This window comes from Manihot esculenta, chromosome 16 (assembly GCF_001659605.2).
Source record: "Manihot esculenta cultivar AM560-2 chromosome 16, M.esculenta_v8, whole genome shotgun sequence".
Lineage (NCBI taxonomy): Eukaryota > Viridiplantae > Streptophyta > Magnoliopsida > Malpighiales > Euphorbiaceae > Manihot > Manihot esculenta.
This window is the reverse complement of record NC_035176.2, coordinates 1,005,967-1,146,545: the sequence shown is the minus strand read 5'-3', so window position 1 is coordinate 1,146,545 and position 140,579 is coordinate 1,005,967. Positions and strand designations below refer to the sequence as shown.

Sequence of the window (140,579 nt, the reverse complement as noted above, 5' to 3'; positions counted from 1 at the left end):
TTTTAACAATTCAGTTTTCAATTTTATCAATTCAGTTCGATTCGAAACCGAACCGACCGATTGCACAGCCCTACTACTGCGACTCTTAATCACCCGCCTTTTCTTTTATTCTTTATATATTACCTTTCAAGGCGGAAAACACTCTTAACCCACTAAAAAAGGCAAAAATTATAATTAAAGGGATAATTTTATTAAAAAAATAAAGTTTTGGAGATTTAATTGTTTTTAATTCAAAATAAAAATATCTTGGTCATATTTATTGAAATTGAAGGTATTTTAGATTTTTTTTTAAAAAAAGTAAAAAGTCTAATTTATATATAATAAAAATAGAGATTAAATTATTTAATTTTAAAATTTTAATAATTTATAGATTTAGCCAGAACTCAACCATATTATAATTTATTAGAAATTTTTTTAAATTGAATTCTTCCTTTGCTTATAATTCCATTAATTATTTATTAGAAATTTTAGTCATAAATGTTAATCTATATAAAAATTTATATCTTTTCTTTCTCATTCAGTAAGCCATATAAGTTTTGAATCTGTTCAATATTAAGGTTAAACGATTAAAAAAACGCTTTCTCAAAAAAAAAGAGCATAATTTTATATATTAATGAGAATAGTTTGAACAAAATTATTTTATTATTTTAATTTTTATAATTAAATTATGTCACAAATAATTTTAAATTAATTTTTAATACTTTTTAATTATTATTTTTAATAAAGTACTTTTATTAACAACAAATTGATATTATATTACATTCTCCAAAAAAACACTATAACACTCGGACTATCATTAAGATTTACCCAAACTAGATAGGCCGAATCTTGGCACAGAAATACCGTTATTAGACATATTCTAATTTTGCCATAGATTGCGAGATAGTCAACATATTAGTTGGCAATATCATTATCGAACAACCATTCATATCATTGCTAGATTTTCAAGAGACACTATATAACGGTTGGTTGCTTGCTTTCGGTGTAGAATATGTCCCACATTGAAAAATGATTGAAAATTGGAATGTTATATAATAGTTAGCATGAAACTACTAAATAATTTGGGTTAACCATTTTGGACCAAGTGAAAAGTAGGTCCAAAAGTTATTTGGGTCAGTTTGAACCCGACTGTTTCAATTGGTATCAGAACCATCCTAGATAAGAAAAATTGTGCAGAGCTAGTGGGCCTGCGCGTGTGAGACAAGGTGGAGCCGCTCGAGGTACTAAAGAACCACAGTACCCAAGGGTCCAGTCCTAGTTAGCAATTGTACCTGATTCAGTTGCAAATAGGACGTCGCAAATTTTGCGGGACAAAGTGTAACGGCCAGCTACCTGCTTCTAGTGTGGAAGCTGTCCCACATCGGAAAATGATTGAAAATTGGAATGTTATATAATAGTTAGCACGAAACTACTAAATAACTTGAGTTAACCATTTTGGACCAAGTGGATAGTGGATCCAAAAGTTATTTGAGTCAGTTTGAACCCGGCTGTTTCACACTATATTTATCTCTATCCTCTTACATTATAAAAGGAGAATGATTCTAGAGGCAAAAGTACGTTATTTGAACACAACTCAAGCTCTCAATAATTTATTACGTTCTCCATATTCTTCAACATACTAACTTAAGCGTCTTGCAAATCACATCACAGTGTTGTTCTGCCCACATCATCAATCTATTTTCAGCTATATCATTTGGTTCTATTATTGGGAATACCTGTTAGATTCTTTCTGATTATTTGGGTTTACGCTAAGCCCTTATTTCCTTTTTCTCTCTAAAGAAGAAACTTTTCTTCTCTGGATCCTAGAAATGACCAGAATTATACATGTTATCACCAGAGGATCTGACAAGGGTAAAAGAAAAAATAAGCGGGCAGCAGAGGATGTCCTATCTATCCATCAAGGACCATGGACCAGGCAAGAGGTAAGATTTAGTCCTGCAGACAAGGATATCAGATTCTTCTAGAACGACCCACTAGTCGTTAAGATGCTCCTAAAGCGATATGAGGTAAGGAGGGTACTGGTGGATACAGGTAGTTTTGTTAACCTTAATATCTTAAATGTTTTTAACAAGTTAGACTTGGATAAAAATAGTTTTGTCAAAGTCTTCTACCCTTTGGTAGGGTTAGGAGACAAAATTGTGGTGGTACTAGGCACCATCAACCTTCCCCTAGTACTCGGAGATGAAAAGTACAAGCAAAAGTTGTATGCAGAGTTTGCGGTGGTGGACATCCCATTTGCATACAACGTGATACTCAGTTGTTCGGGTCCTGAACTGCCACGATATCATTATTAATATGGATATTATGTATCTTAAACTTTCAGCTCCCGGGGGAATAGTAAAGGTCTGAAACAGTCCGAAATCAGCCAAAGAAAATTACGGATATCCTATGAAAAGTCTCGAAAAAGTAACCATGCCCATCGACTTACTGGAGAAGCTAGAATCTCACATAAAGCTGGAACCCGCAGATTAAGTAGAAGAGATCCAAATGGGAAAAGAGCAAAAAGTGCAGTTTGGCAGTTCGTTAACCGAGAAAATGAAAGTTCGTTTAATAAAGTTGTTGAAGAGTCGAATAACCACTTTATTCAGTAAGACCATCAAACCAATCCAACAAAGAAACGAAAGTTCGTACTAAAGAGGCATAAAGTGATCAAAACAGAGGTTGATAAGCTTATAAGTGTAGAATTGATAAAGGAAGTCCAATATCCCACATTGCTAGCTAATGCAGTCCTAGTAAAAAAAGCTAATGGAAATTGGAGAATATGCATGGACTTTATTGACCTAAATAAAACATGTCCAAAAAGTCACTACCTGTTATCATCCATTGACAGACTAATGGACTCGATCTCAAGGCATGCAATGGTCTCCTTCCTTGATGTCATTTCAGGATACCACCAAATCATAATGGATATTGAGGATGCAGAAAAGACTACATTCATAGCAGATGGAGGAGCTTGCTGCTACAAAGTAATGCCTTTTCGGATTGAAAAATGCAAGGGCAACATACTAAAGGCTAGTATCAGGAATCTTTAAGGAAATGATGGGATTAACAGTTGAGGTGTATATATATGATATGGTAGTGAAGAGCCGATTCTTGGAAGACCACCCGAAAGATATCTGAAAAGTTTTTGATATTCTGGACAAGGTAAGCATGAAGTTGAACCCGAAAAAGTGTACCTTCGGAGTAAAAGCTGGGAAGCATGGCATTAGCACATGAGATTTGGGCATTTGAATTTTATAAAGCATGGCATTAGCACATGAGATTTGGGCATTTGAATTTTATAGCATTGAAGGTTTTGGGAGATAAGCTTATGGTGAAAGGGGATGCCTTCTATCAACCATCAACAACATTTATGTGAAGCATGTCTTCTCGGCAAGCATCCAAGAAAAGTTTTCCAAAATAAATTGAAACGAGAGCCATTAAGCCACTGCAGTTTGTACATATCAATGTGTGTGGGCCAATCAATCCACATTCATTTGGTAAAAATAGATATTTTCTGCTCTTGATTGATGATTATCATATAAAGACATTGATTTATTTTTTAAAGCAGAAATCAGAGGCATTTGATGTATTCAAACGTTTCAAGGCTCTCGTGGAGAATGAAAGTGGCTGCAAAACTAAAGCTTTAAGGATTGATAGAGGAGGCGAATTTACATCTAAGGAGTTTCATGCATTCTATGAATCACATGGAATATGTTCTCCTTTAATAGCACCTAAATCATTGCAGCAAAATGGTGCGATTGAGAGGAAAAATATAATTATTCTTAACATAGCTAGAAGTCTGTTGAAAGCGAAAAATATGCCTAAAAAATTTTGGTTGGAATTTGTTTCTTATACTATTTGTTTGCCTAATAGATCTCCAACAACAAGTGTGAAAGACAAAACTCTCCAAGAAGCATGGAGTGGAATAAAACCTAGTGTCAATCATTTGCAAGTCTTTGGAAGTATTGTACATGTTCATGTGCCAAAACAAGAGAGATTGAAGCTCGATGATCAAAGTGTCAAGCATTGTTTATTAGTTATGATGCAAATTCAAAAGGCTACAGGTTGTACAATCCAAGAAATGGCAAGACTATGGTGAGTCGAGATGTTGGATTTAATGAAAAGGCAGCTTAAATTTGGGAGGATAAAAAAAAAAGTGTCTATGATTTCTTTCCTTATTTTGAAGAAAAAAGCCAAGAAAGTACAATGTCTATGCAAGAGAAAACTCTACCTCCGTATCCAACTCATGTTGCATCACCCACTTCCCTAGGAAGTTCAATTGAAAAGCCACGAAATATGAAGAGCATTCAAGAGTTTTATGATGAAATTGAAGAGATTACGAACTATTATGATAATTTATTTTGTCTTCTTGTAAATAGTGAGCCTTTAATAGAGCATAATTTAGCCCATTTTATCATGATATTATTGATGTTAATTTACATATTTTCTGCTTAATTTAGTGTTTTTGATATTATTTTGCAGAAAATGGTGTAAAGAGACATTTTGGAGAAAATACCCTTAAAACTGCCTTAAATGGAGCAAAGGAGAGCAAGTCTTGCTAAGTTGAAATCAAGTGAAGCTAAATAAGAAAAGTTCTAAATAAGGAAAGTGGCAAATAAATAAAGAACATTCCACCAAAGCAATTTGAAATTCAAATTTCAAATCTCCAAGTACCCTTTTCCTTATTCAAGAAGCCAAATCTCAAGTTGCCATAAATAAAGAGCCAAATAAGGAAAGTATTTTGAAATTCAAATCTCCAAGATTCACATTCAAATTTTGAATTTAAAAATCCAGCTTATTAAGGAAGCCAAATCCAAAGATCACATGCTTGCCACCTCATGCTTTGCACATTCAAAATTCAAATTGCAAAGTGATAGGCGGTTGTCGAAGCCGTCAAAAATAACCTATTATCAATCAACAAATAAATTTGTAGATAGTGGCAATAGGGTCGAACCACAGGGAATTGACACCAAGTATCTTCCTAATAATGACTAAGGCAAGTAATAACAAATAAGTAAAAGATGGGGGGTTTGTTTTGATGAGTTAAAATCTAAAAGTAAAAGAGAACAATAATTTAATTGAAAAGGAATTCCAATGAGAAAGAGATTCTAGCTGAAGTATGAGTCTAATTCAGTTTGTTCAGAATTGATCATTGATTTATTAAAGACTCCTATTTGACTTCAATAAATTAGTTTTGGTTGTGGAAGACGCTTCTCACAATCCAAATTTCTCCTTAGTTCTAGTTTGATTAGGAAACGTTCGCTAATCAAACACTAATCAACAAGTTGCCAAGGAACGTCCTTGGGGCATTGTAGCATCGAACAACTGTTGATTGCATTAAGACTTAGAGAAACCCAATTCTATCCTTGCCAACCGCGTGGTCAAGTTTAGATCATACAACCTGATTAAATGTGTATTTGAACAATCTAAGCAATTACGAACCTAAATCATTCAAACAATATTACTAAGCAATTTAAAAGCAATGGGCCCTTATTGATTCTAAAAGCAAAGTAATATTTAAAGAAAAGGTCAGATTGCATAAATATTGAAACAAACAAGAGTTCAACAATGGAGTATTAAACCTCCCAATTCATCACAAATCTGAATATTCTCAACTTCAACTAGAAAATAATGAATTTAGCCACTCATGGTGACTAAAATACACAAAATAAAGAAGAAAAGAAAGAAAGAAAGTTTCTGCTGTGTTGCTGGAGAATTTCCGATGATGGCAGATGCTGAAAGATGATGATTCTATGCTGGTTTGGATGTTGCCCTTATATAGCTGGAGAATCCCAATTCCAATTTGATTAGGGTTTTGGAATCTCAATTTGATTTGGTCTTCTTTGTAGTCTTTGATTCCTCTTTGGATTTTGTATTTGATTGAGAATGGAACTCTCTAAGTGAAGGGCGTGGCTCTTGGGACTGATCTTGTGGTGTTTGAAGTGGACTTGGACTTCTTTTCTTTGAATTTCTAATTTCTGCTCTTTTCCCGCCTCTTCTGTATTTTCTGCTATTAAAGTGACTTGGGCAAATCCTGCGAGTGACTTGGGCAAGTCACTTGCCCAATCTGCCCTAATCACTCTCTGGGATTCAGTCCAGTTTTTGCCTTTGACTCTGCGAATGACTTGGCCAGTTCCTGCGAGTGACTTGGGCAAGTCACTTTGACCCAATCACTTTTCCAGCTTTTTCTTCACTTTTTCTCCAACTTTTTAATTTCTTCCTTTTCTGTAAAAACATAACAAAAACACAAAATAAGCTAGAAAAATGTGTAAATAAACAGTAAGAGATATGATAAAAATGTGGCTAAATTATGCTTGATCACAAAGAGAAGCTCCACTTTCTTAATTAAGCATGGGCGGCAAGGAAAGTGTGAAAGGCAAGACTTAGGCAATATGGGCAGCATCTTGGAGACACATGGGCAGCAAGTAAGAGCAAGGGCCCCACTCCTTGCATTTGAAGACCAAGCACACACCTCCCTCACTTCACATGTGCATGGACGACACAACTTATGCAAGCCATCCTTGGGCAGCCTCTCATCAACTTGGGCAGCAAGTATCATCTAGGGCAACACTTTTCAACTATAAAAAGACACATAAGGAGTCTCTCCATACTTTTTCTACATCCCCTTGGACACACCTACGGGATTGCAAGTGACACCATCTCTTCTTCATCTCTTTCTTTATTTTTTGTTTTGTTTCAGCCATGAGTGGCTGAAACCTTTTTTTCTAGTTGAAGATTGATTGAAACTTTGGTTGTTTTATGGATTGTGAGATCTGAACATAAGTTGTTTATCTTTTGGTTATTCAATATTTGTGCAATTTCATGCTTGATTCCATTATTGCTTTGTTATTTTGATCAATGTGGCCAATTGATTATTGATTGCAAGGTGATATATTGTTAGTTTGAATGATTTTAAGTCCATAATTGCTTGGATTGTTCAAACATAAGAACACTTAGTGTAAAAACTAAGAAAATTGTATGATCTAGCAACATCTCCATGCGTTTGGGTAGCTAGGATTGGATCTCTCTATTTCTTAATATAATTGACAGTTGTTTTGATGTCTAAGGTTCAAGGACGTTCCTTAGCAACTTGTTGATTAGTAATTAATTAGAGGACGTTCCCTAATTGGTTTATGATTAAGGAGAGACATGGTGGTGAGAAGCGTCTTCCATCTCCATAACTAATCTATTGAATCAATCAAAAGAATATAAGTTTCAATGATCAATTCCAACAACTGAAGTGGATCCAAATCTTCAACTAGATCTTTCTTATTATTGATTTCTCTTTATTTTTATTATTTGCTTTACTTTTATTACTTTCAGTTTTAGATCAATTAAATCAATCTCAAAACCCCCCCATTTTACTTTCAGTTTAGTTGGTTTCAGTTTTATCTCATTTCAATTTATTTTGCTTTCAGTTTCGCTTTCAGTTAATTCTCTTGGTCTTGTTGAGAAAGATAGATAAGTTTTCAATTCTCTGTGAATTTGATCATTTACCACTATCTGCAGTAGTAATATTGTTGATAATCGAAAAGGTTATTTTTTACCGGTTTCGACAACCGCGAGTCAAAAATTGGCGCCGTTGCCGGGAAATTGATTCAACTAATCTATTTTTTCTTTCAGGACCAAATCAGGGGGACAAACACAAACCGGATCTGCGCAGGAACAAGCTCCCATTGCAGACCATCTCTGAAGCCTCGCTATCGCACCATCAAGCCGCAGATCACTCTTCTGAAACATCTCCATTGCACATCTCACCTTCTCTTCACCATTCGGATTGCCCATCCTTTCACCAAAACAAGTCACCATCGCAGATTTGAATTATGGATGAGGTAAGTACATCTGATCTTTCTTTTCAAATTTCTGAACTGACATCTTTTATGAAAGATTTTGCCATAGGACTAGTTCAACAGGTTCAAGCATCCCAACCACCTCGGCCATGTAGGATCTGTGCATATGTGGGACACCCAATTAATCAATGTCCTACACTTTATGAGTATGACCAACTAGTGCATGCATTTGGAGGATTCTATGAACAGCCAAGACATGATCCATACTATAACATGTACAATTCAGATTGGGGAGACTATCCAGACTTCAGTTATGCAGGGGCTAACGACTACCAGGACTATCAAGGATATCAAGCCCAACCAGCACCTCCAAGTTCCAACCAACACCTTGAGAAGATGATGGAGATATTGGCAAGTTCTATGCAAAGCATCGAACAGCACCTAGGACAATTGGCCACCTCAATGAATGCAAGCATGTTAAGAAGAGAGGAAGAGTTTCAAGATGATGAGACAGATGATGAAAGTTGGCAAGTACAAGAACAAGCTGCTGAAGAGAAACAACCAGAATATTGTTTGTCCAAACAAACCAGTCAAACAGAACCTGTTGATAGTTTAGATATCATTGATTGTTTGAGCAAAGATGTCTTTTATATAAATCAAGATGATATACTAAACAATTGTAACGATCCGAAAATCGGACCGCTACCGGCGCTAGAATCCAGGTCGGCTTAAGGCCGCCGGGACCCGTAGTAAGCCTGACATGCAACCTGTAAACCTGTACAATCCCATACATGATCAACAACATCCATAAGAATTTACACTTTTCTTTCAATCAAACACCAAACTCAACCTGTACATGTCCTGAACATAGACATAATCATAAACATCGACCCCTCTGTGGGATCTCAACAATGCCTAAAGGCAAAATACAACATATGTTGAGTTGGTTTACATAAATATCATAAAAGATCTAGGATCATGCATTAAAAGGGATTACAATAAACTATGGTCAAGCACACTTCTAAACCTCAATATCATTACATTACATAACTATTCATAACTTTACATTTTTATCATGTCCACATTCTATCTATTACATACAAAGACTTCAATACTCCTGCTGACCTCCTGGTCTACCCTGTACCTGCAAACCTGGGGAATTTGGGGAGAGGGGTGAGCTACTAGAGCCCAGTGAGCAGAATCGTAAAAAAATTTTAAAAATACATGCTATCATGTAATGCATCACATCACAGACAAGCCACACCAAGGGTAAATCTATCACCAAGTAGTCCCATACTAACTCTGTGCCAGGGCGTAGTCACAGGCTCACTGGACTTCCTGTAAACATAACATAACTTACACTGCCCCAGGGCCTTATTAGGCACCTGGTCTTGGTGTCCCATCTCTGTGCCAAGGCGTAGTCAAAGGCTCACTGGACTTTCTCAACTCTGTGCCAGGGCGTAGTCAAAGGCTCACTGGACTTCCTGCCAGGGACTATTGGATCATTCAGCATTTACCCACATCAACAACATAACATGCAATGCAACATATTCGTGATTTCTAATGCAACCAACCTAAAATATATTATGGCATTCATGATGCATGCACGTGCTCAAAGTTTACATTTCATTTCATTAAAACTTAAGAGTTTATTCTACTCACCTCAGCTAGCTCCGACCAAGACTGAAGCAGCTGACTCACTGCTGGGGTCCTCGGTTCCTCGGGTCCGAACCTACACAGGTGAACTCAAATGAGGGATCAAACATACTTAAACATGACTTTGAAAACATCCCCCAAAAACCCTCTAGAACACCTCAAAACAATCATGCAAAAACATGTAAAGGAAGGCTGGACAGGGCACTTTCGGCGGCAGGTTCGGCGGCCGAAAGTCCCTCCAGAGCCGAAAGTCAGGCAGGTTCGGCGGCCTTCGGCGGCCGAAACTCCCAGACAAAGGCGAAACTCATGCATGTTCGGCGGCACCTTCGGCGGCCGAAAGTGCCAGACAGAGACGAAAGTCTCCTTTCGGGGGCAAGCTTCGGCAGCCGAAGGCTGCCTCCACAAGCACGTTCGGTGCACAAGCACGTTCGGCGGCCGAAAGTTCCTTCGGCTGTCGAACCTGGTTTCTCCCAGAATGGCAGAAACTCAGCTCCCTAATGCATTTACGCCTCCCATCTCATCCAAACATGCATAAACCTATTCTACAACACTCATACACAAGCATACAAGCTCCTAGGGGCATCAACTAACTAAAACCCCATCTACAACACATCAAACATACAATTGCAAGCCACATTTTTCAAAATCACAACATTAACTCATAAACTCCAACATAGCCTAACATGCATTTCTACCCCATAAATCTACTTAAAACTTGTTTAAAACATAATATAAGCTAGAGATCAACTCTTACCTCTTGAAGATCGAGAGTAGAGGCGATCTAACTTGGAGTTGGGAGAGATTTGAGTTCTTGAACCTCAAAGCTCCAAAACTCGCTCAAAACTTGGAAATCTTCAAAACAAGATGAAAACTAGTGAAAAACTTGAAAGATTTGAAGGAAAGGACTCAAGATCGGTGAGGGGTGGCGGAGAACGCACCTTGGCCGACAACGGGGAGAAAACTCGCCCGTTTTCGGCTGAGGGACCCTTTTATAGTGGCTGGCCAGGCCACGTTCGGGGGCTGAATGTGCCTCCACATGCATGCCATGTTCGGCGGCTGAACTTGAGGTTCGGCGGCCGAACCTGGACTTCCCTCACTTATGCCTTCGGGGGCCTAAGGCACACCCGAAATGCATGCATGTTCGGCGGCCGAACTTGAGGTTCGGCGGCCGAACCTGGGTTTTCCTCTAAGGTTGTTTTCATGCAAAAACTCATTTCCTTTCAATTTAAAAACATCAAATACATTAAAACATTTTATGAAAACATGGTTCTACCCTTCTAGAAGTCTCCGACATCCGTGATTCCACCGGACGGTAGGAATCCCGATACCGGAGTCTAGCCGGGTATTACATTCTCTCCCCCTTAAGAACATTCGTCCCCGAATGTTCCTCAACTAGCACATGAAAGGCATACAACATATCCTACACATCGAACACATGAGACATATAAGAAACTAACCTTATAAAAGATAAGGGTATTGCTGGAGCATGGACTCCCGTGTCTCCCAAGTGCATTCTTCCAAATTGTGGTGGTTCCAAAGGACTTTCACCATCGGGATTTCCTTGTTCCTCAACTTTCTGATCTGGGTGTCTAGGATCCGTACTGGCTGCTCAACATAGGTGAGATCTTCTTGGATCTCCACATCTGGCTCACTAAGAACCTTGCCCGGATCTGACACGAACTTCCTCAACATGGAAACATGGAAAACCGGATGGATTCTTGCCATTGAAGCAGGTAAATCCAGCTTATACGATACATTCCCAATCCTTTGCAGGACTTTAAAGGGTCCGATGTACCGTGGAGCCAGCTTACCTTTCTTCCCGAACCGAACCACTCCTTTCATTGGAGACACCTTAAGCAATACCAGATCTCCCTCCTGAAACTCTACCTGTCTTCTACGGATGTCTGCATAACTTTTCTGTCTGCTTGCAGCAGTCTTGATCCTTTCTCTGATTATGGGTACTACCCTGCTGGTAATCTCTACTAGCTCAGGCCCTGCCAAGGCCTTCTCTCCAACTTCCTCCCAGCAAACAGATGACCTGCACTTCCTTCCATACAAAGCTTCATATGGAGCCATCCCGATGCTAGCATGATAGCTGTTATTGTAGGCAAACTCCACCAGGGGTAGATGCTGCCTCCAAGAACCGCCAAAGTCCATCACACACATTCTAAGCATATCCTCTATGGTCTGGATGGTCCTTTCTGATTGTCCGTCCGTCTGTGGATGGAAAGCAGTGCTAAAATCCAACCTGGTACCCATGGCGTTCTGCAGACTCCGCCAAAATCTGGAGGTGAACTGGGGCCCTCTATCGGACACTATTGAAACAGGAACCCCATGCAGCCTGACGATCTCGTCAACATACACCTGTGCCAACTTGTCCACAGAATAGCCACTCCTAACAGGGATGAAGTGAGCAGATTTGGTGAGTCTGTCCACAATCACCCATATGGAGTCCAATCTGTTGGACGTCGCCGGTAACCCCACTACGAAGTCCATAGCTATATTCTCCCATTTCCACTCTGGAATAGGTAGCGGGTTAAGCATTCCAACCGGCTTCTGATGTTCCAGCTTCACCCTCTGACACACTTCGCAGGCTGACACGAACTGTGCCACTTCTTTCTTCATCGTTGGCCACCAATAAACTTTCTTCAGATCTTGGTACATCTTGGTGGCTCCGGGGTGAATGCTGTATCTTGCACTATGAGCTTCCCTCATAATGTCTCCCTTTAACCCTATGTCATCTGGTACACACAATCGACTCCCATAGCGGAGGATCCCCTTACTGTCAAATCTGAACTCACTGTCCTTGCCTGACTGAACAGTCCTGGCAATCTTCACTAACTCTGGATCCACATGCTGTTTCTGAGCCACCTGCTCCAGAAACACAGGTGTCACTTTCATCTGGGCCACTAAAGCACCTGTACCAGACAACTCCAATTGTAGACCTTCCTCAATGAGCTTGTAAAACTCCTTCACCACTGGTCTCCTCTTTGTCGTGATGTGGGATAGACTGCCTAGTGACTTCCGGCTTAGGGCGTCTACCACAACATTCGTCTTACCCGGATGGTACTGAATCTTGCAATCATAGTCACTCAGCAGCTCTACCCATCTCCTCTGTCTCAAATTCAAGTCTCTTTGACTCAAGATGTCACATTCCAAAACCTACAGATAGAAATAGAGCAACCATTAGCTTTAAATTGTATCATTCCAAGTTAGAGTAATTAGCTTCAGGGGAGGTGCTAGCTTGACCTCGAGCTAAATAGGGGAGGTGTTAGCTTATCCATAGCCATTTGACACACAATTGGTTTATAGATAGAGCACTAAAAGTTGTGTTTAGAGGTCTAACTTGCATTTCATATAGAGTTATTCGTCCAAAGGTAGAGTTAAAATAAGAACGACCAGTAATAGTATTTTAACATCTTCAAACTGTAATAACTGAATCATAGAAAACCCAAATAAGAAAACAGACATATCTTAAAATAAAGCATCTAATGCGATAAGCAGGTCGGAATCAAGTTGCTATCGGGAGGTGCTTAAGGGTTTTCCGACGTGCTAGCTTGAGGTGCTTACTAAAACCGACGTGCTTGCTTAAATGAAATGAACTTCTAAATGTTAAAAATAGGGATAATTGCTAATAAACAGGGGAGACTTTTGCGGTTTCTCCATTTAAAATTATTTTGTGAATCAACATGCATTTCAACAAACTAAAGAACAATTTATAAGGTCAAAGCTATCTTAAGTCCACATATGTAATTGCATATAGTATAGTATGTGGCATCCTTTACTAAGTTATTTTATAGACGGGTAAGGGGTGTTACACAGGATGTACTGCAGGCTTTTATGATCTGTGAAGATCTCACATTTTACCCCATAGAGGTAGTGCCTCCACATCTTGAGTGCAAAGATTACTGCTGCCATCTCAAGGTCATGTGTGGGGTAATTCAACTCATGCTTCTTTAGCTGTCTAGAAGCATAAGCAATCACCCTCTCATTCTGCATTAGTACACAACCCAGTCCCACTCGAGATGCATCACAAAAGACTGTAAAATCCTCATCACTAGATGGCAGTGCTAACACTGGTGCTGAAGTCAACCTCTTCTTAAGCTCTTCAAAACTCTCTTCGCATTGGTCGGTCCACATAAACTTTTGATTCTTCCTGGTTAGTCTGGTAAGAGGAGCTGCAATCTTCGAGAAGTCCTGAACGAACCTCCTGTAGTAACCTGCCAAACCCAAGAAACTTCTGATCTCTGTCGCTGAAGTGGGTCTAGGCCAGTTAGCCACAGCTTCTACCTTCTTGGGGTCCACCTCTATTCTATTTTCTGACACTACATGCCCCAAGAACGAAATGCTCCTCAACCAGAACTCACACTTGGAGAACTTGGCATACAAGCCATGCTCCCTCAAGGTCTGTAGAACCAACCTCAGATGATGGGCATGCTCCTCTGCATTCCTGGAATACACTAGGATATCATCTATGAAGACAATAACAAAGTGATCCAGGTACTGGCTAAACACTCTGTTCATGAGATCCATGAATGCTACAGGGGCGTTGGTTAACCCGAACGGCATTACAAGGAACTCAAAATGCCCATATCTGGTCCTGAAAGCTGTCTTTGGCACATCTTCTTCCCTAATCCTCAGCTGATGGTACCCCGATCTCAGATCTATTTTGGAGAAACAACCCGCTCCTACTAGCTGGTCAAATAGATCGTCGATCCTTGGCAATGGGTACTTATTCTTGGTAGTGACCTTGTTCAACTGCCTGTAGTCGATACAAAGTCTAAGGGATCCATCCTTCTTTCTGACAAACAAGACTGGAGCACCCCAGGGTGAGGTACTCGGTCGGATGAAGCCCTTGTCTACCAGCTCTTGCAACTGTTCTCTCAACTCTTTCAACTCGGCTGGAGCCATCCTGTAGGGAGGGATATAGATCGGTCGGGTTCCAGGCATTAGTTCTATCTTGAACTCTATCTCCCTAGCAGGTGGTAAACCTGGCAGCTCGTCTGGGAACACATCTAAAAACTCTCTAACCACTGGCACCGAGGCGGGCTCTCTAACCTGACTACTAAGCTCTCTCACATGAGCCAAATACCCCTGACATCCCTTCCTAAGCAACCTACGAGCCTGAAGAGTTGATATCAGACCTCTAGGTGTACCCCTCCTGTCTCCCCTGAAGACGACCTCTGACCCATCCTGACCTCTGAACCTGACTACCTTGTCCCTGCAGTCCAAGGTAGCACCATGGGTAGATAACCAGTCCATCCCTAGAATGACGTCAAAGTCTATCAAATCTAGAACCACAAGGTCGGCGGACAAGCATCTTCCCTCAACAAATACAGGACTACACTGGCAGACTGACTCTGCCACTGATGGATCACACTTGGGTCCACTGACCCAGAGAGGACACTCTAACTCAGAAGTCATCAGACCCAACCTCTCTACGGCTTTTAGAGCAATAAAAGAATGAGATGCACCAGGGTCCATCAAGGCATACACATCTGAACAACCAATGACTAAGTTACCTGCCACCACGGTGTTAGATGCATCTGCCTCCTGTTGTGTCATTGTGAAGATCCGTGCTGGAGCTAATGGACCTTCACCTCTGAAACCTGCTGAAGAAGAGGCTGCCCCTCTCCCTCTGCCTCTGCCACTGGCCTGAGTCGTGGCTGGAGCTGCTGGCTGTGCTACACTGCCGGAGGCTGTCTGCTGGGACTGGGCCATTGGAACTGCTCTTGGACATTCTCGAGCCATATGCCCTTCCTGACCACATCTGAAATAGGCGTTCGTCCCAAACCGACATACTCCCTTGTGTGGCCTACCACACCTCGCACAAACTGCATTATCCGCACCAGAGCTTGAGCCACTCCCTAATCCCAGACTGGACTTGACCTTGTTCCAGAACTTGTTCTTTTTCGACTTCTTAGGACCTCTGTCCCACTTTTTACTACCTGAAGCTGCTACATTCAGAGAAGAAGAGCATGAGGTCTTAGAACCAGAAGGCTGTGCCACTGATTGCTTGACTTTCCCCTCGATGATAGCACTAGCCTCCATTCTCCTAGCCATATCCACTATGGCATGGAAGCTCTCCCTATCTGCGGACTGAATCAAGGAGGAATACCTGGAGTGAAGTTTCATAATATACCTCCTTGACTTCTTCTGATCTGTGTCAAGAGTTTGCCCTGCAAACGGCAACAGCTCCAAGAATCTGTCGGTGTACTCCTCTACACTCATTTCCTCTGTCTGCCTCAACTGTTCAAACTCAATCATCTTCAACTCTCTTGAACTGTCAGGGAAAGCCCATCTTGCAAACTCATTTGCAAACTCCTCCCAGGATAGACTATCCAACCTCGGGTTCACATAATTCTTAAACCACTCACGGGCCTTTTTGCATTTGAGTGTGAACCCTGCCATTTGAATGGCTCTACTGTCATCTTCCCCTATCTCATCTGTAATTGTTTTGACCCTCTCAAGGTACACAAACGGGTCATCTCCGGTTTCAAACTGGGGAGCACCCAGCTTCATATAGTCGGTCATCTTGACCTTGCTCCCACCAGATGAGCTAGGCTTAGGTATTTGGGTTGTTGGAATTGTGGGTTCTACTGATGGTGGAGGAGGTGAAACATTTTCTGAGGTAGGGTTAGCTGGATTTGGATAGTAAGGTGGGGGTGGATACATTGGGTATTGTGAATATGGTGGGTAGTAGGGTGGGTATGGCATCTGTGTGGGGTAAGGGGTGAAGCTAGGGTAATCCGATGTACCTCCCATCGAATACCCGGGATTTTGTGAGAAGTGTGGGTAGTGGGGTGGCTGAACAAATCCCGAGGCCTGAGTGCCTCCTTGGAACTCTCCCATACCTTCTTCTGACATGCTAACTCCCAGACTGCCATCCCTCCTCTGCTCTACATCCATATCATCCCCCATGTCTTCCGACATTCCTCCTTGAACTGTTCCCCTCACTGATCTGCTTCTGCCCAGATCCAAAGACCTTCTAGGGTCTCTTACTGCTCTTTCTCTGTTAGACCTACTAGACATTGCCCTAGGCAATGCTGGAGGACGGGCGCTCATACCCTCATCCTCAGGTGGTACTCTAGTCAATCGTGCAGATCGACGAGTTCCTCTCATCATGTTTTCTGAAAAACAGCACATAACAAGCAAACATTAGCATCATATGGTTCATGTGGGCACACATGAACCCTCATCACATACATATCATTCACATCATAGCATTAATGCACATGTATAAAATCATGGCATTTCACATCATAAAACAAGACAGGACTCCATATCCTATCCTAGTGGACATGATCTTCCTATTGTGCTTGACCTTCTATAACATCTATGAGCCCGACACTCTAAGTCCGACCATATGAACCTAGGGCTCTGATACCACTCTGTAACGACCCGAAAATTGGACTGCTACCGGCGCTAGAATTCAGGTCGGCTTAAGGCTGCCGGGACCCGTAGCAAGCCTGACATGCAACCTGTAAACCTGTACAATCCCATACATGATCAACAACATCCATAAGAATTTACACTTTTCTTTCAATCAAACACCAAACTCAACCTGTACATGTCCTGAACATAGACATAATCATAAACATCGACCCCTCTGTGGGATCTCAACAATGCCTAAAGGCAAAATACAACATATGTTGAGTTGGTTTACATAAACATCATAAAAGATCTAGGATCATGCATTAAAAGGGATTACAATAAACTATGGTCAAGCACACTTCTAAACCTCAATATCATTACATTACATAACTATTCATAACTTTACATTTTTATCATGTCCACATTCTATCTATTACATACAAAGACTTCAATACTCCTGCTGACCTCCTGGTCTACCCTGTACCTGCAAACCTGGGGAATTTGGGGAGAGGGGTGAGCTACTAAAGCCCAGTGAGCAGAATAGTAAAAAAATTTTAAAAATACATGCTATCATGTAATGCATCACATCACAGACAAGCCACACCAAGGGTAAATCTATCACCAAGTAGTCCCATACTAACTCTGTGCCAGGGCGTAGTCACAGGCTCACTGGACTTCCTGTAAACATAACATAACTTACACTGCCCCAGGGCCTTATTAGGCACCTGGTCTTGGTGTCCCATCTCTGTGCCAGGGCGTAGTCAAAGGCTCACTGGACTTTCTCAACTCTGTGCCAGGGCATAGTCAAAGGCTCACTGGACTTCCTGCCAGGGACTATTGGATCATCCAGCATTTACCCACATCAACAACATAACATGCAATGCAACATATTCGTGATTTTTAATGCAACCAACCTAAAATATATTATGGCATTCATGATGCATGCACGTGCTCAAAGTTTACATTTCATTTCATTAAAACTTAAGAGTTTATTCTACTCACCTCAGCTAGCTCCGACCAAGACTGAAGCAGCTGACTCACTGCTGGGGTCCTCGGTTCCTCGGGTCCGAACCTACATAGGTGAACTCAAATGAGGGACCAAACATACTTAAACATGACTTTGAAAACATCCCCCAAAAACCCTCTAGAACACCTCAAAACAATCATGCAAAAACATGTAAAGGAAGGCTGGACAGGGCACTTTCGGCGGCAGGTTCGGCGGCCGAAAGTCCCTCCAGAGCCGAAAGTCAGGCAGGTTCGGCGGCACCTTCGGCGGCCGAAAGTGCCAGACAGAGACGAAAGTCTCCTTTCGGGGGCAAGCTTCGGCAGCCGAAGGCTGCCTCCACAAGCACGTTCGGCGGCCGAAAGTTCCTTCGGCTGCCGAACCTAGTTTCTCCCAGAATGGCAGAAACTCAGCACCCTAATGCATTTACGCCTCCCATCTCATCCAAACATGCATAAACCTATTCTACAACACTCATACACAAGCATACAAGCTCCTAGGGGCATCAACTAACTAAAACCCCATCTACAACACATCAAACATACAATTGCAAGCCACATTGTTCAAAATCACAACATTAACTCATAAACTCCAACATAGCCTAACATGCATTTCTACCCCATAAATCTACTTAAAACTTGTTTAAAACATAATGTAAGCTAGAGATCGACTCTTACCTCTTGAAGATCGAGAGTAGAGGCGATCTAACTTGGAGTTGGGAGAGATTTGAGTTCTTGAACCTCAAAGCTCCAAAACTCGCTCAAAACTTGGAAATCTTCAAAACAAGATGAAAACTAGTGAAAAACTTGAAAGATTTGAAGGAAAGGACTCAAGATCGGTGAGGGGTGGCGGAGAACGCACCTTGGCCGACAACGGGGAGAAAACTCGCCCGTTTTCGGCTGAGGGACCCTTTTATAGTGGCTAGCCAGGCCACGTTCGGGGGCCGAATGTGCCTCCGCATGCATGCCATGTTCGGCGGCCGAACTTGAGGTTCGGCGGCCGAACCTGGACTTCCCTCACTTATGCCTTCGGGGGCCTAAGGTACACCCGAAATGCATGCATGTTCGGCAGCCGAACCTGGGTTTTCCTCCAAGGTTGTTTTCATGCAAAAACTCATTTCCTTTCAATTTAAAAACATCAAATACATTAAAACATTTTATGAAAACATGGTTCTACCCTTCTAGAAGTCTCCGACATCCGTGATTCCACCGAACGGTAGGAATCCCGATACCGGAGTCTAGCCGGGTATTACAACAATGATCTATGCAGGGAAGAGAGCCAGAAAGAGCCAGAACTGAAAGAAACTGATTGTTGCATCCAACAGATGGACTGCAGCCATGCACAAAATGAACACAAGCAGACCGCACCACTTCAACTTGGTGTGCAGATCAACCTTGCACAAACAGAGAGCATTCCAGGCACGCCTTTTCAGCTTGAACCACAGGACAGTCATCCCTTTCAGGTAAGTCCTGCGCAGAAAGAGGAACCGAAAACCAATTCAGCCAGACAGCCAACACAAACAGCCCATGCTCACAAGGAACAAATGGTATTCCAAGCACCTAAACCAAAGGACCATGCAAATCAATACCTTCCCAAACCTCCGGATAAGGTAGAGTTTGTTTTGTCTGAATTCAGTACTAAATTGCAGCTAGCCATGGAGAAACATGAATTGGAGTTCAAAATGTTGCCCAATCATCTCAAAAATGCAAACATAAGGGCTAGAGACACACCTCATATGAAAGAGGAGAAGCTAATCATGTTACTTCATGAATACATGGAAAAAATAGGATGGGTTGTGATCAAATCAAAAGGAATGCTACACTTTCTACTCAATGCGGTTGGGACTCTTTTTCCTTCCCCAATTACTTGAGCTTTGATCAAGTGGATTGCACCATGCACACCACACCTAGGGGAGTACTCAGTTTTCTTTTGCATTTTAATTTTTCCAATACATTGAGGACAATGCATGATTTAGGTGTGGGGGTGCATATCTCTGAAACTTTTATTTTCAGTTATTTTTGCTTTCAGTTTTAGTTTGAATAGCCACAGTTTGAACTTTTTGCTTTTAGTTTTTGTTCTCATTCTCAGTGTGATTTTTTTTCTTTTTTTCGCATTTTTAGCCACAGTTTTTATTTCTTGTTTTGATTTGCTTTACTCAACTCATAGACTATGTTGGATGAGCTTTCTTTCCATGACCCATTGATGTAATGACTCTTTAAACATATGTTGAATCAATTGTAATGAGTTATATTCATGTTTGAGAATTGCCTTTTGAATTGAATCTTTGAGCTTGCCATGGTGAAAAATGTATTGATGACACTCATTAGAGAGAATAAATTGAAATTTGTGTGAATGAACTTAACATGACTTGATTTAGCAATTGGTGTTGATTTGCCCAATGCATTGATTAAAGAAATTCAGTAAAGGCTTAGACTTCATGAGCACAAATTGAAAACTGTTTTAATGGTTGAAAGACTATGAACAGAGCTAGTAGCCACTTGGACAGGTGACCAACTGAGTAACTGGGGGTGACTATCACCAATATGTACCTTCACGTCAAAAGGTTGGTGACTTTTTCAAGCAAGATTAAAGTGCAAAAGTCTGAATAAAGTACTTCAAGGTAAGGGCAAATTACTCTGAAAGCTAGAAAAAGTCTTAACTGAACAAGAACATGTGCATGTATAATCTCTCTCTTGAGGAAAACAAATCCTAGCCATGGTAAGTAAAGGGAAACAAGGAAAGAAGGTGAGTAACCTTGATGCATATATTCTTCACTGCAATGATTCAAAATAGGTGTCTTGAGTAAGAGCTTAAGTGGAAATAAGGATCAAGTAGCAAAGAAAGTTTGTTTGAATATGTTTATTTGCTTGAGGACAAGCAAAAGGCTAGGTGTAGGGGTATTTGATAGAGCATAATTTAGCCCATTTTATCATGATATTATTGATGTTAATTTACATGTTTTCTGCCTAATTTAGTGTTTTTGATATTATTTTACAGAAAATGGTATAAAGAGACATTTTGGAGAAAATACCCTTAAAACTGCCTTAAATGGAGTAAAGGAGAGCAAGCCTGCCAAGTTGAAATCAAGTGAAGCTAAATAAGGAAAGTGGCAAATAAGGAAAGAACATTCCACCAAAACAATTTGAAATTCAAATTTCAAATTTCCAAGTACCATTTTCCTTATTCAAGAAGCCAAATCTCAAGTTGCCATAAATGAAGAGCCAAATAAGGAAAGTATTTTGAAATTCAAATCTCCAAGATTCACATTCAAATTTTGAATTTCAAAATCCAGCTTATTAAAGAAGCCAAATCCAAAGATCACATGCTTGCCACCTCATGCTTTGCACATTCAAAATTCAAATTGCAAAGAGAAGCTCCACTTTCTTAATTAAGCATGGGCAGCAAGCAGGGGCGGAGGGAGGGTACGGCAAGGGGGGCACGTATCGTACCGACGACAGGAAAATGCTTTGAAGGGGGATGAAGGTGCCGCAACGGCGCAGCCGGTGGTGCCGCAACAGTGCGCAGCGGTGCCCTACCAAAGGGAAGCTCCTGGCTCCGCCACTAGCGGCAAGGAAAGTGTGAAAGGCAAGACTTGGGCAGCATGGGAAGCATCTTGGAGACACATGGGCAGCAAGTAAGAGCAAATGCCCCACTCCTTGCATTTGAAGGCCAAGCACACGCCTCCCTCACTTCACATGTGCATGGACGGCACAACTTGTGCAAGCCATCCTTGGGCAGCCTTTTGTGCAGCCTCTCATCAACTTGGGCAGCAAGTATCATCTAGGGCAACACTTTTCAACTATAAAATGACACATAAGGAGCCTCCCCATGCTTTTTCTACACCCCCTTGGACACACCTACGGGATTGCAAGTGACACCATCTCTTCTTCATCTCTTTCTTTATTTTTGGTTTTGTTTCAGTCATGAGTGGCTGAAACCTTTTTTTCTAGTTGAAGATTGGTTGAAACTTTGATTGTTTTATGGATTGTGAGATCTGAACATAAGTTGTTTATCTTTTGGTTATTCAATATTTGTGCAATTTCATGCTTGATTCCATTATTGCTTTGTTATTTTGATCAATGTGGCCAATTGATTATTGATTGCAAGGTAATATATTGTTAGTTTGAATGATTTTAAGTCCGTAATTGCTTGGATTGTTCAAACATAAGAACACTTGGTGTAAAAACTAAGGAAATTGTATGATCTAGCAACATCTCCATGCGTTTGGGTAGCTAGGATTGGATTTCTCTATCTCTTAATGCAATTGACAGTTGTTTTGATGCCTAAGGTCCAAGGACGTTCCTTGGCAACTTGTTGATTAGTAATTATTTAGAGGACGTTCCCTAATTGGTTTATGATTAAGGGGAGACATGGTGGTGAGAAGCGTCTTCCATCTCCATAACTAATCTATTGAATCAATCAAAAGAACATAAGTTTCAATGATCAATCCCAACAACTGAAGTGAATCCAATTCTTCAACTAGATCTTTCTTATTATTGATTTCTCTTTATTTTTATTGTTTGCTTTATTTTTATTGCTTTCAGTTTTAGATCAATTAAATCAATCTCAAAACCCCCCCCCCCCATTTTACTTTCAGTTTAGTTGGTTTCAGTTTTATCTCATTTCAATTTATTTTGCTTTCAGTTTCGCTTTCAGTTAATTCTCTTGGTCTTGTTAAGAAAGATAGATAAGTTTTCAATTCTCTGTGGATTTGATCCTTTACCACTATCTGCAGTAGTAATATTGTTGATAACCGGAAAGGTTATTTTTTACCGGTTTCGACAACCGTGAGTCAGCCTTTAAACTTTAATGAAGCTGTAAAAGACGAAAGATGGAGACAAGGTATGGAGGAAGAGATCAAAGCAATTGAGAAGAACAATACTTGAGAATTACCAAATCTTCTCAAGGGTCATGAAGCTATTAGAGTCAAATGGGTCTTTAAGACAAAGATGAATGCAAGTGGAGATCTGCAAAGATATAAAATAAGACTCATTGCTAAATGCAAAAAACAAAAGCATGTAATAGATTATGAAAAAGTGTTTGCACCTGTTACTCGAATGGAGACAGTACGTTTGCTTATTTCTCTAGCAACTCAAATGAAGTGGAAGATCGGTCAGCTAGATGTTGAGTCAGCTTTTCTAAATGGTTACCTTAAAGAAGAGGTATGTGTTAAAAAACTATTGGGCTTTGTGGTTGAAGGCCATGAAGATTAAGTATTGAGGCTGAACAAAGCGCTATATGGATTGAAACAAGCACCAAAGGCATGGAATACTCGCCTGGGCAAGTATTTTCAAGATAATGGGTTTGTTCATTGCCCTCGTAAATATACTCTATATGTTAAGTCATATGAAAATGAAGTATGCTATTTGTTTGTATTTATGTTGGTGATCTTATCTTTACTAGCAATCACTCAAGTTTGTTTGAAGATTTCAAGAAGACTACCACACTTAAGTTTGAGATGACAGATATGGGGTTGATGACATATTATTTGAGCTTGGAAGTAAAGCAAATGCAGGATGAAATTTTCATTTCATAAGAAGGATATGTGAAGGAACTATTAAAAAAGTTCAAGATACTTGATTGCAATCCTATGAACACACTAATAGAATATGGAATAAAATTGTCAAAGTTTGATGAAGGGTAGAAGGAAGATCTTACTGTACATTCAAAAGCCTTATTGGAAGTTTGAGATACTTAAAATGTACGAGGCCATATATTCTTTTTGTAGTTGGAGTAATAAGTCAATTCATGGAAACTCCTACTTTTGCTCATATAAAAGCTGCTAAAAGGATTCTTTGTTATTTGAAAGGTACAATTGATATTGGATTGTTATATTCTCTTTCTAAATATTTCAATTTGTTATATTCTCCTTCTAAAGATTTTAAGCTTATTAGATATTATGATATTAGATATTATGATAGTGATTTTGCTAGAGATGTTGATGATAGAAAAAGCACTACTGGGTTTGTATTTTTCATGAGTGATTGTGCTATTATATAGAGTTCAAAGAAAGATTAAACTGTTACACTCTCAACTTGTGAATCCGAGTATATGGCTGCAATATCTTGTACTTATCATGCTATATGGTTGAGACGTTTGTTAAATGAATTCAATTTGCTACTAAGAGGAAGCTATTGAAGTTTGCATTGATAATAAGTCCGCACAAGAACTAGCTAAGAATCCAGTTTTTTCATGATGAAGCGAGGACATCGATATGAGATATGTATTCCTAAAGGACAAGTATAGTTGAAGTATGTGAAGGCTCAAAATTAAGTTGTAAATATTATGAACCTCTCAAATTTGAAGAGTTTCGAAGATTGAGATCTAGTATTGGAATGATGCAGAAATTTCAAATTAAGAGGAGTGTTGAATAATAATTTGTAATTTCTAAGTGCATGAATTATGTGGGTAAATTCAATGTGTGTGTTTATGTTCATAATTAGTTATTTATTGTGGCTATAAATATAATTAATATACTAAAATATCAAAAGTCGATTTCAATGTCAAAGAACACTTAAAATTTCAAGAGTTATGAGAGTTTAAGAATCAATTAAACAGGGTTGAAAATAAGATAATTTGAAATTTTTTTGTAAAAAATAAATAATTGATGAGAGATTAAGTTGAAAATGAGATGAATTTAAATAAAATTATAATAGTTAATTTATATAATAATTATAATATAAAAAATAAATAATATTTTAAAATATATAAAAATAAAAATTATAAAATAGAAGAAATATATAGTAATTATGATTTTACAGACCTAATTATCTCATTTGTAGAATTGAGTTGGCAATTATATGCGAAGCACGCTCCATTAGATAACAATTTGCGACCGCCATACGACTCTAAGGTTTTCTATCAGCCCAAACTAGAAATCATCAAACTTTGATCTCTTATGAGAAAAAAAAAATTTATATTTCGTATTATAAGTCCATAATTTAGAATGAAAGCATATATTATCAACCACTTTTAAGTTCTTCACTGCTTGAAATAACAATTCAGTTTGCTACTTTTTGAAATTGATTCCCTTCAACCGAAGACGTTACTCTCTCCTTCAGATCATCCGTACCATTCGTGGGAGATGGAAGCTATGATTCAAGAATTTAAATCTACGCTTACAAAATTATCCACTGTTCTCTATTGCTGTATTTTAAGATCAACTAATTTACGTACAAATTGGGTGGCTTGTAAATCTAAAGTCTCTGATTTGGTGGACATCTAATCCTCCTCAGACTCTGTCGTCTCTCTTGGCCGGCCGGGGATTCATTGTAATCTCTTTCTTCCTTTTTCTTCAATGAAATATATATAGTTTTTACAGGTGGTAATTTAATGGAGGTCTCTGTGCAGATTGTAAAGGATAAATGGTTTGTTGTAGGTGTCAAGAAAACCACATGCATATTTTATTTTTTAATGTATATGAAAAAAATAAAATATATAAAATTTATGAAAATGATGGAGTATTATATAGAAAGGGACGTTAGAAAAGTGACATTGAAAACTAATTTTATTATTAGCGTTGCCTACCTCTCCCTGTGATGAGAGAATCACTAAATTTCCACCAAACATTACTGAATCACTGCCAAATATCAATTATTGCATTATTTATTTTCTTCATTAATAGTATTTTCAGACATGATTGTGTTCACCAAACAAAAATAACTGGCTACCTCTTATTATTCTTGTTTCAAAAGTGGATGATGTCTTTGTTTAGGATGATAGTGATCTTGATTGATGTGATTCTAAGTCTTGTATGCATTAAGCTAGTGGGTCAAATCAAAAGCTAGATTTTCATAATTCATACTATCATTCTTTTAAACTCATTAAATTAACTTATAAAATTTAAAAATAAATTGACCTATTTATTTATTTATTTTATAAGCTTATAAATTAAGCTATAAATTATTTACCCATTCTATGTGACATTGTATTAATATATTAGTGATAATAAAAAAATTATACACAATGGTAAGATATTAGAAAATTTTTTATATTTTCTTATAATGAGATATTTTTAATTATTTAATCAATCGACAATTAACTATTAAACTTAAATATACAGAAGTAGGAATAGTTTTACACATCATGATCTGATATGATATGTTCCTTCTCTCTCTCTCATATTTATACATCTCTCTCCCACCATTAATGCTATTGCAACCTCTCAATACCCTCTGCATTAATTTCTTTAGTGCCAATTGCCACTTCCCCCTCCACCTGTATCCCTTCTTCTTCCACTTTCTCCACACCCTCTTCAAAGCTCTTCCTTTTTTAAGAAAAAAAATTTCCTTCTATTTTTCCTCGTCATTTTCGTCATCCATTATTTTCTTTTTCTGCGTGCCTTTTTCTGTTTGTCTCTCTCTCTATCTTCATTGAAGTAATTTTGTTATTAAAACCACACCTTTACATCCCTCAACTCTGCTGATGAACCCTTGTTTCACTGTGCTTTCATCTCAAGAACATCAAAAGCCTTTTGACTCGAAGCCTTCTTCATCTCTGCAGGTAGACAAACAAAACCCTCCTATTGCTTTTTTTCTATTAAATAACCATGATGTGTTGATAATAAGGGATTCTAATGAGCGTTATAATCTTGGAGTAGTGTGAGAGGTGTTGAAATTATCAGTGTGTCAAAGGGCGTTGAGTCAGTGCCAACTTTTTATGATTTTGCTTTTTCTAATTCTAGTCTTTTGCACGTCAGATTGGAAAGTCCAAAGTCTTTTTATCGAGTGACCCAAAAACGTATTCCTTTCTGCTGTGTTGCTACTTGTAATAATCTTATTAGCTTGCTCAGACTCCTTCAGAGAATCTATTAAAACCGAAACCAACTCCACCAGACCAGACCTTATCTTATCCTCCTGATTAAACTTTAAGACTGAAAGAAGGAGATGGAAGCAGTTTAGGGTTTTTAGGCTAGTGAGTTATGCTGAAGTTCATGGAGAAAAAGATGTTGCTGGATGCCGATCATCTTCAAGGCTAAGCAATCAGGTAATCTTTCACTATAATTTTTTCTCTTTCATCTTCTTTGGTTCTTCCTCATCGTGGGTGTTCATAAAGATTATATCTTTCGGGAGATTGTGTGTGGGGGTTTTGTTTTTCCATCATTTTTCATTACCAATCCTTTTTTATTTGCTCAAAATACCCATTTTGTGTTGATTATTAGCTGTATTTAACGTTTGAAACAAAACCTTCTCGATATCAACGCTAAACTCTTTAATGGATTGAAAAGAAAGAGCGGGGTTTAACGAGTTTACTTGTTTAAGAACCTATCTTGTACATGTACATATTACATATTACTAGTATGACAGTCACTCACCAACAAAGTACTTATAAAATTTATTAGAGCTATCTAGAATTGGAAAGTAGACTGGTCCTTGTTTTTTCCTTGTTATGATACGTTTTCATTTCTTGTTTTAAAATCTTTTCTTCCACTTTTGTGTTTACATGTTTCTAGATACCATTCTCTTACTTCAATTATTTTCCTCGCCCAACACTGATCTCTCAGTTATGTTAACATATGTTTATTACTTTCAGCTTGAAAAACCGTATCTATACCAAGAATCTTCATCAGTATGTTTCAGCCAAACATGTTTGAGAGTCACCATATGTTCGATATGACCCCCAAGAGCTCTGAAAATGATTTGGAAAAGCCAAATAAGGATGACGATTATGAGACCAAATCAGGCACTGAGATCACTGAAACTCCGTCTGGAGATGATCAAGATCCTAACCAGCGCCCTAAAAAGAAACGTTACCACCGTCATACCCAGCGCCAAATCCAGGAAATGGAAGCGTAAGAAATAAACTGTTACTCTTAATATTCTGACAAATAATATATATACATATGGGGAAATTTTGATATTGAAGATTCTTTAATCAGTTTCTTCAAGGAGTGTCCTCACCCCGATGACAAGCAACGAAAAGAGCTGAGCCGTGAGTTAGGGTTAGAGCCATTGCAAGTCAAGTTTTGGTTCCAGAACAAGCGCACACAAATGAAGGTAACGCATCTGCTACATTTCAGGCCCACTGTATATGTCCTTTATGTAAACTTTTGGATAGAAACGGTTCCATTTTATGGTAAGAACAGATAACTACTTAAATATAGTCAACCCTTTATCTTTTCTGGATGAGAAACTTGTTGTAAACAACCTGATTGGTCACATCATTTCTATATCTTTCAATGGGTTGTTGTGCTTTTTTACACCTTTGTTTGCCAATGTAGGCTCAACATGAAAGAACAGAGAATGCTATTCTAAAGGCTGAGAATGAAAAGCTCCGTGCAGAGAATAATAGATACAAAGAAGCCCTAAGTAATGCCTCATGCCCTAACTGCGGCGGTCCGGCAGCCCTTGGTGAGATGTCTTTTGATGAGCAGCATTTGAGGATCGAGAATGTTCGTTTAAGAGAAGAGGTTATTAACAAGAACTAACGTGTTGTTTGTTCACTTTTCTTTCTGATATATAATGTCAAGCACAAGATTTAAACAAGTGTTTTTGTTGATTACAGATTAACAGGATATCTGGAATTGCTTCCAAATATGCTGGCAAACCCTTATCTACTTTTTCCCATCTTTCTTCTCATTTACATTCCCGATCCCTTGATCTTGGAGTAAGCAATTTTGGAGCACAATCTGGCTATGTTGGAGAGATGTATGGAGCCACTGAAATTTTGAGGTCTATCAGTGGACCTACTGAGGCAGAAAAGCCAATGATAGTTGAGCTTGCCGTTGCAGCAATGGAGGAACTAATGAGAATGGCTCAGGCTGGAGAACCTTTGTGGGTTCCTGGTGAGAATTCAAGTGAGGTGCTTAATGAGGAGGAATATTTGAGAGCTTTCCCTAGGGGAATTGGGCCAAGGCCTTTGGGATTGAGATCAGAATCCTCAAGGGAATCTGCAGTTGTTATTATGAATCATGTTAACCTTGTTGAGATTCTAATGGATGTGGTGGGCTTTCTACCTGAATATTTGGTTATTATCTTATTATCAATAATCATCTGAATCATTTACTAATTCCTGCTATAATCTTGATTTGCAGAATCAATGGTCTGCTGTGTTTTGTGGAATTGTATCAAGAGCAATGACCTTAGAAATCCTATCAACTGGAGTAGCTGGGAACTATAATGGAGCTTTGCAAGTGGTACTAAATAAAATAAAGCACTCCTTAATCTCGTACTTAATCTTACAAATATCAACTTTTATATCATATGTTTCCCCATTGCAGATGACAGCTGAGTTTCAAGTCCCTTCGCCACTGGTTCCAACTCGCGAAAATTACTTTGTGAGGTACTGTAAGCAGCATGTTGATGGAACTTGGGCTGTGGTTGATGTTTCTTTGGACAGTTTACGGGGCAGTCCAATATCAAAGAGTAGAAGAAGGCCGTCAGGTTGTGTAATTCAAGAATTGCCAAACGGATATTCAAAGGTAGTGATAAGCACCTTTTTACACTCGCTTGTTGGATCTATATATTTTTTCATGAATAGACCTGTTTGTTTGTACTTAAATATCTTGGTCCATGGTTTGATCAAGTCCAGACAAGTATTTCCCCGAAATATATATTATAGCAGGTTTGATAATTAAAGATCCATGACCTGATGATGAATGTGTAGGTGATATGGGTCGAGCACATCGAAGTGGATGATAGAGCTGTCCATGATTTATACAGACCACTAGTTAATTCTGGCCTAGCTTTTGGAGCTAAACGTTGGGTCGCTGTCTTAGATCGACAATGTGAACGTCTTGCAAGTTCAATGGCCATCAACATTCCAGCAGGAGATCTTAGTGGTATAAATATAATACTTTGAATTCTTTCCCTTCAGTAGTATAAAGTAGAGAAGAAGGTCTATACTCTGTTCTTGAAAATTCTGTCTCAAACAGCAGAGTTTAATCTATTAATTTATTGGACAGTGATAACAAGCCCAGAAGGGAGGAAGAGTATGTTGAAACTGGCTGAAAGAATGGTGATGAGCTTTTGCTCTGGTGTAGGTGCTTCTACAGCACATGCATGGACTACATTATCTCCAAGTGGTTCTGATGATGTAAGAGTTATGACCAGAAAGAGTATGGATGATCCAGGCAGACCTCCTGGTATCGTTCTTAGTGCAGCAACATCCTTCTGGATCCCAGTTCCACCCAAGAGAGTATTCGCTTTCCTAAGCGACGAGAACCATCGAAGTGAGGTATGTTAATTCGTCCATAGACCGGATATATATGAACCGCGCAGGGTAAAATGATAGTGGGTCTAATGTATATCTAGATCCGGTCTACAAGTTTTTTCGTTTCATTGTCTTAAGAACTCCCTGTTTCTCGGCATTTACAGTGGGATATCCTTTCAAATGGTGGTCAAGTTCAAGAAATGGCTCACATTGCTAATGGACGCGATCCAGGAAACTGCGTATCTTTACTCCGAGTGAATGTAAGTTGCAGAAACCTCGTGGGTGTATGTCTAGTTCAATGCAACTCCATTAAATATTGCGACATACGTGCACTTTCATTAATGCATCAAATTTCTTTTGTAGAGTGCGAATTCAAGCCAAAGCAACATGCTGATATTACAAGAGAGCTGCACAGACTCAACAGGGTCGTATGTTATCTATGCACCAGTAGACATTTCTGCCATGAACATAGTTCTAAGTGGTGGAGACCCAGATTACGTTGCTCTCCTTCCATCAGGTTTTGCTATACTTCCTGACGGACAAGGATTTAACGCCGGAGGAATTCATGATGTTCGGTCCGGCTGTGCTCTACTCACTGTTGCATTTCAGATCTTAGTTGATTCAGCTCCAACTGCAAAACTCTCTCTTGGATCAGTAGCGACTGTAAACAACCTAATCAAGTGCACAGTTGAAAGGATAAAGACTGCAGTGCCAAGCGAGAATAATGCATAATAATTCAAGGAATTACGATGATGTCTGCTTCAAGACATACTTATATAGAAGTCAAGAACGCACCTTACATGATCCTTGCCTCGTGGTGTTAATATGTTAAGGCAGAGAAGTGAAAGCTAGGCACTGTAACACCACCATGCAAGGATTAAAGGTTCGGGCATTGACTTTGGCTAGCAAAGATGAAACTGATTAACTCAGACATAGTAGTATTATGTATTAACTATGGTGTTTTCGACACCTTCTGTTTGTTTTAGGACTAGGATCGTTAATGTGCTACAAAAGTGACTTTTAATTTTTAAGTTGTCTAATGTCTACTTGTCTTTTGCAACTGCTTTTTAATGAGACATTACTTGAAACAGTCGGACCCGAACTGACCCAAATAATTTTTGGACCTACTTTTCACTTTGTCCAAAATGGTTAACCTAAGTTATTTAGTAGTTTCGTGCTCGCTATTATATTCAATTTCAATTCCTTATCATCTCTCGATGTGGGACGGATTTGCGCCGCAAATCCATAAGCAAGACACTCAGTCCCGCTAAATTTGTAACGTTCTCGTTGCAACTGAATCGATTACGATTGCTAATCAGGATCGAACCCTTAGGTATTGTGGTTCGATAGTGTCTCGGGCGGCTCCACCTCGTCTCTCACGGGTAACCCTTTCCTCGCAGGCCTACTAGCTCCGCACAATTTGTCTGACCCAGGGTGGCTCTGATACCAATTAAAACAGTCGAAACCGAACGGGTCCAAATAACTTTTGGACCTACTTTCCACTTGGCCAAAAATGGTTAACACAAGTTATTTAGTAGTTTCGTACTCGCTATTATATTCAATTTCAATTCTTTATCATCTCTCGATGTGGGACGGATTTGCGCCGCAAATCCATAAGCAAGCAAGTAACCGTTACACTCAGTCTCGCTAAATTTACAACGTTCTCGTTGCAACTGAATCGATTACAATTGCTAACCAGGACCGAACCCTTGGGTATTGCTAGTGTCTCGGGCGGCTCCACCTCGTCTCTCACGGGTAGCCCTTTCCTCGCAGGTCCACTAGCTCTGCACAATTTGTCTGACCCAGGGTGGCTCTGATACCAATTGAAACAGCCGAGACCGAACGGGCCCAAATAACTTTTGGACCTACTTTCTATTTAGCCCAAAATGGTTAACCCAAGTTATTTAGTAATTTCGTGCTCGCTATTATATTCAATTTCAATTTCTTATCATCTCTCGATGTGGGACGGATTTGCGCCGCAAATCCGTAAGCAAGCAGGTTACCGTTACATTAGTAAACCTAATTGAAAAAACTTTAAATTTGCACTGATTAGTGATTAGATTGGTGTAGTGTTTAGGGGTGACCATTCGGTCGGTTCGATTTAAAATTGAATCGAACTAAATAAATCAAAAATCAAAATTTTAGTAATTATAAAAATCAAACCGAATTGATTTTGATCAGAAATTGAATCGAATTGAATTGATCTGATTCAGTTCGATTTGGTTCGATTTAATTGGTTTGAAGTTTTTTTTTATTTTAAAATTTAATTAGAATATTTTTAATTTTAATATGATCTAATCTCTTTTATTATTGAAAATACTATATTATTATCACAAATCGGTTTGGTTTAATTTTTTTAATTTTTTTTACTAAAATCGAACTAAATCGAAATAACCGAAATTTTTGAAATTAAAAATTGAATGAAATCAAAATAAATAAAAAAATTGAACTAAAATTTTAAATTGTTTCAAATTTTTTTGATTTGGATCGGTCAGTTTTTTTTTTTTTTTCTATTACAAATGTGAGAATCCCACATTGGTCAAACAAAGAGGATTTCTGGTTTTATATAAGCAAGCATAAAGCTATGGGCTAATCTGAATTAGTAAAATAGGTTTAAAATTTATTTAGATTAGTTTAGATTTTTTTTTTTTACTTGTAAAAAATATTATTTCTATTTAAAGATAATATTATTTTATTTTTTATATTACTCAAATGCGACATTTTGTATAATTTTCCACAAAAACACAATAACATTACATTTTTAAAAATATATTAAATAACATATTTAAATATTAAAATATTATTAAAATAATAATTTTATATTTTTTAAGTATAAATTAAAAATAATAAATTCAACGTTAATAAATTGATATTAAAATATCAAGGAAATAAAAATTTTATAACAATGCATTATATTATTAAAATAGATTATTTACAATTTTATTTAAAATTAAAATGGATAAATTTTTTTGTTAAATTAATTTTAAGAGTTTGTGAAAGAAATATTAAAGCATTAAAATATTATTAATATTTAAAAATTAAATCAAATAGATGGTTATTTATTTAAATTCATAATCTATTATATTTTTAAAATTTAATAATATATGTTAAAATTATATAATTAATTGTAAAAAGAAGTTTTATTTTATTTGATCAATTGTATAGATAAGAAAATGATTTCAGTTGATTTATAATATTAGAGTTTAATTGATAAAAATTAATAAAAATCATTCAAATTTTTTTTTAGCTTTATCTATTCTTTAGTTACTATTACTTTTAAATATTATTTTATTCATAAATAATATCAAATTGTTTAATGAATGATAATATCATTAGGATTTTAATTTAGTTATTTTAGTTTTTTTTTTGAAAGCATTTGTTATTTTAGTTATATTTAAAATTTATTTTCTTGATTTTCATACTCATCATTATATTTTTAGATGATGTTGAGTTGGCAAATTTTTTATTTAATTTATTAATATTTTATCATTTCTAATGATCAGATATCCAAAAAATAGGATTTTATCATGATTTTGTAAACTTAGCAAAAAGCTTGGTCCTAAAAGAGGGTACTTCTCCTTTTATCTATTTCTTTTTGTCTGCTAGTCATTGGACCATATGTCTCTACCATGTTGATATGGACGTACGATAATATCATATCTCTACCCCGTGAATAACGACCTCTGATTTTCTTTGGGCACGCATACGGATGGTCCCACAAAACGGATAAGTCACTTTTCTTCCTAATTCCGAGCTGGTCCGGAAGATAAGATTAAAATTGAGTCCAGAGAGGATCTGTTTGATGGGCCGTAAAGGCTGGGCCGACCTGATTAAGAAATTTAGATGGAGCCCAGTCTCAAGACAGAGCGGGCTGGACCTAGTTCACGCGGAAAACTTAAGGGCCTCCAAATAATGAGCTATTGTCATGGACCTGACCTCAGACTGGAATGAAAAATTTCAGCGGTCATTAATTTATATTAATATTATGAGATGATATTTTATGAAAATAATTAATAATAATTTATTATAATAATAAAATATTAAATTTTACTTATAACAAATTTTACTTTTAACTTTGTTATCAAAATAAATAAAAATAAAGATTTTCACAACTCTCCAAAGAAAAAGATAGTAGTATCAGATATTCAAGAAGTTAGGACATTAAAAGTGATTAAAAATAAGTACGAAGAAAGTCAAAAATTAAGAAAAAAATAAAAAAAAACATACCATTTATAGTTATTTAAGACGAAGATGATGAAGTAAATCAAAGTTTGAAGAAAAAAAATTAAAGTTGAAAAAAAATAAATAATTTTATTTAGTTGCCTTAATTATTATATAAAGATTTATGTTTTTTTATTAAATTTAAATTGTTTTGTACGTTGATTATTTAAATTAATTTTAAAATTTAAAATCATTATTTTAAATTATTAAGTTGATTATTTAAATTAATTTATGTGTTTACATATATGTAAATATTACTCTTAATAAATTAATTTAATAAAAAGAATATTTTATTAAACGCGATAAACAAACGTGTAATTTTAAGATCAGCAAAATAAAAATAACATTAAAAATTAAAGATAATTATATAATATCATAAAAATATTATTTAAATATATTAAAATTTTTAAAATAATATATAAATAATAATTATGCTGAGTTAAAATAACGTACAACCTAGGTTGATAATATTAGTATATAATAAAATTCCGACTGGACTGTAAATTTCCCTTAATAATTTGAATATTCATCTGCTTTTTTTACTTGATTATTATGTGTAAATCTCAATATAAATATTTCATTCAATGGTGAAAAAATTTATTGTGTCAATTTTTAATTAATTAGATATATTTTTATTCTAACTTTAAAATCAAAATCTAAACTTAATATTTGTATGCATAAAATTGAATTATTTAATAGACCATAATCCAAAATTTAAATTTCATAATTGAGTTTCATGTATATAAATATATTTTCATTCAATAATTAAATCCACCCATATAACTATTCTGGTGCTTTTGTTTTTCAAAAATTTATCAAATTTAATTTTTAAATATTCTTTTACTGATACAATATAGGAAAACAATTTTTCAGAGTAATAATTTTAACGTCAAACGGAGGTTTTTTTTAATATAAATCATTCATAATAAAAAAAAATTTCAAATCATACAAATCAAAAATGAATTTTATAATTTAGAGCATTAAAATTATTTGTTTGATAATATTACTATCGAAAAAGGAATTCAATATCGAACAATTAATTCACATGTTATATCAGCACGCGAGAGTAATATGGTGGTTTGGTGATTTTATCTAGCACGTTCATTGTAGAGATACAAAAAATCTCTACATTCCTGATATTGTATTTGATCCGTTGAATATGGTTATTACCGTCTAACTATTGAATATATATGTTTGACACTTTCGTAAATATTGATATAATATGATATTGTATTTGATCCATTGAATATGGCTATTACCGTCTAGCTGTTGAATATATATGTTTGGCACTTTCGTAAATATTGATATAATATAGGAACTAATTGTTCCATATTCAAAATGTTTAACCATTTGAATCGAATTGCATGATTTGAAATTTTTTTTTTAGTTATAACTGATTTAAAAGAAAGCTCTCAAACGGATCCTATGTGTGAACCAAAGATACGTTAGGTGGTGGGAATTCAATTATCGCAGAGTTCCATATCGTGGCTGTGACTGTGAGATGAAAAATTAATAAGCTTTTTTATTAATTAATAATTTATATTAACATTACTATTTAATAATATTATTTAATGAAATTAATTACTTAGATCTCTATTTTAAGAAATGTATTAATTAATTTTGATCATTTTTAATATTAAACTATTTAATTCAGTATGTAATTTTAAAATGTAAGAACTGAATATTTAAGATTTTAAAATATTAGAGACTCAATATAAAATATAAAATTAAAATTAATTTTATCATCTCACAATTTTTAATTAAAATAACAGTTAAAGTTAAAACATTAATTTAATAAAACTTAAGGTAAAAAGAACTATTAAAATTACATTAAAAAATACATAAAATAAAATGAATATAAACATATTCATAAATTCACCTGTAATCGGATTAAAAAATAAAATAATATAAATAGATTTAAAAATAAATATATAATTTATTTATAAAATTAAATAAATATAAATAATTTTGTCCCTAGTAAACTGGATTAAATAAATTTTTATATTATTTTTATTTATTTTATATTTATTTAGATTATACAGTGTGTCGGTCTAAAAATGAATTTTCTAGTTCGCCACTGCTTACTTGTAACTTTTCTGGAGGGTTGAAAATTTTCTTTTTAAAAAATTTAGATATTGCATGATTTTATAAATTTTTTAAATAAATCACATGAAATGATGAATTGAATTTCTCAGTTAATTAAATGTGATTGAATGTTTTTTAGTGGAATTTTTATTTTTTTAATTTTTAATTTAACTACAGATAATAATTTTTTGAAATCTAAAAATTAGAGAAATTAATGTTTTACTATTAAAAACGCATTATTTATTAAGGCATGACTAATTTGACCTTAATTGAAACAATTAAGAGTTATTTTGAACATAATTTGAATTTTCATTAAACTTGGAAGAAAAAGTTAGGAGTATAATTACTTTTACAATGTACACAGACGGAATCTAGTAAAAATTAAATTGTTAGTCTCACAAATATTAATTGAAGATCGTGATTTAATCAAATCCCTAAATTCCTTAGAAAAAAAAAATCTCAAAATTTTCATTCATTCATATCAATAGATATTGATAACCGTGAGTCTCATCTGTTTTGGATAGGATCGGATTCAAGAGAATAACATTGACTTAAAATTCATGAAATCTTCAGACCGATCCAATATCTCTTGCCTCAATCTAGATACGCGAGGCAGGCCGAGTCGGTCACAAATCCAATTCGATAATATGATGCGAAGGAGAGTCAGTCACTTTGCAATCATATCCGCATGAGCACCAAAAAGAATTAAATGGCTGCCTGACGTAGAAATAAAATCTGACTCGTTCGTACGTACAAATTTAAATGACAAAAACAGGTGACACTGCAGTAGAGAGACCATTAGACATCACTAGCAGATAAAGAAAAAAGAATAAAAAAGAGAAATATTTTCTTTCCATTTAAACTTATATTTATACTATAAATTCTATTTTTTTAGATCTTAGAACATATAAAAATGATAATAAGTTACTGATTCCATATGTCCAGAAGCAGATCCAGCAGCCAAATAAATTTATTGATTTTTAAAATTTTTAGGTTTTAAATATAACATTTGAAATATATTGATTACTTTCTTAATAAAAAAATTTATAAGAATAAAATTGAATTCAATTTTTTTAATAATTTTTTATTTAAAATGAAAAAATTTCTTTCTTTTAATTTAAAAAAATAATATTATACATAATTTTATTAAAATTTATTTTTTCAAAATGAATTATAATTATTTAATCCAAAAATATAATAAATATAAATTTGTCTATGTTAAATTTAAATTACATTTATCTCACTCAAAAAATCATTAAAGAGGAAGGAGCGTTCCATATTACTCTATCTCAAATTAATATGAAATTTAATGTATTTTTGTATTCAGAATTATATTTAATGATATATTTAATAAAAAAGACTGATATTATATTAAATTTAAATTTAATTTAATTTAATTTAAAAATTAGGTAAAATAGAAGGAACATATTTACTTATTGAGATTCAACAGAATATTAATTTATATTTTAATGTTAAAATATATTTTATATTTTTTTATTTAATTATAGATAAGAAATAAGTTTTTGAAAGTTAAAAAATTAGATAACTTAATATTTTACTATTAAAAACATATTATTTATTAAAGCATGACTAATTTGACCTTAAATTAAACAGTTAACGATTAATTTGAACAAATTTGAATTTTTATTGAACTTTGAAGGAAAAGTTAAGGAGTATAATAATACTTTTTGCTGAATGCACATAGACGGAATCTATTAAAAAATTGATTGAGTCTCAAATTTTTCTTCTTGTTTCACAAATATCTTTAATTTTTTTTTTATATTCGTCTCGTCAAATATGTATTTCCCTATCTTATTATATATCTAATTTTTTTAAATTAAATTTACATGAATACATGATTTAAATGTATAAAATTTTTTATAAAATTAATTAATATTTTATATTATAAATTTAAATAAATTTTTTAATAAAAAATAAAACATTCGTTTGCGTACGGACAAAACAGAGCTGGATTCTAAGGTAATATAATCATAGCTATGCCGATAGCGATAGCGATGGCGACGGCTATGCCGATGGCGATGGCTTGGATAAACTACTGGTGATCAACGCCGCCTTACCTGCTTTCAATTGAACTGATAATTTCTAATTTAATCAGAAGTCGTTTCAACTTCTCCCAACTCATTATAAATATAATTAATTTCAATTGACATTTATACAGTAACGGAAACAAACTCCAAAATTACTTTTAATAATAAAATTATACTCTAATTTATATCCTTATTTAAAAATTTAATCATATCATATTTATATACATATTTTAGGATTTCTTTAACTATAAAATTAATTTAAAAAATAAAATTATTATCTATTTTAAAATTAAATTTAAATAATAAAATTATCAACTACTTAAATAATTAATACTATTATAAATAATATAAAGATTATAGAGTATTACAGAAAATTATATTATTTCTAGCTCTTTCCACTTTTATATATAATATAAATATGTCAATGTTAAATATTTTTTCCTTTCGTATATTAATAAAATAATTATTTTTTCTCACAAAAAACACATTATGGACATAAGATATAGAAATTATTTTAAGTAAAAAAATAAAAAAAACACAAAAACTAGAGCAATCAGGAAGCAAGGAAAATGATAAAAAATATACAAAGACAATAAGTTGTCAAAATAAGACAATTAGCAAATTAACCCTATAAGTATTCATCCAATCTTCCAATAAAATTATCAATGCTTATCAAAAGAAATTAAGCATCAAAACATATCCAAAACTCCTAGATTTTCATTATTTCTCATTGATCTTTGCAGAGAGATATGGGCTGCAGTATTCAGACGTGTTTCTTTAATCGACAAGTAAGTGATTTATGTCCAGCCATTAAGCTTATGAAATCTATGAGAAGAGCCAGAACTGCCCATGTAGTTTCTGCTCAACTTTCGACTAAGGAAACTACTCCCAAATCCACGAAAGTGGACATCAACATACCAGTGATAGGGACAAAACAAGTTCCCTCTTATGTCCCAACAGAAATCTCTGGAAAATTTGGGAGGTTTGGGGGCAGGTTCGTGCCTGAGACGCTCATTGCATTCTTGAAGGAGCTTGAAGCTGAATTCAACTGGGCTTTACATGACAGTCTGTTTCAGGTTTGTTAATTAACATAGGGGTTTAGTTAAGTTTACGTTATATGATTACCCACTTAAGGGAAATATGCATGTTACGCATGCAGCATGAACTTGAGACGGCACTAAGAGACTACGTGGGAAGGGAGACTCCTCTGTACTTTGCAGAGCGGCTCACGAATCATTACAAGAATGAAGATGGACAAGGACCAGAAATTTACTTGAAGAGAGAAGATCTTAATCATTGTGGAGCACACAAGATGAATAACGCGATTGCTCAGGCAATGATTGCCAAACGCATGGGTCTGAAAAGTGTTGTGGCGGCCACTGGGGCTGGACAACACGGAGTTGCAACTGCGGCAGCATGCGCCAAGCTTTCTTTAGAGTGTATTGTTTTCATGGGCACTTCAGATATGGAAAAACAATCCTCAAACGTACTTTTGATGAAACTATTGGGAGCTGAGGTACCCTCTCTTACACATAGACATCTAAGCTATCTAGCTGCATGTTATTGAATTTGTGTATACTTTGTATCAGGTTAAAGGTGTGGAAGGAAACTTTAAGGATGCAAGCTCACAAGCTATCAGGGAATGGGTGGGAAACTTACAGACAACCTATAACTTGACAGGTACTGTGGTGGGGCCTCATCCATGTCCAAGCATGGTCCGCGAGTTTCAGTCAGTGATAGGAAAGGAAACAAGGAGGCAAGCAATGGAGAAATGGGGTGGAAAGCCAGATGTTGTGATTGCCTGTGTAGGGAGTGGATCTAATGCATTGGGGATATTCCATGAATTCATAGGAGATGAAGATGTGAGGTTGATAGGAGTTGAGGCTGCTGGGTTTGGTTTGGAGAGTGGGAAACATTCTGCCACTCTGGCTAGAGGAGAAGTGGGAGTTTACCATGGAGCCATGAGCTACTTGTTGCAAGATGATGAAGGCCAGATAACAGAACCACATTCTATTGGTGTGGGGTAAGTAATTAAACATCCTATAGACATAACATGAAGAGATAATCACATAATTAACTTTTTGCCACCTTTTACAGGCTAAAATGCCCAGGAGTTGGTCCAGAGCTAAGCTTTCTTAAAGACACAGAACGTGCAGAGTTTTATTCTGCTACAGATAAAGAAGCTGTAGAAGGTATAGATAATTTGACGTAATTCTCAGAATCTTGTAAATTAAAGGAAGGATCATAATAACGGTTGATTATTATTTGCAGCATGCAAAAGGCTGAGCAGATTAGAGGGTATAATTCCATCTCTGGAGGCATCTCATGCTTTTGCATTTCTAGAGAAACTTTGTCCTACTTTACCCAATGGCTTCAAGGTCATAGTAAACTGCAGTGGTCGTGGAGATAAAGATGCTGAAACAGTCTTAAACTACTAACAATATTCGTTGTGGGATAATGGATCAATGCCAATTTATAATTAACAAGTGATTGTGTTTATCTTGTAAAAATAAACAGTTCAATTTTATGTGAAATGATTGAAGACTGACTACATGAGAATACAAAGAATCAATAGTTAAATATCTCAAGTTGTTGTCAACTTCCATGGTCCCAACTCCCAAGCGACGACTGCTACGTGCTGAGCCTTTGCTGCGTTAATGGTCAACTGCGCCATCAGAGAATAGGATGGTGGTGGGCCTCTAGTTGCGCAGGGTCCTGTCTGCTGAGTTGAAATTATTATATAACTCAAGAAGATATATATATAAAATAATTATTTTAGTTGATTTGGATGGAATATTTTTTTTTTATTTTTAAAATAGGGGTGGGAAGTCGAACATTGAACCTCACAAAGCTGTTAGGATGCACTTTTCAATGGTAATCAAATATAAAATAACAATTTGTTATAAAATATTTTTTTTTCAATTTTGACATGCTAAAATTAAAATAATTTTATATCCAAATCAAGACCACATTATTGACTAATTATAAATTAGGCAAAAAAAAAAAAGAAGATTAAAGGGAAAAGTTAGAATTTCCCAAAGGTTTATAATCTTTTTGCCTTCACGCTCTTGATTAAAGTTGCAAAGTATGTTATACGAATCCAACACGGCAAGGATATATAATATCAGAATTCCATGTTTTTCTCAAACCATTTTCTTTTGCTATCCTAACCATTTCAGTTCATGTTGGAGGCAATGAGATACGTAAGCCAGTAAGCTTTATTTTGTTCAAATGGATTAAAAAAAGAATATTAATTTTAAAAAACTATATTATTAATTAAATAAAATTAAAAAAGTAAATTGTGATTTACTGTTATTTTTTAAAGTTTAATTTAATTTATAAACTAAAATTATAACTAATTTTAAAATTTTGCCAATTCTTTAAGAAAAAAAAATCTTTTCATAATACTTGAATCGCGATTTAGTTATCCAAATTAAAATTAAAAAAAAAAATATCAAATCAAAATTTAATATTATATGTTTGATCTATTGAATTATTGATTTTTAAAATTTAATTTTTTATTTAATTGAATTAAATAACTGAAATTAATAAGAAATCAAACCAAACCTCCACATATATAAGCAAGATAAAGAAATCCCATCTATCATCTAATTTTTACAACTAACGGCCTTTTGCTCTTCTTTTTATCCTCTCTCTTCTCCCTACACTCTCTCTTATCCCTCAACTCAAGCCTCCATTCTTATCGATCTTCTTTAATTTTTTTTTTTCTTCTTCACACTCACACAACAGCCCATGTGAAGGAAATAGCCCGTGCGAAGAGACAGTCGTTGCTCAGAAAAATGTTGCTCGCCATTGTTCCTCGTTGCCACTTCATCCCTCCTCGCTGCTGTATGCATGCTCGTTGCAATAAATGAATCAGTATTGTATCATCCACAACTCTTCTTGCTCTGAAGAAGAAATTGATTATCCACGGCACTCCATATATAAACAGTTTTAAATTACTAACAATATTCATCATGGAATAATGGATGAATGCCAAGTTTTAATTAATTACTAATTGTCTTTTTTCATGTAAAAATAAGCATTTGAAAACAAAATTTATAAAATCCAGAAGAATATTAACATTGGAGTATCTCTTTTCTTTGTTTGTGCGTTTAAAATTTTAAAGGAGTTCTCATTAAAAAAAAAAAAAAAAAAGGAAAATGTTGGAGTTGATAAGGTGAGCTTTAATTTTGAGTGAAGATAAATAAAACCATTTGTTATGATATGATTGGCCTTTACGTGCACGAAAGGTACTGGTCTTTACGCGCAAGAAAGGTAGTGTGTCATATCTAAATACGCATGTGTGTTAATTTTTTAAGGTTTATTTTTACCTATAATAAGTGTACGACAGCTGAAAATTAAAGTGAGAAAGAAACAGTTTTCTGTAAATAATTGTTAGAAAATTAAAAAAAAAAAAACTTTTTATTTGTATTTCTCTATTTTTATTTTTAATAAAGTTTGATGTTTGATTTTTTTTCTCCTTTGTCGTCATAATAATTTATTTTTATCTAATTTTAAATATTTAATTTAATTTTTAGATAATCTAATAAAATGTATGCATTGTTACAATCAGAAAATTGTCACAATCAGAAATTATTAAATGCACAGTGTGCCGCCTAATTAAGTTGAGGTAATGCATCAAACATTATTATGTAATTTCAAACCAACCACTACATTTAATAAATATACATTTAAATATTGTATTTTATAAAATTCAATTATTTATTTATTAACAATATAAAATTAATTTAATTTATTTATAAACTTAATTATTAAAATTTTAAAATTAAATTTATTTATTTAATTTGAGCTTATTTTTGTCAAACCCATTTTAAGGGGTTATTTATTTGGTTATTTTTCTCAAACTTTTTTTTTTAAATAGACCGAATGATTGTTATTTTTTTAAAAAAGTGCTTTTTTGCCTGACAAATTCTATTGGAATACTTATCTACAACAATCTCTTAAGTGCAAATATCAACCACTTATATTTATTTGGAAACAATTTTCACATTAAAAAGATAATTTTTAAAGAAATTGAAAGGTGCAATGAGATTCACATGTGAAACTCAAAGTGCAATGAGATCCATATGTTGAAATTAATAGTCTTCGTGAAAGTCGTCCATGTGGACAGCAAAACTGAGATGGTCGGTGATGGGATGGGCTTAGCTAACTCCATAAGTATGCATCCCCTCCAAGAAATTAAACATTAAACATACACAATCTCCTCTTTATTTTATCTTCTGAGAGACATGGCTTGCAGAATTCAAACTTGTTTCTTTGATCGACAAGTAAAAGGTTTATGTCCAGCCATTGAGCTTATGACATGTAAGAGAAGATCCAGAAATTCCCATGTAGTTTCTGCTCAATTTTCGACCAAGGAAAGTTCCCCCAGCTCCAGAATATTGGACCTCAACATACAAGTCATAGGGACACAACGAGTTCCTATTGATGTGCCAACAACAATCTCTGGAAAATTTGGAAGGTTCGGCGGCAAGTTCGTGCCTGAGACGCTTATTGCATGCTTGAAGGAGCTTGAAGCTGAATTCAACTGGGCTTTACATGACACTCAGTTTCAGGTTTGTTAATTAACATAAGGGTTTAGTTAAGTTTACGTTCTATGATTACCCACTTAAGGGAAATATGCATGTTACGCATGCAGCATGAACTTGAGACGGCACTAAGAGACTACGTGGGAAGGGAGACTCCTCTGTACTTTGCTGAGCGGCTCACGAATCATTACAAGAATGAAGATGGACAAGGACCAGATATTTACTTGAAGAGAGAAGATCTTAATCATTGTGGAGCACACAAGATGAATAACGCGATTGCTCAGGCAATGATTGCCAAACGCATGGGTCTGAAAAGTGTTGTGGCGGCCACTGGGGCTGGACAACACGGAGTTGCAACTGCGGCAGCATGCGCCAAGCTTTCTTTAGAGTGTATTGTTTTCATGGGCACTTCAGATATGGAAAAACAATCCTCAAACGTACTTTTGATGAAACTATTGGGAGCTGAGGTACCCACTCTTACACATAGACATCTAAGCTATCTAGCTGCATGTTATTGAATTTGTGTATACTTTGTATCAGGTTAGAGGTGTGGAAGGAAACTTTAAAGATGCAAGCTCACAAGCTATCAGGGAATGGGTGGGAAACTTACAGACAACCTATAACTTGACAGGTACTGTGGTGGGGCCTCATCCATGTCCAAGCATGGTCCGCGAGTTTCAGTCAGTGATAGGAAAGGAAACAAGGAGGCAAGCAATGGAGAAATGGGGTGGAAAGCCAGATGTTGTGATTGCCTGTGTAGGGAGTGGATCTAATGCATTGGGGATATTCCATGAATTCATAGGAGATGAAGATGTGAGGTTGATAGGAGTTGAGGCTGCTGGGTTTGGTTTGGAGAGTGGGAAACATTCTGCCACTCTGGCTAGAGGAGAAGTGGGAGTTTACCATGGAGCCATGAGCTACTTGTTGCAGGATGATGAAGGCCAGATAACAGAACCACATTCTATTGGTGTGGGGTAAGTAATTAAACATCCTATAGACATAACATGAACAGATAATCACATAATTAACTTTTTGCCACCTTTTACAGGCTAAAATGCCCAGGAGTTGGTCCAGAGCTAAGCTTTCTTAAAGACACAGAACGTGCAGAATTTTATTCTGCTACAGATAAAGAAGCTGTAGAAGGTATATATAATATTTGAAATAATTATCAGAATCCTATAAATTAAAGGAAGGATTATAATAATGGCTGAATATTGTTTGCAGCATGCAAAAGACTTAGCAGATTAGAGGGTATAATTCCATCTCTGGAGGCATCTCATGCTTTGGCATTCCTAGAGAAAATTTGTCCTACTTTACCCAATGGCTCCAAGGTCATTGTAAACTGCAGTGGTCGTGGAGATAAAGATGCTCAAACAGTCTTAGACTATTAACAGTATTCATTACGGAACGATGGATAATCGCAATGATTTATATGGATCAGTTTTAAATAAATATTTTATAATAAATTTGAAAATTGTTATTTAGACTGAATTATATATAAGTAAAGGTGTATATATACCAGAGCAATTAAAATTGAGTTGATCTTCTCTCCAACTTCTTTTTTTTCATATTAATATTTTCACTGTTATTACTAAGGTAGTTGTCGGTAATCATGACTCATGAGAGGAAATATCTTCAATTATTGTGGCATATATATTTCTTAAGATTATGGATTGTGTTTGAAGATTTTTTTTTTCTTTCTATAATATTATTATTTCAAAAGAAAAATTTTTTGTTATGTGATGGCAACTGAGACTTATCAGAGTTTTATTCTAATACAGATGAAGAAGCTAAAGAATGTATATATGATTTAAAATAAATATTGTAAATTAAAGAAAGGATACTAGATTGAATAATAATTTGTATAGTGTAAATAAAAATTGTTTTTTATTTTATTTTATAAAGAAAGGATAAAATCTAAAGATAAATTCACTTGTTACAAAACAAATAAGGATACAAGTGAAATTTAACTAATTAATTTCTGGATGCTTTTAAAAAAATACATTAAAATATTTTTAAAAATTTATTAATATTGTCCCTCCATTGATTTTAATTATTAGAAAAATGAAAAAAATTTAAAAGGTATCCACTTTTTTTTAGGTAATTTCAAAATAAAAATTTTAATTTTTTAAAAATAAATTATATTTTAATATCTGAATTTTAATATAATTAACGAATCGATTCATCTATTTCTAAAATAGAATATTTAAATTTTTTATAATCAATCTATCCAAATTAGAGTTTATTCTATTTATAATTCCGTCAGATAACCGGTCTAAGAGAGAATAAATATTTCAAATACTTAAAATACCCTCACAAATACTTAAATCATTCTTAGTGAAGAATTGTATATTGTGTAAACTATATTTTGATTTCTAAATTTTAGCGTAATTGATGGATCAGATCTTGTATTTTTAAAACTAAATTTTTAAATTTTTTTATATTTAATCTGTCTAATATTACAGTTATTTCATTCATTATAAACATTAATTAAAACTCAGAGATGATCAAAATATATACTTTTTTTTAAAATACATTTTGTAAAATGTTTATAATCTATTTAAAAGTTATTTAGTACTGCTTAGGAATATGTGAAATTGTAAGTATTTTTTAAAAGTTTTGAAATTATAGATATTGAAGTATTTTAATAAATAAAAATTGAATAACAAAAAAAGTTAAATATTAATTAAATGAAATATTATATATAAAAGTTAATGGAGATTTAAGTGTTTTTTCAAATAAAAAATGAAGGATCAAAATATTTAAATTATAATAAATAAGGATGAATTGATTATAGATAGATTTTAGTGTATAATTTTAAAAATATAAAAATCGATCTATTAATTATACTAAAACTCAAGCATCCAATATAGTTTATCAATTTAAAAAGTATAATAAAAATATTTTCACGTGGTAAAAATTTATAGAGAGAGCTCTAATTTAAATAAACTAATTATAGAAAAATTTAAGTATTTGATTTTAAAAATATAAAGATCGATCCGCTACTTATATTAAAATTAAAGAATTAAAATGTAATTTATTATTCTTTTAATGTTAAAAGTAATAGTAATATTTTTTCAATCAAACAATATTGCATCAGATAAAATTATTAAATCAGAATCGGACCTTCAAATATTATGGTTCACAAGTAATTCAAAATGATTCTATCTCATCTCACACAAATAGCCATTTCTTCCATTAGCTCTGCATTATTAGTAATAAAATTGAAAACCTAATAATAAAATTTCCCTTTAAAAATATTAGGGAGGGAGAGAGAATAGGGAGAAAAGGATTAAATTATAATTAGTAATAAAATTGAAAAACTAAATAATAAAATTTTTAAAAATAAAACCCATTCCTTGTCCAAAAGTCATAAAGAGCACTTTCAACTCCCCAGACACCACCTCACCAATCTGCCCTTGGTGCAATAATGTGGCAACATGTTATTACAAAAAAGTACAACTCCATTGTACATTGGAGTAATATTTTCAACAATCTATTAAATGCAAATATCAACCACAACTATATATTTATTTGTAAGCAATTTTCACATTGAAACGTACAATGATCTGAAAATTTTTTTTCCGGCGACACTTTTATTGTCTCTTTAGTTTTGCAGGTGAGTTGCATATTGAAGATTTGACGATACCTACCAGTTTCTGTTGGAGGGGAGTTGATCATTAAGGGGGTCTCCTTTTTCGCTGGTGGGCAACTCTTGGTGACCCTTAAGCATTTATGGGTGTAGGGAGCTCTGTCCACCAACCCCCTTCTTGGTTGTGGTCCTTCTGGTTACTTCTTTTAGCCGTACGTTTTCGATCCTCTTTAGCTTTGGCTCTTGCAGTTATGGAATCTAGCGGCTTCTCCGTTTTCTTTGGCTCAATCGATCCAGTTCTCTAGTGGTTTGGCTATAAGGTGCCTCTATTCTTCAGTTTGTTTTTAATATTTGTGTGTATTTGGTGAGACTTCCATGGTGGAACAACCTTCGACTCTGGGTCAGCTGGGTTGTTTGTTGGAGTGATCTGTTGTATTTGCATGTGCTGTTTATTTTTTTGAGTGCTGAACATAGAGAAGTTGTGTTTCTCAAATGGTGGCTGATGGTCCTTGTGCTTTGCTCTCTGATGACCGGTGAAGAACAGGTAGCGGCGGGAGGTTTCTTCTAGTTCTATCTGCTAATTAAGTTGGTGGATTAGGATTCTAGAAAGGTGGGTTCAGACCGGGGTGGGTCTTGTATTTCTTTGAGCCATTAATTTGTTTTCTCAAGTCTTTTCCTTTTTATTTTAGACCTTAACCATCAATTACTTTTTAATAAATTTTATTTTTGATTGTGATATTGTGATAAAGATCTTTCTCTTGGGCCTCTCTCCTTCAACCCATTTTCAATAGATCTCTTTCTCATTCTCTCATGGCCTCTATCGAATTAGTCATTTATATAGAAATGGAAGCACCACAGTACGTACCTTCTGCACTTCAACTGCATGATCAACCTCTACAACTGGTTGCAATTGTTTAAGTTCTCCGTGGATGGCATCAGATTCTTCAAAGAGAGTAAAAGAGAGAAATGCAATGTGCTGCTTTTATAAATTTTAACCAAAATTTAATTTTTAGTTACAAAAATTACTCTTTAAAAATATATTAAAATATTTTTAATATTTTTTAAAAAATGTATTGATTAATTTTTGATATTTTAAATTTTTTAAAAATATTTAATGGTTAAAATTAATAAAAAAAATTAATTAATAGACTTTTAAAATATTAAAAATATTTTTATATATTTTTTAAAAATAAAAATTAATTAATAATTTTTTTATAATATAAAAATTTAATAGTAATTTTTTTCAAATGTTAATAGAATTATTATTAGGTCCTTACATTTCTAAAATTTTATTAATTCATCTCGATTTCATTACTATATTTTATAAAATTAAACTCTTTAATTTTTTTAAAATTCGTTAATTATCTAAAATATTTAAAGTTATTTAGTTCCTGTTCAATTTTTATAATCTTAAACATTCTTATTATTTAATTCCTTTGACTATGAGTAAAACAATTTTACCAATGAAGTTTTTGATATATGATTGAACAGATTAATTTTAAAAATACAATAACATTTTAATTGATTTATTTTAAAATATGAATTAGTCGGTGAATTCCATAATAATCTAAAAATTTTATAATAATTCTCTCTACTTTTTTTAAAAAATTAATACAGTGCCATAAATATTAAAATTAAAAAAAATTCAGCTACATTAATTTTATTATTATATTAATTAACAAATGATGTATTCATAGATTTAATCTGGTGATAAAATGCATTTGAATAAATTTGAGAGATGTCAAGATTTACTTATCTGGTTCTCCATTTTAAAAAAAAATATTAATTAACAAATAAAAATAATAAACATTAGTAGAAAGTAATTTTTAACTATAATATTTATTATGGCCAAGGATAATTTTTTATTAATTAACAACAATAAATATTGTAGCTAAAACTAATTTTTAATTAAAATTTATAATTTTTATTTATTGATATATTTTTTATGTATTAATAATAATAATTATTAATATTATTATTATATATTAATTAATATAATATTAAAATTAATATTTTTGTAAAATTTTGTATTATTAATTTTAATATATTATTGTAATGAAATTAAAACAGGAAATATAAAAGCAGGTCAGCTATATGTAAACAAAAATCAATACAGAAATTTTATAAAATTTGCATGAAAAATTTTCATCCGTCCAAGAGAAAGAGAAGCAATTGAAATCAACATCAACCCAATACAATAATGACCAAGTTGGACATGATTTTACAAGTGTGTAGTCTCTTTCACTCAGGTATTTGCTGCTAATTTTAATCAATTGATTCAATATATATATATATTTCCTCTCCTTGGAGTTGTTGCAAGCAATTAGCGGTGCAGATTTTACAAGGCCTATGTTTTTAGTGCAACATCCATCTTAGCCAGCCATAAGGTCTTTATTCGCATCATATTTATTCCTGTATTAGTTTTGGAAATGGATGATGACTGGTATTTGTTTTATTTTAATTATAATGCAATTATTTAAGTTGGTTTCTCTATAATAATGAATTTAAAGATTTTCTAACTAAATATTTATTTTTCTCTCCCTTTTGAAATATATTATTTTATTATTAAATTATTTTTTAATAAAATATATTATTTTACATATAATAATTAATTTTAAAATTCACGGCAAACTTTAATTAGATTTAATTTTTAAATCTGATGTCCTATAGAGACTCATAATAGCTGTTCGAAAAGAAAATTTCGAGATATACAACTTTTTAAAGTGTGAAAAAAATTATTGGCCTGACCACAAAGTTTAATATGAAAATTTTATCATTTATGAGATCAATTTTATATTTTAATTATTTTTTTAAATATTTTAAATATTTTCATAATTTTATATATTAAAATTTTATTTTTTATTATAAATACCTTCTCTTACTTATTAGAAATTGACTATGCACTTTACACATAAATTTCAATAAAATTTTTAGTTTTTTATTTTATTTTTTATTTTATTTCATTTTAACCAAACAATATTAATTAAAACTTTTGATAGAATTTAAACCCTTCTTTATTATTATTATTTAATTTTTATTTTATAAAAAAATTTACTAATTAAATTATTGATATTTTAAAAAATATACTATTTAATTTTATTTATTAAATATTATAAAAGTTTTTAAAATATTTTAATAATAAAGAATTAATTGATAAATATCATTTCAAAAATATATATATTAATTTATGATTGATAGAAAAAAAAATTAAGCATGTATTTTTGGAATTTATACATATATTATTATTATTTAAATCGTTTATATATTTTAATTAACAATATAAGAATCACATAGCAAATATTCTATTTAAAAATTTTAAATTATTAAAATTTTAATTAAATTGTTTTTTTTTTTAAATGATATCAAAACAGTCAATTTTGAGGCCACATTTTTTTAAAAAAAATTTAAGAGTTAAATAAGTTTTGATTTAATAATAAAATATTATTTTTATAAATTAAAATATTAAAAAAAATTAGTATTTTAATCAATATAAAATTTTAAAAAAATACACAGAAATAGTAATAGAAATAAAATTTTATTATTAAAAAATTATATTAAATTAGAATTTATTTAACCTTGCGCAAATGAGGTATAATTGAAAAAGAAAAATTAAACTTATTTATTTGTTAGCGAAAATTACAAAAGCTCAATTGGAATTTATTTCCAGGAAAAATGGACGGTTGGAAATACATGAGAAAGGGGATGGAAATATCCTCCCATTCAACAATTACATCAATCAATTTGTGAAAGTTGGCCATGCTGACTAAATAAAATACTATTCAGAAATTTAAACCGTTTGAAACTTTCAAATTCTTCTTGGACGGCTGTATTTAGAGATTCAGAAATTTTTAAAATGTGGAAATATTTTATGAAGCTCGGTTCAATGAACAGAATTTTGGAAAAATAAAATTTGCCTTTGATTTCTCATAAAAATCCAAATAAATGAAATATTATTACTCAAAATAAAATTTTGTTAAATTCATTTCTTATTGACTTATTGTGATGTATGCAATTTCTAAATTGTATCATTGCTTCACAGACTGAGAGTCATGGCCTCTTCCTACATAAACACCCTCACCTCCAACCTCTCTCCACTAGCATACAGCTTCCTTTCATCTCCAATCCCAACAGCCCCTCTCCTGTCTTCACTTCTTCACAATTCTGGTTTTTTCTCCTATATATATTTCCCCTACATTCTCATATTTTCACTGGAAACAAACAGAGTTTCAAGAAATTCGCTTTCAAGTATTCTTTATCTGTGTGCTTCTTTTGATACCAGTAACGTTAACACATTCTTTTGTTTGTAGCTGTAAGCCTGTACTCTACTAGCACATGAACACCATGATCTCTTCACTAAATCACTCGCATTCCACTTTCACTTCTTCTGATTTTCTACCCAGAAATCGTTCAGCTCTTAAACCTCAATTCTCTCCGCTTCCCATTATTCAGAATTCACAGAAAGGCCATAACTTTGTCTCTTCATTGACTTCAGAGAAGCCGCTTCACATTTCTTCAGTTGAGAATTTATCTTTCTCTGCAAAACCCCTACTGAAGAAGCCAGTGATGGTTTGCAATGCTTATGAAGCTGATGGGTCACGGCCAATGGACATTAACATAGAGCTTCCGGACGAGCAGGCGGCACAGAAGATCAAGATTGGGATATATTTCGCCACTTGGTGGGCTTTGAATGTGGTGTTCAATATTTATAACAAGAAGGTTTTGAATGCTTTCCCGTATCCTTGGCTCACTTCTACGCTCTCGCTTGCTTGTGGGTCTCTCATGATGATGATATCTTGGGCAACGAGGGTTGCTGATGCCCCAAAAACTGATTTCGAGTTTTGGAAGACCCTGTTTCCTGTAAGTATTTTAAAAGCTATTAATTTATTCATAGAAGTGCAGAACTGAGCATGAAATTTGTAGTAAAACCTTGAAAGGAAAACAGGGGATTTGGGTTTTTGTGGAGTTCTGATTTGAGCAATTTTTCTCTTTGGATTTCTTTGTTTAGGTTGCTGTAGCTCATACAATTGGGCATGTGGCTGCAACTGTGAGTATGTCTAAAGTTGCAGTCTCATTCACCCACATCATCAAGAGTGGCGAGCCTGCTTTCAGTGTTCTGGTGTCCAGGTTTCTATTGGGGGAAACATTCCCTGTGCCAGTTTACCTATCACTTGCGCCAATCATTGGTGGCTGTGCTCTAGCAGCTGTCACTGAGCTCAACTTCAACATGACTGGTAAGAAAACTTGCTTCTGTTGTAAATTATGCTTAATATAATTGATAGACTTATTATTTTCTAGTGGATTTTAGTGTTTATATCTAAATTGTGTTGCTTTGTTTCTCAGGTTTTATGGGAGCTATGATCTCGAATTTGGCATTCGTGTTTCGGAACATATTCTCAAAGAAGGGGATGAAGGGGAACTCTGTTAGTGGGATGAACTACTATGCTTGTTTATCTATTTTGTCTCTGTTGATCCTTACACCTTTTGCAATTGCCATGGAGGGTCCTCAAATGTGGGCTGCTGGCTGGCAAAATGCTCTTGCTCAAATTGGACCCAATTTTGTTTGGTAATTACTATATCCCACTTTCATGAGCTTTACAATTGCCTCAATGCTTTGCATATTATACATTTGGTGATTGCATTTCTATAATGAGTTTAATAAATCATTCAACTTTGAAGATCTTTCATTTTCGTCCACTTTTGATGTTTGTGATGGTTTTTATATTTTTTTTGTGGTTTTGATTGAGTCCAAAATAATAACTTTATTTCATTGTTGATATCTTGTTAAGAAAAATTTATGTTGCTTCAAATTGGCAGGTGGGTGGCCGCGCAGAGTATTTTCTATCACCTTTATAATCAAGTTTCTTACATGTCTCTTGATCAAATCTCTCCATTGACATTTAGCATTGGAAACACAATGAAACGTATATCCGTCATAGTCTCCTCCATCATCATCTTCCACACTCCTGTCCAACCTGTCAATGCCCTTGGAGCTGCCATCGCTATCCTTGGCACATTCCTGTATTCACAGGTATATTCTCATCACTATGCATATTAATTTTGACAGTCAGAATCAGAAGGGTGGTTGTTTCTTGGTGGGGGACCAAAAGCTTTAAAGGTTCCTGCTCAAATTTGCTTTTCTTATGCCACTTGTTTGTATGAAGACAAAAATCTTACAATAACCTTTCATTCTTCTTTTGGGGACACTAAATAGCAAGGGGAAAGGTCGAACCAAACCCTTCACTTCGGAGGGGTAAAATAGTTGAATTCTCATTCTTTTTCCTAGTTACTTAAAGTCCTCAGGGACTAATTAACCTCCTTGTTTAAAATCAAAGATTTCACAAGAATTCAATTCATCAATTTTCTTTTTAACTTACAAAATTTTCACATGATTTTGCTAGAATTCGATTAAATTCTATTTTCACGAAATGAATCATGCCAAACAGAGGATAAGTGAATGCAGAACTTGGTTCTCCATGGTTGTTGAATAGATTTTATTACACTATGAGACCATAATGGTTATTATTAAAAGTTTTTGGAAACTGTAATCCAAGTATGATTGGCATGCGACTTTGGTTTGGCTGTCCCTTTCTTTCACAGTAGTAAAATTACTGCACTTTGTTTCAGAAAGATAAATTGTTTGAACATGTCTAACATTATTCTGATGCACATTTGAGCAGGCCAAGCAATGAAGGATCAAGAATCCCAAAATTTTGATGTAAACATTAGATAATGGAAGAGTTAGAATGAAGATGCTGAGTTTGGCTTTCATTAATGATCTCTGATGATGGCCTTTAGACTATCTAAGAGAATCAACCTTGCTAAGATAGTCAACAACAGTTTCTTTTTCAAGATCTTTGTTAATCTTCAGAGTAATCTTATAAATGCCAGCCACGAAGTAGGTTCCAGTTCCTTTCTCTTGTATATTGCCTGGATTGTCAATAAAGAAAATGTTTTGTTTCACAACTATTATAAAGCAAGCAATTTCTTGACTGATATTATTTCATCGACTATTTACATTTCGTTATTTTGTATAATTGGGGTTTGAACTCGAGAGCCTTAGCCTTAGAGACGCCCTTAAAAAGTTGCAAAAAGTTGGAATTTCAATGTTCTAGATACTGCCAGTGTAAATTGAGCCTAGAAAAGGTAAAAATAAAGGAAATCCTTTTACTCCAATGATCAACAATATATTTTTACCAGAAAATTAATTTTCCAATAATCATTCAAGCGTGCCTAACAGGCATTGCTGAAAGAAGCAAGACAGTGACATCAATGAAGAGCAAATATCTCATGAACATGTGGCAGTGAATGGGATGGGCCTGTACCTGCAAATGCTGTTATGAAATGTGATGAACTTGTACCTGCAAATCCTGGAAATTTGTCCAAATTTCTTTCAAGAATAGAGATCACCTCCTGAGCCTCCTTTAAGTTCCATTTCTCTAAATTAAACAGTTTTCTTGATCAGATAAATGGTATCCCAACGCTTTCTTAGTGCTCTGATTATTCAGAAACATCAGCTGCGATCATTACAAAGTTTGTCTGATTCTAATTCAACTACAATGGCCAAATTATTACAACTGATATTATCAGAAACAATGACTGGTTTACTGTTCTTAAGAACTTCCCACTTTCCAGAAGACCTCAGTTTACCTAGAGATAGCCATGCATACCGTTTATTAAAGAATTGGTGGTTTCCAGAAAACAACAAACCTTTTCCCAGTTCTTGAAATCTTCCTACAAAACGTTCTAGTTTTTAATAGCTTCCCACAAAGTTGATTAATTTACTACATGATTGGGGAAGCGAGTATCACCGCATCAGCACTTAGGCGATTCTAATTAAATTCAGTCCAAGATCAACTTGCTAAATGAGAAAACAATAGAAAGTGACGGAAGCAAGAAACAGAACAAGGAGAGAAAAAGATAGAATTGAGAGAGAAAGATATTATTACCAATCCCTGTGGAGACAGGGAAAATTAAACTTTTCCATCATCAGTCAATTTAACTTTAGACCTTTGTAAAGAAAGTGGGGGAGGAATTCAAGATGGTTGTACTTTTCTTTTTTTACCATGTAGCCAAGAAGTTGTCAATGTTGTGAGTTTCTCCATAAAATTTTCCTTCCATTGATTTTACTGTCCTGGTAATAGAACATGGCAAAAGAAAAATCAAGTTTGACTAAATATTAGCCAAAACAGTAATGAAACCCCACATTTCATTTCTATAAAACTTTGATTGCTTTTCATTTCAGGTAAATAGTCAATTTATCAATCATCTCATGTCCTGTTTCTGATTTTTAACCATTTTTTTCCTAATTTCATATTTTTCTTCTTCGTTAACATCACAAAGTGTTAATATCAGATGGTTAGGTAGCAAGATTCTTGTGGCTAGGCTGATGCTACTTGCCTGAATCACATTCAGACAAGTAACTTTTGGCAGACACGTAGCAGGTGAAGACATCAAGAGGGTTATATTTCTTGTATAAATTTTGCAAGTTTTTTCTTTTGAGCCAAACTCTCTCTCTCTCATAGATATTTTTCTTCTATTTGTCAGTTGTTATGGAGTATTGGATCTTTTATTATGCCTTCCTACTGTTTGAAATATGGTTCTCAGTTCTTATGGTACCATGCAATTCCATCTCTCTAAAGGGAAGTTCTGATTCCTCTCCATTTTCAAGCAGCTTTCTCTTTGGAACAGCATCTTCTTCTTACCAGGTATTATGTTGTTGCCTGAATTTGTTTTTCTACAGAGTGAAATAAAATTTTTCAATATCCCATTTGCATTATTTCATCTTTGATCAGTTTGAAGGAGCATACTTGAGTGATGGTAAAGGCCTTAACAATTGGGACACTTTCACTCACAAGCCTGGTTAGATTGCTTATATTCTTCACTTTTAATTGCTTTTTCTTCTCTCCATTATCCATCCTGATCTGATCTCTTTCTTCTTCTTGAATGGATATTTGGCAGGTAATATCTTAGATGGAACTAATGGGGACATTGCAGTGGATCATTATCACAAATATCTGGTGCTCATTTCACTTGTTAACCATTTTTTATAAGCTGAAGCTGCTTTAATTTTCCTTCCATTTTTCCCAGTTTATGAATTTGCATACAACCAATCTGAAAATAGATATCTATAAAACTGTAACTCCATTGAATTGTTTGCCAATTGCAGCACATAGCATTTCATGGATGCATGATGCATAATGTGATCACTGTATGAATAAAGTATGCAATCACTTGGAACCTTTGGTGACATATCAAATCATCTGCAGCATAAAGTAGACAGCTTATTGTGAACGCAACCCATATTCCTAAGCCATAATTCTAATTAGAAAATTATGAGCCCCACTTGTATATTTTAGTATCATAGTTCTCTTCTCCAAATTAATACTTTATTTATTTATTTATTTTTATTGTTTCTGATAGAGTACAGTTCCTTTTCTGCTTTTGATTGTTACTGACAGAAAATGGAGGGATCCATAAAACTGAACCGATTATGTCCGAGTCACCAAATCGAGAAGAGAATTATATGTTTGCAATTTTGTTCTAACAGACACACAGTCCTCAGCTGCCACTATAAACCTCATAAAATATTAATTTTTTGGGTCAAATCACAATTTGATCCAGAAAACCCATATCCAAATTCAGGCCACAAGTAAAAAAAAAAAAGTTATTTTTGATGAATGTTATGCAAATGGGTATATTTAGGAAGAGACACCATTACGGCATATGGAATCAAGTGTGCTAGTTTTCAAGAAAAGGGGATGTGATAATGTTCTGAGAAATGTAGATGATATTTGAAAGGCACTGTTTGATAATCTGTTTCTGAAATGGAGAAGTATGAACTCATTGCACTATAAAGGAAACTGACCAATTTTGATCTGCAATGAAATGAGAAAACAGGAAGATATTGATCTCATGGAATATATTGGAGTCAATAGCTATCGTTTCTCCATATCATGGGCAAGAATCCTACCCAGTGAGTTTATAGTTTCTTCATTGGAAAGTATTTTACTAATCTGATCAAATCACTGTTAATCTCCAACTATCATCTTTTCTTGAGCCAGAGGGAAGATTCGGAAATGTGAACCAGGCCGGCATCAATCATTATGACAAAATCATTAATGCCCTTCTGCATAAAGGTGAAATTCAATTTCCTGAGTTAATAATCACAGTGTATAGAATAGATTGATTGTTACAGTGTGATCAGAATCTGAAAGTAAGCACAGAAGGTGAAATAAACAAATCAATTTATCATCAGAGTCATTGTTGCATAATTACTAGCTATCCTACATATAGTAATAGATCATATCATGTTTGCACAATAATATTCATTTGTTCTGGTTTCAGGAATCCAACCCTTTGTGTCATTGACTCACTATGACATTCCTCAGGAGCTTGAAGACAGATATGGAGCTTGGCTAAGTCCTGAAATACAGTAAGTAGCTGTTCTTCTTTATTATTGTTAGTTAGGAAAATTCTTACACGCACTGAGTGTATACATCTGTCCAATGTAATTCTGACACGTAATGGAAAAATTAAAACAAATCTTATAAAAAATATGGTGGGACTCATATATTAATCTAAAATTTTAACTTTTTATTGGTTGAGTGTTGTTGTATTTTAGAATTGGAAAAGTTATATTATTGAATTGCAAAGCTGGAAATATTTATAGTTACAGCAAAAACAGAAAAGCTAAAAAATAGTGACCACTACTGCCACTTCGCTTAACAGACCACTATTGCCACCTCGCTTAACAGACCACTACTGCCACTACACTTAACCGACCACTACTGCCACTACGCTTAACAGAAAAATAAAAACAAAATATCTTGCTAAAAATTAGCTAAAGATTAGAACAACATGAAGACCAAGTTTATTGTGGAAAAAGGTCCTGATACATCTGCCAACATTCTCCTCCTGGATCAGGAACTGCAAACTCCCAGCTTCTCCCTAAGAAGCTCAAATCTGTTAACATGAAGTGCCTTCGTAAATATATCTGCAATCTGACTTTCTGTGTTGCAGTGCACCAACATCACTTCACCATTCTTCTGGACCTCTCTTAAGTAATAAAACTTAATATTAAAATGCTTGGTTCTCCCATGAAACACTGGATTTTGAGATATAGCTATGGCAGCCTGATTATCTACAAAAATCACAGTGCTGTCAACTTCTTTCAGCTGCAAATCTACCATAATCTTCCTAAGCCACAGTGCTTGATTAGCCGCAGCCGTTGCTGCTACAAACTCAGCTTCTGCTGTTGATTGTGCCACAATCTCTTGTTTCTTGGAACACCACGAAAAACACCCTGATCCAAAGGTAAAACAGTAACCAGAGGTGCTTTTCATATCATCAAAGGACCCTGCCCAATCACTGTCAGAAAATCCATGAAGCTTAAAATTCTGACTTTTGCTGAATTTTACGCCATAACTTTGAGTTCCTTTGAGATATCTAACCACACGTTTAGCTGCCATCATGTGTATTTTGCTGGCACAATTTAGAAACCTTGATAGGACACTTACAGGATACAAGATGTCAGGTCTTGTTGCTGTAAGATACATTAAACATCCGATCAAGCTTCTATATACCCCTTCATCAACACGTTCAGCTCCATCTTCTTTCTTCAACTTCTCTTTTTGATTCATCGGAGTATTCACACTTTTGCACTCATCCATTCTGAAACGCTTCATAATTTCCTTCAAGTATTTCTGTTGACATATAAAAACTTCGTTCTGGGCTTGTTTTACTTCCATTCCGAGAAAGTAATTCATCTCTCCAAGATCTGTCATATCAAAGACCTTCATCATCTCCTGCTTGAATTCTTGAATCTTCACAACAGAGTTACCTGTAACAAGTAAATCATCTACATAGAGAGAGATGATTACAATTTCAGATCCAGCTTTTTTAACATACAAAGTTGATTCACTCAAACTTTTTTTAAAGCCCAAATACAGCAAATAATCATCTATTCTGCTGTACCAAGCTCGTGGAGCTTGTTTTAGCCCGTAAAGAGCTTTCTTTAACAAGCAAACCTTCTCCTCATGTCCCGGCACAGTGAAACCTTCTGGCTGTTCAACAAAAATTTCTTCCTGCAATGTACCATTCAAAAAAGCCGATTTCACGTCAAGCTGGAAAAGTTTCCAACCTTGTTGTGCCGCTAGCGCCAACAAAATTCTGATTGTGTCCAACCTTGCGACTGGAGCAAATGTTTCAGAGAAGTCTACTCCCCAAATTTGTGCATAGCCCTTCACCACTAGCCTCGCTTTATGCTTGTTCAATGAGCCATCAGGATTTAATTTTGTCCTGAATACCCATTTCACCCCAATCACCTTTCTATCTTGAGGTCTTTCGACTAGCACCCAAGTTTGATTTTTTTCAATCATAGCCAGCTCCTCCTCCATTGCTTTCACCCAATTTTTGTCGGTTTTTGCTTCCTCATAACTTGCTGGTTCAAAAACAGCAACGTTGCATCTTTGATAAACATTTGAAAGTGTTCTCGTTCCTCTTACAGGAACATCATCAATTGATTCATCAGGAACAAGAGGTGCAATCTGCTCTTCAGTTGGAGAGTTCTCATTCCAGTCCCACTGTTCATGTTCAAGAAACTGAACATCTCTGCTTGTTACAACCTTCCCTGTGTGAGGTTGAAAAATCCTGTAGGCTTTAGAAACTGAACTATAGCCAACAAAAATTCCTTGTTCAGCTTTCTCATCTAGTTTGTCTCTTTTAACCTGTGGAACATGCGAAAAACAAAGAGAACCAAAAATTTTAAGATTAGTCAAATCTGGTTTGACACCATGCCAAGCTTCATATGGAGTCTTCTTTCCCACTGCTCTTGTAGGCAGCCTATTCAGCAAGAAAATAGCAGTATTTGCTGCTTCTGCCCAGAATTTTTTTTGAAGATTCTTCTCATGTAACAAACACCGAGCCATCTCCATAATAGTTCTGTTCTTTCTCTCACTGACTCCGTTTTGTTGTAGAGAATAAGGGACCGTAAGCTGGTGCTCAATTCCAGCTTCTTCGCAAAATAAATTGAATTTCTCTGAAGTGTATTCAGTGCCATTATCTGATCTAATGACCTGAATCCTGCAACTGCTTTGATTTTCAATCCAATTTTTAAATTTCATGAAAATCCCAGCAACCTCCGATTTAAACTTCATGAAGTATATCCAACACATTCTTGTTAAATCATCAATAAACACTATGTAATACCTGCTGCCATTCAGCGAAGGAGTTGATTGTGGGCCACATAAATCAGTATGGATTAGCTGTAACCTCTTGGTAGCTCTCCATGTAGATGTTCTGAAAGGAAATATGATTTGCTTCCCAAGCATACACGTCTTACAGCTTGTAAAATGTTTCTCCAGATTCGGCATACCTCGAACAAAATCATTTCGCTGCATGAACAGCAAGGCTTGATGATGAAAGTGCCCCAATCGTTTATGCCAAGTATCTGAAACAGTGAGCTGACACGAAAATGCCATTTGCTCCTCCTCCAAAGGATTCAAAGAAAAACTTCTCTGCCTCATCTTGATTCTGAAAAGTTCTTGACCACTTGGATCGAAAATCAGACACATACTATCTTCAAACAAAAGTTTGAACCCTTTCTCCAGTAATTGTCCCACACTTAGCAAATTCTGGTCAATTTCAGGAACATACAAAACTTCAGAAATTATTTTTATACCTGTAGGGCTTTCAATGGCAACCGTCCCCTCTCCTTCAGCTGTGATGAATTCTCCATTCCCAATTTTGACCCTTGAGCTTGCTGATTTGTCAAGCTCTCTGAACAGCTCCTCACAATTGGTCATGTGGTTTGTACAACCACTATCAACAAGCCAATTTTTGCTTGATGTTTTTGACACAAAACATGAAGCAACAAAGAGTTGTTCTGGCTCTTGTTGAGTTACAACTTGTGCATCACCTTGCTGTTGAGACTCCTTCTCTTTGCAAATTATCTCTGCATGGCCAAGTTTGTTACATCTTCTACACCTCATGTCAGGCTTTCTCCAACACTTGTAATGAGGATGATTTTTCCTGCCACAGTGTTGACAAGGAGAATATTTTCCTCCTTTGTTCGTGTTGGAGTTTTCCCCGGCAGCTGCCTTTTCTGAACCTCCTGCTGCTCCTTTCTTTCCTTTCCACTTTTTGTTTTTGTCTCCAGAATTTTGCTGCCATTTGGCTTGCAAAGCTCCTTCAGTAGATCCTTCTTGTCGCATCATTCTCCTCTGTTCTTGTGCCTGCAGTGAACTTACTAACTCTGCCAAGCTGATTTTAGTAAGATCTTTAGTATTTTCCAATGAAGCAATGGTCGCCTCATATCTTTCAGGCAAGGATACAAGAATTTTTTGAACTATTCTGTTATCGGTAAGTTCTGCACCAAGTATCCTTACCTTATTTGCAATGCCAGACAGCCTGTCAACATACGCCTTTACTATTTCTGATTCCTTCATATGCTGCATCTCAAACTCTCGAACCAGGTTCAGAACTTTCATTCCTTTGATTCGTTCATCTCCCTTATACTCATCCTTGAGAAAATCCCAAATAGCTTTAGCTGAGCCAAGGGACATAATCTTACTGAAAATGGTAGAAGAAACTGCAGCAAACAAGCAGTTTTTTGCTCTGGATTTTTTCTGCTTTCTCTCCTTGTGAACTTTGATCTGAGCCATGGTTGGATTGCCTGGCAAGGGAGGTACCTCGTAATCCTCCTCTACAGCTTCCCACAAATCACACGCATCCAAATATGCTTCCATTCTTACTGCCCAAACTTGATAGTCTTCTCCATCAAACACAGGTGGAGCCGCTATCGAAAAAGAACTTTCACCTTCCATTAAAGAAGTCTTACAGCAGCAGAATTATTTTTTTAAAAACACTCAGTAAAAAAACTCACAAGTCTCTCACAGATCCCTTAAGATAAGAGGGCTTTGATACCACTGTTGTATTTTAGAATTGGAAAAGTTATATTATTGAATTGCAAAGCTGGAAATATTTATAGTTACAGCAAAAACAGAAAAGCTAAAAAATAGTGACCACTACTGCCACTTCGCTTAACAGACCACTATTGCCACCTCGCTTAACAGACCACTACTGCCACTACACTTAACCGACCACTACTGCCACTACGCTTAACAGAAAAATAAAAACAAAATATCTTGCTAAAAATTAGCTAAAGATTAGAACAACATGAAGACCAAGTTTATTGTGGAAAAAGGTCCTGATACATCTGCCAACAAGTGTACAAATCAACTTGTACACCCGAGCGCGTGCAAGAATTTTCCTGTTAGGCACCTGCCTCTTGAGCTTGGCTGATATGTATTTCAACTGTTTAGGGAGGACTTCAAATATTATGCAGATGTATGTTTTAGATCCTTTGGTGACAGAGTTAAATACTGGTCCACCTTCAATGAGCCCAATGTTGCAGCAATTTTTGGCTATAGGACAGGGCTATTCCCACCATCGCGTTGCTCCGGCTCATTTGGGAACTGTAGCAATGGAGATTCAGGGAGAGAGCCTTTTATTGCTGCCCATAACATGATACTATCACATGCAGCTGCTGTTAATGTTTATAGAGCTAAGTACCAGGTACTTTGAGTGAATATCCCAGCAGGTAACAACATGCATATAATTAACAGAGTTTAATTCTGCAAGTCATCAGTTGGAAATCTTACACTTGATAATTTTCAGAAAGAACAAGGTGGAAGCATAGGAATTGCTATGAATGCAATGTGGCTTGAACCTATCAGCAGTTCCTTGGAAGACAAACTAGCAGTCGAGAGAGCCCAAGCTTTCTATTTGAACTGGTAAGCTTCTTTGTCATATAAATATGCAAGGATGGTATCTATAGTTTTCATAAGCCAAATTGCGATTCCATCCAAAAAGTCTCTCGCTGTGACTCAAAATAATATTTTGTGAGGTCCGTGGTCGAAGTGGAGGGCCATGGTTGACAGGGTCTAGATATTGTATTTTCTACTTACTATGGCAATATTGTGAGATTTTCAAAAAGTACACCGGGCTTAGAGTTTGAGAGTTCTAAAAAGATTGTAGCTTGCTTGCTCATGGATGTAAACCTTATGGTTGAACCATGTTAATCTCATGTTTTTATTCTTTCTCTTATATGGTGATTGTGTGACTGTATGCCCCTAGATCTGTGTACTGGATAGTTTGTGGAACTGCTATACATGTTTAGACACAGCTTTTGATGATATCAACAATGTTTCAGGTTCCTAGACCCGATTATACATGGAAAGTATCCAACAGAAATGCATGAAATTCTAGGAGATGACTTGCCTGCATTTTCAAACTATGAACAGGAGAAGCTGAAGAGTGGACTAGACTTCATTGGGATAAACCATTACAGCAGTTTCTACATAAAGGATTGCATATTTTCTTCCTGCGATCAAGGTCAAGGAGCTACAAAGACAGAAGGTTTTGCTTGGTGGACTGCCCAGAAAGACGGCGTCTTCATTGGAGAACGTGTATGCAAACTCAGCTTATCTTCACCACACAATTTACCTTCTCCTTTTCTATGAATAACTTAAGTCTTGTACTTCTGCAGACCTCAGTTGATTGGCTACATGCTTATCCTGAAGGAATGGAAAAAATGGTGACATATGTAAAAGAAAGATACAACAACACACCAATGTTCATTACAGAAAATGGCGAGTGTCTGAAATGCTACAAAATATATACCCTTTTCTTATTTGGCTCTGTTTTTGAACTGCATGACTCTGGTGTTCTTGCAGGATTTGGTGAGAAAGAAAATTGCAATACCACTACCAAATCTTTACTCCAGGACGTCGACAGAGCGGCGTACATGAGCAGCTACTTGGAAGCTCTGGCAATGGCAGTAAGGTAGTATCATATTCTCCTTGGAAGCTCTGTCTGAAGAGGCTAACTTAGTAATTTTATAATGTATTTGAAAAAATGGTCAGGAAAGGAGCCGATGTACGAGGATACTTTGCCTGGTCGTTGCTCGACAACTTCGAGTGGATAGATGGATATACAATAAGGTTTGGGCTTTACCATGTTGATTATTCGACTCTCAGGAGAACCCAGAAACAATCAGCAACTTGGTACAAAGATTATATTTCCAACCATAAGGCTAGGACAACTACATACTCATGAAAAGTAGTAACATGTTTCAGATAAGTTGACCTTTCCTTAAAGGTTTGAACACAGAATGCAAGAAAAAATTATGTATGTGAGTGAAGTAAATAACTTTGTCTGATATCAATCTATAAAGCATTGCTTGCTTTTTTCTGATATATATACGTAACATGGCCAGAGTCGAGTTCAGAATCAAAAGCATGGTCAAACCTGAATTGATTAAACACTGACCTTGAACGTGATTAAGATTGATCGTCCTCCAGGCCAAAACCGATCTTTTTCAAAAGAATTGTTTATTAAATTTAATTAAAATCGGACCAAAACAAAACTGAGACCAGCATATCCTTCAATCCAACAAAACAGCGTGTGTTTTGCATATAAATTAGTTAAATATTCACTTAAATTCTTTTCAAGTTTTTGTTTATCCATTTACACCCTTTAGAATTTAAAAAGGTATTTTCAAACTAAAAGTTAACTCCCCTGTAGGCCTGTTAATGAATAGATTAAACAAATGCATTTCCTATTTCCTCTAATAAACCTGCAATCCAATACCCAATATTTCAAGAAACTAAATTTACCCCAAAATTAATCATTTACATGCACACGTGCGAATATTAAAATTTTTTATATTATTATCTAATAAAATAATATTTCTTTTCGTATAAATTTATTATTATCGTATAATATTATTTTATAAAACAATATTTCTTTTCGTATAAATTTACGAGAAGCAAAACATTTCGTCTAAAATTTTAAATTCAAAATAGTAATTAAGTATAAATTCATATACCATTAAATTCAATTACAATAAAAAAAATTAAATATTTTAATATTATTATCATATATTATTAATATATAATAATAAATTTTATTAAAAAAATTTTATTTTTTAAAAAATAAAATTTACGATGATGGTAAATAATTAATTATTTGTATATAATTAAACTCCAAATTATTTATATTTATATTTATAATTTTATAGTAATTTTTTAGAATAATAATTATACTTTAATTATTTATATTTATTAATTTTTTATAATTATTTTAATTAAATAAAATTTTAGTTTGATAATATTTTATACCATTAGTACTATTAATTCTTTAATTATTTTATATTTTTATTACAGTAAATATTTTTTTAATTGATTATATATATTTATTCTATGTAATTTTTCATATCATACAGAAAATTTGTAATTAAATTATATTAATTTATAATTTTATAAAATTACCAAATAAATAAATAATAATACTTTGAGACAGTACGAACTTTTTATGTGCTCTTTTATTATCGAATTATTATTATAATGTATCTTTTTATATGGTATTTATTCAATTTTTATAAATATATTTTTAATATTTTATTTATTTTTAAAATAAAAAATATAATAAAATTTTTTAATAATAAAAATATAAAAAATTTTTATTACAATATTAATAATATAATATATTAAAAAGTAATTACAATAAATATAATAAAAATTATATTTATTATATTAGAAGGTAGTAAAAAACTAAAAGTTTATATATTAATAGTAATTAAAAGAATTATAAATTGTATTTATTACGATAAATATAATAAAAATTGTAATTATTATTTTAGAAAGTAATAAAAAATTAAAAAATCATATATTAATAGAGATTTAAAAATAATAAATTCTATTTATTACATATACATTAATTATTATTTTATATAGAAATAAAATTAAAAATATATAAAAAAAAATTATAAATATATTTACCCCACAAGTTCTAATTATATAGAATTAGTATGTCAAAGACCATCATCATCATCATCAATTCATGTGGAGAGGACTGGAAGAAGGGGTATAAATCAAAATCTTTATGAGAAATCTGCTGAAGGAGTGAAAAAGTTGAAATAAAAAAGAATTGAAAAAACAGTAGAGTTTCTTCATTGAGATCAAAGAGAACCAAACGCAGAAGTAATGCATTAATTGAAACAAACACCTTTCAAGATCTGATGATCATGTGATTAACGTCTGATTACACGCTGATTAATTCTGAACTAAATTGCTCAAGATTTAATAATTATTTGGCTTAAATTTACTGTTTTTAAGTTCCAAAGATTTACAGGAGTTGAAAAGGCGTTTTGCCTAACAAAAAATAATAAAAAAGAACGAAAATTAATGAGATGAACCGAGACAGAATTATCATAAAGGTAGCTGTTGATCATACTGATATCTTATGGGCAGATCAGTAGCTGCCTCTTAGTTGCTAAGCTAAGGTACATGAAACACAACCAAGTTTTATATTCTCTTCAAAACTGCAGTTGGCTCAGCTTTCTTTTACAAAAAATATCATGAGCCTCTCAATTCATCGTCCTTCCAAGTTGAATCCAAGCCTTATCATCAAATCCCTTCTTTTCATGAACAGGGCATGGAAAAAGAATTACCTTTGGATATGACTTGATTGAGTTAATTCAGCAGTCATATGATTGACCGCTATGACCCAAATGCATCAGCTGTAAGAAAATTCTTCACTTGTTAATTCATACTAATCCGTCAATAACTATTCTAGGTAAGCCTTCTCCACCATGGAGATCCAGCATTGTAAATGTGCTTGCCATCATCCCATGAAATTTGACAGGCCTGAAGACCAATAGCAACACTTGGTTCCTTTCCGTGCTGTAAAACCCATTCAGCAGTGGCTAATGATTGATCCTCCTCACTTGTGCATTGCTTTTGGAATTTTCCAAATGGATTAACTCCAGGACTTGCAATTTCTGCAATTGCTGCTGGCATGTACATTGAGTCGCCCACTAATGGTGCACCACAGGCTGCCAGTTGAGCTCGAATCTGCAATATATGTTACAACTAGTTAATTACCATAAGACCCCTGTGGTTGGAAAAAATAGGTTGGAGACCGTCCCTTATTTTCCCATCTCATTTGTCACTTCAAACAGAATGTGTGACAGCCAAGCCAATAAGCCAATGCAATTGCATATCAGTAATAAAAGGAGGCCCTTTTAGCAACTGGACAAAATGCAACCCACCAACAGTTATCAGTTTCCCCAACCAAAAAAATATTTGAGTTATCCATTGGCATGGTCAACAAAAAAAAATGTTAATGAAATTGCAACCCTTCATATTTGATTGTATATACTGTAATTTTGAGCAGAAATTTTACACATCCTATGAAATTGTCTGTTCTTAGATCTTATTACATTCTTCTAAAGCAAAAGCAGTTTTCAGTTCCATGATAACAAAAAGAAGAACAACTTGAGGGTTTCAACCTTTAGGCTCTTTAACAGATTGTATGACATGAAATAATCAGAATTGAATAATGAAAAACCTTGATTTGCAAACACAGTATTCAGAACAATTAGTAACAAAGAAGAAAAACAGCATAAATTTACCACAAGGGATGGATGGGTAAATAACCTGATGTGTTCGACCAGTCAAAAGATTGATCTTGCACTCGTATGCATAATCTTTTGAGGGCCACCCACAATCTTCAACAGAATATGTCTCTTCCGTTATGGCATCTGGCCAAGGAACCTTTTTGCATTCCAAGACCTCAAGTTGACACAAGTTCCATCCTTTTATAAATTCTGCATACAATAACAGTTTTAAACTTGAGATGAAAACAGCTGGAATTTTTTTCCTAAACAAATGTAATTGCACCATATTGCATGACAGTGCACTAATATCATTACAAAAGGATAACTGGCTGAAGTTGTTTACTTGGGAAATTGAGAAGCCACAAGAAAGCCTACGATGAAACTGTCCTCTAGTTTCAATCACAAAGACCTCACCATATAAATTGATAATAACATTTAATAACAAATAGGAGGGATAAAAGGGGGAAGAGGTTATTTGGATAAGGTACAGTATTTGGTCACATCAATTGAGTGAACGTCACATCAAATCATTCAGGAAAAAAAAAAACTACTGAGATAATGCAACTTCCCATTTTAATACCTATCACACTATTCAAAAGTCCAGACCGATTCTCTATGATCAATGCAATGCTTGATAGAGATCATTACCTTCTGAAACAATTCTGGGGGCAATATTAACGGGACGCATGTAGTGGGTAATTACTCCAACTGGCACAGGTGAAGCAGCAAGAGCAAGATAAAGCTTCTTCACCTTTTTCTCCTGATGAGGAGGAAAAAAATAATTGAAGGACTTGAGATGAACTTAAATCTAGACAATGTACTAATTTAGGTTAAGCTAAATCAAATTATCAACATTTGTATAGCACATTACTCTATCAAGTTGGTATCCACAAATGTACTCAACCCTGGGTCCTAACTGCTTGAATATGGTCTCCCCACAAGTAAGACTAACTAAATGAAACGTAAACAAGATAAAGTATCATCAACATACTCTGATTTTTCCATGGAAAACTGAGCAGTACTCCTTTGTCCTAGCCAGCACAACACTGCAAATCAAGTAAAGTCCATAGTTCAGTACAATCTCTATATCAAAAAGACAAATAAAACAATAATGACAAGATTTTACAAGAATAGATACCAGCCCTCTGTGCAATTATCTATCTGATGGGTAGTCTTCAAAGGAGTTGGTAATCCCAAGGCACGAGTGGCAAAGGTTGCACAACTTTCTTCTATATTATCTGTGGTTCCTCCCACCTGAGTGAAGTTGAAATTTACAAATCTTCAGAGCAATCGATTGATTAATGATTATTGTGATGGCACAATGACACATGACACTAAGGCTCATGAATATACATATTTAGTGAGGCAACACTGTAAGGGTGTCCAAATTAGAAAGAGGTGCACGTGCACCTACAACAGCTCCAAAGTTTTCTAACCAATATTCTCTAACATAGAACATTATCAGCTCCTTTAGGATAAAGATAGAAGCTCTCTTTTGATTTTGGGATAAAGATCTTTAAAGATCTAGCCTATGGTATTTAGTCCTATTTGCCACCAGAATCTACTTAATAAATCTAAGACCTTAAGTTTACTTTAATTACATAGGAAAATAATGTCCCAACTCCTACTATGGTTGACAATCAGGTAAATTTTTCTGCAATCGTGTTTTCTGTTTCGGACCCAGAAGCTGGTTGATAAAATTAAGGTCTGTGTTTACTTTAATGGGTTTGGTTGGTAGCGTAGATCAATTAAATTTTGACGTTGACAGGAAGCCAGATAAACAATATTAAGAAAATAATGGATCAATTACATACTGATGTACCAGCAGGTTTATCCAAAACAACATAGGATTCTGTCACAGCTATAATCCTTGATTTCCAATCAATTTCATAGCACCTGAACCAAATTCAAATGTCAACTGCCATGCTTACAGTAATAGTAAACATCCACCCAGCTATATTTTACCTTGGGAAGCGCTTTGGGTGTACATGAACACGCAAATATGATCCAGCTTCAAGAAACTGATCAACATGAGTAATCCGAAAAGTTTTTTGTGCTTCTCGAACCGTTTTTCCTTTGATGGAAGCTCTCTTCTTCAGTACTGAAGGTGCTGTGAATTTTTTAAATAAGCTAACCTGCTCTGGAGTTGCTGTTGGAGGTGGCTGTGGACACACAAGGGCATAATGTACAGCCCCAAAATGAATGAGGTCTGCAACAAACCTTCAAAGTGAAAATTCCTATGTATCACTCTATCCTGATTAATAATTGCATAAATAGTGCAACATTGAGAATTGTATGTCACACCAGCAATCAGAGCAAGTTAGAAGACAACAAAGCAATACTTACAAATGAGGAAGATTCAGAGCTTTGCAGATATAGTCTAGTACAGGCCCCTCCTCTAAAACGACCAAGTGTTCGACTCTTGGTGGTCTATTGTGTGAGGGACATGGAAGCAATCGATCATAATCTAGGTAGCTGAAACAAAACTAAGAATCAACATATGGAATCCACCAGAATTGACAGAAAAGGAGAAAAAGAAAGAATATAAACTCATATAGAACTCAATGCTCAAAGAATTAGCAATCCAGATAAAATTCATAACTTCATTTCTCTTTCAATTTCTCTATAGTCATATCAACAAAGGCTTTCAAGACAAATACCCAATAAAATGTACGCAATAGAAACATGAAATTTTAACTACCCATTAGCAGAAGAACTGGTAGTTGTGCAAGTAACCTCTGCTCCCGAGGAGGCATAGCTGAACGTTCCCTTACGTGAACTCAAGGAAAACCAAGCTAAAGAATTGTTGTTCTGATGCTTATTAAACAAATAAGTATGGGTGGATGCTAAAGTGCGCAGAGCGGTAACTGGCGCACCAAAACTGCGGCAACCACCAGCGAAGATTGAAGCTAAACTCAAGGAACTCATCTTCAGTTCTTCACACAAGCACCCTCGAGGTGGTAGGGGGCTGGGGGCTGCCAAGGATTAATGGGGTTATTGGAGATAGAGTGGTTGGGCTTGAGCATGGCAACAGAGCTTGTACATGGATTTCCTTAAGGATTTTCTCCTAAATTGGGCCTATGAGGCTATGACATTAGAATTTGATATTGTAGAACCCAATATAAACAGAAAAAAATTCTCTGAGTTGTTGTGCACTCTTAGGAAAGTAAACGGCTAGTTTATCTATAAAAATTAATCTATTTGAATTCAAATTTAAATTTAATTTATATTAGTAATGTCGAGACTCATATTAGCCATACTCAAATTCGCTTTGAATTTAATTAAAAAATATTTTAAATTATTTAAACTTGATTATTATTATTCAAATAAAATTTAAAATTATTTAATTTTATATATTTTAATTAATAATTTATATAAAAAATATATTTTATTAATAATTTTTATTTAAAAAATTAATATTTCTAAAAAAATATTTAAATTTAAATTTTAAAAATATATAAAAAAGTATAAGTATTACTAAAAAAATATTTTTTATATTAAATTAATTATTTATATAAATAATTTTGAATAATAAATAACTTATATATAATTCGTTATAGATATTATTTTTTTAAATTTAAATTCATCTCATATCTAATTATAACTGATGACCGCTGGATTTCACTACTCCGGTTTGAAGCCTGATCCATGACGACAGCTTTTTATCCGAAGGCTTTTAAGCCACTCACATGAATCAGGTCCAGCCCACTTGGCCTTAAGACCGGACCCCTTCTTAAACCTCTCAAATTGGACCGGCTCAGTCTTTTCGGCCCTCAGTTCAGACCTCCCTTGAGTTTCAGTTCTAACCTCACCTCTCAGCCCGGCCCGGAGGAGAAAAGGTGGCCAGCCCATTTACTCTGTGGGTTCATCCGCATGCGTAACAGAGAGAATTAAATGCCCGTTACGCATGAAGTAGAAATTTGATATTCTCGTACGTTCGTATCCGTATGGCAGAGACAAATGGCTGAGGTCCAATGGCAGTGAAACCGTTACACGTCACTGACGAAGGAAAAGAATAAAAGAGGGAAGCATTCTCCTCTCATATCAAACTTGCACAACCCTTGTAAAATCCTATTTTTTGGATCTCAGATCATCAATGACTATCAAATTCATTAAATTAAAATTTATTTAAATCATATATTTAAAAATATTCAGCTCATTGCAATTCTTTGCGCTATATATAGATAGATATATTTTATCGATAGAAATTGAAAAAAAAAATCATAAGCTAATACAAAAGGTGTATAATGGAAGATAAGCTCATTATTATTATTATTTGCAAAAGGAAGCTAGGCTCATTACAGTTAAAGGCTTTTGATGAGAGCCATTAATTTAGACAGATTTTTCCTTCAACGTCTGACATGAGTAGGCTAAAAAAAGGCAACTGGAGTTGATAGAGAAAAAGAAAGGTAAAAAGAAAATTGATGGAGTCAAAACAGAGGGTATAGAAGGAACACTGGGAAGGAGAGTTCCCTAAAAAAACACGTAGAGAGAAAAAAAAAATTCTGAGAGAAAATCAGCTAATAGTTAATCTCTGCTGTTGAATGTCATAAGTGAGATTCCAAACTATAATTATAATCTCGTCTGCAACACTACACACAGTAAATAAATATCATCTGATGATATTAATTCTAAGCAGTCGATCGGTACACCAAACTCATTTACTGTCTCTTTTCTTTTTCTTTCTTCCAAGCTTTTACGGTCACACATATTCTTCTTCTATTTAAACCATTCATGTTTTGATTTTCTTCTTGTAGCAATGGACTTAATAGACCTTCTCATTCTTTGTTCTGTACTCGTCTTTCTCCTATTGTGGCGGCGATTCTGGTTCCACACCGGCGGTGGACCAAACAATCTCCCCCCAGGTCCGCCGGGTTGGCCTCTGGTAGGCAATTTGTTCCAAGTCATTCTCCAACGCCGACCATTCATTTTTGTAGTACGTGATTTACGTGCAAAATATGGCCCTATATTCACCATGCAAATGGGTCAACGTACTTTGGTTATAGTCACCAGCTCTGAGCTCATCCATGAAGCTCTTGTCCATAGAGGCCCAACCTTCGCTAGCCGGCCACCTGATTCGCCTATCAGGCTGGTGTTCAGCGTTGGAAAATGTGCAATGAACTCGGCGGAATATGGACCTCTATGGCGCACTCTCCGCCGGAACTTTGTCACTGAGGTGACAAGCCCGACGAGAATCAAGCAGTGCAGCTGGATAAGACAATGGGCATTGGAGAATCACATGAAAAGGTTCAAAAGGGAAGCCTTAGAAAATGGGTCTGTTGAGGTATTGAACAACTGCAGGCTCACAATGTGCAGCATCCTAATATGCATTTGCTTAGGAGCAAGAATCTCTGAAGATAGGATCAAGAACATTGAAAGAATACTAAAAGAGGTTGCGCTAATGACAACACTAAAGCTACCAGATTTCTTGCCGGTTCTTGCTCCTTTGTTTAGCAGACAAATGAGAGAAGCTAAGGAACTGAGGAAGAAACAGATGGAGTGCTTGGTTCCATTGATAAGAAACAGAAGAGCTTTTATAGAGAAAGGCGAAAATCCAAACTCAGAAATGGTGAGTCCAGTTGGTGCCGCCTATATAGACTCGCTTTTTGATCTGAAACCGCCGTCTAGAGGTCCATTAGGAGAGCAAGAATTTGTGACACTGTGCTCTGAGGTAATTAATGCCGGAACTGACACTAGTGCAACAATCATTGAATGGGCGCTTCTTCATTTGGTGCAGAACCAAGAGATTCAAGACAAGTTGTACAGAGAAATTGCTGGGTGTGTTGGCAAAGGACTGGTTAAAGAAGAAGATGTTGAGAAAATGCCTTATCTTGGAGCTATCGTAAAAGAAACTCTCCGGCGACACCCACCAAGCCACTTCTTGTTATCTCACGCCGCAGTTAAGGATACAGAACTTGGAGGCTATACAATTCCGATGGGTGTCAACGTGGAGCTTTACACTGCATGGGTGACTGAAGATCCAGATATTTGGAAAGATCCGGGAGACTTCCGACCTGAGAGGTTTTTGGAAGGTGATGGTGTTGATGTGGATGTTACAGGGACTCGTGGGGTGAAGATGGTGCCATTTGGAGCCGGACGGCGGATATGCCCGGCGTGGAGTCTAGGTATATTACATGTGAATTTGATGATTGCTAGGATGGTGCATGCTTTCAAATGGTTGCCGGATCCGGAATCTCCACCGGACCCAACTGAGACTTTTGCCTTCACCGTTGTAATGAAGAATCCTTTAAAGGCTGTGATCTTGCCTCGATCGTGAATTGAAATTTTCATTTAGTATTTTACCATACCTTGTTGATTCAATTATAAGGTTAATTATATAATTATAATATTACATTTTAGATAAATAAAATTTTAATATTTGTATAATAATTAAATTTTTAAACGCTATTTGAGTTTAAAATAGTAATACAATTAAACGCACTAGTTTTTTATTCAGCGGAGTTATTGTTAATTAATTTTAATTATTATTATGATAAGCACCATTGAATAAAAAACCAGTTTTCATATTTATATTCTACCCATAAAATTTTTATAATAAAATTAATTATTTCACATTTATCTCAATTTTAATCATATATTTTAATTAATTTTAATAAAAAAATTATAATTCACCTATCAAGTACGATTATTCCTTACAAGATTTATTGAGTAAAAAAATTCAAATATTTATATTAATTCGTCATTACTTCTAAAACTTTATATTTTGTATAATAAAACTAAATCTTTACGAATTTATCATAATTATTATAATTAAAATGACTAAATTAAATTTGAAAAATTAATAATAAATTATAATATAGTTTTAAAAATTTTATATTAATAAATATATAATTTTTTAAATTAAATTTTATACTAAAAGTAAATTTTTTACTTTATATTTATTATATATAATATTAAATAAATATTTATTACAAATAAATTTTAATAACATAAAATATCAGATATAAATATTATATATTAAATTATTTCTCTCAAAATTTACGCTAATTATTATAAATTATATATATTTTTTAATATATAAAAGATTATTTTATATTAATAATATTAAATATATATGTTTTACTCTGTAGTCATTTTTTTATAATTTTTATAAAAATTTAAATATATTAATTACGTATTTTATAAATTATTTGAAATATTTAATATTTTTATTTTACTAACAATTATATTTGTAATATATATTAATTTATTAATTGATCCGATAAAAAATTATATTTTATATTAATAATATTAAATAAAATAAAACATCATATATGTTATATTATAATTTTTTTAATTTTAAATTTTTATTAAATAATAATACGAATATAAAAATGAGAATAAAAGGTAAATATGAGATTAAAAATAATTGTTGAAATAAAAATATATATATTAAGGATTTTTTTATTAGTTAATAAAATTTTAGGAATTATATTATAAAATTTTAATAATTTTTCATATTCAATTTATTTCTCTAGTGGTAAAATGAAAAAAATTTTAATTTATTATTTAAACTTTAAAATTTTAGATATAAATATAAATTAATATAAATATTTTATTTTTTATTTAATAAATTTTTTAAAAATAATTTAAATTAAAATTTTTTTATTAAAATTAATTAAAATAAATGAATAAAATTAAAATAAATATAAAAAAATTAATTTTATTATTTAAAAGTTTAAAATTATAATATAAATGTGAAGAGCTCTAAATATTTAGAATTTTTTATACAGTACCCCCGTCGTAATAACGAAAATCTGCTCATAATGGCATTTGCCGCACCAGATAATTGAAAAGGATAAAAGAATAAATGAAGGGTGCAGAGGTTCTGCATTGGTGAAGGGTCCTATCCTTTAGGTAAGAAGATTGCATTTATTGCAAGGATTAAAGAATTCACCTTTTCTTTTCCTCCAACATATAAAATACTTAATTTAAATAACTTTTAAATTTATTTTTAATTTGATTTAAAATAATTAATTTAAATTATTTGATAATTTTTAAAATAGAATTTTTATATTACCAGTAATTTGCGAATATGGGACCAGTCCCACTGCTAGGCCTCACGTGGATAGTTTAAAATCAATAGTTGCGTCAAAGTTTAATTTTAAGGAATGGGACGTGGAGGGGAGACCACATTTGAGGAGCCGTTATTGTCCTATTTAATGAAACTGAAGCTACGTGGCATGAACTTGAGTCTAGAGCCAAGGGCTGAAGGAAGTCTTCTAGTTGGGTAATAATTCTCACAAGCATTTCAACTGATGCTGCTGCCTGAGCATTTCTGCTCTTCCAAATCTACTAGCTACAAACGGGACGAGCTATTGTTAGTTTTGGGAGGAGAGTAAAACAAAAGATGTGATTAAAATTGAATAATTTTGAGATTTTTTATTGATAATACGGCTCCCTTTCTTCAAAAGGGAGGGTCATCGGCCATACGGCGGAGCCTCCCAAACTTCATCTCTAAAAGCCTTAAAATTTTGTTGACAGAAGCAGATAAAACGTAGGAAGAAACAGAAATGCTTTATTCTTACTAAACAACTCAAACATAGCTTGAAGTTTTATTTATTTATTTATTTATTAAAACTAAAATATGGCTTGAATTAAAAACTTATATATTGGGTCCCACTGATCTCATCTAACCTTTTGTTTTAATTAAATATGGTCACACCTGTAAGGTGATAAAAAAAAAAAAAAAAAAAAGAGTTACTTGGACTGGGCCATGCAGTACTATGAGTCATAAATCTGACTGAATTTCGGCTTTAATTTTTTATTTTTAAAAAAAGAAAAAATTTGCTGTTTTTGTAGTAGAAAAAATTTGCTGTAACAAGGGAGACCGAGATTAACGATCAGAATCAAGCGACTGCATCCATCCAAGGGAACATCCGTCCTCCGTCCGCATACATTGAAATTAGCCAACTCTTGTTATTAATGATTTTGCTCTTCCATAGCAACATCTCAACTAACTCACTTATCTTTTCAAACATCTCAACCATAACATTGTTCTCATGTTGTACGATAATGATAGCCCTACTATTTTACTCTCTCTTTCTCTCTATAAGAGGTCATAATTATTGAATATTTAATTCAATAAACTTAATTTAATATTTAAATTTAAATAATTATTTGAATTTTTCTGTTTAAGTTTTTAAGTTAAATTTATATTATTTATAATTTTATTTAAAATTTTCAGTTAATTAGATATATAAATAACAGTATTATCAATAAAAAATAAATCTAAAAATTATTTGAATTAATTTGAATTGAACCGTTATAATAAGTATTAAAATCACTCTTTTTAAAGAAAGAGCTATCATAAAACAAGGTGAAATCGCGTGAGACATTAATAAATCTAATATATAAGAATTCGATCCTGAGCTAGTATTTATATATGATTCAGTACAATAAAATATATTACGATGAGAATGTCACAAATTTAATTAGAAAAGAGTGTGAGAAATAGAATATATTAAGGCGAGAATGTCACAAATGCACTTATATGAAAAACATACAATAAATATTTTTTAATTAATCAAGAGATTAAATTTCTGAGACTAAAGTTTTGTATTTTAAAAAGGTAATTCGGTCATTTTTTCTGGTATTAACAGTATTTTTTATGAAAAGAAATTTAATTTTGACATAATTTTTAGGGATTGAAATATTGATTTTAAAAATAGAATGACAAATCCGTTAATTATATTATAATTCAGAGATAAAAAAATAATTTTTCTTATTTATATTATAATTTAAATAATGTTATAAATTTTATTTTATGATGTGATTGAAATAAAACTTTCCTACCTACAAAAACGAGAATATGAGTTGATTAACAACTATAATAAGAATGAGAATATAAATTGATTAATGTCTATAATAATTGTTTTCATACTCAAATCAGTAAACTAAATAAAGAATTAGTATAATAAGATGGTTTGAACTTAAAAATATTTATGTTACCTTGATCTCTATGATTATTATTGTGTATGCCGAAAAAAAAAATAGTCATCACTAAAAATCTAACTGATATTAATTAGTGGATTCCGCTAGGGGTGAGTATTCGGTCGGTTCAGTTTAAAACCGAACCGAACCAAATAAACCGAAAATTGAAATTTTAGTGTTTATAAAAATCGAACCGAACTAATTTTGGTCAGAAACTAAATCGAACCGAATCGGTTAGATTCAGTTTGATTTGATCGGTTTCAATTTTTAATAATTTTTTTATTTTTTACACTTTATTTTTAGTATTTTAAAATTTAATTAAAATATTTTAATATTAATATGATTTAATTTCTCTATATTATTGAAAAAATATATTATTATTGCTAATCGGTTCGGTTCGATTTTTTTGATTTTTACTGATCAAAATTGAACCGAACCGAAATAACCGAAATTTCTGAAATTAAAAACCGAACCGAAATGTATAAAAAACTAAACTAAATTTTTAAATCGATTCGGTTTGAACCGAATACGGCTCACTCCTAAATTCCGCAATTACAAATGTAATGAAGATGCTAAAATAATTTTATAAGAATACTCAGGCAAATCTTGATATTTCAATATCCTAATATTCCTTTTATAGATGAAACTTTAACGATGTATATCATAATTTATTAGGATTTTACAACGCGATGTTGTCATGACAATTCATGACATTATTAATATATATAATTATTTAATTATTTATAAATATTAGATCCTAATAAATTTTTGTATATATTAAGTATTTGTGTTAATAAAAATAAAAAATAAAGTTAAAAAAATAAAATTCAAGTTATGTTAAATTTTTGTATATATTAAGTATTTGTGTTAATAAAAATAAAAAATAAAATTCAAGTTATGGTAAAAAAATTAAAAAGCACATAATTTCTATAAAAATTTTGAAAAACATGAGATTATAAAACATATTTTTATAAAAAAGTACTACATTTCTAATTAAATTGAATTATTTGCATCTTTTATATATTATTTTACTTTATATTCAAATTTAATAAAATAAACAATAAAATATAAGATAAAATTAATTTATTATAAAATATTAATAAAATAAGTATCAATTTAATTTTTAATGTGCAGGGACCAACTAGTATATACTCAATATTCACTTTCATTTCCGTACTTGTTGGATTAAAATAAGCTAGAAGCAAAATATACTAAATGCAAAAATTATAATCATATTATCAATAATTTATTAAATAAAAATAATTACATATCTGGTCGATTTTTCTCTAAATTTTACTGTTATAATTTTTATGAATAGAAAAAATTAGAGGATGATAATTTTATTATTTCATAAAAATTTAACCTATAATGAATAAAATTTAAAAGAATAACAGAAAATTGATTATTAAGTAAAATTTTTTTTACTGAATTTTCAATAAAATTTAACCTATAATGATAATTTTTCCATAGCTATTTGGTTGATGGTTTACATTGGGAGTTGATGTTCATTGTTCAATTCTTTTGTTTTTTTGTTTCCTACGTAAGTTTACTTGAAAAAAAAAAAAAAAAAACAGTCTGCTGTGGACACAATTTTGAAATTATTGTCTTTTTGTTTTGTTTTGTTTTTTTTTTTTAATTTTATTAAAATTTAGACTCAAAAAATTATTTATCTTACGTACAATACAAAGTTGTAATAGAATTTCATTAAAGTTTTGAAGATTTTTTTCTTTAAGAATTTAATTGAATTAGATAAATTAGGTTTTCAATAAATTAAATAGACCTAAAATAGGATTGTTGAATTTGAAAATTGGGTAGAAACTAAAACTTGGGCTTTTGGGTCTCACAAGCCCATAACAGCTCTATCCTTTCACTCTTCTACACAAGGTAGAAATTAATAAATATATTTTAATCACTAATTTCATTTAAAAAAATTTAATATTCCTAAAAACAATAAATTCTAATTTTTAATGAAAAAATATATAAAAGATTATAAAATATAACGAGCGATCCAATTAAGTTTCCTTATGTGGTCCCTTTGTGCCTCGATACTCTCGCCTTTTCCTTTTTCTTAAACCTAATTTATTCTTTTGCCTTTCTCATGTAAGACGATAAAAGATGTTGTTGTCCTTATTAAGAATTCTAGAGATATTCCGATCGTCACTTATATTTTTTGTATGGTGAATATTTCGTATGGAATTTTTTTATAATTTTTTACATTTTAATGATTGCTTCTCAGTTAATAGATAAAAATTAGGAGGATACCTTTCATTAATATGAAGAGTCATATGTCTGTTTTTTTAGTTTAGTTATTATGGGTTTTCGGAATTATAATGACGACAGTCAGTCTTGTAACCTTATTTGAAATTTATCTTATAGAAACTCTATTTCATAACTTTGTTCGGGAGATCTAATTATTTATGATCGAGAGATGAGAAAGGAGGGGTATCGTTGTCAAATTATCTTATACAGGTGGTTTGATTTTGAATGATTGTAAATCTTTATTAAATTTTAGAACTGATATTTCTATTAGATTGATTCGTCGTAATATTATTTTAATTTTGACTAGAGAACCTATTATATATAATCGTCTTTCTATTTAGTATTATATCTATTTTTATTTGATGGAATTTTATTAATATAATCGATAACTTTAATTTAAAAAAAAAATTATAAAATATGAACAAGATATGCAATATATAAAATATAAATTTGAATTAAACTCGTTTTAAATATTAATATTTAAATCTAAATATGTTACAAATTCTATTATATATTATTTACATTAAAGGCTTGATTTTAAAAAGACTCCTATAATTAAGAATAAAAGATAAGGATCCTTACTGTAATTGTCACAACACATGGTCTAACTAACAATTATAGCAAACTATAGGGATTGAAAGGTAATTTTTCTACACAAGAGTGTTATAAAATAATTTATCCTCTAATATCTCGCCTAAAATGTGAACTAGAAAGACTAAGGGAGGAGACTTTGACCCTTTTCTGAGAGGAAGCGAGCTGCACTAAGATGAACGCTGCGGAGCATAGTCCTCGGAGAAACACAGTAGCTGATATGGAAGAGTTGGTGTCCATGCCAAAGGTTGAATTACATGCCCACCTCAATGGTTCTGTCAGAGACTCTACGCTTCTGTATGCTCATTTTTTTCAATATTTCTTTTAATTTTCCTCTCATTTTTTGGAGTAAATTAATTTGTCAATGTGGGTAATCAGTGAAAATCTTCTGCCTTGTGTTAGGGATCCAAAGCATATATTTTTCTTTTTCTGTAGTTTATTGTTCAATTTCATTTATAAGAGGGGAAGGAAATTGTTGGGAAGTTTCAAATCTTAAGATGCTACTCTTCATTTCGTTGCTTTTAGTTATTCGAGTTTGATTTTCGATTCCTTTTTATTTACAGGGAGCTTGCTCGAGTCTTGGGTGACGAAGGTATAATAGTTTTCTCAGATGTGGAACATGTTATCATGAAAGGTATGCGCTTTTTTTTTCTTAACTTTTCTTTTTCTGGTTATTTCTCTGTTTGATTGCTGAGAAAGCGTAGGAAAGTAGAATTATCCAAGTTGAATCTTCAATTTGGGTAATTTACGCCTAAATAAGCAAAAGCTGTGTTTAATTGTGCCAATTCTGATTGTGCTGCCTATACTATGTTGAAATTTTATTGTTCATAGACTAAGAAAGAAAAAAAAAAGGTGCTGTTCTCCTTGTAATTCATTTTATCTATTCCTCTTGATTTGTGATTTTCTATCCCTGTCTTTCTCTCTTGGTTATGTGTGATACTGGTAATTCCCTATTCATTCACTTGCATACAGATGACCGTTCTTTGCATGAAGTGTTCAAGTTGTTTGACCTGATTCACATTCTTACCACTGATCACAAAACTGTTACAAGGATCACAAAAGAAGTATGATAATTTGCAGTTCAGCGATTCTTTTTTTCCCCTTCCCTTTAAACGTTCAAGGTTTCTGTTTCTGATCCTTCAACTCTTCAAAAAACAGGTGGTTGAAGATTTCGCATATGAGAATGTTGTATATTTGGAGTTAAGAACAACTCCAAAGGTAGTTGAATGAGCTTATTGAATGCTTTGTATTTGTTTTTGGGCATGTCAAATCAGCAATTAGTTTATATTGATAAAAGAATGTGTGGGTTTCATTTCATATTTTCCAGAAAAACGATTCTAAAGGAATGAGCAAACGCTCTTACATGGAGGCAGTGATGGAAGGTTTAAGGGCTGTTACTGTAGTTGATGTGGATTTTGCTCTTCAAACTTCAGATACTAGAACTTCCATGAAAGGGCTTCCTATTAATGATACTTGTCATGGAGCTAGAAGGAAAAAGATATATGTTAGACTTCTTCTCAGCATTGATCGTCGCGAGACTACTGAAGCTGCAATGGAAACTGTATGTAGAAAACTGTATGGATGTTTTTTAGCACATAAGTTATTAACTGCACCGGACTTCTAATTTCGCTGATCTCACCTTCTATAGGTTAAGCTTGCCTTGGAAATGAGAGATTTAGGTGTAGTTGGCATTGACCTTTCTGGAAATCCTATTGTGGGCGAATGGTACTTCCTTATCTTGTTGCTAACAAGTCATTATTGGTAGATGATGTTGGGTTTTTACTAAAATGGTCATTTTATCTAACAGGAATACATTCTTGCCAGCATTAAAATTTGCCCAGGAACAAGGCCTCTGTATAACACTTCACTGTGGAGAGGTGCATTGATGTGTCAGAGTTCTTTCTCTGTTTTCTAAGACTGTATGTGCTGTTACAATGAAATTACACTCACTGGTTTATTTTCATAACCTAGTGCATGTAGGTACCTAATCATCAGGAGATCCAAATGATGCTTGACTTTCTTCCCAAGAGAATTGGCCATGCATGCTGTTTTAGAGAGGAAGATTGGAAAAAGTTGAAATCATCTAAAATACCGGTTGGTTATCTACAATCATTTGCTTTCTTGAGAATAACCTTCACTAGCATATAACAATAAATTTTAAAGCTTCTCATAATTTCCATAGGCTAGATGGTATTAAATCACTAATATATTATTTTGCTTTTTATTAAAAATTCCCAAGGATCTCTTTTCAATTACTCAGCTGGATTTTGATTTACCGACAACAAAAGAACTATTTAGATTCATGTCTCTAGATTGTGCTGTATTAAGTTTTCATATTTCAGCACTCTATTTTTCCTTTTTTAATTGTGAAGTCTGCTTTGTGTTACTGTGCAGTTTTCATTTTTGCTTATGCAAATTTTGACAGGTGGAGATTTGTCTGACATCTAACATCAGGACAAATACAATTTCTTCACTAGATATTCATCATTTCGGTCAGTCTTCTGTGTCTGTTGGATCACTTATACTTGCCTGATTTACTTGAGAACCACAGTACTCTCATGAAGAAGCTGTAAAAACTTATATTTCTCATGATTGGACCACTGGTATCTTTTTGTTATAGATACTTATTCTTTGTTTATTTGCATTGCAGCCGATTTGTATAATGCAAAACATCCTGTAATATTGTGCACTGATGATTCTGGGGTTTTCTCCACATCTCTTTCGAAGGAATATAGTCTTGCTTCATCTGCTTTTGGTAGGAATACTGTTGATTGTAGATATAATAGAAGCAATTATATATATATAAACTCGAGTTGCTGATCCATCTTTTTCATATCATTTACGGTACACAGGTATCGGGAGAAAGGAATTGTTTCAGCTAGCTAGAAATGGGATTGATTACATATTTGCTGATGATGAAGTGAAGGGAGACTTAACAGAGATTTTTAATTCAGCTGCTAAGGAGCTAGACCTATGATTAAGTTCTTGTGGAGCTCGTACCTCTTAATTAGTACTGATCATAGCCAATTTATGAAATTGTTAGCCTGCTCTTTGCTGTAACATTCTTTATTTTTAGCTTGAAACCAATTGATAACATATATATATTGAGTTTGCAGATTGCTTAGTAGATGATTTTGTGACTCAAGTCATTAAAAAGAAAATTGTGTACTGGTGTTTGCAGCCGACCATAAGGCTGTCCTAGTCATTGAAAAGAGAGGAAAAAAGAGACGTTTGAGCCACCGGAAGTAGGAGGAAAACTCCTTAACACCACAAAATAAAAAAGCCAACCAAACAAGCACGAAAGCTAAGTCTTTATCTGGACCGAGAAGAAAGATGTTGAGAGAGTTTATCAATAATTTTCGTGCCTTTAAGATCTCGCACCCACAACAAGGGAAAATCAGTACGGCAATACTAGAGACCTCAACATTAAAAAAACAAAGAGACTCTTCCATGATCGGAAAAGATAAAAAAGTATTATGAAGCTCAACGATGAAGGGATAGGATCATCTCAAAGAGTCTTCTAATATTGAGAATGACACTCTCTTAAACATATAACAATAACAAAAAAAAACCCTTGAAAATCCACTGCATGCAACACAAATTTCAACAGAAATAAGAAAATAACCAAACTGAAGTCAAATCTAAAAAGAATCCCATATTAAAGCACTGATTTAGTAGAAATAAAAGAAAATATTTTATTTATCCATAAACCTCGCCATAGAGGTGAAGCGGGACAAAATCACTTCTAGACAGGAAAAAGAGAAAGGAAAGAATGGTCATCCCCTGTCTAGTAGAACAGAAGACGCCGTATACTGATTGCAAGAGAAATTGGGCGGTATTGCAGAAAAAAAAAAAAAAAAAGGTTTTCTTCAGAGACAAAACGAGAGAGAGAGCCAGGACAAACCCTTTGCGCAAATTAGAAGCTACACACTCACTAATCCCAGTTTTTTTCAATAATTATATTATTCTTCTCTTTATGTAAGGTAAAAAATTGTTTTGTTGTTCTTGTCAAGTGGAAAGGAAACTTTATAAAATCATTTGCAATAATGAAAAGCTTCTTGAATTTAGAAATGTAATTGGTAAATGCCGCCCGCTTAAAAACATTGCACTTAATTTCGAGGTCTCAAGTTTGATTCCATTTTCGTGTTTTAAATGGCTTTTAAATACTAAAATTATTTTAAAAAAAATACAATTGTTAAATAGCTTAACAGTTAAATACTTAGACTTTATTTGTTTTTTAAAAAATATTTTTATATTTTTTAGTGTTTGAAATATTTAGAAAAATTAATTAATAAAAAATATTTTTTTAATTAAAAATAATAAATCATTTAATATATATATATATATATTTAAATCATAAAGTAATTTTTTTATGTTTTGAAGATCTAAATTCATTAATTTTATTTTTTAAATTAAAATTAAATAATATTAAATAATTATTATATTAAAAAATATTATCATGTAAAATATTTTGTGAGAAATATTTATCAAATGCGAGCTATTTTCCTCGATAGCCTTAATAATCAAATACTTGTAGCCTTACGAAAACAATTGCAAATATATTAAAATATATTTTACTTATAAAATAATTAGAGTTCTTCAGTAAAAATTGACTTCAATGTTGTTGGCCAAGCAGCACTATCCGACGTCGTTTTTAGCTATGTGCAAAACGACCCCGTACCAACAACTTGCCAGCGACAACGAAAAATTACCGAAATCGAGAAGACTTCAGCAGATTACCAACACCTGCAGAGCAGTCTCAGTTGATCATTTCTCTTCTCTTCTCTTCTCTTCGCGTCTCTCTGTCTATGAACTCCCGCCATTAATCCAACCTTCGGATTCTCACCCCTAACCATGAATCAGTTCTCTTCCTAACCTCCAAATTTAAAAGTCACAGAACTTCTCTCTCAAAATACACCGGCATTATCCAATGATCACCGTTACTCTCGCGCCGTGATCAATCCGTGACCTGTCGATCAGATCAAATCTCGGGAATTCTCTTCATTCTCGTGCAATGTCTTGGGGATTAGGCTGGAAACGACCGTCGGAGATCTTCCGTTTAACGCTCAACTATGGGGCGGAGGAATCCGAGGAAGATCTTAACCGTTTGTCAACATCTACATCATCGGGCTCAGTATCTTCATCTTCTCCGTCGTCACCTTTGTCTCCGCCTCGAGATCAAGAGCTTGGATTTCGGATTGATTTGGATTGGACGGCTGCCGATGACGAGGACCAGGTGGCTTTGAGGTTGCAGTCGCAGTTGATGGTGGCGTTGCCTTTGCCACAAGATTGTGTGACAGTGGATTTGAATAGTAAGACGGAGGAGGGTGAGGAAGGGAATGTGGGGGTGGAGATGAAGGTTGTCAAGCGGAGGGAGCCATTGCGAGGGATGACGATGAGTAAGGCTGGGTCTGGACAGCAGAGCGATGGGGTTGGGGTTTTGACAAGGTTACTGAGGTCCAACTTGGCTACTGATGGTGGTGGAGTTGGGGATGGTTCCGGGTTGGGTTATGGCGACCATTGGCAGAACGTCACCTTGCTAAGCCTCTGTGGGTGTGGTCTATCGGTAAGGATTTTTATTTTATTTTTCTACATTTCCTTCCAGTTTGTTTAATGTGGGTGGTGAGTTGGCCTGCAATATATAGATTTTCTGCAATTTTATGTGTTAGTTCATGATTATTGATCGTGGCCACTGTAATCGGGAATGCGAAAAATTGACAACTTTACTCAGATGAGCCCAATGTTAATGGTTACTCTCATACTTGGGATGTAAAAGCTGATATTTATTGAGAGACATAATTGTGTGGTGCTTGGATTGTGCTGATTTTATTATCAGGTATTACCAGCGGAGTTAATTGGATTGCCACTCCTTGAGAAGCTTTATCTTGATAACAATAGGCTTTCAGTTTTGCCACCAGAGCTTGGTGAACTGAAAAATTTGAAAGTTCTCAGCGTTGACTACAACACACTGGTTTCAGTTCCTGGTGAGAATCGGGTTTGATTAAATATACTAATCGAAGGTTGCTTCATGAATAGGCTGTATATGAAATTTTGCAATTCATTGAGTCCTGCCATCTTGACTGAAATTGTTAACAGTTGAACTGAGGCAGTGTGTAGGACTGGTGGAATTGTCTCTGGAACACAACAAGCTTGTTCGACCTCTTCTCGATTTCAGGTCATTTTATCAAAAAATTAACATCCTTGGTTACTGTTTTCTGTTTCGGTAAAGCTGTAAACGCTAGAATGTTCTTTGGGTCTGTTGTTTATCTCCAGTTGAATGGCAGGGCTATGGCTGAGCTACAAATTCTTAGGCTATTTGGTAATCCTCTGGAATTCCTTCCTGAAATTCTTCCCCTGCGCAAACTTCGCCACTTTTCTCTGGCTAACGTAAGGATTGTAGCTGATGAGAATTTAAGATCAGTGAATGTACAGATAGAGGTAGTAATCATACAGCAGTTATAGGTAGCAGTTTCATAAGCTGGAAGATTCGGTTGCTTGATTTAATTTTTGTTATCTGGCCACTTTAGATGGAGAACAGTTCTTATTTTGGTGCATCAAGACACAAGCTGAGTGCCTTCTTCTCTCTTTTATTTCGTTTTTCTTCTTGTCATCACCCTTTGCTGGCATCAGCTCTGGCAAAGATAATGCAAGATCAAGGAAACCGTGCTGTTGTCGGTAAAGATGAGAATGCAGTGCGGCAACTTATTAGCATGATAAGTAGTGATAACCAACATGTGGTATGTTGGCAATCCTTGACTCTATGCAATTTTCAATTGAATTTTGCTTGTTTATCAATTGTTCCAGGCACTTTTTGTATCTTGTTTTCTGGCAGGTCGAACAAGCATGCTCTGCCCTGTCAACTCTTGCCGGAGATGTTTCTGTTGCAATACAGTTGATGAAATGCGACATAATGCAACCTATTGAAACAGTGCTGAAATCGGTTGCACATGAGGAAGTAATTTCTGTGTTACAAGTTGTGGCCACCTTGGGCTTTACTTCTGATACTGTAGCTCAGAAAATTTTGACCAAGGATTTGTTGAAATCATTAAAACTATTATGTGCACATAAAAACCCAGAGGTAAGTTCCTTTCCTTGTTATTATCTATGAATTTTCATTACCACTTTTAGTGTTCTGCAGTGTTTTAATATTGGTTTCATCACTAGGTGCAAAGATTAGCTTTATTGGCAGTTGGAAATTTGGCCTTCTGCTTGGAGAATCGCCGAATATTGGTTACCTCTGAAAGTCTACGGGACCTTCTGATGAGGTTGACGGTTACATCTGAACCACGTGTGAATAAAGCAGCTGCTCGTGCTTTGGCAATTCTTGGTTTGTTTCTTGGATTGTACTTTTTCCTTGTACTTATTATTGTTCATCCTATTAATATACAATGGCTTGTTCATTTTCTGCTGCTTCTAGGAGAGAATGAAAATATGCGGCGTGCCATTAGAGGAAGACAAGTTGCAAAGCAAGGTCTGCGCATACTCTCAATGGATGGAGGTGGTATGAAAGGCCTAGCAACAGTGCAGATCCTTAAAGCAATTGAAAAGGGAACTGGAAAACGTATACATGAATTGTTTGACCTTATATGTGGCACATCAACGGGCGGGATGCTAGCTGTTGCTCTTGGTATCAAGCTGATGACATTGGATCACTGCGAAGAAATATATAAAAATCTTGGTGCATGTTATTTTTCAAAATATACTATTTCCCAATTTCTTGTTTATTTGCACAATTTATTTATCCTCTTTTACAAATTAGGAAAACTTGTCTTTGCTGAACCTACACCCAAGGATAATGAAGCTGCAAGTTGGAGAGAGAAGTTGGATCAGCTTTATAAAAGTTCATCGCAAAGTTTTAGAGTTGTGGTACACGGATCTAAAGTATGGTTTTCGTTTTCGAATGTTTGCTTCTCTTTTTAATTTATTGTTGTCCAAGGTTATTCCATAAATAAAACACACACACATGACTGCATTTTCCTTAAGTGCACATTAAATTAATCATATACAGAACTTATCATCCAAAAGACTAGGGAATGCTGCTAATCTTCATTCATTATTCTTTTTTGTAATTAGCCGTATTTAGTTAAATATACAAGTCATTACTTTGTAGATATACCGATTTAGCTATTACATGTGATAATACCTAATGTTCTCTACTAATTGCCCTCTTTCCTAGTATGCCAAAGACAGAACACCATAACACATTGTCTTGCAGCACAGTGCAGATCAGTTTGAGAGGTTGTTAAAGGAAATGTGTGCGGATGAGGATGGAGACCTATTAATAGAGTCTGCAGTAAAAAACATACCTAAAGTTTTTGTTGTATCAACTTTGGTTAATGTGATGCCGGCTCAACCATTCATTTTCCGCAACTATCAGGTTTGAAATCAGAAATCTTCTGTTGTTTGAAATGATCACTAATTCACTTTAGTCTCTCTTCTTATTCCTATTCCTTTTCTTTTCTTTTCAGAAATTATTTTGTTTATAGAAAATTTTCCAAGGGAAGCATTTTTCGGCAGTAGAGTACATTAAAAATTATTTTCTTATTTCATTATCAACAATATTTATAGTTGAATAAATATTCTTTTCTATTTACATTTTTCTCAGCATTTAGAATTGTCTTGGCTCAAGTAAGTAACTACGTGTAACTCCTTTCCCTTGTTCACTCAACTATCTAACAATTGCTCCGCTTCATTCCCTTATTTCTAAACGTCCTATATGTAACAGTTGTATATTTAGCTATGATATTCTAAATACAACTTCCTTCATGCTTTTTATAATCGACTTGAATTTAGTGTCAACTCCTAACCAATCAGGTTTCTTAACAAATCATGTTTGATTTATTGAATAAAAAGTAGGGACATTTCTCCTGTTTTCACGAGTTTGTGAAAGTTCAGGAAATGGTTGTGCAAAAGCATGAATTCATTTTCCTTCAAAATAGTGTAGTTTTCCTTTTAACCATTGATTAATTTTTCTGGGCACTCCAAACAATAAAAAAAGTAAAATATATGATTTCAGGAAAGCATTTTCTACGAAATGAAGGACACCATAGGGTTAACTTTGTTTATTCTGCTGCTTAGATGCATTAGTTGTTCCATTGTGCTAATTGTTATCAGAGGTGGTTCTGAAATTTTTCTTTAACCTTTATTTTTGTGGTCTCAATGTACAGTATCCAGCTGGAACGCCTGAAGTGCCTTTTGCAATTTCAGAAAGTTCAGGTGTGACAGTGTTAGGATCACCAACAACTGGAGCTCAAGTTGGCTATAAACGCAGTGCTTTTATTGGGAGCTGCAAACATCATGTTTGGCAAGCTATAAGAGCATCATCTGCCGCCCCATATTATCTTGATGATTTTTCAGATGGTATTCTCTTAACCTGCTTCGCGTTTTTGATCCCACCTTCCCCAGGCCCCATGAGTTCAAACAGAATAATGAGCTGAAAATTCATTTCACTTTACAGATATATACCGCTGGCAAGATGGTGCTATAGTGGCAAATAATCCTACCATCTTTGCCATAAGGGAAGCACAACTTCTGTGGCCTGATACAAAAATTGACTGCTTGGTTTCAATTGGCTGTGGTTCTGTTCCAACAAAGGTGATTCTCTCTCCCCCTTATCATTCTTCAGTGTGAGTTTTATTCTGATTGGTAGATTGGTTTTAATCAATTTGGGCTCATAAGGAACTTAGGATGGTTACTTTTCCTTTCTTTGTACTTCAGTAGAACCTGAGATCCAAAATTTTGCGGTACTTCTACTCCTGAACGTGTAATCAAATGTCAAAAGGAGCTCCGTAGATTGTTTGCTTGTTAACATATCAATTTAATATCAATATCATCCTTTAAGAACTATTCTGCCTCCCCTCCCCCCTTTTCCTTCCTTTTTGTGCTTGTGGTGTCTTCCCAGGAAACATTGTAGAGATAAAAGTCAAAAAGATGTTTCAAGTATTTCATAGGATTAGGATGCTAGATATTTGTGATTTTTCTTTAAGTAGGACAATAAGGACCAATGGCCTAAGGCCCAATTGGACCTGCTTTGATGTTTGCTTTTTCTTTGTGATTTTTCTTTAAAATAAAATCAATAATGCCTAATTATCAGTCCAAGCATAAGCATGAGAGTTGCATTCCCTGCCGCAATTTGACGGCCTGCTTTGATGGTGGACTAAGTTTTGATAACTATCAGAGGTTGGTCTTTCCATATAGGAGAGGATGTTGAAGGGTTACAACTCCAAGAGATGATGAATTGGATGGATAAAATGTGAATGAAGGAAATGATACTCCAAAATTCAGGCATTTCAAATTTAATTCAGAATAGCCTATCATGCTTAGATAGGAACTGACATGGAGAAATGGGGAGGAGGAGGGAAGATGTTAAAGAAAACATCTGTTTCATCACATGATGGAAATTGGGTGAAATTGGGTAAAGTTTTAAATACATAAGGTTTATTTGACTCTGATAAAAAATTGGAGGGCTCAGTTGACTGCAAATTAAGTTCAGGGAACTATTTGAGTATTAGGTTAAGGTTTTAGGGTCAATTTGGGCTTAGGCCAAGGACTAATGTCACAATGCTACTCTCTTTGAGAATTCTGAACAGTTTCACATGATCCTGATCATGGGTAAGCAATCTGGTTTAATGTTCCAATATGCAGAAAACCATGTGGGATTGAAGAAACAATATTTATCACAACCATTAGATGATTGTGAAATTTTCGTGCCCTTGAGTTTGGTACTTGGATGGTCTTTTATTGAATTGAAGTAGTTAACATGATATTGGTAATTGAAACTAATTATTATGCTCATAAGATTTAGAAATTTTAGTGTCAGTTTTTATTTCATTACAGTGTGAGTATATTTTGGCCTGCAGATTACATGTGCAATCCTAGAAAGTGCATTGCATTTTGGATAATTAATATGATGTTCCCAATAAGTGATGCGAAGATGTCTACCCCATACCATATCAATTAGTGCACCTCAAGAGAAGGGACTTTAGATACAACCTGTTCTGTTCATGTACTGAAGTGATGTGCGCTGTATGTAATCTTTGTGAGGGCTTCTGTGTGATAAATGATTGAGAATTTAACAAGAATATTATAAAGTGTAGAAATGCTTATTTTATTTGCATAATGTTTGGATAAATATCAAGAAAATTGCATAGGAAACTTTATTTGCATAATGTCAGTGATACCTTTGTCAATGTTCAAAGTTGCAACTATTTGTGGATATTATTGATAAAAATTCTGTCACCCTCTATGAAAATTGGGATTCTAATTAGCATTTTCTTTTTCCTTGGATCTCTTCAAATTGCTGGCTCATCATCAAATTTTCTGTTGTAGTTGAGGAAAGGTGGTTGGCGTTATCTGGACACTGGGCAAGTGTTGATTGAGAGTGCATGTTCAGTGGATCGAGTGGAGGAAGCTTTGAGCACGCTGCTACCCATGCTTCCTGAAATACAATATTTTCGTTTTAATCCAGGTACAAACTGTAAATATTTGGAACTATCTATCGTTTGTAATGATGAAACAGATGCTTCACCATCGAAGAATGTTCCCATTATCTTCGGCATATGTTAGATGCTTTTATTTTCTATTCATCTTTAGCATAAATAGGTGCATTTATTTTCTATTTTACAAATTATCATTAAAGAGTAGCTTTTTTAACTGAGAACTTCAAGTTCTTAAGCAGAGTTCTACATGGTTTGTCACTGCAGTTGATGAACGTTGTGATATGGAGCTGGATGAGACTGATCCAGCAGTCTGGCTGAAGTTGGAAGCTGCAGTTGAGGAATATATCCATTCTAATTCAGAAGCCTTAAAGAATGTTTGTGAGAGACTACTAATGTCCAATAAGCATGATGATAAGTTATTAGAGAATTTGAAAAATCAGCAATTCCCAAAGGCAAAGGTGTTATATACAGGTATTATATCTCATGCTATCTTAAGTTAAGGGAATCCATAATTTTAAATCCTCCTTTTGCTGAACCTGAAAATCTTTTGGCTTGCTGCTATTTTAGATGAGAATGGTGCGTCTTTGGGTTGGAGGCGTAATGTGCTACTTGTTGAAGCTTTGCATAGTCCAGATTCAGGAAGAGTTATGCACCATGCTCGGGCACTTGAATCTTTTTGCAGCCGTAACGGAATTAGATTGTCTCTTATGCTTGGGACATCTGGAGTCACAAAGCCAGCGCCAGCAACAGCATTCCCATCACCATTTACTTCACCTCTGATTACTGGAAGCTTCCCTTCTAGTCCACTTATATACAGTCCTGATTTTGGGCCCCAAAAGGTTGGCCGAATCGACATGGTTCCGCCTTTGAGCTTGGATGGATTTCAATCTGGAAAGAATGCTACATCACCCCCCATGTCTCCTTCAGGGCGTAGACAGTTATCTTTACCTGTTCGGTCATTGCATGAAAAGTTGCAGAATACTCCTCAAGTAGGAATTATACATCTGGCCCTTCAAAATGACTTGTTTGGTTCAATACTAAGGTGAACATGCCTCTCCTTGATTTGATTCTTTAGTCTTTTGCATGAGTTTAGATTCAGCCATCGTCTTAACCTGCTCAACATGTATCTCTCTAGTTGGCAGAATGATGTATTTGTTGTTGCCGAACCTGGAGATCTTGCAGATAAGTTTCTCCAAAGTGTCAAATTGAGCTTGTTAACTATGGTGCGTGGCCGCCGCAGGAAGGTCACATCACTTCTTGCTAATATTTCAACAGTTTCTGATCTGGTTCGGTATAGACCATACTTCCAAGTCGGAAATGTTGTCCATCGTTATATAGGACGACAGACACAGGTCTGTGTCCCTTCTTTCTGGCTTCCCTTTTGTGTGGTTCATTACTATGATCCCCAATACAATGTGTATGGATATTTTTGAAGGTTATGGAGGATGACCAGGAAATTGGGGCATATATGTTTCGTAGAACAGTTCCTTCAATGCACTTAACACCTGATGATGTTCGCTGGATGGTATTTTATTTTCATTTTAATTTTGTTAAGTGGTTTTTCTAGATTTTTTGAAGCTTTAGATGAGGAATTATTGATATTTGATGATTCATTTATACCGGAGAATAACTTATTTTCAGCTAATTTCTGATAGGAATGTTATCAAGGAATTATTAGGTAGTTTGTACTCCCTTTCTCACAAAATCCATGGGATCACTTCCTAAAAATTTAGGAAACAGCTACTTTTTCTCTCTAAAATAGTGCTTTTTCTCTCTAAAATAGTGCTTGCAGTGTATTATAGAATTTTCCGAATGTTACCCAGTAATGCTCGCTGAGTTCTGGAAGGGGATGATCTAGTTCCAGATCTAGCTTGAATCCTTGAACCAGTGTCCTTATGACTTGAGCTTTTTGTTTTCCTGAATTATGGGGCTTATTCTTGCATGACCCAGGTTGGAGCTTGGAGGGACAGGATCATAATATGCACAGGGACATATGGACCTACTCCAACTTTAATTAAGGCCTTTCTGGATTCTGGTGCAAAAGCTGTTATATGCCCTTCTGCCGAACCCCTAGAAATTCCGGTGACATCTGCCCATGGGTCAGGAGATTTCCATTTTCTGGAGAATGGGAGGTTTGAGATTGGAGAGGAAGAGGCAGAGGATGAAGAGGCAGAGCCAGTCAGTCCAACAAGTGATTGGGAAGATAGCGATCCTGAGAAGACTGGGGAGCGTTCAATGGGTTTTTGGGATGATGATGAAGAGGAATTATCAGAGTTTGTTAGTAAGTTGTATGATAAATTGTTTCGAGAAGGGGCAAGGATAGATGTGGCTCTACAAAGTGCTCTTGCTTCACATAGGAGGATGAGGTATTCTTTCCATCTTCCCAGTATACAATAACTAGTTTGAACAATACATACAAGAAAATGAAAATTAAAGACATGTTATAGAGGGGAACCAAAAAGGGGAAAAAAAAAGGGGGGGGATGAATGAGAATATATGAGTTCATGAATAATTAGAGTGAGTGCGGGAGAGAATGTTTCCAATTTTGAGGCTGAAGTAATACATCTATGTTCTTTGTTGTTCATTACAGAACACAAGTAAATAGCATATACCATGTAACAGATCCTGCTGTCTATTTTCATTGAACTGTTCGAACAAAATGAAACTTGTACTCTCATTGAGTATATCAGCCTTAAATCTCTAATACTTCTTCTTATGTCATTTAGTATTGAAGATATGCATGGTTAGCAAGACATTACTGGGTAAGCAGATGTAATTAGAACCCATAAACTAAAATCAGTAAACAAGCTTATTTTCCACGTAAGAGTTATTAATGGAGCCTCGGTGATAATAACTTGTATCATCTCAAATCAATTGATATGCTATTATAATGCCAAAACGTTTCTTAGCAAGTCGATTCATACGTGCAACTTTTACAAATCCATCGTGGCCACTAGCCCCCATACAAGCAAATTAATTTTATTCAATGTTTTCTTTTTTGTAAATAAACCCTAAAAGGAAACTATCTAAAACTAGAAGCCTTCCTTAGTAATAAAATTAAAATAATATATTAAAAAATATTAAATTTTAAGGACTTAAATGTGCATTTTGCCCATGTTGAAAAATATAGTAATTTATTAAATCACTCCTGAAGTGTGATCAAATTTACAAATTAATTTCTGTTGTTTCAAAATATCACATCTTGAGTTTGAATAGTGGCATGAACCTTGGATAGATATCCCCTATGCTTTATGGGCTGGTTTGAGATTTCATATTGGTTGTAGATAAATTTATATACCATATGGTTTTAGTTTAAATTTATTGATTATAATTTTTGTGTGTAAGATTTATCTTTGAAAGAAAAAAAATTATACTGAATGATTATTACATGGGTATTTTCCTGGTGATGAAAGTGGGAGGGACACTGGTTGTAGTACATGGATTGGGTTTACACTGTTTGGGTTGAAACTTGAAACCCCTTAATGTTTGCTTTCATGATCTGTTGTATAATCATATTTTGTTAACAAAAAGGGAAAAAGAAAATGAGAGAGAAGTCTTATTACAAAATCAAAGAAATGATTTCTGCCGCTACCTTGAATAGTAATAGTCTCAAACAGAATAAAAAATAGGTCAAACCCCAAAAAGTAAAGAGAAATCGCCAGCAACCATGACTTGATACCTTGAAGCTTGAAATAGGGCCGGCTAAGGTTTCAAGCTGGAATCATAATCAAAATAAGATTTTAGCTATAAATAAATCAAATTATCTGTAAATTATTTGAATTTTTATTTGATAAAAGTTTAATTTTAGCTCATTTAATTTTTAAATGTACTACGATCGAGTCTAATTTTTAAATTTATTTTTTGATCTAAATTTGTATATATTTAGCTTATTATGATTAAAGGATTTATTTATTTTTATTTAGTTTTAAACTTGTAATCTTTAAATTAAAACTCATTAAAGATGTAATAAATCAAACTGTTAATGTATAACTTAAATTTTAATTTGATAAAAGTTAACTAAAATTAATTTTATTAATATTTGATTCTCAAATTTTTATTAAGTTGAACAAAAATTAAGGAAACATAATTGAGTTTTTCAAAACTCAGTTGGGTCCAATTTCGTTACCTACTGAAATCAAATTTTAAATTTTCATTAGTTACTGATAAATCTGATTTTCCTCTGGGCTCTATGATGGGTCTGGTGTTTTTCTTGCTTCATTATATGGGTCTAACAAATGGGTCTCTCAATGTTTTATTTGACGAAAGGACCTGCAAAATAAGGGAAGATGGTCAGGGGTCTACCGGGGATGCCCCGGTGGAGACCTTCTGACGTTCAAGTTAGATTTTATGAACTAGAGTAGTGTGGATCAGAAAAAAAATTGCAGAGAGAAAGATAAAGAAGGATGAAGTCCAGGAAGGAGAGACTAGAAGAGAGAGATCTCCCGCCCCCTTTTCTCTGCTCGTGATGTATATCTGCCTCTCTGCTACAATGCTAGCTGTCTCTGTCACTCAGCTCCGTACGTACGGATATGTCAGGGCTCCTTCCCATGCCAGTCGGCCATTTAATTCTCTCCAGTGCGCATGCAGGTGGGGCTGCGAGGTAATTGGGCCCACTATTCTTTCTCACATCACTTCACTGGGCTGGACTTCTTCTCATTGGGCTCGGGCTCATGGTGGACCTGGTCTATCCTGCACGTCTGAGTCAAGGCTTGAGACGCTAGGTTGGTTTTGCTTAAGGAGGGCTTGATGGGCTTTGGGCCGTTATTCTCCTCTTGGACTCGGTCTTGCCCAGGGGACAGGAAGCCTGGCGGTCATCAATTGCCCCTTTACCTTCTCATCAGTTATTGCATGAGTGATGAGAGGGTAAATATCGAGAACCATTATGACCGCGCTGCCCAAGGTCGATTTTTCCCAAAACGTCTTTTCGTCTCATTACTCATTACTATTTCAAGTTTCAAATTCCTTCTGTCTTTTCCAAGCTCTTGCTCTCCTTTGCCCTCTGCGTGCTTTGCTAGCTTCGTCCCTCTGCTCTCCTTGTTTACAAGATGCGTATTTCACTCTTCCTCGGAGAGCCCAAAAATCCCTGACGTTTACAATTTCATTAGACTTTCAAATCTTGTTCATTGCCCTTAAATCTCTCAATTGGCAATTAAGTTACTCCTTCCATTCAAGGACAAATCAGAACTTGTGACGAGCTCTCAACAAAAACTTCCCAACCTGTCAAAGTGGCTTTATCAAGAAAACAAACAATTTTAGTCAACATTTCTGAAAATGGTAACCTTTAACAGCACAGCTTCATTGGCAATCAGTTCAAGGATGCAAACATCTCCCACTTTTAGAAAATTCTCTGTTGCAAATGAATGCCATCCCTCTGAAATCATACTTTTAGCAGGATATTTGAATAATTATGCGGTCCACCGCTTGTTCTCAACCTGTAACATTGCATTGTCGCTGCATTGCGTTGTACTTTTCGCGACGATATTTAGCGGCACCTACTGCGCCTCGGTGATGCCTCTGCTTTCTTTCCCAGACAATGACATCCTGAATGCAGAGGACATCACCCATCAGTCCTTGGCGAGCGGGGTCGCTGAAATAGTCCGGGAGCAGATGTTTGGTGGTGTTGCGGAGGCCTCGGATCTTTGCCTGCTGGCTCTCACCGGCCTACTGGTCAGCTCTGCTCGAAAGCGGGTGGCCTTCCAAACTCGGCCCGGAGGGCAACTAGGGGATACCGCTAGGGAGATGCTCTTGATGGTAACTTGCTCCTATCTCTTTTCTGTTTTTAATTTACTTTTACCTTTTTTCGCCTTCTGACTTTATTTGTTTTCTCTTTTGCTAGGCGATGGGTGTTTTCTTGGAGATTGATGCCTGGGATCGTGCTCTTGGGGACTCAGTGGACCGCCGTATTGGGGAGGCGCATCTCGAGGAGAACCTGTCGGCGACTAGCGATGCCTGGAGCAATCTTGCGGTTCCTCAAGAACACTCCTGGTCCCTCCAGATAGAGCTATTTACTTCGAGGGAGGATGATCAGCCTTTGCCCAAAGGGGTGCTTCGCATTGCAGCTGGGCCTTCTGAGGAGGGTGCCGAGCTGGGAGAGGAGGATGACGGGGCTGTCGAGGCTGCTGGACCTCAAGGGGGAGAGGAAGCAGGGCCCCCAGAGGGGAAATTGCTCCCTTTCTGAATAGTAGTATAGATGCACCCAGGCATGTAAGTCCCTGGAGGACAGTTTTTCCTCCAACAGATGTAGACGACTAGGACATATTGTAATTTTAATTTTATTTTTAATGACATTTGACTTCCATTCGTATTTGATTTTGAATTGTTCTTATTTTTGCTTTTCATGCTCTGCCGAATCAGTTATTCTGCGAAAAAGCCCAAAGTGTCAAGGATGAAACACTTAAGCTATATGCTTCATAATTCTTCTATGGAATCAGCTGTACTGTTTTTTATTTCTTGCCTTTGAGCTAAGCAAGGCTGGGATTTTAACCAATGACTTTATTTCTAAGTTTATGAATTTTCTTAATCTTGCAAAGGTATTCCTACCTGTGGGCAGACCCGAGCTGGATTTGCCTTAAAGACAAAAATCTTTAAACTTTGTGTTCACTTAACCTCCCACAGTGTTCAGATATATCAGAACTTCATCATGAGTCCCGTTTTTAACCCTAGACCAGACATACTCATTCTTCTTTCATTGTTCCATTAGCCTGAGCTCGGTTGTATCGCCCTTATATAATAATTAGCAGATGAAATTGTGTACCTTTCAATATGACGAACTTAACTCCCATGTTTTGTTCTCCGTCCTGTGTTGAGCAGGGCTAAAGCTATGGTTTTATTGATCGTTCTGTGCCTTCAATTTTCTTCGCCTTTTATAGTTATGTTTGGATAAATGACGATCTAGAGAGGTGTATTCGATGATGAATGATATTTCACCTCGGCCTGTGCCTCATTACTATTTTACATTCGGACTGCCTTCTTACTTTGTCGATTTTACTTAATTGATGGACCAGGCTGCCTCTACTGGGGTTTGTCAGACGAATTGACCCGAGCTAAGAGCTCGGTGTCTAGCTAAGCTGACTTAAGGGTTTTTCTAATTTTTATGAGGGCATTTCTGTCCTCGGCTCATGACCTTGTCAGTATTGCAAGCTCGGATATCTGGTCCCTCTTGATGTGACCTTCTTGCAGTCGGTGCGATCTGAGCTGTGTGCTCCACTAGGATAGGGAGCTCGGCTTTTTGTCGTTTTCCTCTATACTTAGCTTTATTCTACTTGAGTGTTTTCATGTCGTGAGTTCATCTGAGTGGGGAGCTCGGCTCTTTGCTTTTTTACTTAGGCTTTTATGCCTATAGCCTGTAACGCTTCTGTACTGCGAGCTCGGGAGTTCGGAGTTTCATTTTCCTCACTTTGGTGCCCCGAGCTCTTTTGTGAAGTCAGACTTAATTTTTTATTTTCTTGTCGAGCCTTATACGGGCTATGTTTCAGTCTAACTGCTTGTTTGTTCGGCTTCAACTTTTCTTTTATAGACTTATAGTCTTGCCAGTCCAGATATGAGGCCCCTCCAAGCTTCTGGGGAGATCGACCCTGGATTGAAGAGGTCGGACTATCTATTTTGGACTTGACCATACTGCGGTTCAATTATTTTGTATCCTAATGAGTCAGGGCTTTCTACTGCCCCATTCGGTCGTTCATAATGGTTTATTTGGCTTTTTACGTTGCTCCTGTTTCCTTGATTCTTTATCTGAGCATTTGGCTCTCGTGTATGTATCAGTTGGTTGGGTTTTTTACCCCTGAGTGTTTTCTGGGCTGTCTACTCTCGAGCGTTTTGCGGGCTCTTTGCTGCTTAGACCTCTCTCTAGGCTAGTTGGGCTGTTTTAGTGTTAGCGGTCAATTCTCGAGGTCGGTGCCTCTTATGATTGCCCCTAATTCTTTGTTTGGTTCTGTATTTTGGTATGCATTTTGCTTAGGATTCGCCTTGCCTTAAGTCGGTCTGTCTATTGGATTTTCCAGTACCGAGCTCATTTTCTTGAGATCGGCATGGTGCTTTGGCGCTTTGGCGCCGTGAGCCTCTCATTGGCCCTTAATAGGTCGCATTGCTACATGATGCAGGCGTTGGGGCGCCTTAATTTAATTTCGTCATATGTTGGCTATTTTGCGAGATCAAGGTCTTGTTAGCCTGTAATCCGAGCTCTTTCGGGAGGTCGGATTCAGATTTTTATTTCTGTTCCAGTACCCTTTTGAGGTCAGCATGGCGCTTTTGGCTGTTGTATGAGATCAAAGTCTCTTTACCTTAGGACCCGAGCTCCTTTAGGAGGTCGGAGTCTAGTTTTTCTTTGGTGATTCAGGGCTCCATCTTTCGTGAGAGATCGGAGCTGTGTTTTTATGAGTTCTTTTTGCTCGTAGCACCGGGAGATCTTGGGGATCCCGGCCTTTTGGTGCCAAGAGATTTTGGGGATCCTAGTCTTCTTGCTCTGGGAGATCTTGGGGATCCCGGCCGTTTTGTGCCAGGAGATCTTGGGGATCCTGGTCTTCTTGCTCAGGGAGATCTTGGGGATCCCGGCCGTTTTGTGCCAGGAGATCTTGGGGATCCTAGTCTTCTTGTGCCAGAAGATCTTGGGGATCCTGGTCTTCTTGCTCCGGGAGATCTTGGGAATCCCGGCCGTTTTGTGCCAGGAGATCTTGGGGATCCTGGTCTTCTTGCTCCGGGAGATCTTGGGAATCCCGGCCGTTTTGTGCCAGGAGATCTTGGGGATCCTGGTCTTCTTGCTCCGGGAGATCTTGGGGATCCCGGCCGTTTTGTGCCAGGAGATCTTAGGGATCCTGGTCTTCTTGCTCCGGGAGATCTTGGGGATCCCGGCCGTTTTGTGCTAGGAGATCTTGGGGATCCTGGTCTTCTTGCTCCGGGAGATCTTGGGGATCCCGGCTGTTTTGTGCTAGGAGATCTTGGGGATCCTGGTCTTCTGCCTTCCTGAGGTCTTGCGCAAAATTCAGGATTTTTCTGCAAAATAAGAGCTCGCACAGAGCGTATATAACGAGGATGCTTGTCGTTAATTCAATAATATTCATCAATAAATAATATGTCGCACATGTCGCTTAGTTTCACATTTCAGATGAACGTAAATATTAGCTCTAACTAACAATATTAGCTTATGCAATTTAGAGATTCAATAAATAATATTTTGCATGTGTGAATTTCTCCAAGAATTTTCAATCTATAAAATGTAAGCAATTATCAAGATATTTAAATTCAGAAAGGTATATTTTAATTAAATTTAGTCTTGCTATTTACATGCGGAGTATGCCTTTTAATAATCTATGAAATCATTTTTATTCAATAATATTTGATTGAAAATAATTGGAAATAGCTACGGGCATTCTTGAAATTCTGAAGCAAAATAATAAAATAATAAATACAACCTGTTTAGCGTTCTCTTGAGATCTGCCAATCGGGTAGCATTGTCGGCCTGCACAATTCAATTTTGCATGTTTGACCCTCTGGTTGAAGGCTCGCCGACCTGGTGCCCTGACTGATCTGTCCAGCTCTTGAGTGTCCGGCCTACGGGCTTGCCCATGTAGATCCCTCGATGCTTCGACCAAGTGTCCTTTCGATGCTTTGTTCAGCGAAACCATTAGTGGTCCTACTAGTGGTGTTTGATCAGTCGTCCTCTCGACGGTCGGGCGGACTAATGCCGACCCTGCCGACCAGGGTATTTCAGCTCACCTCGTCTTCAAGTTGGACAACATACAGAGATTGAGTTCATCCACCTCGATCAGTCTGGATATTTGATCATTTCTTATTGTCACCATGTTGTCCCGATACTTGAGGGGCGTTGCTGTGCACTCAAGTTAGGTGGCCATGAATTGTGCCCTATCCGACCTGGAATGTTAGTCCGACCTCGCCTATTTTTCATTTATTAATTTTTTCTCTAACTTGCTAATCTGAGACTTTACAGCCGACCTGCACATCTCACATTTACAACATATATACTGCCGACCTCACCATTTCAATAAATATATACATCATTTATTTTATTTATTGTTATTATTTTTTCTATAGAAAATATTAAAATTTTGTACTCATAGATGAGTATCTCGATCTGAAATTTCACTTCATCAAATTTCAAAGAAAAAGTTAGTAGTAATAAAATTCAGTAAATGTTAAAATAAACTATCTAAAAGACTATCAAAATATTCTTTAACACAGTGAATCTTTCTTTTCAGCTGGGTTATTCGCACAAACTTTCATACCTTATGTGGATCTCAATGGGTATTGTAAGAGTGAAACTCTGGTGATGAAAAGATCTCTTTCGTTTCCCACAAACGGCGCCAATTGATAAATCTGATTTTCCTCTGGGCTCCATGATGGGTCTGGTGTTCTTCTTGTTTCATCATATGGGTCCAACAAATGGGTCTCTCAATGTTCTATTTGACGAAAGGACCTGGAAAATAAGGGAGATGGTCAAGGGTCTACCGGGGATGCCCCGGTGGAGACCCTCCGACGTTCAAGTTAGATTTTATAAACTAGAGTAGTGTGGATCAGCAAGAAATTGCAGAGAGAAAGATAAAGAAGGATGGAGTCCAGGAAGGAGAGACTAGAAGAGAGAGATCTCCCGCCCCCTTTTCTCTGCTCGTGATGTATATCTGTCTCTCTGCTATAATGTTAGCTGTCTCTATCACTCAGCTCTGTACGTACGGATATGTCAGGACTCCTTCCCATGCCAGGCGGCCATTTAATTCTCTCCAGTACACATGCGGGTGGGGCTGCGAGGTAATTGGGCCCACTATTCTTTCTCACATCACTTCATTGGACTGGACTTCTTCTCATTGGGCTCGGGCTCATGTTGGACCTGGTCTATTCTGCACGTCTGGGTCAAGACTTGAGACGCTGGGTTGGTTTTGCTTAAGGAGGGCTTGATGGGCTTTGTGCCGTTATTCTTCTCTTGGGCTCGGTCTTGCCCAGAGGACAAAAAACCCGGCGATCATCAGTTACTATTATAATTTCGATTTTTAATATAAATAATCTAAATTTCAATTTTAATCGCTTCAAATCAAATTCATTTGTCAACTAAAAAAACAACACTTTTGGTTACGGTGGGGAGGGGGCCCAGCCCCATCTATTTTTTTTTTTACATGAATTAAACAATTTAAATATTTAAAATTTTTTTATGGTACATCACTATAATATAAATCTTGGTCCCTCGACTATTGTTTAAACTATTTTCCAAAAGTGTATAAAATTTGATTTTTTATTAAATCTCTCAAATTTTTATTAATCTCCCTCAATATTTATTAAATAATCTAAATAAATAAAGCAATATATATAGTCCTATTTTACTTTCTCTTCTTTATTTTATTAAAATTAAAATTTATTTTATTTGCACATTCATAGGTAGGTAAAATTAACGATCACAATTTTTGAATTGATCAATTTATTAAATATAAATTTATTTTAATATGATAAATTTACTTTACTATTTTACTAATATTTAATTTTGTTAATTTAATTTTAATGATTATTTTTTAAACTTATGCTATTATACTATACAATCTAGCAATTCATAATTCAATTATTTTTCTAATTATATAATGATTAAATATAATACTTTATCATATAATGATAAAACTATGATTTTGTATATTATATTTATTGTAGAGATTTTGTTATAATTTTTTAATCATTAAAATGTATATATAAATATTTTCTTCGTGCAATATAATTTGCCTAAAAGAAACATCCTCCCTCTACCCCTGATCCCAATCAATTTCAAATTCACTTGTTTTGATTTAATTTTAAATTTCAAACTTCAAATTAGGATGATTCGGCTCTAATCCAATTCCGAACCAAATCTAGACTATTTCTAGTTATTACTGTTAAAAGGCGTTTGAATTTGTTGACGGTTCAAAATTTATCATATTTTTTTTTATTTATACAAGAGAATTAAAATTTATTTTAAAATAGACTTTTTTTTACTTGACTCATTTTGAAATTAAATCCGTGCGGACTAAACCAGACGAGTCCACATCAATTAATTTTACGGTTAAATGTTTTACTATTAAGTCCTATGATTTTAAAAAATTTATTAGTTAGTTCCATGTATTTTTAAAAAATTTATTAAGTAATATCTCTGTCTCAAGGATATTTTAGATCTTTTTTATAATACTTAATGGCTAAAATTAATTAAGAGATTAACTATCAAAATTTTTTAAAACGTTTGTGACGTTTTAATATATTTTTTAAAATTAAGCGATAAACTAAGAGTCTTTTCATATTCTAAGAACTAGTTTTTCAAAAAAATAATGCTTATCAATAGGGTAAGATTGTAACCTAATCATAATACCAAAAACATTTTGGATAAATTCCTCCAAGAAAACAAAAACCATGTTGGATGGAATAAAATAGTAATGGAATGAAATGCAATAATTAAAGAAACCCTGAAAATTATTTTCATCATGTTGCATTATAATTTAAGAAACATAATGGATCACTTTTGGGTAAATAATAAATAAAAATTTTATCTAGTTAAAATGCATATGCTCTCATTGCAATCACAAGATGAACATGATGACTGTCCCAATCCAAACGCTCCAAATTATGCAAAATCTCAGGCTGGCAAACTTTAATAAAGCATTCTTCAACCAGAAGCTTCATCCTCCATTGATGCATTATAAAGCCACAGCACTATAACCACCAAGCTCGCCTGAGAAAATGGTGGCATCCAATCCAGTTGCAGTAGGCACCAGGGGCACTGTAGGATCACTGGTGAGGAAAGAAATTGAGTACTTCACCAATGATTCCAGACGCTGTGGCTCCAGGAAACCTGAGGGACAGATGATTGATAATGATTCAAGCTGCATTGGTTGTTCAAGGCCTTGTTTTTGGTCCTTGACTTTGAGCTGGAAGAGAAAGAACAGAAGAAGCAATGATTCCGGATTCTTGCCAAGCATTTGCTCTGCTGTTCAAGTTGCAGAAACCATTAATGGGATTCCTGGGTTCAGTTATAGGATCCTCAAGAATGATGAGACAGAATCTTAGAGCTTGACAGGCTCTCTGATCAATCTAAGCTAGTGGGTTGTCTGTGTTTGTGTGTGTGTGTATATATGTATCGTTTGCTGAAACTTTTTTCTTCAGGTCCATAACTTCAATTCTAGTAGAATATTCTGTTGTTCAGATAAAAAAAATAGTATCAGAGATGGAGCCAAGCACTGGGATTCTGGATTCTGGAGGATGGATTTCTTGATATTTTTCTTGCTAAAGCTGTGAAATAATTTCTGCAGGTTTACTTCTAGAATTTGATGTTTCTGTTGTGATTCTGAATTTCATGTGCCAAACACAAAGGCATTACTGTGTTGAAAACCATCACATCTGTTGCCAAGCTTTTGCTTTGAATTCTAATCCTAAATTTTTAGGGTCTTTCTACACATTGGAGAAAGACTAGTATTGAAATCTTTAAACAAGAAAAATAAGAATTTCTGAATTCAACTTTGGAACCAGATTCTTCTGGAGTGGCGGAGCCACATATGGGCCAAAGAGAGCTATGGGTTCCTCTGAAATTTTTTAAGTTTGCTAGGTGTATTTATGTAATTTTTTTTTAATTTTTAAATAAATAAAAAAATTACTGTTAAATCCTTTAATTTTTAGAAAATTTATTAATTTATTTATATTTAAAAATTACCTAATTAAAAAGGTTTTCTATCATATAAAATTAAAAATTCTTTATCTTTCTTTTAAAAAATTCATTAATTTGGATTAGTTTATTCTTATTAAAAATTATTTAAATAAAAATCCTTGTATTTTATACAATTAAAATTTTTAATTTTTTATTAAATAATTCATTAATTTATCTTCAACATTTATATTATTTAATCCTTATAATTCTAACTATATTTATTATTTAGTCTTTATAATTTTAGATATTCATATTTTAATTCATCTAGAAAATATGAAATCCGAACTGAATCCATCAAAACCATCCGAAAATTCTAGTGGGACCACATAATCCCCTAAAGAACTGGATCCCCGTATCCGGAAGTCCTGTCCAAACCATAGATAGTTCGGGTCCTCCGGTTTAGGACAACGAATCCGAATCCTCAACCAGTTCGAACCGGACAGGGAGCAGTGCTTGGACGAAATCAAATGTACCGGAAAGTATACAATCACGATTTATTCTAAGTTTCTGTAAATTGTAGCATGTGGATCATAAATTGAAAATGGATAGAGAATAGCATAAATTTTCTATTAGAATTTGAAGAATAGATATAGAGCTCTATGCTTCAACACTTCTTAGATTAGAACAAAAGCATCATTGCAGGCTTCCACATTCATGAATTTGTAAAAATAATAGTAATAATAATAATAATACCATAACTGGGTGGTCTTCACAGGCCACGAACAATCAAGCCTGTCAAGCAACTAGGAGGTCCTGGAGAAGCAGCTTAATTGAAGTTTGTTTTGTTTATGATGTAATATTAAGCTTCCATATTTGCATTGAAATTTGCTTCTTTCACAGAATCAATATATGGAATTGCTTTTTTTGATGCACCATCATCAATCTTCTCCTCAAGCTTTGGATTGGCAAGAAATTCAAGTGCAGTCACTACATCTGCCATTACAGGTCTGACATCAGATTCCTGTTGGAGACACAACCCTGCAATTGCAAGAGCTTGATGAAGACCCTTAGTTGGGAAATTTCCTCCAAGCAATGGATCAACAATTGATGTACATTTGTGTTTGTCTTTAAACAATGGTTCAGCCTGCAAGATTCAAATCAGAATCAACCTCTTGGTCTATTGAATGCAAGATTCAAATCTGAATTCTTAGCATATTGAATCCCATGTTGATTTGGAATAAGTAATGTCTCTCTTCAGCTAATTTCAAGCTGAGGTGAGATAGGATCGAATGAAATTCAATAACATGGTATCAGAGTCTTCCATTTAATATTAGACCTTCCATGAATATTTTAGGCTCGAGTTAATTTCTAAATATGAATGGTGTGTTGAATTTCATATTGAATTATAATATAGTAATGCAGCCGATTAAATTAAGTTTTGAGGTGAGTTAGGTTTGCCCAAATTTAATAATATGGTATGAGAGTTCTGAGTTTTGAGCATGAAAAGTGCGATGAAGGTATATTAATTTTGGATAGGGTAATGTGTAGTTTGGGCACTCCTTTGAGCTAGTTTTTGGGTAAGTAACCAAATTTAAAATCATAGTTTTATAGAATTAGACAAGACAACTCCTTTCGAAAAAACATTAACATACCCAATCAAGTAGATTCTGCTCTTCAGTTGGCCTTTCAGAATCAATAACTCTCCTTCCTGTAATAATCTCCATAAAAACAACACCAAAACTGTAAACATCAGAGGCTTTTGTCAGTTTACCAGTTCTTTGATATTCTGGAGCACAGTAGCCATAGGTACCCATAACTCTTGTTGATACATGATCCTTCTCTCCTATTGGACCTAATTTAGCAAGTCCAAAATCTGACAGCTTTGGATTGAAATCTTCATCTAATAATATATTTGATGCTTTGAAATCTCTGAAGATGACCGGTGGATTGGATTCATGCAAGAATTGCAATCCTCTTGCTGCTCCAACCGCTATTCTCATCCTAGAATACCAATCCAATGGCTTCTTTCCAGGTTCTAAATCTGGAAAAAATAGAAAAATTTACCAACGTTGTAGGAAAAATTCCAGATACCATCAACAGAAATTTAATGTTTAACATACCAAGAAGGTGATTTTCTAATGACCCATTTGGCATTAATTCATAAACCAGGATTCTGTGGTCACCATCTACACAGTATCCAATTAATTTGACAAGGTTGGCATTATGAACCAGGCTTAACATAAGAATCTCTGAAAAAAATTCTCTGCTCCCTTGCCTTCCATTTCTGTCAAGCTGCTTAATGGCCACAACCTACAAAACAATGAAGCAAAAACATATATGTAATAATGATGGATAAAACATGGACAGACACTCAATGAGGGAAAAAAAAAAGAGACTGACTTGATGAATTCTCTCAATGTATCCTCTGTACACTCTCCCAAATCCACCTTCTCCCAAAACAAAATCAGGGTGAAAATTCTCAGTTGCTGCAGCAAGTTCTTTGTATGAAAACACCTGAGCAGAAACTTTTGCATTTCCAAATTTCATTACCTCCTCGTCAATAAGTTTCTGCTTCTTGCTGACTACGTACACACAGACATGAAAATATCAAATCAAATGAGAATCATCCAAGAAAAAAACATTATCAGAGACATGTTTCTTTAACACAGACCAGTTCTACGCGAAATGTTCTTGAGGAAAAAGGAGAATGTATGGCCATTGTTATTGAAAGTGTTGCTGGTGTATGCAATGGTTTGATTAAAAGAATGCTTGTGTTCCAATCTACAGCAAGCGAAACAATTCATTCTCCTGAATCTTCTCCCTCCCTTGTTCTTGCTAATTTCTACCACCCATTTCTTTAAACTCCTCCAGCATCTCAAATATATATGCATTTATATACTATAACTAGCAATGGTGATAGAAATTTTGCTTGAAACATTAAAGAAACTGGAGATATCAGTAGAAGATGAATTACACGTTTTGTTTTTCTGGTTAATTTTGGCATATCTATTTGTCATCCTTTGCTTTTGTCCGGTGGTTTTGTTTTCTACCTTTTGGTTTAGCTTAATTAACTTTAACCAACTTCTTCCTATAATTAGCCATGCCCATGCCCATGCCCATCAGAAAATTATATTACAGCTAGAAATTTTATGGTGCAGCGGGTGATTCTTTGTCGACTTTGGATTTAAAATGGCAGGCAAATAACCATTAGAACATAAGCACTTATTAAAATTTTATTGGCTGGTGACTTCATATAGGGATATATTGTATAATTATTTCCTAGAGGGTGTTTGGCATTGAATTTGGGAGTTCAAATCTTTTTTTTTTTTTTTGAAAAAAAAGCATCATTTAAAATAATATAAAAGCACTTTAGAAAAAACTGTTTTGTTATTTTAGTGTTTTTTATTTTTTAATATTTTCTAAATAATATTTTTAAGAAACTACATATCTAAATAGCAGTCCTAATAGTCATACCAAACATACCCTTAATTGGCTTGCAATTACATGTAGATTTCTTTGTTATAGCGTCCATCCGGAATTCTCTATGTGAAATGATAAATCGGAAAATGGCAAATAAATAATAATAGGTATTATAAAATAGTATTTTTCTTTCAATTTGTAATTGCTTTTAAGTTGAGATATCACTTTTTTTTTTTTTTATCTGCTGAGATATCACATTTTCAGTGCATTGGTATTCAATGTAATTCTCTTGCTTGGAAAAAATTAACCTAAAATGAATAGAAATTAACAATCCATAAGAAGTGTATATAAATATAAAAGAGATTATTATGCTATTAATTAAAATACATTTTTGGGATTCCCTATGTCAAGTTGGAGAATTTCAACTGAAAGATGGAAAAGATGTATCAGTGTTGATTCATGGTATCACTTTATCAGTAACCTTAATCACAGGTTAGTTATGGATTAGAACTGGTAGTTTAATTGCCAACAATCCTAAATCATCATGGAATTCTATTTAGTTCTGATTTTAATATGATCCGGTTTCAATCAAATCAATATTGAAAAAAAATTATAAAGATGTGTTACAGTGGCACCAAATTGAATCCAAACCATTCAATCTAACAATCCTAATAAGTGACGATAATAACAAGATTTTTAATGATAGTAATAATCTTAACAAGAATTTCACCTAAATCTGCAATCCGGTTCAAAATCATTTTTTTACCAAATGAAATTTTAATCATTTAGTTAGAACAATTATATAAGAATTCATTTGAATTATCTTCTTAATGGTAAACAAAATCTTTAAGACTTGACTTTGAATCGGCTCAGATTTGAGCAGTCTTTGAATCATTTAGTTAGAACAACTGATGAGTGGCCTCCAAGAGTTGAAGGGAGGCCCTCTTTTCCTCTCCTCGCCTTCCTGTAAAAGTTTCGTGTTAGAACGTGTACTGAAAATACTTTCTGTTAGAAGTTGGAGCCCAAAACCTAATATTTTTTGCTGAACTTGTAAAATCATGATATGATATAAGAATTAAGCAATGGGATTGTGGAGTGATCTCCATTCTCCACTGCATAATGCATAATAATTTCTAAGGAAAGAAACAAACTGATGATGTTCTGGTGATCACAATCAACAATGTTGGATGATCAAGCTGATATATTGGAAGAAGCAGAAGTGGTCTGTGCAATGTTAGCATTACACTAGTGTATGTAACCAACGTTTCAAAATTAGAGAACAGCTGGGGCGTACTGTGCTGGATCATACAATGCAATCTAAACCAAGCCTTTGTTGATCCTTTGATTATGTTCCTGTTGATCTGCGTCATATTTAAAATGATGATTCACAATTTTTATACAGGATGATCACAAATGAAATGCATTCTTCTGGGGAAACTGATAGGGTAACCATATGATAATTTATGAAACAACAAAGCCTGCAGGCATGAGAATTAAGATTGCAGTTATGGCTTTGCGAAGGCTATCAAATTAACACAGCTGACTAACCAATTTATTACTACCAGCCTCATAATGAAAGAAATATGCAAAACAAGTTTAAACATTGATCCTTTTCTATAATTTGAGTGCAAAGTCTTATGATTTTGATGCTTCCAACCTCTAATGTAATCAACAGCATGAAAATGAAAAACAGCACCATTTTCATTCAATGATGAACACGACCAATAAAATTCATTATGTTAATACAGAAATGTTATTTCCTAATACAGAAATGTTATTTCCTCTTAACTGGCAGATTGACATTCTCATACCTGATCTCAAACTTGATGATCTTATAAAAACAATAACAGGTTTAAATGTCTCCTCCCCTACTGCGACAAACTGGCTTCAACCTCTTCCCAGAGATTAGCATTCTTAGAAAATTTCTCCTTCATTTGTCCAACAAGCTCCTTTGCCTCTGCAACCTTCCCAACACCAGCAAGCCCATTCACCAGCGACTTCATAGTTCCAAAGTTTGGAACCCATCCCTTCTCAATGCTTTCCTTGCAAATTCTCAATGCAGTATCGAAATTCCCACCTCTACACAAGTAGTGCACCAACGTGAAATAACAATCAGCATCTGGTTTAATCCCTCTACGAATCATACTGTTAAACAGTCCCTTTGCTTCCTCTAAATTTCCTTCGTTACAAAAACCATGAATCAAATTACAATAAGTAACAGAATTTGGCTTCATATTCCTACACAAAATCTCATCAAGCAAAACTTTCGCCTCTGCAGACCTCTTGATCTTGCACAAACTCTGAATCCTAATATTGTAAGTACTTAACCCTTGGCGAATCCCATGTTTTTTCATCATATCCAATACTTTCCCCGCATCTTCAAACTTCTCCTCTTTATAAAACCCAGCAAGCAAACTCCCAAAAGTAGTTGCATTTGGCTTCAACCCCTTCCTATCCATTTCTGCCAAAACGGAAAAACCCGAGCTGGAACTCCCAGACTCGCAAAATGCTTTGACAACCGTATTATAAGTCTCCAAATTCGGCTCAATGCTATACTTCTTAGGGAACTCGAGAAAAATCCGCTTCACCTCCCCAAAATCCTTAGCCAAAATACAAGCGAAAAGCAGAGCGTTCAAAGCTTTAACGGACCCAGCACCAGAACCAACAACATCAGCGTGATATTCCTCGAAGGTGCGGATAGCGTGGTTGATCATGTTGGCCTGGCCAAAAAGGACGATGGCGTGACCGGAAAATCGTTCGGAGGACCGAAGATCAGCGCGAGAAGAGCGGAGGTCATCGAGAAACTGCTGGATGTAGGAGAAATGGTTGGATTTGGAAAGCTGGGAGATGGCGACGGAGAAGGCGATCCGATCCAAATGAGATTCAGGGGTTAGAGAAGCTGCCCTGCAGATCTCAACGATCTTTTCTGGGTTTGCTTCGGATTTTAGAAGAGAAAGCGCGGCTCTGGTTTTCTCCTTGGAGGAGAGAGGAGTGGTGGAACCTGGAGAAAGGATTGTGGAGAAGTAGCGTCTGTTTCTGGTTAGAAGAGGGTGAATTCTGAGACGAGAGAATAAAGCCATTATTGAAAAACTAGACGATTTGACAGAAATTAGGGCTTTTTCTGAGAGATTGAGTGACTAGGGTTTCCAGTGAAATAGGGGATCTAGAAGGAGGAAGAAAAGGGGTTTAAGGTAATATCAGGTGCGGGCGAATGTAGTTTAGGATGTAAATCGGCAAAAAGTGATAAATGATCCGAGCGGGAAATTGAACCCGACGAGAATCGAACACGCAACCTTCTGATCTGGAGTCAGACGCGCTACCATTGCGCCACGGATCCTCCCTGATGAAACATTGATTTCAAAATAATTTCTATATCAAATAACTGTCTATACGTACTTGATAAATACATATAAACTTGTTAATAATTTATCATATTTATAATTGGCTTGATTTTAATATATTATCTAAATTATATTACCTTTTTAAAATCTAATATATTGAAATTTCTATGTTCCCAAATTATTTTTTTAATCAATAAATATTTAAAATTATAAAAAATTAGTTAATATAAATATCATAAACAATAATTAAACAAATTTAATGCTCATTTTATATGTCAAATTTATCTATTATTTAAAAATTATATTTTCAATTTTATATATATTATATAATAAATTAATAATTATGTATTTATATTAATAACAAACAAATAATAATAATAATAATAGATTTATATTTACCTAAACTGGAGTCTGTAATCAACATAATATAAACATATAAGATTTTATTTAAATCCCATTTCAAAAAAAAAATGATTTTATTTAAATTTTAATATAATTTTACAATGTAATGCACATCAGAAAATCATTTTTTAAGTTTTGTTTGTTTTGCAGAGAGTAGTAGAAATAGACAGAAACTAATGTCTTCAGTCTTCGCCCACCCTTCAACGCTCGTGGTATTTGAAAAGCCACTGGAAGTTAAGATACAACTGCTATAACATTAGTTTTGACATCCATTCACCAATTTTCATGTTTTGTCTCAAAAACTCCTCCATTGTTTTTTTTTTTTAACTGCAAACAAAAGCTGTCTTATTACCTCCTAGATTCAAGGTTGCCTTAATTTAGTAAGATCCATAAAAATGGGCCTACCACCAAATTCAAAATAAATCTGAAAGTAGTAAGATCTTATCCATCTAAATTAGAACTAAATAAATTTTAATTTTTAAATAAAAATCAAATTAAATATAATCAAATTGAATTGATCGATTTAATTATTTAAACTTTTAATTTAATTTACTGATATTTTAAAATTTTAATTTTTGATTTAAGATAATTATCTGCTTAATTTTTTTATTGTCTATTTAAGTGTAATGGAATTCAATTTAGCGAATGTACATGATAGTCAAAATAATTATTTTGTTCTCTAATATTTTCTACATAAAATATTTTTTATAAAAAATACTTTCTAATATAAATTATTTTCCAGTTTTAATGTTTTTCAAATTTAAATTCTTGAATAAACTTACTCACGTGTGGGTCAAATTCTTCATAGGCTCTTCCTTAAATTTATTACAATCTTTGCTATGATTAAAAATTAATCAAATTAATTAAATTATAATAAATATTTTAATTTTATTTAAATATCTTTGTATTGCACTAATTAGTTTAATTTCAGTAAATTTCTCTTTATTAATTTATTATCAGAAAAAATGGATAATTAAACAAGAAATTAATGTGATAAAATAGTTTTTAATAAATTCTAGAAATATTTAGTATAGTTGATAGTAAACTTTTTAAAAAAATTATACTACTTAAAATTATATAAACAATATAAAATTGTGAAAAAATCATTTTTAAAAATTATATATAAGAGTGGAAGTAGGGAATTTTAAGTCATTACTCTATTCTAAAAAATAATAGTCATTTATATTATCTTACATAAATTGAAATAATATAATAAATGTAATAAATTTCTGTATTTTTAAATATATCTTAATATTATTTTTAAAATTAAATAACTCACTATTATTAAAATTATTAAAAAATTAAAAAAAATAAATGAATTTTATTTTTTTTAATTTGGTCGGAGGTGTCACGAGTATGCAGTGAAATCAAAAATCAAACGTGGCAGGCACCGGCAAACCGCCCCATGCCACGTCGAGCCGTGAGAAATTTCGCGTCACAAACAGTTAAAATAGTGCTTCCTAGTTCTTTCTCTCGGCTTCTGGTAAAGGCCCCCACATGTTAGGAATCTCCCCCAGCATCTATCGATCCCTTCACCCTCATCATGTGATGAAACCACGTCTAATTTCCATGCTTGTCTTATCTTTTTTTTTTTTTTTTTTCAAATAATAATTTATTAATATTAGTATATCTCTTTTATTTGATAATTTTTATTTATGCTAAATCTTGAGTTATATTATGATAAGTTTTAAAAAATTTAAAATAAATTTTGTTAATAAAATATATTTTCCAAAAAGAAAAAAATAGTAAAATATTTTAAAAAGACTAATATAATATAATTTATATTTTAAAATTTTAATAAGTGATAATTTTATTATATAATTTAAAATTTTTAATTTGATGTATAATTTAAAGTTGATTTATCTTTTAGCCATTTTGATTCCAAACTCATCCCTAGAGTAAAAGTCTAAATCCGAAAAGCAAATAGAAATCATATCCTTATCTGTTAATTAAAAATATTAATAAATTAATAGGAGCACGTATGTATTTAATAATAATAAGAATAAGAAAGAGGAAAATTTATTATGTAGTCCTATAATTTATTAATTAATTTTATTTTAAAAAATATTAAATTATTTTATTTATTAAATATTTAATTATTTAATTTTTGTGAATTAAAAAATTAATTAATTTTTAGTTTAATAAAAAATTTATTAATTAATTAATTTAATTATATTAAGGATATTTTATTTTTTTCAGGATATTTAATAGTGAAAATTAATAAAGTGATGAGTTAATAGAGTTTAAAATTTTTTAAGATATTTTAATATATTTTTTAAAATTTAAAAATTAATTAATAAATTTTCTTAAACAAGAGAGACTAATCAGTAATTTTTTATAATAATAATATAATAATAATAATAGCGGAGAAGAAAGGTGTAAAATAGGTGATGCAACTGAGCACAACCACCAAATCTCATCATCCCTCTTTAGATAGACGCTTAGTTGCTGAAATCTGTAGACCGACCGGTGGAGCTCAGCAAAAGCCCAATCCTTCGCTGTCTGTCTTTCTTTCTTTAAGCTTTGAATTTCCCCCTCTTTATTGGGTTTGGGTTTTTTCTTTTGCTTCCTTGTTTTTTCTCTCGTTCTGTTTTTTTTTTTTTTGGGTGTGTAGTGGTGAGGCGAGGATTTTGATTTTGATTTGACTTCTTCTGGACTTTCTGGGAAAATTTTTTGATAGAGAGAATGACCAGAATGCCAGTGCAATTAGCCCCTTTGGAAATTGTTCATTTGGTTGGGAACTGGTGGGATGAGATCAATGAGTCAACTCAGTGGCAGGATGGGATCTTCTATGCTCTCTGTGCTGCTTATGCCCTTGTCTCCGCTGTTGCTCTGGTCTTTTTCTTTCTCTATTCTTTTATTGGAATGGGTTCTTTGGATCACGATTTATTGTAATTTCTTTTGGCTTTTTATATATATATATATATATATATATTTTCCTTCTGGTTAAGTGCAAGCGTTTTTGGTTCATGAAAACTGATTGACATTGTAATGAAGCAAAATATTATCTTTTACTTTCCAATTTCTTGAATTCATCGATTTTTTTTTTGTTAATTTGAATAGTTAAGAGTAGTGCTTGGTCTAGAATTAAAAATTTTATCATATCAAAAGTTCCTATAGGTTCGCTTAATTCTTACATGATTACTTTTTTTTCCCCCTTAATCCGTATGATATTGATATTAGTATTTTCAAATTAATGCCTGGATATTGGATGTTCCCATTGGTAAATTAGTTGAACTATTTTAAGTTGATGGGCATGGTTTCTGGGGTACAGTTCAAGTGAATAGACTGTTTAATAGTCTTGTTATTACGTCTGCTTAGACATGCTGTTTTGTGGAACTTTCTGCTCTAATGTTTCTGGTTTCTATCTAATAGGTCAATTGAGTTTAGAAAGTTTCTATATATGTCTATTTGTCATTCAGATTCAATTAATAAGGATTGAGTTGAGAGTTCCCGAGTATGGTTGGACTACACAGAAAGTTTTCCACCTTATGAACTTCATTGTCAATGGAGGTGATGCTTTAGTTATCAGTGACGTTTTGATTCTCATTTTAACTTTTTCATTCGAGTGCTAATTTGTTTCTTTTGAATTATATATTTTCAGTGCGTGCAATTGTGTTTGGATTTCACAAGCAAGTTTTTATTTTGCATCCCAAGGTTAGTTGCTGAAGCTTTAAAAACCATCAGTTCTGCATCTAAACATACTCTTGGTTTAAGGCTTATTATTTGACAAAGATTAATTTGATAATGTTCATGCATAAAGCTGGTTTCTTCATCATATAACGTCTATATTGCCTTGTGCTTTTACACTAACATAGTGCTACTGCACCTTCAATCCAATTCCAGGTGCTAACTTTGGTATTATTGGATCTACCGGGACTTCTCTTTTTTTCTACTTACACCCTGCTTGTCCTGTTTTGGGCAGAGATATATCACCAGGCAAGTACATATGGGAGTTGGTGTTTCATGAGTAATAGCCAATTTACTTGCATGCTTTTCTCAGTTGTTCATGTAATTTTTCGTCTTCTTTAAGATTTAATAAACATTATGAAGTTCTAATTTTTTTCAATTTTTTTGTCATTCAGGCAAGAAGCTTGCCAACAGATAAGCTAAGAATTTTTTATATTTCAGTCAATTGCGGAGTTTACTTCATACAGGTATGCTTAATGTTTCAATCTGTTTTTACTACCACCACTGGATCTTTTTTATAGCAAATTTTGCTGCTTTTTCATCTTGTTAATCACATATAATCCTATGGAGACCTAGCTTCTATCAGTTTCCTTTACATTCTGTGAATTGTAAACTTATGGGTGAGGACCTATGTTGAAAAATTATAACATGAGTGAAGGCATAAAAATCAAACATTTCAAAATTGCGCGAGGTTTGTGTAATCAGTCAAAATGATGTATATCAATAGTTGTTATCTCTAAGCCTATTCAGTATTCAGGATTTTCTCCTCATAGAACTCATATTGGATTCTTTGGATTATTTGCCCAACGGAGGGGTATAGGTGTAGCACTTGAGGGAAAAGGTTTAGGACTTTGAGAATGGATTCATTATCATTTTAGCTGTAAAGTTGATCATTCATGGTTCCAGATGTAAACAGTTGACCAGGCACTGTGAGGTCCACTGCTGGACCTTTGTACTCTGTGATATTTTGTAAAATGCCTTACGAAACTTAGGTTTTGAACAGGTTTGTATCTGGGTGTACCTCTGGATAGATGACAACAGTGTTGTTGAATTCATTGGAAAGATATTTATTGCAGGTTAGACCTTCTGCCCTGCCATGATAATTTGATGACTTTGATTGCTGAAGAGTTCTTATAAAATATATATTTTTCTTATCTAAGTACATTACCGTTCTTTTCATTTTCAGTGGTATCAATTATAGCTGCATTGGGTTTCTTGTTGTATGGAGGCAGGTGAGTGTTCTCTATAATACAGATACTAAATGATTATGGTTATTATATTATTCAGAGTCATCTGAGCTACATTTATTTGTGCAGAAGTTAGGATTTTCCTCTTCCTCTGAATTTTTATTTTCAATGCTTTCAGGTTGTTTTTCATGTTGAGACGCTTCCCTATTGAGTCTAAAGGGAGAAGAAAGAAGCTCCATGAGGTGTGTTTGCCTTTCCTTTATCCTTGGCATTCCATTCAGTCATTATTGGTCTTTCTACCTCCTGCTAGTGCTCGATGCAATAAGAAAGTAGGAAATGTGCAAATTCATGGGCGATGAATCTGTTTGCTTATTATTTTGACATATGAAAATGACAGATCCAATATTGCAGTAATTAGAAAAAATCAATAATGTTAAGGGCAATCATTTGTCATGACGCTGTGCAACAATTATGTATCTGGGTATGCAGTAGAAGTCCATAATTGGATTTTCAAGTTTGCTATGTCTTTGATGGCTATCTTAAAGCCCTGTGCAATTGTCGGTGACTTTAGTGCTTCTAATTGTTATGTGATCTCTAGGGCACAAATGTTTGGTATGACATGTGTGCCGCTCAATTAGCTCATGCATGTGTAATATAAATTGAATATGAAACCGCATGATCAAGTATGATTATCAGTATTATGAAACGCTAGCACAAGCTTTAAAGAGATTTGCCTATATTTTGAATTGGAAAAATTAATCAATTTTCTTGTCATTATAGAAAAAACACGCACAAAAGCATACTCATTTATTTGAGTTTAAACTATCATTAGTGAAATAGTTTTTGCAAATTTGCAGGTTGGATCAGTTACAGCCATATGTTTCACATGCTTCCTTATAAGGTGTTTTGTGGTAAGCTTGAAACAATAGTCTTCATTGTTAAATTTTATGAAAATATTTTAGATGTGCTAATAACTGCAAAACTGTAGATCTATTCATCTTACATATTTCATGTATTTCCATATGACTAGGTAAGCTGTCAGTTATTGTGGAAAATGATGTCCAACATTGTTATCTTCAGGCTCATTAGTAACGCAATTTCTCTAATATACCTTAGTTTGATGAAGTTATACAGATAAAACATCAAGCAAATCATTTCTCATTTGCAAAAAAAATGAACAAAGTAGTAATTACTAACCAGTAGGCAGACATACAGACACATACTAGCCTGCAGATGTTGTGATGTTACAGCTTCCCAATCTTCTCCTTGCTTGATAGAAAATGATTGTGAAGACTTAAAACACTTTGAGAAGTAATTCACTTTGAAAAAGCATTGTAAATTCTGAAGTCAGTTTCAGCTTGAGGCAGCGTATGTGACCTCATTGTTGTGAAAATATATGGTAAATGTGCTGTACATGTGACAGCTGAAGTGGCACGGGAATTAGCTTTCACCCTTGTTACCTTAACAATTCTTGTTGATCGAAGATTGGGCACTCACAAAGCAGACATCTTCATGGAGGGTATTAAATAATTTATATGAGCTTATACATGGAACATGGCAGTTCAGAATGTTCAGACATGTAATTTTTCTCTGGCGAAAACCTTTTGTTGATAAGTTGCTTAAATTTTCTTCCCACATCATATTTTGATGAATGATGATTACTTATCTGCATTGCGGTGATGTAGTATAAGCATATGCAACATATTCACATAACGTGGTTGGCAATTAGGAAACGTATGTATGCTTGGCCACATTTGCATTGGTAGCTATAATGATGATATTCTGAGAGTAAGGTGAAATTGTGCAGAGCAAGATAGGCAAGAAGTGGAGACATTCTTGAGATGCTTGATCTACTGGGCTTATGTAGTCATGATTAATCTAATGTGATTTATTTGGTCAAGTAATTGCTTGCTCGAGAATATTATATAGCTGTATTGGGATGAAAAGAACACATATTAGACTATAAATTGTATCCTAATGGCTTTAAGTAGAAAGAGCAGTCATGTGGCGATAATGTGCGACAATTTTTTCATCATATGATGGATTTCGTTGATGTGCTTCTAACTCAATTCTTAACCTGCAGGTTCTTCTTTCTGCTTTTGATTCCGATGCATCACTTGATGTTTTGGACCATCCAGTTCTGAATGTGATATATTACATGGTATACTTGGCTCGATGCCTTTATAATTAACCTTCACTATTCTACTGTATTGTATACATACTTTTTAACTTTTCTGTTGAATTTTACAGCTTGTTGAGATTCTACCTTCAGCTCTAGTGCTCTACATTCTGCGAAAGTTGCCGCCCAAGAGAATATCGGCGCAATATCACCCTATTCGGTAACTGCAATGTTTCTTCTTTCTATTGTAGTTTTGCCGCAGGAAATGTATTATTTTCATGGTTGGAAGTAGGTGATATGGGAGCATGTCAGAGCCAGGAAAACAAATCCAGACGTATTCTGGTAATGGCTCATGATAGCTGGCTCATGATAGCAGCAATTCTTTTTGCATGTACAATAGACAGCTAGTTGCAGCTTGCTTAAGGGAAGGTATTTGAGTTGATTTCACAAATGGGTTTATGGCTTTTGAGGCATTGGCGTTTTGATGCGTTGTATGCAGTTTATTTTTTTAGAATTTGGTGGAAAGAAAATTAGTTTGTGGTAGTTGCCGTTCACTCTCTGCCTTTAGGCCTAGTTTAATGTTGTATTGCTTTATCGAAAAATATTCTGATATCTGAGACATCAAAAGAAAATTTGATTAAAGGAGAACGACTTCGTTTTTAAAATTTCAAGAATTTTATTAGTATTAATAGATTTTCTATATATAAACATGTTAAAAATAAAATAATAGAAAACATTTAATTTGAGTTTTCGTTCAGAGGCCAAAAAAAAAAAAATCTCTTAACATATAAAATAGGAATCCTCTTAACCAGTATTGATCAGATTTCAACAGTACCATTTGATATATTCTAAGAGGGACCAAAAGTCCATGCATGAAACTAAAAGCTTGAATAATCAAGTATGAAAAAGAAAAATAATTTCACAAAGCAAGCGGGCGGCCGAGTTCACAATGCAAAACTCACCGTTTACTCCCACAAAAAGAACAGCCATGAACTGTAAGGAAACCGTAAAATTCAGAAAAAGAATGGGCTGAAAAAGTTTGACAAAGGGTAAAAAAAACCAAAGCAGCAACAAATGCACAAAACCACCCTCTATCCATTAGGACCCTAGGAGCTTACATTCTTGATATAAATTACAAAACCTCGTCTCCAAGTTATGCATGGCTCCTGTAGCAGCAAAATCATATACGTAGTTAACCTAAGTGAAGACATGTCAGAATAGATAATGCCAAAGAACTGTGTCAACTTTACATCCCCAAATAGCAAGGGCTGACCAAAAGCCACCGCTCATTAGCCTACGATTGTAGGTAGGGGTCCAGATCAATCTTGATGCATGTCCTCAGCAGGCGGGGCAGCAAATCTCACATTTGCAGGCCGGGCCACTACAACAGCCTCATCAGCAAATAGTGATTTAATAAATGATGGAGTTCGTAGCGGTCGTCGACCAGTCATCCGTGGATATACATCCTCAAGAAAATAGTAAGCATGGCCAGCTATCATTCCCTAAACACAAATGAGTAGGAACATAAAGAGGCATTACAAGGACAGGCAATAGATATTTAAGATATCAGATGGTGAGAGAAAAAATTATTCGGACAGGGAGGATCATTTCCTATAGTGAAGCATATTTCTTACAGCATTTAAGATTATATAGCATTTTATGATTTATTTTTCTTTTTTCAAAATTTTGTCTGTCTTAGTAATATCTTATGCTCAAGAGACAATGCCCAGAGTGTAGACTAATAAATAGTTGCCCTCCTAATCTTTATATTTAATTTGTGACAGTTGTGAACACTGAACTTACCAATGGCAGAAACATAACTTTTTGGAACATACAAGTATTCAGTTTCTAATCAAGCAAGCCATCATAATTCATAACCAGCTATGTACTTGGTACTACATTGTTTAGAAATTTGCTAATTGTAATTAAAAAAAAAAAAACAAAAGAATCACGTGGCTAAAAACTTTCCAACATGTGCAGATAATGATGGAATATTGATGTTGAAAGGAACATTTAGTAAATAAAACGCACCAGTAGATCTACCCAAGCACTTGCGCCAACAAGGACAGAGAATCCCAAAAGAACCTGCATAAAATACAAGCAAAGTCTTACACTTCCACAGAACAATTCCCAAATCATGAAAATGGAAAGAAAGCGGAAATGTTAGGATCTAAGGAAGCTCATGAATCAGGTTAGTTGTGATTTGTAATATAGATGGGATGACTGGCAAATTGTGGACACATGCATCAACTCTTGTTCAACTAATTTATACCCACATTGGCAAAATAGCATGAAGAGTGAGTTAACTCACCCATGGTAGGTATGCTGCTGTAAAAGTAAAGAGGCCCAAGAAACTCATGTGGATAAATGGATTTTGCTTGCTCCAGACATACACCTGTATGCATGAAAAGTAAGAGAGAAGCTTAGGTGAAAATCAGCTAAAAGGAACCACCAACATTAATATGCCATAGTAGGCAAAGACTTACTAACCATCATGAACGTCAATGAATTGCTAAGGAATATGATTTTTGCAAATGATTCTGACAAATAAGGTATCATTCCCCCAAGAAGAACAATCCCAGTCAAAACAGTGGCACCAAATAAGAGCATGTAAAAGAAATCTGCAGTCCTCCCCCTGAAGGAGTTCTCTTCTAAAAGTTTGCAGTATCGAGCAAGAAAGAACATGTGGAACAAAAAGTCCAGGTCTGGTATAATGAAAAGCCACATTATAAATAACAGAAATAGCATAAATAATTTCAATTATGCATACAACTACTTTAAGATGAATTGGCAAAAAATAGAGAGTTTTAAAAGAACCACCACACTAATGCATCTTGCAATAGATGGGCGTTCAGCTACTCTTTCAGATACTATTTGCAGTTTGGATTTCAAGCACCTGAAGATGTAAGATTCTTTGTACATATCTGACACAAAATTACAACAGTTGAGAAAGGAACTTGTAATGCAAATATAGAGCATTAGTATGATTTAACTGAGTAAAAAACAACTTTGCATACTATTTTAGTGTGTTAAATCGAATTTTGAAACTACCAAAAATATTCAAATATAACCGCAAAACTAGAGTTAGGCAGAACACATTATAACCTATTAAGTGCCAGAAGCTTATTAATATTTTTCCATCTTCAGCACTTAGATATAAAAAAACTGGGAATCACTTCTCACAGCTTAGTTGATCTAATATCAAGATTGAAAGAACACTGTGGCTGTCATTGTGTTTGAGACCATTCACTCCAACATTTCAAAGACTAAAATTATGCCATGCTATCCAAAATTTCAATTCAAATGAGGCATGTAACTTATGCAGTTTAGGTTGACAAAATGTTAATTTACTTCAAAATAGGGAAGCAAAAGTATTTCAATGAAAAACATTAGCAAGTGAACTTGAACAATTAAGCATTGCTATTGTAGACTGGAAGTAGGAAGGACAAAGCCTATGTTGCTCTGCAAGTCATATATCTTTCATTAGAAAAGAAAAAGATATGCCTAATTTCTAACACACTTTAGACATATTGCTTCAACACTTGCAACGAACTGCTTTAACACGAGTAAAATTTGTACCATGTATACAGTAGAAATTACTTTATCTATGAGCAAGCAGTTATATGTTTGTTTACAATGAAAGATCTACATTATGAAGGTAAATTTAGGACCTTAAAATCCTCAACAGCCTATTACAACATTCCCATAGGGCCTATCATTCAGAATTCAGAGGCACTGAGATTCTAGATAAGTTGATCCATAACTTTCTTTATGGTGATTATCAAAAAGTGAAAGTGAATAGCTGGATGTATAAAAAACAATGCATTCGTGAGAAACTGTTCTAGTTAATTAGATTCAAAGAAATACATTAAAGGAAGCAGCATTTTTTTCACAAATTTCCCCATCTTAGCACTATTATACATAATACACCAACAACAATGCAAATCATTTATCTTTTAAAGCTCAAAGTTTAAAACATACCCATTTTCCGGAAGTACAGGAAATTGGTGATGAGACGCCAGAATTGATAATGCTTAGCCACAAGTGTAGGATGCAAGTACAAATTATGAGGAGATATTATCTACAAAGAAAAGGAAATGAAAGAAAATGAGAGGAAAAGACAACTAGTTGCTAAAGCTTTTCAACCGTGCAAGTATACATGCAGACGATCAAAATTACAAAAGGAAGAGATGAACAAGTCCACTTGAAATTTCAATGCTAATAGAAACATGATCGAAGGAAAAAAAATACAAAATCAGAACAAACTAATCAAGTTCACTAACCCAAACCCAAAGGGGTAGACTGATTGGATTGAATAGTACTCTAAATGTTGTTAAAAATAATTCTACTTCTGAAGCTAACCCATAAGGATGGTTATTTTCCTTCCTGACACTTCCTCTAACTCCAACATGGATGGTTTGCCTTGAACTTGAACTACGAGGTTAATACTGTGCGGGAAAATGACTGTCATACCAATGGCCACAATAACCAAAATTAAGTAGCCTAGTCATTAATAAGATAAAACAAATAAAAAAATAAATACAACTTTCAAAATCCAAAATTTTGATTATAGAATTAAAGTTTGAGCAATAAACCGAAAAGCACACAACAATTCACATAGAACATGTAAAGGAAATGGCTTCAATTCGCAAAATTAAAACAAACCCTATTAGAAATCAGCTAAAAACAATAATACCCATTTGTCTAGAAATAAAATTATCAACTATCAAACAATCAAGCAAAACTCTTTCTGCCCAAACAAATATTCAATTCCAATTTAAGAAGATGCTCATCACGACGGATCAAAGGGATAGAGGAAACATACATCCAGGGAACAACCGATGGTGGTGACAATAGCTGCTGTTAGATACGAGCGGGTGATAATAGGCATCTGCTTGTACCATTCTTCAACTGCTTGAGCCATATGAGTTTCCTTTAATCTCTAGACAACGAGAAGATTCGGCTAAAACTTTTGAAACCCAAAATGCGTAATGATTAAGAAGAAATCCGCAAAAGCGTTTTTGAAGATCGGCACAAGAGTTTTGGAATAATCGTAGGAGAGTAAAAGGAATGAGGAGATTCCCGCAGGACAGCTAACATGCGCAAGGAAGTGTTCCAGCTTTGGTTATGGTGACTAGTCCCAACGAATCACAAGACGCGTGGTTTTCAAGGACCAATAATTTTTTCAGATTAATTGATAGTTATAGTAATTATTAGAGAAATAATAACGTCAAGGGAAGTATTAACAATAACTTAAAAAAAAATTTAAGTATTTAATGATATTACAGTTATACATAAAATGGTTGAATATTAATTATTAATTATAATAAAATTTATATAAAAATATTAATAAAGATATGAAGATGGAAAATGATAAGTTATTTTTTTAAATGATTTATTTTTTGTTTATAAAAATATTTTTTGCTGATTAAATTTTTTAAATATTTTAAATATTAAAAAATATAAAAAGTATTTTTTATAAAATAAATAAAAATTAATTATTATATTTTATAATTTGAAGTATCAATAAGTTATGATTTCGAAGACATAATTGGTATTTTTATTGTTTCAAATTTTTTTCATTTGTTTATGGGATTTAAATTTGAGAGAAGAATTTAATATTACTAAATTAATTGCATTAATCCATTTCAAAAAAAAAAAATTGCATTAATGAAAAATGATTTATTTTAATGAATAAATTTTTAATATTCTTTTATATATTAAGATATGATAATTTTTATTCATGTTGGTATTCTGTATCTTATTTTTATATAAATATTCTGGTAATATTTTTTTCACTTTACATCTGATTTTATTATAAGTTATATGATAATACTTTTTATAATTTTAATTAATAATCTATTAAAATATAAAAATAAGGCAAGATAATTAATACCACTATACTATAAATTTTAAAAATTGATTTTAAACTCAAAATTCTAAATTTTCTTTATAATTTTAGAAATTTATAATTTATTCAAGAAAAATGAAAAAAATATGTGCAAATTAAAGGAATTTCATGAACAATTCAATAAATATTTTGGGAGCCATAGTTTTTTTCGATTGAAATAAAAAATCTAAATAGAATTGATTGCTCATATTGATTCATGCACGTAATTTATATTACTCTCGATTTTCACTGTAAAAGGTGATTAATAAATTTAAATTAATTAAAAAATTAAAAATTAAAAATTTTAAAACTATGGTTGTGATTTATTTTAGTAGATTACTTTTTAAAGGGAAAAGAGAAGAAGAAGAGGAGCAGTGAAGGGGGAGGGTGGCTTGCTATGGAGATAAAGAGTTTCTTGTAAATTATTCAGAGAAAATTAAGAGAATTTGAGAGTTAGGGAAATAAGGGGGCCGCCAAGATTAATTGAGAGAAGAAGATTGGTTGTTAGGATTTTTAGGTAAATTCCCTCCTCTTCTTAATGTGGTAGGCTGTTATATGGGTTTTTAGACTGATTTTTAATTAAAATGTTCCATAATTAAACCACCAAAGGGTCTCCCTAAAAGTTAAAGTTGCAAAATTCACACATTATTTCTTTGGGTGGGCCAAATTGGCTAAGGTTAGTAGCCCATTCTACCACCTCTTCCTTTTCAACTCTAACCCACTTATTTTTAAGATCTAATTGGAAGTTAAAATCCATGGGAAAGCCTAAAAGGAAGGGAAAATGTCATTTTACCTCTAATTTCATTTTTATTTTTTTATTATTTTATTTTATTATTTAATTTAATTTATTATTTATGACATAAAAATATATTTTTAAAATTTTTAAAAATAATTTCAAATGCATCGGAAATGTGATTTTTATGATCGGATTCTCGCTATTTTATATATTGATATACACATAATATAAAATTAGAGATCTATAAAAACTATAGAGACTAAAATTTATTATTGTAATCTTCTAATTTTACATTTAAAATTCACAAATAGTAATAAAAAACATAACAAATTCATAACTTACTCCATGCTGCCATTTGCTACTCCTGGCTGCAATGATGTAAGGATTAAAAACCTTGCACCTGAAATAAAAATAAAAAATTGTAAGAAAAATGTAAGAAAAGAAATTCTTCAGAATTGTAGTGAAGTCTAATGCAAAAAAAGCTTAGTTATTTTCAATCAGTATACCTCTTTTTTATTTGTCTTGCCTTCAAACATTAGACACATTTTCAGTTGTTTATCGCTTGGATCTGCAACTCCATGAATCACAAATACAAACAACATGGAAAGTCAAACACTGTGTTATAGGTTTAAACACAATTAAAATGATAAAACGGTACTGATGATCACTGGATTTCTTCACCCCGGTTTAAAAGGCCACGCCCACGAAAACAGTCCATGATCCAAAGGCTTCAAAATTCCCTTCGAGAGCCAGGCCCAGCCCGCTCAGTCACAGGACCGGACTCCGCCTAGACTCCTCAGTCAAGCCGGCCCAAATTTCTCGGCCCAGTAATCAGGCCCTCACCAGGCTCAACTTCAGCCCTACCATTCAACCCAGCCCGGAAAGGGGAAAATGACCAAGATGCCCCGCTGGTAGGTCCTTCCGCATGCGTATCAGAGGAGAATCATACGTATCAGAGGAGAATTAATGGCCGTTACGCATGGAGCAGGCGCCTGACACATCCGTACATACAGAGCTAGGCGACAGAAGACAGCTAGCATTGTGGCAGAGAGACAGATATATATATCACGGTAGAAGCCACGCAAGGACTCTCTTCTTCTTCCTTCTCCTTCCTGGATACCATTTTTATTCTTTCTGCAACTCTTGCCTAAATATACTACTCTGAGCCATAAAATCTGACTTGAGCGTCGGAGGGCCTCTGCCGGGGCACACCCGGTAGACCCCTGACCGTTCTTTCTTATTTTACAGGTCCCTTCACCAGGAAGAACATGGAGAGATCCACCAGGGAGCCCAGCAAGAAGGGACCCAGAAGAAAACCAGATCTATCATGGACCAGGAAGAGGAAAATATTTATCAAATGGCGCCGTCTGTGGGAAACGAAGGAGATCTTTTCATCACCGGAGTTTTCACTTTCAAAACCCGCTGAGATCCACAATGGCAAACCACTAAGAAAATAACCTTAACGTCATTCCAAATAATCTGAGCTCTGCCCAAGAGGGGCAGCGGTTCTTATTTTCCAGTCCTACAACTCCAAACAACCAACCACCCATTCCTTTTAACCCCTCGCCGAGCTTGGCCGGGAATGTGCCCTCCACGAAAGAGATTTTACTATCTCAAAAGTTTTCAGATCCACCCATTGAGATCCACATGGAGGTATGAAAGCTTATACGAAAGAGAAAGCTGGAGATTTACAGTAACTCAGCTGAAAACCCAGCTGAAAAGAAAGGTTCATTGTGCTAAAGAATATTTTGATGGTCTTCTAGATAATTTATTTTAATATTTATTAGATTTTACTAAGGCTGATTTTTTCTTTGAAGTCTGGTGAGTATTTTCTGTAAAAGGAAAAAGGAATATATGTATTTGTTGGAATTCTGAGGTCTGCTGTAAAAAAAAAAAAAAAAAAAAAAAAAAAAAAAAAAGAAAAGAGAAAGAGAAGAAGGAGGCGAGAGAGGAGGAGTCCGTAAAAAAAAACAAAAAAAAAAAAAAAGGTTGGTTGGTCGGAATAGCAAGACAGAAGGAACTTGGCAAATCCGACGACCACAGCGTTAGATTACTTGTTGAGGTCGGATCCGTGCTCGAGCTTAGATCTGTGATCAAGGTCGGAACTCGGTGCGTCGTCCAACTTGAAGACGAGGTCGGTGAGGTTACGAGGTCGGCAATTTTTCAACCTCTTATTAACAGACCTGCTCTAGTACCAGGACGCTTGATCGAGGCATCGAGGAATCTGTATAGTTAAGACCGTAGGTCGGAAAAGCAAGAGTAAAAATTGGGAATCTGCTGCTTTGGGTTCATGAAAACAGTGACTTCATATCTGGTGAACGGCGTCGGGACAACCGGCGCGGGAAGGTGATGATGCAATGTCGCGTCCAGTCATGGGTGTCACCGGCGAAGCCCGAAACCGTGCGTTACAACAGCAGAGAAAGCGTGGTCACCTCGAGGACGGGGAAGACAACCCAGCTGAAAAGAAAGACCCGGCTGGTTCAAGAATATTTTGATAATCTTTTAGATAATTTATTTTAATGTTTATTAAATTTTATTACTACTAATCCTTTCTTTGAGATTTAACAAAGTGAAATTTCAGATGATGAATATCTTTGTTAAAAACTGTGAGATCAACAATACAAATATGTAGAGATTGGATGGGCAGATCTATTGTGAAGTCCCAGGTAACAGGTTAGATAAGAGGAGTCCGCGAGGAAAAAGCAGGTCGGATGGTTGGAACAGCAAGAGTGGAAAGAGCTCGAATTGCTAAAGACGCGCCAACCTGAGGAAGAAGTGGCTGACTTGGTCGAGCTCCAACAGGTGAGGTTGGCGAAACCTTACAGCAATCCGACCATGTAGGTCCGCGCGGAAACGAATGAGATCGGTTATGGTCGGAGCAGAAATAAACGAGGTCGGTGCTGCCTATTTCGTCGCCATCAATCTTGAGGTGACCGGCGTCACCAACGCTCCATGGCGCGGGTCCTTCTAATTCGATGTCAGGAGCATTACTCCCTCATCACCACCCATCTCCTCTCTGAGCAGCCACCCATCTCCTCTCTGGTTGGTCGGAATAGCAAGACAGAAAGGAATTCGGCAAATCCGACGACCACAGCGTTAGATTACTCCTTAAGGTCGGATCCGTGCTCGAGCTTAGATCTGTGATCGAGGTCGGATCCGTGTTTGAAGCGTTACCTTTCTTCCTGGGTTTTGGCTTCTGGAATCAGTGTTCTGCAGAGAAATATTTCTGGGTTTGGTTCTTTTCCATTCAATGCGCTTTTGCTTGTTTAGGGAGATCCTGTACATGCTGAGAGGATAAGCCGCGCTTGTTTCACTGGGCTAATATTCGAGCAGGGATTGCTAGAGGAACTCAAACTTAAAGAAGATGAGTTGCAAGCCAGATGGCAAAAGCAGCTGCAGGAGATGGAGAAAACCAGTGAATCTCCTTCTCAACAAGAAAGCACTAGGAAATCCACTCCCTAAAACTTCATAGAAGTGACCCCTTGCCTGGAACCCGCAATGTGTTGTGGAAGTAACCTCGAATCCGTAATCTGGTTGCACGACCTGGATGCCAGCAGTGATTTGAAAGACTTTAATATGTCACTGTGAGTTTCTCTGCCACAGAGCTTGGAAATAGGGAATCTCAAGTAAACTTTCAATTTTCAATTAATGTGTGGACCTTTCATGTCTTTTATTAGAGAAATTTGAGACCTGTAGTCTTTTCATGATTTTATTCATTGAAGTATGGGAATATATTAAAAAAAAAAAAAAAAAAAAAAAAAAAAAAAAAAAAAAAAAAAAAGAGAGAGAGAAAGGAGATTCGCGAGGAAAAATCAAGCAGGTGGGATAAATTAGACAGCTCTGAACAGCAAATAGACGAGGTCGGACCGCACCACAAATGATGAAAAGTAGGTCGGTGGAAGAACTTGAGATAAAGGACGATGGAAAACTGCAGAAGAACACGAGTTGGGGGCTCGGACTACAGCAGGTCGACCAAACACTAAAATTATCAATTTTTCAAGATTGAGATTGAGGGGATCGGAGCAAAAATGACGCGTCAACACAACTCATGCAAAAGTGGTCAACGTGGCTCTTAAATGCTGGGAGGTAAGTACCCAAATTCTTTATAAATATTACAACAAATGCCATTATAAATGATTTATTAGCTTATGCATGATCCATTACTAAATGCGGGCAATTAATCATCATCACAACCAGACAGACCCCAAAATCAAGAGTCTTTTACGCTACTTTCATTTATCATTTTGCAGTTACTATTTATCACAGAATTATAAAGTGTAAATAATACTTACACTGTTCACAATATTTTACATGTTCAAGAATAGTATTTTATAAATTGAAAACGGAAATATAGAGTTAAAATGTATTGGGCGACATACTATTTATTGATGAATATTATTGAATTAACAACGAGCATCTTCGTTATATATGCTCTGTACAAGCTCTTATTTTGCAGAAAAATTCAGAAAAATGAATAAGACCTCAGTTAGGCACAAAACCAGCTGAGATGACGAAGCGACAGTAAGGCCAATGAGCCTGAACCTTGCGCAAGACCTCCTAAGGGAGCACAAACAACCGGCGGGGCCCCGAGGTCACCCCGGAACAAAAAGACCAGGATCCCGTAAGAACCTCCTGGCACAAAAACAACCGGCGGGGCCCCGAGGTCACCCCGGAACAAAAAGACCAGGATCCCGTAAGAACCTCCTGGCACAAAAACAACCGGCGGGGCCCCGAGGTCACCCCGGAACAAAAAGACCAGGATCCCGTAAGAACCTCCTGGCACAAAAACAACCGGCGGGGCCCCGAGGTCACCCCGGAACAAAAAAGACCAGGATCCCGTAAGAACCTCCTGGCACAAAAACAACCGGCGGGGCCCCGAGGTCACCCCGGAACAAAAAAGACCAGGATCCCGTAAGAACCTCCTGGCACAAAAACAACCGGCGGGGCCCCGAGGTCACCCCGGAACAAAAAGACCAGGATCCCGTAAGAATCTCCTGGCAAAAAAGCAGCCGGCGGGGCCCCGAGGTCACCCCGGAACAAAAAAGACCAGGATCCCCAAGAGGTCCTGCCAAAAGAAGACCTCACTGAGGTCCTAGCACTGAGGTCCTAGCAAAAGAAGACCTCACTGAGGTCCTGCCAAAAGAAGACCTCACTGAGGTCCTGCCAAAAGAAGACCTCACTGAGGTCCTGCCAAAAGAAGACCTCACTGAGGTCCTAGCAAAAGAAGACCTCACTGAGGTCCTGCCAAAAGAAGACCTCACTGAGGTCCTGCCAAAAGAAGACCTCACTGAGGTCCTGCCAAAAGAAGACCTCACTGAGGTCCTGCCAAAAGAAGACCTCACTGAGGTCCTAGCAAAAGAAGACCTCACTGAGGTCCTGCCAAAAGAAGACCTCACTGAGGTCCTGCCAAAAGAAGACCTCACTGAGGTCCTGCCAAAAGAAGACCTCACTGAGGTCCTGCCAAAAGAAGACCTCACTGAGGTCCTAGCAAAAGAAGACCTCACTGAGGTCCTGCCAAAAGAAGACCTCACTGAGGTCCTAGCAAAAGAAGACCTCACTGAGGTCCTGCCAAAAGAAGACCTCACTGAGGTCCTAGCAAAAGAAGACCTCACTGAGGTCCTGCCAAAAGAAGACCTCACTGAGGTCCTGCCAAAAGAAGACCTCACTGAGGTCCTAGCAAAAGAAGACCTCACTGAGGTCCTGCCAAAAGAAGACCTCACTGAGGTCCTAGCAAAAGAAGACCTCACTGAGGTCCTGCCAAAAGAAGACCTCACTGAGGTCCTGCCAAAAGAAGACCTCACTGAGGTCCTAGCAAAAGAAGACCTCACTGAGGTCCTGCCAAAAGAAGACCTCACTGAGGTCCTGCCAAAAGAAGACCTCACTGAGGTCCTAGCAAAAGAAGACCTCACTGAGGTCCTGCCAAAAGAAGACCTCACTGAGGTCCTAGCAAAAGAAGACCTCACTGAGGTCCTGCCAAAAGAAGACCTCACTGAGGTCCTAGCACAAGAAGACCTCAATGAGGTAGAAGTCCCCAATGGGGCAGAAGACCTCAATGAGGCAGAAGACCTCAAATGAGGTAGAAGTCCCCAATGGGGCAGAAGACCTCAAATGAGGTAGAAGACCTCAATGAGGCAGAAGACCTCAAATGAGGTAGAAGTCCCCAATGGGGCAGAAGACCTCAAATGAGGTAGAAGACCTCAACGAGGCAGAAGACCTCAAAGAGGCAGAAGACCTCAAATGAGGCAGAAGACCTCAGAAAAGTAGAAGACTTCTCAGAAAAGTAGAAGACCTCACTAAGGTAGAAGGCCGGCGAAGATCTCAAAGATCTCCCGGAGCAAAAAATGGCCGGAATCCCCAAGATCATCCGGTGCTACAAGCAAAAACAACTCCTAAGAACGTAGTTCCGATCTCACATAAAAGATTGGGGCACGGGACCATAAAAAAGCTAAACTCCGACCTCCCAAAAGAGCTCAAGTCATCAGGTAGAGAGACTTTGATCTCACACAACAGCCAAAAAGTACCAAAGCACCATGCCAATCTCAAGAAAACGAGCGCAGTATTGGTAAAACCAATAGGCAGACCGAATTAAGGCAAGGCAATTCTTAAGCAAACTGCATACCAAAATACAAAGCCAAACAGAGAATCAGGGGCAATCATAAGAGGCACCGACCTCGAGAATTGACCACTCACACCAAACCAACTCAGCTGACCTATAAAAAGGTCCAAGCAACAAAGAGCCCGCAAAACGCTCGAGAGAAGATAACCCATAAATACTCAAGGGCAAAAAACATACACGAGAGTCCGACGCTCAGACAAAAATAATAATAAAAAGGCAAGAAAGGGATACCTTCGACAAAAACAGTTCTCAGACCACACGGTCATAAATAGAGTTTAAAGATTTATCCCCTCACCAGTCATGGAATAACTGCTGAGGAGATAAAGGGGCAATTGATGATCACTGGATTTCTTCACCCCGGTTTAAAAGGCCACGCCCACGAAAACAGTCCATGATCCAAAGGCTTCAAAATTCCCTTCGAGAGCCAGGCCCAGCCCGCTCAGTCACAGGACCGGACTCCGCCTAGACTCCTCAGTCAAGCCGGCCCAAATTTCTCGGCCCAGTAATCAGGCCCTCACCAGGCTCAACTTCAGCCCTACCATTCAACCCAGCCCGGAAAGGGGAAAATGACCAAGATGCCCCGCTGGTAGGTCCTTCCGCATGCGTATCAGAGGAGAATCATACGTATCAGAGGAGAATTAATGGCCGTTACGCATGGAGCAGGCGCCTGACACATCCGTACATACAGAGCTAGGCGACAGAAGACAGCTAGCATTGTGGCAGAGAGACAGATATATATATCACGGTAGAAGCCACGCAAGGACTCTCTTCTTCTTCCTTCTCCTTCCTGGATACCATTTTTATTCTTTCTGCAACTCTTGCCTAAATATACTACTCTGAGCCATAAAATCTGACTTGAGCGTCGGAGGGCCTCTGCCGGGGCACACCCGGTAGACCCCTGACCGTTCTTTCTTATTTTACAGGTCCCTTCACCAGGAAGAACATGGAGAGATCCACCAGGGAGCCCAGCAAGAAGGGACCCAGAAGAAAACCAGATCTATCATGGACCAGGAAGAGGAAAATATTTATCAGGTACGTACCTCCTCTTTGTTGTGATATTTCATAATTGTGTTTAAGTTTGTTCTATCAAACTTTACGTAATTGGTATTTATTTTGATCTCCTTCAATTTTGGTGTGATCTGGTTTCTATCAGAAGCAGCAAATGTCTTTATTTTAGGGCAAGAGTCCACAGATAACTCTTCCAAGGATGACCATAAAATAAATTTGGATTTTTTGAAAAGATTTTAAAGGTTCGACCGTTGAATCTTAAAATTCGGCCGTCGAAGATAGGTTCTTCAGCCATCCATAAAAAGCCTTCAACCTAAAAATTAAAAAATTTTTTCTCCATTTTCAGGTAGAGGTAAATCCATGTCTTGCTTTTCATGCGGAGATAAAGAGTTTCTTATAAATTATGCGGAAAAAATTAAGAGAATTTGAGAGATTGGGAATTATGGGGGCTGCCAAGATTAATTGAGAAAAGAAGATGGTTGTTAGAGTTTTAAGAGTGCAAAAGATACTTAAACAGGTAGGTAGAAGATAAATAAAAAATTAAAAAAAAGGTAAATTCTCTCTTCTTAATGTGGTCGGCTGTTATATGGACTTTTTGAGCCGATTTTTAATTAAAATGTTCCATAATTAAACCACCCAAGGGTCTCCCTAAAAGCTAAAGTTGCAAAATTCACACGTTATTTCTTTGGATGGGCCGAATTGGCTAAGGTGAGTAGCCCATTCTACCACCTCTTCCTTTTCAAGTCTAACCCACTTATTTTTAAGATCTAATTGGAACTTAAAATCCATGGGAAAGCCTAAAAGGAAGGGAAAATGTCATTTTACTCTAATTTCAATTTTCATTTTTTTAATTATTATTATTTTATTATTTAATTTTATTTATTATTTTACTATTTAATTTAATTTATTTTTAATGATATAAAAATATTTTTTTAGAATTTTTAAAATTAATTTTAAATGCATGAAAATTGTGATGTGAATACACATAGTATAAAATTAGAGGTCTATAAAATCTGTGAATGAAAACAGAAATAAAAACACAGAGATTAAAATTTATTATTGTAGTCTTTATATTTTTATATTTAAAATCCATAAATAATAATAAAAAATATAACATATTTATCGGTAAATTCATAATTAACAGTATTAAACATGATACGCTAAACTTATAAAAATAATATTGACAGCACAAGTAATAAATAATGTCTAAGAATATTTTATGAATATAAAGTATTCCATGATGCTATTTGCTGTCTCTTGCTGCAATGATGTAAGAATTAAAAACCTTGCACCTGAAATAAAAAAAAAAAAAAATTGTAATAATAGAAATTCTTCAGAATTGTAGTGAAGTCTAATGCAAAAAAAGCTTAGTCATTTTTAATCAGTATACCTCTATTTTATTTGTCTTGCCTTCTCACATTGGTCACATTTTCAGTTGTTTATCACTTGGATCTGCAACTCCATGAATCACAAATACAAATAACATGGAAGGTTAAACACTGTGTTATAGATTTAAACACAATTAAAATGCTAAAACGATATGTACCTCCTCTTCGTTGTGATATTTCATAATTGTGTTTAAGTTTGTTCCATCAAGTTTTATGTAATTGATATTTATTTTGATCTCCTTCAACTTCGGTGTGATCTGGTTTCCATCAGAAGCAGCAAATGTCTTCATTTTAGGACAAGAGTCCACAGATAACTCTTCCAAGGATGGCCATTTCAAAGGTAAGTTATCCATGCAAAAAGCTTTAAGATTGTAAAGCTTGTATAACCTAATCCTTATTAATTGAGAGAACACCACTTCGTCAATCCTCCTTTCCTCTTCTTCCCTTTCTGCAACAATTGCTTCTAATTGATCGCAATCTTCTAATACAAGTTCTTTCAGCTGCTCTAGTCCTTGAGCAATAGAAGCAGGAAATATAACTTTTAATTTCTGGCACCCATTAATGCATATTATTTGTAGCTTGGGCAGATGCAACAACTCAGTGGGGCCCTTCGATATGTTCTTCATTCCTTTCTCTTCAAGAACTTGGAGTTGCTCGAATTCTTGCTGTGGATTGGGTAAAGTGAAAATATTCAACAATTCTGGACATCTAAAAAAGGTCAAGTATTTGAGCTTCCTCATGGACAAGGAAGTTCCAGGAGGTAGTTCACCATTGCATAATGCTTTGAAGGTGTCCAAATCCTCAAAACACAGTCCTTCCAGTTCCGGCAACAAAGCATACCTTCCAAGAAACTCTTCAGCGTTGATCAAGTAAGCGAAACTAGAACAATTGACAATCAGTAGTATCTTCAAAGCATCTAAACCACTTGATAATAAGCAAGGATAGATATTCTTTAACTCCTCAAGTGAATCTAAATATAGAAAATTTGTTCTTGGCATTAATGGCTTCATACAAACTAGTGATGAAATTGTGATATTACTCCCGCAAAGACCCAAATAATTAAATCCTTCAACTTGAGATAAAAATGCATTAAGCAGCTTTTCTTTTCCTGTAATGCATATCCGGCTTCCCCAATGAATTTTGAATACCTTCAAATCTGGGAACATAAAACCTTCGGGAATGGTTTGAATGTGAATTGTAAGGGTGGTCAAGCGAGAAAGGGTTTTCAAAACTGTTATGTTCAAGTCATCGAAGAATCGAAAATTATGAAGGAATGGAGAAAGGAAAAATGGGTACTTTGTGCGTCTTATATAGAGGAAAAATGGGAACGGTGTGGGTCTTAATATATCAAAAGAAAGGAAGTACAATTCTTCTAATCGGGACAGAGTAGACATAGCATTGATTGGAAATATGGAAGAAGAGACGCCATTAAGAGAAGAAAATTCCACATCCAGTAACCTTAGATTAGTCAACTTCCCTATTGTATTGAATGGCTTTCGTAACTCACAATCCTTCAAGCTGAGAATTTCAAGCATCTTCAGCTCCCCAATTGGAGTGGTGTCAACAATCTTATAACACTCAAGCATCAACGTCCGAAGATTGGTTAATTGACTAAATTCTAGTTGCAAGAACCGAAAAGATATTGCTATAGGATTTTGCCTGCTACTATCTCTCCGATGAAAAACTTGAAGGGCTTTCATCCCTGTCAAGACCGTTGCTGGCATGTCCATCGCCTTCTCCCCAAAAGAAAGTAAACGAGAACGACTTTTTTCAATATCCATCAATAATATCTTGAGATTTGGGCTATCCCAAGCATCGGGAAATTGAGAAACCTCATTTTGCATTATTGAGATGCCAGTATAACGCTTCATCTCTTCCATATCTGGCCAATCCTCCAACTTTTTGACACCATCTCTAACAAAATAATCTGATGCCATTGATAAGGCAACATCACGCACGACATCATGCATTTTTACGCAGCCTTCCTCATCACTTCCCAATAATAAACAAGAATCTTTGAGATTTTTTATGATGGAATGAGCACTTCGTCTTGCATCCTCCATTCTCATATCTTCAAATATTTTCAGTCCAAACCCATATCTTACCAGGTCTTCTATAGGGATGTTAAAATCCTCAGGAAATAAACAACATAGCTTGAAAACTTTCTTGGCTTTCTTATCTTTCAGGTAAGTATAGCTGAACTGAAGACATCTGTACACATCTTCATCCATCCCTTCAATGGTTTCTGGCTGTGATTTCCTTAGCTCTCTAACTGCCTCTTGCCATTCATCAGGATCTTTGCCTCTCATTGCCCTTCCCACTGTTACAAGAGCTATAGGCAAGCCTCCACATTCTCTGAGAATATCTTTTGCAAAAGAATTCAAAGTCAGAGACTCAATCTCAGCGCCTGCATTCTTTTTAAGCAAGACCCATGATTCTTTTTCAGATAAAATATTAATAGGGATGACCTTTGCAGTCTCACTCCCTGTGTCGACCATAGTGTCACACACTTGTTTACGACGTGTTGTGACAATAATTTTGCAACCTGCATGATCATGGCCAAGTGGAATTCCCACAGTTGCAAGATCGAGTCTAGCCCAAATATCATCCAAGATAATGAGCACTTTGTTCTCTTCCTTCAATCTAGCCAGCAACCGGCTTACTCGATTTTGTTCGTTAACCTCATCTAATTTCAAACCCAAACTCTCTGCTATCTGGTCTTGAATCTTTTTCACATCAATGGTTTGTGATACCACAACCATTGCAATAGTAGGAAACAGCCTGTCTTGTTGAGCCCTTTTAACAACTTCTTTCACGAGGGTAGTTTTACCCACCCCTCCCATTCCGTATATCCCAATGAAGTTGGTTTTGTTGTCCTTCAAGGCCTCCATAATCTCCTCTACTTGTCGTTCTCTGCTTTCGAAAGTCACAATATCTTCTTGAGATGGAAACAATAATGGTGGCGGAGGTGCGGGATTGGAAACTCTATCAAACTTGCCTTCATTTTTCTGTTTTTCAATTTCCATTGTTTTCTCTTCTGCTTTCCTGCTTAGCTGATAGCGTGAAGCCAAATTATGAAACCTTACTTTGGAAGCCTTTCCAAGAAGTTTGTTAGCCTCTGATAGAATCCCATCAACCATTGATGTCCAATTCTGAACCTCTTTTCTGATCACCTCACCATTCCTCTTTGCTGCATCAACAGATACCTGCACGTCATCCCTCACTCCTTCAAGTATTTTAACTTGCTCCTGGAGTTTCACAGTGTTACTTGTATAGTGAATAAAATGGCCAATCTGTCTCCCGATTGGCTCAACCAAGAGTTCTCCAATTTTTCCAGCGATACAAGTCACAACATCCATGTCTGTGGACTTAACTAGATATAAAAATTAAACAAGTGATGTAAATATCCACGAAAGGTAAAATCATGCTTGGCTCTTCATCTTGAGTTTTGAATTCTAAACACGACCACATATATCTATATAAATTTTTTTAGTTAAAATCACTCAATTTTGAGTTATATTTTATTTTTATCACTCACTTTGATTTATTTCAATAAAATTATTTAATTTTAATTTTATTTTAGAAGAAGTTACTTTAATTTATTATATATGTTTTCAGGTTGTCAATCCCTCTATTTATTTTTTCTTTCTTTTCCTAAATCTTTTATATTTAATTAATTACTGATAATAATTTATTAATAGGATTAGTTTATTTTTAATAAACTCTTATTATTAAATTTAATGATCAAAATATATAATATATTTGCTATTTAATATGATTACTTGAATTGGGTTTTGCACTAAATGAAAAAAAAATTGAATTTTGCATTAAAAGAAAAAATTCTCATTATATAAAACAAGAATTTTAAAAAATTAATAATCTTAACTATAATTAAAAGTTAATTATTAATCAATTGATTAAGATTTTTTAAACTATATTATTAATTTATAAAGATAATAAACTAGATAATGGTATAATATAAAAAATAAATAAATATAAACCTTAAACAATTTTCAAAATAAATGATAAGATATCTAATAAAAATAAAAGTAAAAATTAATGAAAATTCTCAGAGTTAATGGTTGGATTTTATAAATAATTTCAATCTCTTGAAAGCAATCATTTAATTGCAAAAGTAATTTCATGTAAATAAAAGTTTTTTTTTGTTTTAATATTAATGAAAAATTATTATTTTTTAGAAAATAAAATTCTATCACTAATTTAAATAAAGAAAAAAGTACGTTTTCTATATTAATTATTAAATATTTTCGATATAGGCATTATCAAACCCCTTTTATTACAAATAAGGAATAATTAATACTTCATATTTTATATTTGAGATATTTAAATTTTTTAATTTATAGAAAATTTTTATTAATTAGAGAAAAATAAATTAAAACTTTAAAATTATTTTGTATTTAAGTTTAATTTGAATTAATTATTTTAATAATAAAATAATAATAATAAAAAGGAATACAAATAATTATAAAATAATAACCAAAATATTAATAAATTTATTAAATTAAGATTTCATTTAAGATAGAATAATTAATTGCTAAATTCTTTAAATATAAAAAAGAGTGGTGAAAAAAATAAAATAGAGAAATATATAAAAAATATTTAAAATAATTATTTTTTATTTTGGTAACTTAAAAATTTGTTATAGCAGGTTAAAATTATTTTTTTTAAAAATAAATTAAAATTAAATATTTTTTTTAAAACAAATTAAAATTTAGTCATAGAAATGAAACATATATTAAAGTTCAACAACCATAGATAATAAAATTATAAATTAATCGATATAATTTTTTAATTGATAAAAAATTTAAATGTTTATGACTTTTCACATTTATATTTTAATATTAAAATTTTAAATAATACAATTAAAATTTTTATATTTATCTCAATTTTAATTATTTATTTTAATCAATTTTAACTAAAAACTTTTTAGTTCACATGCCATACCATAGTATATTTTTATTTTATATTTACCATATACAATATTAAATAAATAATTATTACAAATAAATTTTTATTATATAAAATATTATAT

At 34.5% G+C, this 140,579-nt stretch overlaps 16 protein-coding genes and 1 non-coding gene across 26 annotated transcripts; 11 read left to right on the top strand and 6 right to left on the bottom strand.

The window, feature by feature from the left end:
* Positions 1-26,065: 26,065 nt before the first annotated feature.
* LOC110603460 (homeobox-leucine zipper protein MERISTEM L1) lies at positions 26,066-31,057 on the top strand. 2 transcript variants are annotated; one of them, XM_021741195.2, is made up of 12 exons: positions 26,066-26,307; positions 26,504-26,790; positions 27,337-27,595; positions 27,683-27,800; positions 28,025-28,213; positions 28,309-28,746; positions 28,838-28,939; positions 29,024-29,224; positions 29,410-29,584; positions 29,708-29,979; positions 30,120-30,215; positions 30,319-31,057. In XM_021741195.2, exons 3-12 carry the CDS (start codon positions 27,375-27,377, stop codon positions 30,685-30,687), a joined length of 2,181 nt encoding a protein of 726 aa, XP_021596887.1. In that variant the 5' UTR covers positions 26,066-26,307; positions 26,504-26,790; positions 27,337-27,374; the 3' UTR covers positions 30,688-31,057. The 2 variants fall into 2 exon arrangements, with proteins under 2 accessions (XP_021596887.1, XP_043807632.1); XM_043951697.1 differs by lacking the exons at positions 26,066-26,307; positions 26,504-26,790; positions 27,337-27,595 and having other exon boundaries at positions 27,757-27,879.
* A 7,933-nt stretch (positions 31,058-38,990) lies between these two features.
* On the top strand, positions 38,991-41,033 carry LOC110603068 (tryptophan synthase beta chain 1). Its single transcript, XM_021740738.2, has 5 exons — positions 38,991-39,385; positions 39,469-39,825; positions 39,899-40,332; positions 40,407-40,501; positions 40,581-41,033. The coding sequence occupies exons 1-5, from the start codon at positions 39,059-39,061 to the stop codon at positions 40,745-40,747; spliced, it is 1,380 nt and encodes a 459-aa protein (XP_021596430.1). The 5' UTR covers positions 38,991-39,058; the 3' UTR covers positions 40,748-41,033.
* Positions 41,034-43,510: 2,477 nt separating this feature from the next.
* Positions 43,511-45,415, top strand: LOC110603067 (tryptophan synthase beta chain 1). The gene is made up of 5 exons (XM_021740737.2): positions 43,511-43,888; positions 43,972-44,328; positions 44,402-44,835; positions 44,910-45,004; positions 45,086-45,415. The coding sequence occupies exons 1-5, from the start codon at positions 43,562-43,564 to the stop codon at positions 45,250-45,252; spliced, it is 1,380 nt and encodes a 459-aa protein (XP_021596429.1). The 5' UTR covers positions 43,511-43,561; the 3' UTR covers positions 45,253-45,415.
* A 6,065-nt stretch (positions 45,416-51,480) lies between these two features.
* Positions 51,481-54,448, top strand: LOC110604224 (glucose-6-phosphate/phosphate translocator 2, chloroplastic). The gene is made up of 5 exons (XM_021742369.1): positions 51,481-52,310; positions 52,459-52,684; positions 52,794-53,016; positions 53,268-53,481; positions 54,131-54,448. The coding sequence occupies exons 1-5, from the start codon at positions 51,786-51,788 to the stop codon at positions 54,140-54,142; spliced, it is 1,200 nt and encodes a 399-aa protein (XP_021598061.1). The 5' UTR covers positions 51,481-51,785; the 3' UTR covers positions 54,143-54,448.
* A 1,280-nt stretch (positions 54,449-55,728) lies between these two features.
* LOC110603741 (beta-glucosidase 45) lies at positions 55,729-64,708 on the top strand. 2 transcript variants are annotated; one of them, XM_021741627.2, is made up of 13 exons: positions 55,729-55,894; positions 55,998-56,158; positions 56,246-56,312; positions 56,412-56,470; positions 57,351-57,426; positions 57,515-57,589; positions 57,798-57,885; positions 62,774-63,026; positions 63,129-63,244; positions 63,664-63,919; positions 64,000-64,102; positions 64,187-64,295; positions 64,376-64,708. In XM_021741627.2, the coding sequence occupies exons 2-13, from the start codon at positions 56,003-56,005 to the stop codon at positions 64,566-64,568; spliced, it is 1,551 nt and encodes a 516-aa protein (XP_021597319.1). In that variant the 5' UTR covers positions 55,729-55,894; positions 55,998-56,002; the 3' UTR covers positions 64,569-64,708. The 2 variants fall into 2 exon arrangements, with proteins under 2 accessions (XP_021597319.1, XP_021597320.1); XM_021741628.2 differs by having other exon boundaries at positions 55,729-55,911.
* Positions 64,709-66,527: 1,819 nt separating this feature from the next.
* LOC110603742 (RNA pseudouridine synthase 6, chloroplastic) lies at positions 66,528-70,924 on the bottom strand. 2 transcript variants are annotated; one of them, XM_021741630.2, is made up of 10 exons: positions 70,613-70,924; positions 70,258-70,386; positions 69,877-70,131; positions 69,726-69,807; positions 69,050-69,165; positions 68,903-68,957; positions 68,560-68,671; positions 67,952-68,121; positions 67,445-67,543; positions 67,233-67,366 (listed from the first exon to the last, which is right to left on the bottom strand). In XM_021741630.2, the coding sequence occupies exons 1-9, from the start codon at positions 70,837-70,839 to the stop codon at positions 67,466-67,468; spliced, it is 1,224 nt and encodes a 407-aa protein (XP_021597322.1). In that variant the 5' UTR covers positions 70,840-70,924; the 3' UTR covers positions 67,233-67,366; positions 67,445-67,465. The 2 variants fall into 2 exon arrangements, with proteins under 2 accessions (XP_021597321.1, XP_021597322.1); XM_021741629.2 differs by lacking the exon at positions 67,445-67,543 and having other exon boundaries at positions 66,528-67,366; positions 70,613-70,920.
* Positions 70,925-72,575: 1,651 nt separating this feature from the next.
* On the top strand, positions 72,576-74,269 carry LOC110604197 (cytochrome P450 77A3). The gene has a single exon (XM_021742332.2). It carries the CDS (start codon positions 72,671-72,673, stop codon positions 74,186-74,188), a length of 1,518 nt encoding a protein of 505 aa, XP_021598024.1. The 5' UTR covers positions 72,576-72,670; the 3' UTR covers positions 74,189-74,269.
* A 6,541-nt stretch (positions 74,270-80,810) lies between these two features.
* On the top strand, positions 80,811-83,819 carry LOC110603120 (N6-mAMP deaminase). 2 transcript variants are annotated; one of them, XM_043951647.1, is made up of 11 exons: positions 80,811-80,941; positions 81,258-81,328; positions 81,667-81,758; positions 81,853-81,912; positions 82,022-82,255; positions 82,343-82,419; positions 82,502-82,571; positions 82,675-82,788; positions 83,120-83,186; positions 83,345-83,449; positions 83,547-83,819. In XM_043951647.1, exons 2-11 carry the CDS (start codon positions 81,322-81,324, stop codon positions 83,669-83,671), a joined length of 951 nt encoding a protein of 316 aa, XP_043807582.1. In that variant the 5' UTR covers positions 80,811-80,941; positions 81,258-81,321; the 3' UTR covers positions 83,672-83,819. The 2 variants fall into 2 exon arrangements, with proteins under 2 accessions (XP_043807582.1, XP_021596498.1); XM_021740806.2 differs by having other exon boundaries at positions 80,813-80,991.
* Positions 83,820-85,423: 1,604 nt separating this feature from the next.
* On the top strand, positions 85,424-94,848 carry LOC110603149 (phospholipase A I). 4 transcript variants are annotated; one of them, XM_021740840.2, is made up of 18 exons: positions 85,425-86,260; positions 86,531-86,678; positions 86,791-86,869; positions 86,979-87,132; positions 87,222-87,431; positions 87,527-87,772; positions 87,859-88,021; positions 88,112-88,372; positions 88,454-88,575; positions 88,910-89,071; positions 89,862-90,054; positions 90,152-90,288; positions 92,023-92,161; positions 92,397-92,603; positions 92,700-93,174; positions 93,268-93,484; positions 93,568-93,657; positions 94,083-94,848. In XM_021740840.2, the coding sequence occupies exons 1-18, from the start codon at positions 85,709-85,711 to the stop codon at positions 94,527-94,529; spliced, it is 4,002 nt and encodes a 1,333-aa protein (XP_021596532.1). In that variant the 5' UTR covers positions 85,425-85,708; the 3' UTR covers positions 94,530-94,848. The 4 variants fall into 4 exon arrangements, with proteins under 4 accessions (XP_043807944.1, XP_021596532.1, XP_043807945.1 ...); XM_043952009.1 differs by lacking the exon at positions 93,568-93,657 and having other exon boundaries at positions 85,424-86,260; XM_043952010.1 differs by having other exon boundaries at positions 86,117-86,678; positions 86,968-87,132.
* A 1,481-nt stretch (positions 94,849-96,329) lies between these two features.
* On the top strand, positions 96,330-98,374 carry LOC122722124. Its single transcript, XM_043952013.1, has 2 exons — positions 96,330-97,883; positions 97,969-98,374. The coding sequence occupies exons 1-2, from the start codon at positions 97,404-97,406 to the stop codon at positions 98,308-98,310; spliced, it is 822 nt and encodes a 273-aa protein (XP_043807948.1). The 5' UTR covers positions 96,330-97,403; the 3' UTR covers positions 98,311-98,374.
* Positions 98,375-104,828: 6,454 nt separating this feature from the next.
* On the top strand, positions 104,829-105,155 carry LOC110603945. The gene has a single exon (XM_021741953.1). The coding sequence runs from the start codon at positions 104,829-104,831 to the stop codon at positions 105,153-105,155; it is 327 nt and encodes a 108-aa protein (XP_021597645.1).
* A 1,347-nt stretch (positions 105,156-106,502) lies between these two features.
* On the bottom strand, positions 106,503-109,678 carry LOC110603152 (probable serine/threonine-protein kinase PBL23). Its single transcript, XM_043952011.1, has 5 exons — positions 108,401-109,678; positions 108,130-108,311; positions 107,850-108,039; positions 107,382-107,770; positions 106,503-106,873 (listed from the first exon to the last, which is right to left on the bottom strand). The coding sequence occupies exons 1-5, from the start codon at positions 108,618-108,620 to the stop codon at positions 106,589-106,591; spliced, it is 1,266 nt and encodes a 421-aa protein (XP_043807946.1). The 5' UTR covers positions 108,621-109,678; the 3' UTR covers positions 106,503-106,588.
* Positions 109,679-109,936: 258 nt separating this feature from the next.
* LOC110604041 (pentatricopeptide repeat-containing protein At1g61870, mitochondrial) lies at positions 109,937-112,366 on the bottom strand. Of its 3 annotated transcripts, none has more exons than XM_021742080.2 (2): positions 110,961-112,366; positions 109,937-110,113 (listed from the first exon to the last, which is right to left on the bottom strand). In XM_021742080.2, the coding sequence occupies exon 1, from the start codon at positions 112,227-112,229 to the stop codon at positions 111,018-111,020; it is 1,212 nt and encodes a 403-aa protein (XP_021597772.1). In that variant the 5' UTR covers positions 112,230-112,366; the 3' UTR covers positions 109,937-110,113; positions 110,961-111,017. The 3 variants fall into 3 exon arrangements, with proteins under 3 accessions (XP_021597772.1, XP_021597773.1, XP_021597771.1); XM_021742081.2 differs by lacking the exon at positions 109,937-110,113 and adding an exon at positions 110,219-110,627; XM_021742079.2 differs by lacking the exon at positions 109,937-110,113 and adding an exon at positions 110,219-110,510.
* A 48-nt stretch (positions 112,367-112,414) lies between these two features.
* On the bottom strand, positions 112,415-112,486 carry TRNAW-CCA. Its single transcript has one exon. It is a non-coding gene; the product is annotated as a tRNA-Trp (tRNA).
* Positions 112,487-115,275: 2,789 nt separating this feature from the next.
* LOC110603607 (tobamovirus multiplication protein 1) lies at positions 115,276-120,553 on the top strand. The gene is made up of 11 exons (XM_021741399.2): positions 115,276-115,727; positions 116,315-116,405; positions 116,497-116,549; positions 116,739-116,831; positions 116,978-117,049; positions 117,586-117,658; positions 117,769-117,814; positions 117,948-118,011; positions 118,627-118,680; positions 119,853-119,930; positions 120,020-120,553. The coding sequence occupies exons 1-11, from the start codon at positions 115,578-115,580 to the stop codon at positions 120,110-120,112; spliced, it is 867 nt and encodes a 288-aa protein (XP_021597091.1). The 5' UTR covers positions 115,276-115,577; the 3' UTR covers positions 120,113-120,553.
* Positions 120,554-120,787: 234 nt separating this feature from the next.
* LOC110603608 (derlin-2.2) lies at positions 120,788-125,018 on the bottom strand. The gene is made up of 6 exons (XM_021741400.2): positions 124,714-125,018; positions 123,870-123,969; positions 122,379-122,593; positions 122,200-122,283; positions 121,920-121,973; positions 120,788-121,390 (listed from the first exon to the last, which is right to left on the bottom strand). Exons 1-6 carry the CDS (start codon positions 124,810-124,812, stop codon positions 121,208-121,210), a joined length of 735 nt encoding a protein of 244 aa, XP_021597092.1. The 5' UTR covers positions 124,813-125,018; the 3' UTR covers positions 120,788-121,207.
* Positions 125,019-135,239: 10,221 nt separating this feature from the next.
* On the bottom strand, positions 135,240-139,079 carry LOC110603559 (disease resistance protein At4g27190). Its single transcript, XM_021741317.2, has 3 exons — positions 135,685-139,079; positions 135,529-135,590; positions 135,240-135,430 (listed from the first exon to the last, which is right to left on the bottom strand). Exons 1-2 carry the CDS (start codon positions 138,883-138,885, stop codon positions 135,570-135,572), a joined length of 3,222 nt encoding a protein of 1,073 aa, XP_021597009.1. The 5' UTR covers positions 138,886-139,079; the 3' UTR covers positions 135,240-135,430; positions 135,529-135,569.
* Positions 139,080-140,579: the final 1,500 nt, after the last annotated feature.

Bases quoted from the DNA above. Each gene is read 5' to 3' on its own strand.
- LOC110603460 (XM_021741195.2), top strand. From the start codon at position 27,375: ATGTTTCAGCCAAACATGTTTGAGAGTCACCATATGTTCGATATGACC. The intron at 28,940-29,023 runs GTACTAAATAAA...TCCCCATTGCAG, and splicing joins ATAATGGAGCTTTGCAAGTG to ATGACAGCTGAGTTTCAAGT. The intron at 29,225-29,409 runs GTAGTGATAAGC...ATGAATGTGTAG, and splicing joins TGCCAAACGGATATTCAAAG to GTGATATGGGTCGAGCACAT.
- LOC110603068 (XM_021740738.2), top strand. From the start codon at position 39,059: ATGGGCTGCAGTATTCAGACGTGTTTCTTTAATCGACAAGTAAGTGAT. The intron at 39,826-39,898 runs GTACCCTCTCTT...ACTTTGTATCAG, and splicing joins TGAAACTATTGGGAGCTGAG to GTTAAAGGTGTGGAAGGAAA. The intron at 40,333-40,406 runs GTAAGTAATTAA...CACCTTTTACAG, and splicing joins CCACATTCTATTGGTGTGGG to GCTAAAATGCCCAGGAGTTG.
- LOC110603067 (XM_021740737.2), top strand. From the start codon at position 43,562: ATGGCTTGCAGAATTCAAACTTGTTTCTTTGATCGACAAGTAAAAGGT. The intron at 44,329-44,401 runs GTACCCACTCTT...ACTTTGTATCAG, and splicing joins TGAAACTATTGGGAGCTGAG to GTTAGAGGTGTGGAAGGAAA. The intron at 44,836-44,909 runs GTAAGTAATTAA...CACCTTTTACAG, and splicing joins CCACATTCTATTGGTGTGGG to GCTAAAATGCCCAGGAGTTG.
- LOC110604224 (XM_021742369.1), top strand. From the start codon at position 51,786: ATGAACACCATGATCTCTTCACTAAATCACTCGCATTCCACTTTCACT. The intron at 52,311-52,458 runs GTAAGTATTTTA...TTCTTTGTTTAG, and splicing joins TTTGGAAGACCCTGTTTCCT to GTTGCTGTAGCTCATACAAT. The intron at 53,017-53,267 runs GTAATTACTATA...TCAAATTGGCAG, and splicing joins ATTGGACCCAATTTTGTTTG to GTGGGTGGCCGCGCAGAGTA.
- LOC110603741 (XM_021741627.2), top strand. From the start codon at position 56,003: ATGGAGTATTGGATCTTTTATTATGCCTTCCTACTGTTTGAAATATGG. The intron at 63,027-63,128 runs GTACTTTGAGTG...GATAATTTTCAG, and splicing joins TTTATAGAGCTAAGTACCAG to AAAGAACAAGGTGGAAGCAT. The intron at 64,296-64,375 runs GTAGTATCATAT...AAAAATGGTCAG, and splicing joins GCTCTGGCAATGGCAGTAAG to GAAAGGAGCCGATGTACGAG.
- LOC110603742 (XM_021741629.2), bottom strand. From the start codon at position 70,839: ATGAGTTCCTTGAGTTTAGCTTCAATCTTCGCTGGTGGTTGCCGCAGT. The intron at 70,132-70,257 runs GTAAGTATTGCT...TTCACTTTGAAG, and splicing joins GCTCTGAATCTTCCTCATTT to GTTTGTTGCAGACCTCATTC. The intron at 68,122-68,559 runs GTAATGATCTCT...TATTGTATGCAG, and splicing joins CCCCAGAATTGTTTCAGAAG to AATTTATAAAAGGATGGAAC.
- LOC110604197 (XM_021742332.2), top strand. From the start codon at position 72,671: ATGGACTTAATAGACCTTCTCATTCTTTGTTCTGTACTCGTCTTTCTC.
- LOC110603120 (XM_021740806.2), top strand. From the start codon at position 80,870: ATGAACGCTGCGGAGCATAGTCCTCGGAGAAACACAGTAGCTGATATG. The intron at 81,329-81,666 runs GTATGCGCTTTT...ACTTGCATACAG, and splicing joins GGAACATGTTATCATGAAAG to ATGACCGTTCTTTGCATGAA. The intron at 82,789-83,119 runs GTTGGTTATCTA...AAATTTTGACAG, and splicing joins TGAAATCATCTAAAATACCG to GTGGAGATTTGTCTGACATC.
- LOC110603149 (XM_021740840.2), top strand. From the start codon at position 85,709: ATGTCTTGGGGATTAGGCTGGAAACGACCGTCGGAGATCTTCCGTTTA. The intron at 86,679-86,790 runs GTGAGAATCGGG...AATTGTTAACAG, and splicing joins CACACTGGTTTCAGTTCCTG to TTGAACTGAGGCAGTGTGTA. The intron at 92,162-92,396 runs GTACAAACTGTA...TTGTCACTGCAG, and splicing joins ATATTTTCGTTTTAATCCAG to TTGATGAACGTTGTGATATG.
- LOC122722124 (XM_043952013.1), top strand. From the start codon at position 97,404: ATGGTAACCTTTAACAGCACAGCTTCATTGGCAATCAGTTCAAGGATG. The intron at 97,884-97,968 runs GTAACTTGCTCC...CTCTTTTGCTAG, and splicing joins CTAGGGAGATGCTCTTGATG to GCGATGGGTGTTTTCTTGGA.
- LOC110603945 (XM_021741953.1), top strand. From the start codon at position 104,829: ATGGTGGCATCCAATCCAGTTGCAGTAGGCACCAGGGGCACTGTAGGA.
- LOC110603152 (XM_043952011.1), bottom strand. From the start codon at position 108,620: ATGCATATATATTTGAGATGCTGGAGGAGTTTAAAGAAATGGGTGGTA. The intron at 108,040-108,129 runs GTCAGTCTCTTT...ATTGTTTTGTAG, and splicing joins ACATTGAGAGAATTCATCAA to GTTGTGGCCATTAAGCAGCT. The intron at 106,874-107,381 runs GTATGTTAATGT...TGAATCTTGCAG, and splicing joins AGCAGAATCTACTTGATTGG to GCTGAACCATTGTTTAAAGA.
- LOC110604041 (XM_021742080.2), bottom strand. From the start codon at position 112,229: ATGGCTTTATTCTCTCGTCTCAGAATTCACCCTCTTCTAACCAGAAAC.
- LOC110603607 (XM_021741399.2), top strand. From the start codon at position 115,578: ATGACCAGAATGCCAGTGCAATTAGCCCCTTTGGAAATTGTTCATTTG. The intron at 116,550-116,738 runs GTTAGTTGCTGA...ATCCAATTCCAG, and splicing joins TTTTTATTTTGCATCCCAAG to GTGCTAACTTTGGTATTATT. The intron at 116,832-116,977 runs GCAAGTACATAT...TTTGTCATTCAG, and splicing joins GGGCAGAGATATATCACCAG to GCAAGAAGCTTGCCAACAGA.
- LOC110603608 (XM_021741400.2), bottom strand. From the start codon at position 124,812: ATGGCTCAAGCAGTTGAAGAATGGTACAAGCAGATGCCTATTATCACC. The intron at 122,594-123,869 runs GTATGTTTTAAA...TCATTATACCAG, and splicing joins CCTGTACTTCCGGAAAATGG to ACCTGGACTTTTTGTTCCAC. The intron at 121,391-121,919 runs GTGCGTTTTATT...ATTTGTGTTTAG, and splicing joins GTGCTTGGGTAGATCTACTG to GGAATGATAGCTGGCCATGC.
- LOC110603559 (XM_021741317.2), bottom strand. From the start codon at position 138,885: ATGGATGTTGTGACTTGTATCGCTGGAAAAATTGGAGAACTCTTGGTT. The intron at 135,591-135,684 runs GTACATATCGTT...ATGGAGTTGCAG, and splicing joins AATATCACAACGAAGAGGAG to ATCCAAGTGATAAACAACTG.